The sequence below is a fragment of the Castanea sativa genome, chromosome 1 (assembly GCF_040712315.1).
Source record: "Castanea sativa cultivar Marrone di Chiusa Pesio chromosome 1, ASM4071231v1".
NCBI lineage: Eukaryota > Viridiplantae > Streptophyta > Magnoliopsida > Fagales > Fagaceae > Castanea > Castanea sativa.
In genome coordinates this window covers 8,364,609-8,484,683 of record NC_134013.1, presented here as the reverse complement: position 1 = coordinate 8,484,683, position 120,075 = coordinate 8,364,609, and the positions used below count along the sequence as shown (strand labels likewise).

At 37.7% G+C, this 120,075-nt stretch overlaps 7 protein-coding genes, 2 long non-coding RNA genes and 2 other non-coding genes across 15 annotated transcripts; 4 read left to right on the top strand and 7 right to left on the bottom strand.

Annotated features, from left to right (window-relative positions):
• The first annotated feature begins 25,458 nt into the window (after positions 1 to 25,458).
• Positions 25,459 to 37,139, top strand: LOC142628373 (protein ESSENTIAL FOR POTEXVIRUS ACCUMULATION 1). Of its 2 annotated transcripts, none has more exons than XM_075802493.1 (10): positions 25,459 to 25,637; positions 29,312 to 29,433; positions 29,583 to 30,494; positions 30,575 to 30,686; positions 30,780 to 30,962; positions 31,329 to 32,129; positions 32,392 to 35,110; positions 35,661 to 35,854; positions 35,941 to 36,000; positions 36,517 to 37,139. In XM_075802493.1, the coding sequence occupies exons 1-10, from the start codon at positions 25,553 to 25,555 to the stop codon at positions 36,903 to 36,905; spliced, it is 5,577 nt and encodes a 1,858-aa protein (XP_075658608.1). In that variant the 5' UTR covers positions 25,459 to 25,552; the 3' UTR covers positions 36,906 to 37,139. The 2 variants fall into 2 exon arrangements, with proteins under 2 accessions (XP_075658608.1, XP_075658602.1); XM_075802487.1 differs by having other exon boundaries at positions 30,777 to 30,962.
• Positions 37,140 to 38,491: 1,352 nt separating this feature from the next.
• On the bottom strand, positions 38,492 to 41,553 carry LOC142615983 (uncharacterized). The gene is made up of 3 exons (XM_075788881.1): positions 41,131 to 41,553; positions 40,720 to 40,935; positions 38,492 to 38,975 (listed from the first exon to the last, which is right to left on the bottom strand). Exons 1-3 carry the CDS (start codon positions 41,386 to 41,388, stop codon positions 38,898 to 38,900), a joined length of 552 nt encoding a protein of 183 aa, XP_075644996.1. The 5' UTR covers positions 41,389 to 41,553; the 3' UTR covers positions 38,492 to 38,897.
• Positions 41,554 to 60,440: 18,887 nt separating this feature from the next.
• Positions 60,441 to 65,200, top strand: LOC142610234 (uncharacterized). The gene is made up of 2 exons (XR_012839794.1): positions 60,441 to 61,000; positions 64,934 to 65,200. It is a non-coding gene; the product is annotated as an uncharacterized LOC142610234 (long non-coding RNA).
• Positions 65,201 to 66,227: 1,027 nt separating this feature from the next.
• On the bottom strand, positions 66,228 to 67,946 carry LOC142621792 (uncharacterized). Its single transcript, XR_012841835.1, has 2 exons — positions 67,867 to 67,946; positions 66,228 to 67,790 (listed from the first exon to the last, which is right to left on the bottom strand). It is a non-coding gene; the product is annotated as an uncharacterized LOC142621792 (long non-coding RNA).
• Positions 66,819 to 66,900, bottom strand: LOC142622952 (small nucleolar RNA R16). The gene has a single exon (XR_012841989.1). It is a non-coding gene; the product is annotated as a small nucleolar RNA R16 (small nucleolar RNA).
• On the bottom strand, positions 67,363 to 67,446 carry LOC142622953 (small nucleolar RNA R16). The gene has a single exon (XR_012841990.1). It is a non-coding gene; the product is annotated as a small nucleolar RNA R16 (small nucleolar RNA).
• A 5,029-nt stretch (positions 67,947 to 72,975) lies between the features above and the next one.
• LOC142643759 (uncharacterized) lies at positions 72,976 to 76,049 on the bottom strand. Its single transcript, XM_075818508.1, has 3 exons — positions 75,701 to 76,049; positions 74,244 to 74,582; positions 72,976 to 73,476 (listed from the first exon to the last, which is right to left on the bottom strand). The coding sequence occupies exons 1-3, from the start codon at positions 75,995 to 75,997 to the stop codon at positions 72,976 to 72,978; spliced, it is 1,137 nt and encodes a 378-aa protein (XP_075674623.1). The 5' UTR covers positions 75,998 to 76,049.
• A 6,753-nt stretch (positions 76,050 to 82,802) lies between these two features.
• LOC142643673 (uncharacterized) lies at positions 82,803 to 85,565 on the bottom strand. Its single transcript, XM_075818403.1, has 4 exons — positions 85,137 to 85,565; positions 84,781 to 84,972; positions 83,527 to 84,058; positions 82,803 to 83,308 (listed from the first exon to the last, which is right to left on the bottom strand). Exons 1-4 carry the CDS (start codon positions 85,563 to 85,565, stop codon positions 82,803 to 82,805), a joined length of 1,659 nt encoding a protein of 552 aa, XP_075674518.1.
• Positions 85,566 to 87,241: 1,676 nt separating this feature from the next.
• LOC142622923 (uncharacterized) lies at positions 87,242 to 88,172 on the top strand. Its single transcript, XM_075796482.1, has one exon. It carries the CDS (start codon positions 87,264 to 87,266, stop codon positions 88,005 to 88,007), a length of 744 nt encoding a protein of 247 aa, XP_075652597.1. The 5' UTR covers positions 87,242 to 87,263; the 3' UTR covers positions 88,008 to 88,172.
• A 1,027-nt stretch (positions 88,173 to 89,199) lies between these two features.
• LOC142633486 (uncharacterized) lies at positions 89,200 to 95,984 on the bottom strand. Of its 4 annotated transcripts, none has more exons than XM_075807746.1 (6): positions 95,730 to 95,984; positions 92,145 to 94,209; positions 91,987 to 92,062; positions 90,925 to 91,301; positions 89,882 to 89,980; positions 89,200 to 89,759 (listed from the first exon to the last, which is right to left on the bottom strand). In XM_075807746.1, exons 2-6 carry the CDS (start codon positions 94,137 to 94,139, stop codon positions 89,481 to 89,483), a joined length of 2,826 nt encoding a protein of 941 aa, XP_075663861.1. In that variant the 5' UTR covers positions 94,140 to 94,209; positions 95,730 to 95,984; the 3' UTR covers positions 89,200 to 89,480. The 4 variants fall into 4 exon arrangements, with proteins under 4 accessions (XP_075663861.1, XP_075663855.1, XP_075663839.1 ...); XM_075807740.1 differs by having other exon boundaries at positions 90,925 to 91,311; positions 91,988 to 92,062; positions 92,145 to 94,238; positions 95,730 to 95,941; XM_075807724.1 differs by having other exon boundaries at positions 90,925 to 91,311; positions 91,988 to 92,062; positions 95,730 to 95,941.
• A 7,076-nt stretch (positions 95,985 to 103,060) lies between these two features.
• On the top strand, positions 103,061 to 106,230 carry LOC142620565 (outer envelope pore protein 24, chloroplastic-like). The gene is made up of 3 exons (XM_075793926.1): positions 103,061 to 103,373; positions 104,071 to 104,430; positions 105,920 to 106,230. Exons 1-3 carry the CDS (start codon positions 103,167 to 103,169, stop codon positions 105,998 to 106,000), a joined length of 648 nt encoding a protein of 215 aa, XP_075650041.1. The 5' UTR covers positions 103,061 to 103,166; the 3' UTR covers positions 106,001 to 106,230.
• The last annotated feature ends 13,845 nt before the right edge of the window (positions 106,231 to 120,075 follow it).

Sequence of the window (120,075 nt, the reverse complement as noted above, 5' to 3'; positions counted from 1 at the left end):
AGAGTAACTACAAGAGCATCGTCATGGGGTTGGATAGTCCCCACCTTATCCTCCTCTAAAAATCCCAAGACGGGTAAATTCAGCTTCAACCTCTTCGGCCTGCAGCCTGACTCCTCGGCCTGAGGATGTGAAACTGCCATCACCCTGGTGGGACCCGAGCCGGTCCTGCCAGGCGCAGCAAAAATAACATTAATTGTTCCTAACGCCGGCCGAGATGAATTGTTCCTCTGATTGTTTGAGCCGGATTGACTGCCCTGCCGATTGGGTTGACACAGGTGCTGCTTCAGTTTTCCTTCACTGACAAGCTGCTCCAAGTGGTTCCAAAGGGTCCAACAGTTCTCGGTAGTGTGGCCCACATCCTGATGGTACTGGCAAAAGAGGTTCTGATTCCTCTTCGCAAGGTCTCCTGCCATCTTACTAGGCCACTTGAAGAAGGGCTCCTTACGAACTTTCTCCAGCAATTGGTGTACTGGTTCTCGGAACACAGTGTTCACGGCCTGATTTGCTGCCGAGCCGGATCGACCGATGTAATCTCTCCTCGGCTTGTTGTTGTGGTATCTGTCCGACCTGAAATCCCTTCTCTCCTGCGGGATAACCTTCTCCTTACCCTTCCTCTACTCTTTTGTACTCGTCAATACGATCCATGAGGCGACGTATGCTACGGACGGGCTTTTTGGTCAAAGACTTTCTCAAGTCGTGATCAGTAGGAAGACCTACCTTAAAGGTATTGAGCGCCACCTCATCAAAGTCACCATCTATTTCATTAAACATTTCCCAATACCGGTTGAAATATGCTTTCAACGTCTCCCCTTCCCTCATGGTCATGGATAGCAGCGAGTCCAATGGCCGAGGTACTCTGCTACACGTAATGAACCGCGAAGCGAATGCTCTAGTGAGCTCCCCAAACGAACCTATAGACCCCGATTTAAGGTCGTTGAACCACCTCATAGCAACAGGTCCCAAGCTAGAGGGGAAAACTTTACATATCAGAGTCTCGTTATGAGAGTGCACTGCCATCCTCTGGTTAAAGTGACTCACGTGCTCCACCGGATCAGTCCGGCCATTGTAGATGGTAAAGGTAGGCTGGATGAATCTCCTGGGAAGCTTCCCTTTCTCAATCCTCCTTGAAAATGGAGATTCAGAAAGTTGGTGCAACGCCCGACTCATAGCATCGTTCCCTAAGCCCCTAGAAGGAAGCTTCTTGCGTCTGCGAGCTGGCTGGTCGTCCTCCTCACAAGAGGACATTGCGCTGGGGGGTAAGCATGACCTTGAGCTGTAACTACCTCCCCGGACTTCCTCTGAAGAAGGATTAAATGAGGACGGTGAAGACTTACGTCTGGCGTGGCGCAGCTTTATTTTCAAACTACCAATCTCCTTCTGTATGGCTTTAGCACCATCCTCGTGGGTGGTGCTACCCCCGCCCTGAGTATGGCTAGCCCTGGGGTATTCTGTATGGACACTTCCCTCACGATCCCTTTGACGCTCAAGACGCTCGAAATGATCCTCCGGTTGTGATCCCTGTGATTTTGCATGGTGAGAACCTAGGCCTACCATCGTATCCCAACTCCTTTTTGACTAGATTCCCACAGACGGTGCCAATTGTAAGTGCACAATTGCACCTGGACCCAAAGACAATCACGGGCTCAGGCCCAATGAGCCTTAAACAATGAAATTTATAGAGTGTGGGCTTGAAATCTAGATTAGAAGTACTGAGAACTTGATAACAGGCTAAAAGTTACAAACACTTGTAAATAATGAACGATAATTGCAAATAGACCTCCTCGGACGTGAGCCGAGGACTACTTCTGTATTATTTCTCTTTCTTTCTTAAAGGTTACAATTCTTCTTTTCTTTCTTTGTTTCTTGGACCCCCCCCCCTTTTTCTTTGGCGTTCATCCCCCTTAAATACTTCTTTTCCTAATACTTTATCCACGTGTTACTCCAACTCTCCCCCCCTCCTAGATATTTCTTTTCTTAGTGCCTTTGAATAGTGACCAGAAGTTTCAGTTCTACTGTTCAGGGGTCACTTCCCCATTAATGCGGCCAGGGAGGTAGGTGCAGAGTCTTTAATATGGAGGTGGCAGCCTTTGCTTTTGGTATTTTTCTAACACCGGTGTTCCTCGAAGGTTCAGGGTTTCCCCCCTTTAACCAACAGTCTTTCCGGAATATTGCCTTGACCTTCATAGTGAAACTTCGAGTTCTCTTGGGTCTATCCGAGGAGAAACTTACCCTCGGATGTGTCCTCGGACCCTCGGCGTATGGACCGATTCGCAGTACTAACAGATTCTTAGCTTAAGAGCAGGTCGGCCCTCCTTGCTACAGCCCAAAGGCCCATATGCCCACTTGGGTCTTTTTACTCCCCACAGTGTTAACCAAATATTTTGCTTTTTCAAAATGCACTTTTTAACAACCTTTATCAAACACTCTACTTTTTAAAAAGACTCAATTCCAAACACTACTTTTTAAAAACACCACTTTTTCAACTAAAAAAAACAATTATAAAAAGTTGAACCAAACTCACCCTTAGCTATGTCCAATTGACCTGCACTCTTCTCATTCTAATGAAATTTGCTACATTACATTACTCAATTATTTTTCGTATTATGCATTACATATTAGCCTGCTGCTTATATGGGCTTTGTTTTATTTCATAAAAAATAAAATAAAAATATAAGCTTTCTTTTAATATATATATATATATATATAGCATGATAGCCCATTTTCATCTCAGAAATCTTGGACCCAGACCTTTTTGTCACCAAGGTGAACTGAGCCCCGGCTTGTTGTTGTGTGATTAAATTCATGACTATTCAGAAAATTAATACTAATATTATTAATAATAATAAAAATATATAGTCAACAATGATACCGTAATACCACCATGGCACATGATAACTTGATATTTCGGTTAATATTATTCATTCCTCGTAGCATACATAAATGTATGTCAAAATCAATATCATCATGAATATTAGTTATTATTCAATTCATCGAATCATTCATTGTGTGTTTCTAAAATAATACCTAATAAATAAATATGAACAATTTACTTATGATTTTTTTTTTTTGGAATGATTTACTTATGAATTTGAAGCTTCTCCTTATGTCACCGTGAAATAAACTACACTGCACGCCCATATCAAGCATTAAACCTTCAACATAATGCGGAGTGCAATGGTTAATGCATTTTGTGTTGCAAGTTGTGCATTTAGATCTTGTGTGTTATTATGCTTTTCTTTTCTTTTTTTTTTGTGTGTGCATGTTATGCTATTATGCATTTTAACCAAATGCGTGTTCGAAAAGTTTTTCAAAGCACTTTATTATGTATGCATTTAGATACCGCTTATTTTGCTGAAAACTGAAAATAATAAAAAATTATTTTTCGGTTACCGTTCACTTTTAAAATTACTGTTCATAAGCCTAGATACACTGTTCATGTCCCATGAATAGAGCACCAAGCGCTGAAAATTTTTTTTATTTTTAAAAAAAAGCCAAAAATGCGTCTGCATTTTCACGTAGACGCAATATGTATGTTTTAAGATCTCAGAATGAGACACCATCTCAATGTCTCAAATCTTATTTATCTAATCTTATTATATGCATTTTGCCTGCCATTATCATGTCGTCGACAAGTAGAGTGTTACCTGTTGTAATTGAACTCCAACTTGGTGAATGCCAAACTTCAAATCTAAACCAAGTGTGAATAGAACCCAAAAAAAGGAAGTTTACTAATTTAATAACATCAAAATCAAACAGTACATTTTAAATCACTTTTTTTTTTAGAAACAAACACAGGTGCACAAAAAAGAGGGAAATGAGTTCTAAAATAAAGGTACACTACAACTCACTCAAAAGCTATAGTAACTTTGAAAGGGAGTGGAACAAATTATACAACTATCTTAGAATCATATATGATTACTTTTATATGTTGAGGTGAGACTCAATTGTGGACCCCTAAACTTTAATGATTTGTGTCATGAATCATGATATTTGAGGCCTAAATAAGTTTTTTTTCCCATACCATTAAAGGGAGAATTATAGTACACAGGTGCATTACAAAAGACCAGCTGGAAACTGGTAGTAATAGTGTTGTGGCATCTATGCTACCACTTTAGCTACAGACCAAATATCTTTCACAATAACATGAGGAACCCAAAAAATATCACAAAACAATCCATTCTGATTCAGGAAGCAATAGTCTACAAGCCTAGTGCTATCCATCCAATCTGTGACACATTCCTTCTGATGGTTGTCGGGGGCGAAAAAGTTTCCCTTCCGACAAATGAGATTTATATTGGGTCGGGGGCCTAAACTGAAACTCGACAATGGGCTTAATGCACAGCCCAAAGGCTATCGGCGAAGATCCAAATAATTCACTATGCCTTGGATCTAGATTTGGATTTACAAGAATGGCCCGTAAACAATCCTTACAGCGGACACATCAATGTGGTTAAAAAGTATACTACGAGAAATAGCCCAATAGCCCAGCAATAGAAGGCTTCTGCAGAAAATAATCCCAGTCGTAAAGTGTTTCTGCAAAAAATGACCCAGCCATAATATGTTTCTGCAGAAAAGAGTTACCCAGTTGCAAAGTGCTTCTGTAGAAAATGACCCAGCCGTAATATGTTTCTACAGGAAAAAGTTACCCAGCTACAAAATGCTTCTGCAAAAAATGACCCAGCCGTGATATGATTCTGCAGAAAAGAGTTACTCAGCAGTACAGTAAAATGAAATAAACTTTAAGTATTTCACAGATTAAGAGGAAACATCAAAATCATCATCCATTAGCTCTAAGGAAGAGTCTTCTAATACAATAATATGAGGGAAAAAATTTATGGTAACAGTTACATCATAACCATGAATAGTAAATGAATAGATAAATATCATGGGTTCTATGATAGCAAATAATGAGGAAAGCTTAGTGTGAGATGAAGGGAGAGATAGAGATCCCAGCTAGTGCAGCAAGACCATTATGGTGCCAAGGCATGCTCATGAATGTAGTATATATAATGAGTGGAGAGAGCCATTTGTGAGTAGTATGGGTAATGAGTGAGAGTGCATGGTATAGCTGTTGGGACTTTCTACTAGGGAGGGGCTATATGTCTTCAAGTAAAGGTATGAAAGGTGTTTTTAAGCTAGGAGTTGAGGAACTCAGTTTCCATGCTTGAAGTTGAGAACTTAATGAATTAGAACTTTGCTGGAGCTTAAAGGGAGCTGAAACAGAAGGGTTTTGTGAGAGTTTTTCTCTATGAGTATATCTCTTGGTGTGTTCTTGTCCCCCCTTGAGGCATTAATGGAGGGTTCTATTTATAGTTAAGATTTAGGCGGCAATTGGCAAATAACTTTTGCTAAATCTTCCCCAATCTTCAGAAAATCCTTAGGGATTCATTCTTAGAATTTTAGCTAAGAATGGTAAGCTTAACTTTTTGGAAGACTCTTGCTGTTTTTGGGTAATATCAGCTGGGATTCTGACTTAGCATTAATGCTGATTGGTCTTGGCTGATGGGGTTAGAGCATGCATTAAGCTAATGACCTTGGTTGTGCTGCTTACTAAATTCAGGGCTCCCAAAGGCAATTGCATCACCCCAAGCCAGGTGTCAACCTTGGAGCTTTTGCTGTGAACTCTGCTGGGATCCCCTTGGTGCCTTCCAAACCACATTTCCCTAATTTTCCCCATTAGGGGTTCATGTGCTTGGTCCATGAACCAAAAAATACATATTTTTTTCCATGAAAATTGAGTTGATTTCAACTTGCTTTAAGAGCTTTAGGGTCTGTTTGGATAGAACTTATTGCTGAAAACTGAAAACTGAAAACACTGTAGCAAAATAATTTTTAAATGTGTGAATAGTATTGTGAGACCCATTTTTAATAAAAAATGGTTGAAAATGAAATTTGTGGGTCCTTGAACAGTGCACGAATGCACTGTTCACAGAAGAAAGTGGCTGAAAAGTCAGAAATATACGGCTACTGTTCATGAACAGTAGCTGTTTGTCCCCCTGAAACACGTGCTGCAACAAAAAAAAAAAGGTGAAACGCGGGAAAATCAACAAGTGCGGCTGGGAAAAAAAGAAAAAAAACTGCAAAACGCGCTTGGGCTAAATGCAGACGCCAAAACACTCTATCTAAACACATTCTTAATGGCCTAGTCATGGCTGCCTTTGATGCTTAACCGAATGGGTTGGAAGAGAAAGAGGAGATGACTGGCTGATGTGCTTCAGCTCTATGTCAAGTCTGTTTCAGCTTTATGTCACATAATAAATGATGATATTTCAGCTTGTGGAGGAAGGGTTCAACCCCTGATGGACATGTGTCCTGTTCTGACCCGATGGGACAAGCTGAAACTTGACAGCAGTAGGCTCCAGCTGTTGACTTGTGCTGGGTTTTGGTTGATCAGCTCACGTGAGCTTCAACTGCTAGGACTTGAGTATGGGCTCGGCTGGTCCAATTGGACCTTATGTTTGAGCTGCCTTGGGCCTGATTATTCCTACTAAATGAAGAATTTTGCCATGAATGATACTCATGGGCTTTTATAAACTTTGCAAGAGAAGTATTTCTTGAAGGATGAATACTTATAATTCCCATAAGTAAGGGATTTGGTACATGTGAAATAATTGTTAAAATAATGATAAGGTATGATAGAGCCTATCTTGAAGTCGTCCATAGAGGTCGTCCGTGACCCAGCTAGTATTGCAAGAACTCCTAAAAAACCTTACCTATAATGACCTCGTCCAAAGAGGAAGAGCCTTGGACGAGGTCCACGTGACCAGGGAATGAGACGCTCGTCCAGAGTGTCGACAAGCTCGTCCTGAAAGAAATTCGTCTGTAGATGAAACGACCCCTATTTCTAAGATAAGTACACTCGACAAGGGGATACTAGGACGAGGATATCATACTTGGAAAAATTTCTGAGTGTAATGTGACAACTCCTTATTTCACGCGTAACTTCTAAGTATCCGTTGTGTAAGAAGTATATAACTCTTAAACGGTTATGGAAGTTATCTTTAAATCCTTGCGCCTCCTTGAATCCAAGGGAGGTTATAATTGCGATAACCATCTATTAGAACACTATATAAACGTTCATTCAGACAAAGCAAAGGTACGTTTTTACTACTTCCAAAAAGTTGAAACTCCAAAAATATAGAGAGAAAACTAACTTTGCCATCGGAGGGTTCTTGGCCGGCAACCCCGGTCACCTTTGATCGTTTCTCTTTCTTTTTCAGGCCAATAAGAGAGCAAGTGGTCATTCCAAGTCCGAAACATCCAGCCTACTGATTTTCTTAGCATCATCAGATAATATTTAAGTTTTGTAAAGATGTTCCAAAAATAGTATTTGGGCTTTTAGAAATAGTGCCAAAAACAATATTGGGCTTTTGAAAATAGTTGTCAAAATGACATTGGGCTTTTAGGAAATAGTTGCCAAATAATATTGGACTTTATGAAATAGCTGTTAAATAATATTTGGGTTTTAGGAAATAATTGCCAAAAATAATATTGGGCTTTATGAAATAATTGTCAAATAATATTTGGGCTTTAGGAAATAGTTGCCAAAATAATATTGGGCTTTTAGAAATAGTTGCCAAAGTGACATTGGGCTTTTGAAAATAGTTGCCAAATAATATTTGGGCTTTAGGAAATAATTGCCAAATAATATTGGGTTTTATGAAATAATTGCCAAATAATATTTGGGCTTCAGGAAATAGTTGCCAAAGATAATATTGGGCTTTTAGAAATAGTTGCCAAAATGACATTGGGCTTTTGGAAATAGTTGCCAAATAATATTTGGGCTTTATGAAATAGTTGCCAAATAATATTTGGGTTTTAGGAAATGGTTGCCAAAAATAATATTGGTCTTTTAGAAATAGTTGCCAAAGTGACATTGGACTTTTGGAAATAGTTGCCAAAATGATATTGGACTTTTAGAAATAGTTGCCAAATTAATATTTGGGCTTTGCTAAAATAGTACCAAATGAGTATTTGGGCTTTTGTAAAATAGTGTCAAACTAATATTTGGGCTTTGCTAAATAGTGTCAAATTAGTATTCGGGCTTTTGTAAAAATAATGCCAAATTAGTACTTGGGCTTTTATGAAATAGTTTGCCAAATTAGTATTTGGCCTTTGTTAAAATAGTTTGAGATTTTTGTAAAAATATTGCCGTGTAGCAACGAGCTTAGAAAAGGTGCCGTGTAGCAACGAGCTTAGAGGTGCCGTGTAGCAACGGGCTTAGTAAGGTGCCATGTAGCAACGGGCTTAGAGGTGCCGTGTAGCAACAGGCTTAGTAAAGGGTCTTATTGGGCTTTTTTGTTTTTTTGGGTCTTGCTCACAAGTTAAATGATTTTGGGCTTTTTGTGGAGGAAACATAATTTTGTGGCCCAATGTTGGTAGCAAGGTGATGGACATTTTTTGTGAAAACTCAAGTTGGATAATATATGGAATATAGTGGGTAGTATTTGTGAGATGGCCCAAAGTAATTTGTGGGACTTATATATGTAGAAAATATTTGTGGGAGCCCTATAACATGCAAAATATTTAAGTAACGCATGAGAGATATTTTGTGTGTTTCAAAATAATTCTTGGGCTTGTGCAAGTATTTTTGTGAGCAGGCTAAAGAAATTAGGGATTGAAAATTTGTACCTCAACAATGGTCTGCATGAGTCCTTTGCTATCTGTGATGAACAAAACATTCTAAAAACCTTGTGCTTTGGCTACCAATCCAACTTTAATAACAGCCTCCAAAAGAGCTCCAATGGTTGTTCTAGCAGTAATGCTTGCTACTCCAAAAAACACATTTTCTCCCTACAAAGTTAGTGCTTCATATACAATACCAAATCTACACTGCCTCCTATTCCTAATTGTTGCAACTTTGATGATTAAGTTCTAGTCCCTTGCTGCAGGCTGCTGCCTTGTGTTGGGACTTCTACTATCGCTTCTTCTCGGGGGTTGACTGCTTGAGAGAGAGGCCTTATACCTGCAAGAGAAATTTTAAGCAATTAAAATTACATCCATTGGGCTAGGGATGATTCCTTGGTGCACCACATTGTTCCTATTATTCCAAATAACCCATAGAGTGATAAAGACATCTTGCAAATAAGACATAGAGTCCAAATCCCTCAAATCATGCCTTGAAATAATTTTGTTTCAGCCAATTTTGAATAGACAGGTTAGTAAAATCTGAAGTATGGATGGCTAGAGTGGTTCCATGCCAACAAGCCCTTGTGAATGGACAAAGAAGGAAGAGATGGGTTAGACTTTCCCGCTCCTCATTACACATTGGGCATAGATTTCCATTGGATATACCTCTAACATGAAGATTATGAAAAGTTGGCAGACAATTGTTCAAGAGTTTTCAAAAAAAATTACTGGTCTTCAATGGAACCTTAATTTTCCAAAAAGACCTCCACCAACCCGAATGAGCTTGAAAAAAAACTATATTGGCCAGCATTCTTCCTACTTAAAATGTCATAGGCTTTGTGCACTTGATACTTCCCATTATTGGAGAATTTCCAACAAAGTTTATCTTGTACAAAATTCGTCTTGGAGATAGGGATTTGAAGGATTTTTGAAGCTTGATGAAATGGATATAAACTCCTAACCAAATTAGCCTTCCAAGTCCTATCATCATGATCAATCAAATCTCCCACAGTGGCTGTAGGGAGTTGAGGCTGGTGTGCACTCAAACTTGAATGGGAAAACCAATCCTTGTGGTTTAAAGGGATGTTATACCCATTCCCAACCCTCCATTTCCCTTCTCTCATGAAAGGATGTTCAGCTTTGATGGTATTTCTCCAAACCCATGAATGGTGAGGTTTTACCCTATACTCTTGAATAGAACTAGTAGGAAAATATCTAGCCTTAACAGTTTTAGCAAGGAGAGAGTTAGGATTCTGACATAACCTCCAATATTGCTTGTTTAGCAAAGCCTGGTTCATGTGTTTGAATTTCTAAATCCCCAAACCACCCAATTTCTTAGGCTGACTAATCCTATCCCAATTAATGAGGTGCAATTTCTTTTCTCCATAATCATGAACCATTTTACTACAAACAGCTTCTGGAACTTTAAAGCAAGAAAAAAAGTATAAAAGGCAAAGATTGAAGAACATAAGCAATTAAGGTTGTTCTACCAGCTTGAGACAACAGCTTCGTTTTCCAACCTTATAATTTTGCTTGCAATTTGTCAATGAGAAATTGAAAGTCAGCAATCCTATTACCTCTCAGTTTGAACTAAACACCAAGATATTTGCTAGGTTGTTAAACTAGATTGACCTTGAGGGAGTTAGCAAGTCCTACCTGCTCCTCCATAGGCATGTTTGGAGAACAAAACACATCAGACTTAGCCAAATTTATAGATTGACCAGAGATGGAACAATACCAATCCAAGATGCTTTGGAGGTTTTGAACAGAATTCTTATCTTTCCTGAAAAACAGCAAAGAGTCATCAGCAAACAATAAGTGGGAGAAAAACAAGCCATTTTTGCCGACTTTGATGCCTCTGATTTTCTTTAGGACCTTAGCATGGGTTAAAGAAATGGATAAAATATTTGCACACATAAGGAATAGATAAGGTGATAAAGGGTCTCCTTGTCTTAGACCTTGAGATGGTTTGAAGGACTTAGTCATACTTCCATTGATCAACAAGGTATATTCAACTGATGTAACACACTCCATGATCCACTTAATCCACTTAGGATAAAACCTCATAACAGTTAGAACAGCCTTCAAAAAATTGCAGTTAACCCTATCATAGGCTTTAGACATGTCAATTTTCAAAATCCCATAGCTATCCCTCTTCTCCCTTTTTTTCCTAATCACATCAATAATCTCATGGGCCAACAAAATATTATCAATGATATTCCTACCCTTTATGAAGGCATTTTGATAAGGAGTAATAGTACTATCCACAATAGGCTTCAATCTATTGACAAAAAAACCTTTGAAATGATTTTATAAAACACATTGTAAAGACTGATAGGCCTAAAATGGGACACTTCTTCAAGGTTAGGAAGTTTTGGGATGAGAGTAATGAAGGTTTGATTAATAGCCTTAAGAAGGGAACCAGAATGGAAGAAAGCTTGAACAGCGTTACACACATCAATTTTAACAATGGACTAGAATTTATGAAAGAAAAAAACAGGGTTACCATCAGTAGGCTTGTCCATGGGTCGGTCCGGGTCAAGTTTGTGCCCAACCCGAAACCGACCCAATCACTTCGGGTCCCCTAAATCTGGATCTGCTGCTGACCCGCTGACGGCAACGGTTCGAGTGGTCGAACGTCTTCTTTTTCCGATCAGTTTCCGCTTGGGCTCGAACTGGGCGAATCGTCACCAAAATTTGCCAAAATCTACCTATTTTTGCTGGATTGACCAGATTTCGAAGAGATCTTGGTAGATCTCAACGAGATCAGGCCTGATCTCGAAGAGATCTCGGCAGATCTCAACGAGATCCGGTGCGATCTCGAAGAGATCCGACGCGATCTTGGTGGATCTCAAAGAGATCAAGCAAGATCTCGAAGAAATCAGGCCAGATCTCGATAGATCGGACAGAATAGACTAGCGAACTACTAAATGAAGAATTTTGCCATGAATGATACTCATGGGCTTTTATAAACTTTGCAAGAGAAGTATTTCTTGAAGGATGAATACTTATAATTCCCATAAGTAAGGGATTTGGTACATGTGAAATAATTGTTAAAATAATGATAAGGTATGATAGAGCCTATCTTGAAGTCGTCCATAGAGGTCGTCCGTGACCCAGCTAGTATTGCAAGAACTCCTAAAAAACCTTACCTATAATGACCTCGTCCAAAGAGGAAGAGCCTTGGACGAGGTCCACGTGACCAGGGAATGAGACGCTCGTCCAGAGTGTCGACAAACTCGTCCTGAAAGAAATTCGTCCGTAGATGAAACGACCCCTATTTCTAAGCTAAGTACACTCGACAAGGGGATACTAGGACGAGGATATCATACTTGGGAAAATTTTCGAGTGTAATGTGACAACTCCTTATTTCACGCGTAACTTCTAAGTATCCGTTGTGTAAGAAGTATATAACTCTTAAACGGTTATGGAAGTTATCTTTAAATCCTTGCGCCTCCTTGAATCCAAGGGAGGTTATAATTGCGATAACCATCTATTAGAACACTATATAAATGTTCATTCAGACAAAGCAAAGGTACCATTTTACTGCTCCCAAAAAGTTGAAACTCCAAAAATATAGAGAGAAAACTAACTTTGCCATCAGAGGGTTCTTGGCCGGCAACCCCGGTCACCTTTGATCGTTTCTCTTTCTTTTTCAGGCCAATAAGAGAGCAAGTGGTCATTCCAAGTCCGAAACATCCAGCCTACTGATTTTCTTAGCATCATCAGATAATATTTAAGTTTTGTAAAGATGTTCCAAAAATAGTATTTGGGCTTTTAGAAATAGTGCCAAAAACAATATTGGGCTTTTGAAAATAGTTGTCAAAATGACATTGGGCTTTTAGGAAATAGTTGCCAAATAATATTGGACTTTATGAAATAGCTGTTAAATAATATTTGGGTTTTAGGAAATAATTGCCAAAAATAATATTGGGCTTTATGAAATAATTGTCAAATAATATTTGGGCTTTAGGAAATAGTTGCCAAAATAATATTGGGTTTTTAGAAATAGTTGCCAAAGTGACATTGGGCTTTTGAAAATAGTTGCCAAATAATATTTGGGCTTTAGGAAATAATTGCCAAATAATATTGGGTTTTATGAAATAATTGCCAAATAATATTTGGGCTTTAGGAAATAGTTGCCAAAGATAATATTGGGCTTTTAGAAATAGTTGCCAAAGTGACATTGGGCTTTTGGAAATAGTTGCCAAATAATATTTGGGCTTTATGAAATAGTTGCCAAATAATATTTGGGTTTTAGGAAATAGTTGCCAAAAATAATATTGGTCTTTTAGAAATAGTTGCCAAAGTGACATTGGACTTTTGGAAATAGTTGCCAAAATGATATTGGACTTTTAGAAATAGTTGCCAAATTAATATTTGGGCTTTGCTAAAATAGTACCAAATGAGTATTTGGGCTTTTGTAAAATAGTGTCAAACTAATATTTGGACTTTGCTAAATAGTGTCAAATTAGTATTCGGGCTTTTGTAAAAATAATGCCAAATTAGTACTTGGGCTTTTATGAAATAGTTTGCCAAATTAGTATTTGGCCTTTGTTAAAATAGTTTGAGATTTTTGTAAAAATATTGCCGTGTAGCAACGAGCTTAGAAAAGGTGCCGTGTAGCAACGGGCTTAGAGGTGCCGTGTAGCAACGGGCTTAGTAAGGTGCCATGTAGCAACGGGCTTAGAGGTGCCGTGTAGCAACAGGCTTAGTAAAGGGTCTTATTGGGCTTTTTTGTTTTTTTTGGTCTTGCTCACAAGTTAAATGATTTTGGGCTTTTTGTGGAGGAAACATAATTTTGTGGCCCAATGTTGGTAGCAAGGTGATGGACATTTTTTGTGAAAACTCAAGTTGGATAATATATGGAATATAGTGGGTAGTATTTGTGAGATGGCCCAAAGTAATTTGTGGGACTTATATATATAGAAAATATTTGTGGGAGCCCTATAACATGCAAAATATTTAAGTAACGCATGAGAGATATTTTGTGTGTTTCAAAATAATTCTTGGGCTTGTGCAAGTATTTTTGTGAGCAGACTAAAGAAATTAGGGCCTGAAAATTTGTACCTCAACAATGGTCTGCATGAGTCCTTTGCTATCCATGATGAACAAAACATTCTAAAAACCTTGTGCTTTGGCTACCAATCCAACTTTAATAACAGCCTCCAAAAAAGCTCCAATGGTTGTTCTAGCAGTAATGCTTGCTACTCCAAAAAACACATTTTCTCCCTACAAAGTTAGTGCTTCATATACAATACCAAATCTACACTACCTCCTATTCCTAATTGTTGCAACTTTGATGATTAAGTTCTAGTCCCTTGCTGCAGGCTGCTGCCTTGTGTTGGGACTTCTACTATCACTTCTTCTCGGGGGCTGACTGCTTGAGAGAGAGGCCTTATACCTGCAAGAGAAATTGTAAGCAATTAAAATTACATCCATTGGGCTAGGGATGATTCCTTGGTGCACCACGTTGTTCCTATTATTCCAAATAACCCATAGAGTGATAAAGACATCTTGCAAATAAGACATAGAGTCCAAATCCCTCAAATCATGCCTTGAAATAATTTTGTTTCAGCCAATTTTGAATAGACAGGTTAGTAAAATCTGAAGTATGGATGGCTAGAGTGGTTCCATGCCAACAAGCCCTTGTGAATGGACAAAGAAGGAAGAGATGGGTTAGACTTTCCTCCTCCTCATTACACATTGGGCATAGATTTCCATTGGATATACCTCTAACATGAAGATTATGAAAAGTTGGCAGACAATTGTTCAAGAGTTTTCAAAAAAAATTACTGGTCTTCAATGGAACCTTAATTTTCCAAAAAGACCTCCACCAACCCGAATGAGCTTGAAAAAAAACTATATTGGCCAACATTCTTCCTAATTAAAATGTCATAGGCTTTGTGCACTTGATACTTCCCATTATTGGAGAATTTCCAACAAAGTTTATCTTGTACATAATTCATCTTGGAGATAGGGATTTGAAGGATTTTTGAAGCTTGATGAAATGGATATAAACTCCTAACCAAATTAGCCTTCCAAGTCCTATCATCATGATCAATCAAATCTCCCACAGTGGCTGTAGGGAGTTGAGGTTGGTGTGCACTCAAACTTGAATGGGAAAACCAATCCTTGTGGTTTAAAGGGATGTTATACCCATTCCCAACCCTCCATTTCCCTTCTCTCATGAAAGGATGTTCAGCTTTGATGGTATTTCTCCAAACCCATGAATGGTGAGGTTTTACCCTATACTCTTGAATAGAACTAGTAGGAAAATATCTAGCCTTAACAGTTTTAGCAAGGAGAGAGTTAGGATTCTGACATAACCTCCAATATTGCTTGTTTAGCAAAGCCTGGTTCATGTGTTTGAATTTCTAAATCCCCAAACCACCCAATTTCTTAGGCTGACTAATCCTATCCCAATTAATGAGGTGCAATTTCTTTTCTCCATAATCATGAACCATTTTACTACAAACAGCTTCTGGAACTTTAAAGCAAGAAAAAAAGTATAAAAGGCAAAGATTGAAGAACATAAGCAATTAAGGTTGTTCTATCAGCTTGAGACAACAGCTTCGTTTTCCAACCTTATAATTTTGCTTGCAATTTGTCAATGAGAAATTGAAAGTCAGCAATCCTATTACCTCTCAGTTTGAACTAAACACCAAGATATTTGCTAGGTTGTTAAACTAGATTGACCTTGAGGGAGTTAGCAAGTCCTACCTGCTCCTCCATAGGCATGTTTGGAGAACAAAACACATCAGACTTAGCCAAATTTATAGATTGACCAGAGATGGAACAATACCAATCCAAGATGCTTTGGAGGTTTTGAACAGAATTCTTATCTTTCCTGAAAAACAGCAAAGAGTCATCAGCAAACAATAAGTGGGAGAAAAACAAGCCATTTTTGCCGACTTTGATGCCTCTGATTTTCTTTAGGACCTTAGCATGGGTTAAAGAAATGGATAAAATATTTGCACACATAAGGAATAGATAAGGTGATAAAGGGTCTCCTTGTCTTAGACCTTGAGATGGTTTGAAGGACTTAGTCATACTTCCATTGATCAACAAGGTATATTCAACTGATGTAACACACTCCATGATCCACTTAATCCACTTAGGATCAAACCTCATAACAGTTAGAATAGCCTTCAAAAAATTGCAGTTAACCCTATCATAGGCTTTAGACATGTCAATTTTCAAAATCCCATAGCTATCCCTCTTCCCCCTTTTTTTCCTAATCACATCAATAATCTCATGGGCCAACAAAATATTATCAATGATATTCCTACCCTTTATGAAGGCATTTTGATAAGGAGTAATAGTACTATCCACAATAGGCTTCAATCTATTGACAAAAAAACCTTTGAAATGATTTTATAAAACACATTGTAAAGACTGATAGGCCTAAAATGGGACACTTCTTCAAGGTTAGGAAGTTTTGGGATGAGAGTAATGAAGGTTTGATTAATAGCCTTAAGAAGGGAATCAGAATGGAAGAAAGCTTGAACAGCGTTACACACATCAATTTTAACAATGGACTAGAATTTATGAAAGAAAAAAACAGGGTTACCATCAGTAGGCTTGTCCATGGGTCGGTCCGGGTCAAGTTTGTGCCCAACCCGGAACCGACCCAATCACTTCGGGTCCCCTAAATCTGGATCTGCTGCTGACCCGCTGACGGCAACGGTTCGAGTGGTCGAACGTCTTCTTTTTCCGATCAGTTTCCGCTTGGGCTCGAACTGGGCGAATCGTCACCAAAATTTGCCAAAATCTGCCTATTTTTGCTGGATTGACCAGATTTCTTCGAGATCTTGGTAGATCTCAACGAGAGCAGGCCTGATCTCGAAGAGTTCTTGGCAGATCTCAACGAGAGCAGGCCTGATCTCGAAGAGTTCTTGGCAGATCTCAACGAGATCCGGCGCGATCTTGACAAGATCTTGGTGGATCTCGAAGAAATCAGGCCAGATCTCGATAGATCGGACAGAATAGACTAGCAAACTACTTAAATCAGAGGAGAAAAGCTATTTCAGGTGAAGATTCCGGTCGAGTCGGTTGAAAATCGGTTTCCCATGCTCTAACCCGTCAACTGACCCGCTGGTCTCGGGTTCTGGGAGAGTAGATCTGCCACCGACTGTCGCCAGCGTAGTGTCGGTCGGTTATCGGGCCGGATCGGCCAGGTGGGTCGAGTATCGAGTCTGACTGGACACCCCTAACCATCAGGCCCAGGGGCCTTGTAAGGTCCCATTTGAAAAATTGCCTCTTCAACCTCTCTGTTGGACATACCACTATTAAGATAATGTACCTGTTGATCAGTGAGAGAAGGGATTGGAAGCCCATGTAATTCCTGTATAATACTCTCCATAGCTAAAGATGAATTACAACTGTAACTTCTTTTGAAAGAATCAATAAAAATCTGCCCAATTTCCTCATGATTGTTAGTAAAGTGCCTATGATCATCCTTAATTTGAAGTATTCTATTCCTAGACCTCCATTGTTTGACCACAGTTTGGAAGTATCTTGTATTCCTATCCCCATGTAGAAACCAATTTGTTCTAGCTTTTTGCGCCCACATCAACTCCTCCCTATTCAGAAGTTCCTCCAATTCCTCCCTATAGACTCTCTCCCTCCTTACATCTTCACTAGACACAATGGAGTCCTGCAACTATTGTAATTGACTCTGTTTCCTCTTGATTTCAACTTCCACTTTGCCAAAAACTTGTTTATTCCATTCAAGGGCCTTTTGCTTAACATTAATGAATTTGTTCCTCAATTAAGTAGCTCTTGACCCTATGGATTGCAAATCCCAAGCATGATGCACCATCTCTTTACAGTCCTCGTGGGTTAACCACATAAGTTCAAATCTAAAAGGTCTCTTCCTAAAGGGTGTTTGAACTTCAAGGTCCAGTAGAATTGGACCATGATCAGATCGAATTATTGGAAGATTCTTAAGGGAGTAGAAAGGATATTGATTAACCCACTCCACACTCCCAAAAGCTCTATCCAACCTTTCCATGACAAAGTCTTCTTCCTCCCTTTTGTTCATCCATATGAACCTCTGACCTAAGGCACTCAAATCTCATAATTGCAAGTCTCTTAGAACCTGCTGAAATTCCTCAGCTCCACCGATGTTCCCATTTTTAAAAGAGAATTTTTCCTCTTTGTTAAGGATTTGGTTGGAATCCTCTATGCAAAGCCAACTAGGATGTGCCCATTGTTTCATCGATTTTAATTGTTGCCACACTACCCCTCTCTTGGAATGATTAGAATGTCCATAGACAAAAGTGATGGAGAGAGGGTTGCCTCTATCATCCAATTAATTAATATGTATAGTGTTTTGAGAATCAAACACAACCCTTAGGTCTGGTCTGGGTAACCAAGCTAAAATAAGTCAACCACTCAAACCTACCCTAGGCACCTCCCACCCCTCAGAGAAACCACATTTTCCCACACTTCCTTCCCTTTACTGCTAACAAGATGAGTCTCCATGAGAAACAAAAAATCAGGTTTTCAGTCAAGGGCTTTTTTCTTGCACTGAAGAATTGCAGAGGATTTGCCCAAACTCCTGCAATTCCAGCTCATGATCCTCATTGTTGTTGGGGAAGCTGATTAGGGTCAGCTTCCCCAACCCTTTGGATTACACAGGATTATCTCAACATTCTTAGATTGACAAGAAGTATATGAACAATTCTACTTGAGAGAGGAGTAAAAGGTACCTTCCTTGGAGAAAGACCCATAAAACCATTGTTATTGATTCCGTTTCGTTCTAGTCGAAACAACCGAAATTTTTCGTACCGGTATGCAAACCGATACGAGAATACCTCATGTTCCACCTTGGGTCAGATTTCGGTCAGTTTCGAGTCATTCCGGCCGAGATGTGGATTTCGGGCGGTATGGATTTTGTATCTGACAAAGAAGAGAAAAGGAAAAAAAAAATGAAAACGTGGTTGTGACGAGAACGTAGAGGGTAAGATAAAGAAAAAGTAGAAACTAGAAAGAAGATGAGAAATAAGAGACTTACGCTAAACATTTGGGGGCATTCAAATGAAGAAGACGAACACTATAAGATGAGAAGACAAACCAACAGTCCAGAGACTCTAGACTCCTTCTTAGAAAAGATGAATCTTTAAGAAATAAAATAAAAAAATCATAAACTAAGCCTAAATAGTTTCAAGTTTCAATGTATTGATTTCCAGCTGTTTCTAGAGTAGAATGCTAAAGCCTGATTTTTTGTTATTTAAAAAAAAATATTGAGTGGTTGATAAGGTGCTGCCATGCAGAGATGTTTTGACTTTTATATTTATTGTATATTTGTGCTGTTTACATCCAAAATGTGAATTTTGTTTGTAGAAAAATTATAAATAAATATTTTAATCCAATTTTATTTAAATAATTCATTATTTTATATAATAGTAATATATATATATATTATTTTAAGGAACTCCGAAAAACACTGAAACGGTACATTGAAATAGGTTAGTACCGAAATATTTCGTTCCACTAGATAAACCGAAACGGGTTCCGAAGCGGAATTAATAACATTGCATAAAACAGCTTCTGCCTAATGTTCCTCCCAATCTTGCCTAGTTCAGTACCAATTCTCTTCTTGGAAGGTCCACATTTGACCCTCAACTCCGGATCGCACTGAATACCGCTCAAAATACCAGGATCAGTCCTAGCTAAAGTAGAAGAAAAGTGCTTGGAATCTGTGTCATATGTCTCTGAATTTCTAATAGCATCTAGCCCCGTATCAAGACTGATTGATTGGACCGAGTTATCTGTAGTGTGAAGGCCTTGCATGTTCTGATTGGGGTCTTGAAATTGGGTTGAGCCACTAGTAGAAATAATAGAAGGTCCATGTCTCACACTTCCAGTTACATCCCGTGACCTATCTCTATCCTCTCTATTGACCAAGAAATTAGGAGATCTAGCAGGAGACTCTGCGATTTGACCCCTCTCCTATGCGGCCCCACATACCCATTCAGGACGATTATCATTGAGTCTATCTAAGTTAAACATCACAACTGTCTCATAATCACTTTCAGTTGCTGAGGAAGACCTTGAAGCCTCCCTTAATTTCCCATTTGTCATAAACGGACCTATACCATTGACCCACATCCCATGCAGTGAATTATTGGTTTGAATCTCTTGGGTTGCATGCATGTTGATGTTTGAATTGGGATTTGGGTTAGACTCCAAAGGAGGGTTTGCATGTAAGTTTTGGTTGTGTGGGGTTTTAGTAGATGAATTTGGGGAATTTGCAAGGGTTGGTGGAATGTTACCTCTATTGATAGACAGGGAGAGAATGGCTAAATGGAGTGATGCATGCACAAAGTCTTGATGGAGAGGTGTGGGGACAGCAGAATTACTCTGGTTGGGGTTTGGATTGGGGGCCAACGGTGGTTCAAGGTCCATAATAACATGTGAGGAGTGCTCCTATGAGAGATTATCAACATCCACATACCCATATCTTGCTCTTGTACTCTAGCGCATCCTCTTATTAAAATAAGCTCTTAATTCATTATGAAATTAGGGTTCCAGAGAATCAAAAGCATAAGGAACCTGAAATAACCTTTGGATCCTCTGTCTTTGACGAATAAGCATACGCTCCACTTCATCCATGCTCTCACTGCACTAACTTCTAGTATGTCCTATGAGTCCACATTTAGTACAAAGTTTATGCACTCTCTCATATCTACATTGAACCCAAGTCCTAGTACCATCATCCAATCGGAGCATAAACCCCGAGGCAATAGGCATCTGTGGATTCAATCTCACCTTTATCCTCATAAACCTTATATTCCTAGGCAGACTATCTTCCCAATCAATTTTCTCAAAGGATCCTATCATTTGACCCATTCTTTCAGCCAACTTCGGATACTGATATTCTAAAGGTAATCCATGAAGCTGAACCCAGATTGACACAAAATTTAAATGCAACTTACTCATTACCAAATTTGGACGCCATTTTTCCAATACCAACAACGCACCATCTATAGACCAAGGCCCCTCTGAACAAATACACTCCAAATCCTCCAGACTCTCAAAGTGGATCACATAAAAGAAAGAGTCTTGTCCTACAACAGTCACTGCTCCTCGGAGTCTCTAAGCAGACCAGATTAGCTGCTGAAGATGTGCTATAGAATGTTAGAGATATATTAGCTCATTAGTATAAGCCCAAGCCTAATTCTACTTTGTGTGCAAGCCAAGTTTCCTACTTGTACTAGAAGTCTATTAGTTTAGGGTTTAGTCTACTATATATACACATGTTATGGTTCATTGTAACACAGGATTTGTTCTACACTCTAATATATTATTGATGTAGCCCTTTAGGGTTTCCTCCGTGGATGTAAGCCGTTAGGCTGAACCACGTAATCCTCTTGTGTTATTGTGTTCTATACTTTATGCTTTCGCTTCCGCATCCATAATAGCATATTCAACATAGTGTATCAATGCTAATATTTAACATAGAAAATTTTCTATAGTCCAAAACAAACCCCAATGCACATTGAGTCCAAAAAAGGCGTTGCATGTGGATGGGTTTAGGATTAGCTTCCATCAGAGGGCCATGCCTTGCGAAAGGAGCTTCTAGATCATCACTACTTTGTGAATATAAGTCAGATTCATCAGCAAAAGGGTCTGAGCTCACATCTGACTCACTGCTCTCTGTCCAAGCAAAGTCTCGATTAATAACAGAATCACCCATAGGTGTAACTTGAGAAGGCTACGACTCAAACCATAAGAGAAATAAAACAAAGACCAACACTACACTTAAAGAACAAAAAACGGAAAAGCAAAGAAGATAAAGTCAAAAAACAGAGTGAAAAGTTTAAACTTGTCTTCAGAAGGGGAAAGTTATAAAGGGCAAAGGATGAAAGCATAAATGAAGAGACAAAAGAAAAGGCTAAAACAATTGTTTACTAGTGTTTGGTTAATTAGTTTGATTCTTGAACATGCTTGAGTTTTTTTTTTTTTTGGTTAGTGTTTGGCTCCACACAAAAAAAAAACTAAATGATTAAATATATCAATTGACACTAGGTCAAAGCAAATTACAACAAATTATACATAAATCAACTCACGCAAACCCAAACATTAGCAATTTCATCAAATGATAATCTATACTACTATTTAATGGACTTTTCCTGTTTGGATTCCTCATTTTTTTAGTTTAAAAATGCCATTACAGTCCTATGTTTAAGTTGAGATAAAACTAAAAGATAATCCGGTAAAAATGCAACTCTAACTCCCACTAAAATATTGCCTAAAAAATAAGACCACTCTCCTATTAATTTTTAAATTAATTTATTCACTTATAAATTATATTTTTAAAATAAATATTATATATATAAAATAATTAAATACAGTTTTTTTTCTACAAAATATGATTACTAAAAAAAAAAAGCCTCATCACACACATGAAGCGCGTGCGATGAAGCTAGTAATAATAACTAGTCTTTATCACACGTGTTGCACATGTGCGATGAGACTTTTTTATTTATTTATTTTGAACTTAATGTAATTTTTCAATTTGAATTTATATATTGTTAATGAGGTTACATAGGAATGAATTTTTCAAAAAACTAAAATTTAGAATTGAAAATTGAGTAAACTGTTCGGTTTAGTGTGTGTTAGATTTTAGGAAAAAAATGTATCAAACATGCGTAAAATATATTTAAATAGAGAGTGTGCTAATTTTTAGGAAAAATTTTTCTCTAATATATACATATATATAATTTTAAATTTTGTTGAATTGCAATTTTAAACTCGTTTTTTATTTTATTTTTTAAGAATATGGATTATTTAATTAGATTAGGGGTATTTTGAATATTTTTTAAAATCATAACTAACTTTCTAAATCCTCTTAATATATAGAGAAGATATAATAAACCCATATTGACTAAATTGCATTGTTGGATGACGTCTCTAGCGGGGATGGACAACATCAAAGTAATGACACCTCTGACTGGGTGGATTGTAGCAAAGTAGTGATGATGATAACTTCAACGATCAAATTGTGGACAATTAAGGGATGATAAAAGTGTGAAGAAATGATAAACCGAGCAAGAGACAACAACTTGATGTTGGCATCGCTGCCACCTCTTTCAATTGAGTTTGGTGGTTACTGGAGGAGCACGTTATTACAAAATTAGGGGGCTCGACTTCGTGGCAAGTGAGAGAGATGTTTTGAAAATATGTTTTACAATCTTTTTGGGCATAAACCATTTTTCAAATTGTACAACTATATTAAACAGCCAAAAACATATTTAGGGAGGGAAGATTTTATTGAAATAAGCACTTAAAAATGCTGGGGAAAAAACATTTTATTACAAACAAACATCACATTTGAATGACATCTCTAATTACCACGTATCCACGACCTCATATTTATTTTTTATATAAAAAAAAACTAAATTGCAAACTATACACCAAAAGTTTTTTGGTGTATGGATTATACACTTTGACGTTTTAGAATTTGAATTCTACCTCCTGAAATTTAGGAGTGTTTGGATTTTATGCTTGAAGTTCTATTATATTTGCATCAACAACCTCTTTGTCCATATTTTTCGTTTAATGCCACATAAATTTGCAACACATATTTAGTTTATCCAATAAAATGATGTCACATCATATTTATAGCCCAAAAAAATTAAATAATTTTATTGAATGAACTAAACATGAGTGACAAGTTTATGCGGCCCTTGGGCTGTGTTTGTTTTGGGTGTAAGGGAAAATTGTAAAATGTTTTACATCGATTATGTTGTTTAGCAACTCAGGAAAATAAGGTCAAACTAAAAATTTATGAGTTTAACCGTAAAATAATCCACCCAAACTTTTAAAATATTTTACACACCAATATTCCCTTCAAACCATTTACACTCCTCCGAAATTTTGTTGTTCTCCTCGCTTGAACTCTCATCACTTATGAGTCATGCCAAGCCTAAGCTGAAGGACGAAGAGATTGGCCGTCAGTGAAGCCCAGATCGTTGTCCTTGACCCATTTCTTTGCTATCGTGCATGCAATCCCTACGATTTGAGTCATATCATCTCCTCACGATCTTGTCGTCGTCACCCATGATGATCTTGTCTTTTTTTTTTTCCTCTTGATCTCATTGCCACTACCTCTAGATTGACCCATTCATGACTGATCTCGTCATTTTTTCCTATTGATCTCATCACCATCGCCTCTAGATCAACCCACCCATGATCAATCTTTATCTCTTTCTCAATCTACCTTTCTCTTTCCTTCAATCGCTCACTATTTTTGTCCTCCCTCTCTCAGTTTGACTGATGATGATGGTGTTTAATGAATGGTTTTGTTTTGAGTCTTGTTTCTTTAAGTTTATATATTGAAATTTTCTATTATAAAATTTGTTTGAAAGCTGAGAAAATGTGAGAAACTAGTAGAAAAATAGCACTTTCAAAATGCAATCAAACATTTGAAAATATTTTCCAAAACAATTTTCAAGATGCAACCAAACACTTGAACATATTTTTTTTTCCCAAAAATATTTCCACCTAGAAACATTTTACACTCGTAAAATATTTTACATGTTTCCAAACACAACCCTAACAAAAAATATGGACGAAGATGGTTGCTGTGAAAACAAAATAGAACTTTAGATGTAAAATATGAACTTTGAAACTTCTGGGATAAAATCCAAATACCTCCAAATTTTAGGAGATAAAGTCCAAATCCTGAAACTTTAGGTAGTAAAATCAAAACACCGTTAAACTTTAGAGTATTAGTGTCCATTTGGATAGCTTATTTTTTGCTAGCTTATTTTATTATTCAGCTTATTTTTGCTACTATTTATGGCCCCTGCTACACTTTTCGGTACTATTTATGAGTCTCACTGTACTATTTGAGCTAACTTTTACCTTTATCTATAGTACTTTTAGCAAAAACTTTTTAGTTTTAATGAAATAAGTAGATCCCAAACAGACCCTTAGGATAATTTTGGATTGGGTTGAAACGCAGTGCGTCTGCGTTTCAGCCTTTTTTTTTTTTTTCTAGACATGCACATGTCACTGTTCATTGGCCATGAATAGTGATTTTAGGCCAATGAACAGTGATTTTAGGCGTGAATAGTATTTTTCAAATATTAAAAAATTATTTTGCTATTGTATTTTTTAGTTTTCAGTTTCAGTTTTCAGCTGTATCCAAATAGACCCTTAGCCTCCGTTTGGATACTAATAAAAAATGAAAATTGTTTTACTATTCAGCTTATTTTTGCTACTATTTATGAGATTCACTGCACTTTTTGGTAATATTCATGGCCCACTGTATTATGTCAGCTAACTTTTACCTTTATTTATAATATTTTCAGTAATAAATTTTTAATTTTTAGCAAAATAAGTTTTATCCAAATAGCCGGTAGTTTACAATTTAAACAAAAAAGAAAGAAAAAAAAAAAAAGCCCACAAGTCACAACCCAAAAGAAAAGTCATACAATGCTGTCGTTTCGAGTTCCTAACACGGCGGGTTAATGGCGCAGTGCGCACCCCTCACAATAAACCCACAACACACGATATGATTCAAATTGGACCCTCTATTCCTCCCCACCACCAAGTCGCGTACATTACACGAAAAGTAACCTTTCATAAGATATAAAACCCAAATCCGTAATTTCACCCCCAACCGTGTCATCCACTTGATATTCCGACGCGTGTGGATAACACACCCAGAGAATCAGTAGAACGCGTCGAACATATAAACTAAGAGGTGGTCAGACATAAAAAAATCTCAGACTTTTTGCTAACCTAAACGCTAAGTGACAATCCCTTATCGTACACCCACTCATTTATCTTTCCATTTTTGCCTTAACCTATATTCCTCTCCCCTCCGTGCATTTGCTCTCTCCACACCTCCTTCAAGCGTTTTTAACTTTCAAAAGCACAATATTTAAGCTTTCGCCGATCATCCATGGCCGACCGCACCGACTCCGATTCCCGCCGCCACAACAACCACCACCTCTCCGTCACGCCGCCGCCCAAGCAGATCTCCAAAGGTATTGTTTCGTGTTCCAATTCTCCGAAGCTTCAATCTTGTTCCTTTTCGATTCTTTCTCGCCGTGACTCTCGGTTCCGCACAAAACCCTAGCTTAGCTGAGTGATGCGAGCTGTTCTTGTTGATTTTACTGTGTAGAAAAATGCGCTCCCCCCGTTGATGTGAATAATTATAGGCATTGAGTTCAGGTTTATTGAACTTAGGGTTTTGGTTTGTATAAGGTAATGCGTTTCGCTGTTATCGTTTTGATTCTTGGAACGAAGAGGAAAATAATCTTGCTTCGAAATAGTTAGTTACTGATACTTGCATTAGCTAAAAAAAAAATGCAATTATATATTTTTTGAGTTTTTTAATTAATTTCAAAAGTGTAAAAAGGCTGTTTGTTTGTTTGTTTGTTTGTCGGCTTTTTCTTGAATTGGAAAGATCGGTTTTTAATTTCTTAATTTTTTTTTGCTTTTTGTTGTTGTTGTTGTTACTTAAGGTTTTTACTAAGCTAATCGTCTTGTTTGATTTTCGGAAATTGCAACATTACTGTGATGAATTCAAGCGTGATATACTGCAGGCGATTCTTTGAATAGAGAACATTATCTTCAATTTCAGATTTTTCAGGGATTTTAATTTTTTTTTTTGCGTTTAAGCCAGTGCCTGGGATAAAATGTGTTACGGCATTTGACTGTAAATGGTGGCATTATGACTTAAATTTTATTCAAACTCGCACGTGTTCAGATTTGTGTTGCTTGGGGACTTGTTGTAGTTGCAGCATGATATCAAAGGGGCAGAATCTCTAAGAACAAGCTCCTTATTTATATGCAGCACTTTAATTTAGTTCTTAGTTGTTGCCCATTAGTGGACTGTCATTTAAATGGCTTTGTTGTTCTTTGCCTTGTAGTTTATGGCTTCCCTATTCATTGTTTGTTTTGTGCAAGTTGTATTAGCTCTTGCTCACTCTCTACTCCGGTTCATTCCCACTCATCTATTTGGAATGGTAGCTATTGTTATAGTGAAGTTGGATTAGTCCAGAAAAGAAGTTGGAAAACAGAGAGAAAATTCAAAATTCTAAGAGTAATGAGAGTTGATCAGGCAACAAATTGCTCGGGATTTGGGAGCTAGAAATTAGGTATTCTAAGTACCTAAACATGGGTTGTGGGCCCAACGTATGAAAAGTATCAAAGTGGAGGTCTTGCTGTTATAGCTAATCTTTTTTTATATTAAAAAGATGTTCTTTGATCATTTTGCTCTATAGTGTCTTATAAATTCACACAATTTCATTGTTTTGTTCTAGAATTTTGGAGCAAAATATCTTGTTTATAAGGCTGGCATTTGACTTGTAAATATTGCTATATCTTTCTATGCCGAGGGATGATTGGAAAGAAGACATTAGAATCCAGTGGAAATTTATATAGCTTCACAATGTGAAAATTCTGCATTTTTTATCCGCAAGGTTTTACGTAGTTTCACACATTTGAAATTCATCAAGGCATTGAATGCCATATATTTTGGTTGCATCCATGAACTTCTCGTTTTCAACCAAGTTTCTTAAGTCTCTCTATGTTAAGAAAAAGTCATGGTTGGAATTTCTTATTCATTTTAACCAGTGGGTTAACCTTTCATTAAGATCATAATATAGACAAGGAGGGATTTTTTTATTAACCTTTCTGTTTGGTATATGCAGTGGCAACTGTATATTTTATCTAATTTGTACAATGCCATGTATTTGTTGAACCAAAATTGAAATGAAAATTTTCTTAATCCCCCGTGGTATTGCCATAAAAACTCCTGTTTATTAAAATTTGGTTAGAAAAAATGTTCACACCTATTAATTTGTTGGCTATTTATTATTTGGTGTTTCTATATATTAGAACTTTAGTTCCTGTATTTTTTGTATGCTGTGATTAACTTGCTTAGTAGCTATAGATATACTTTAAACCTTGATGATTTCTTGGAAAGTTTTTAAAGCCACTTAGAAAGATATGTATAATTTGATTGGAATCTAGTTATCGGAAATTTTTTTTTTTTTTATTGAAACCAGGCTTCCCTTCTATACTAAAAATATGATTGCTTGATTGTTTGTTAATTAGTTTATGCCAAGAGCCTTGTAGCTCAACTGGTTGACACCTTCTAGTGTTTCCAACGGAGGTTCAAATCCCCCCAACCCCGATTATCAAATCATCAAAAAAAGAAGTTTTTAATGAAGGAAATAGGAAGAAATAAGGTGACTTGGAGAAAAACAATGAAATACATTTATTGTGTATTCACCTAAGATGGAAGGGACTGAGATGTAATGTTTCCTTAAGAGTTTTATTATTATTAATTTTATTAAGTGCATATGCTATGGCCTTCGTAGATCAACAAGATCATTTTTGCAAGATTGTAACATGTATTGATGCTTGGGATCTTTGTTATCCAGTACTATTTTGAGTTGTTGCTTTTCATCGGATGATATTTAGCTCTTTAGTTGTTGGTCAGGGTCTTATGGGAGCCACTGTTGCTAGCTTTTTGATATATTTGTGACACCAACTAAATCTAAGGTGTCTAGATGGTAAAAGTGTTGATGGGCAACATAGTCGAGCTGTAAATAATTGTAAAGAATCAATTTTTTGTTTATGGTCTAGACTCTATGAAACATGGCTTGTTGGGTACTTGAGTTACTGATTGAAGCATTGCAGTTCTCTGTTATATTTATTGTTTGTATAAAATATGTTTCTTCAATGCTTGGAAGTTGGGAGGGACCTTTTATACAATGGTTTGCATTGATGATTATTACTCAAAGGGGGACCATCAAATAGGAATATAAATTGGTCTTTGACTGAACTCTTGTAAATGCATGGGTGGGTTGTGGATCAATCATCGTGTTCTTGGTCTGCCTTTTTGCTATTATGATGAGAGTCTCTGTTTGATCAACCGATAAAATTCTTCAATTTCCTAACAGTTTAAACTTTTAGGACAATTTGTAATTTTTCATGGTATCAGGGCAGGAGGTCTTGGATTCTAACTTCGCCTCTATATTACCTCCCATTTAAAAAATTCCCATGTGTTGGGCTCCACTTAATAAGCGTGGTTTAGTTACAAATCATGCATTATGGTTCTGTGGGATAGCCATAGAGTATGTTTTGTAACCTTAAAGTAGTTCTGGTGTCTACTCTTGTTGTAGAGTTTGAATCGTACGGCAAAACCAAAAATTTCTACTATACTACCTAGTTTTGAAGATAAAAAGATTTCATGATTTCCTTTGTAGCTTTATCATACTTAGGGCAATCTCCTCTTAATAAGTGCCTTTCCTCCCCTCACCAAAGAAAAGAGACCCCTTTATTTTTGGCATTTAGCTCCATTTTGGTGCTTTATCTCGTGTCACATTACCGACTAATGCTTTACAATGGTTCTAACAAAAAAATTTATGTTTATTTTTGTAAAGATGAGTGATTCTATTACTAGCAATGTGATACTGTGTGTTTGTGGTGTCCATCATTCAAGGTGTACGACCTTCCAGATTCTGCTTTGGTTAATTTTCAATTTTTGTTTAAAATTTAATGTTATTATTACCTTCAAGGACTAGTTTGGTGATATAAGTAACTTGAGCCTCGCAGTTGGTTGCCCATATCTGGGGTTGACCCTGTCCCCATCAAAGGTTGGCTCAAATTTATTATTATAATTGATCGTTCTGTTTGATTTGTGCAGATGTTCAAGGGTCTGACAATGCTATTCCACTTTTACTTCAAGGGCCTGACAATGTTATTCCACTTTCACCACAGTGGCTTCTTCCAAAGCCAGGGGAGAGTAAGCCTGGAATAGGAAATGTGGTGTGTTGTCACTACTTTTAACAGTATATTTATCTGCCTGAAAAGTGGGCATACTTTCAAACAAAAGTTTATATGTGCCATGTTTTCACTTACTAGGATGTCTATGTTATCAGCATGTGATCTTGCCTCTTTTTTTTTTTTTTTTTCAGGAAAACCATTTCAGCCCCCATCCAGCTTATGGCAATCGCTCAGATATCATGAAGTCATCGGGAAATGGTGAGGACATGCATGAAACCCATAAGAAAAAGGATGTTTTCAGGCCATCTTTACTTGATATGGAAAGTGGTCGCCGCGATCGCTGGCGTGATGAAGAAAGAGACACTAATTCCTCCATCCGCAAAGATCGTTGGAGGGATGGAGACAAAGACCTTGGTGACATTCGTAGGGTGGATCGTTGGACGGAAAATTCGTCTACAAGACACCCTGGAGAAGCACGTCGTGTTCCATCTGACCGGTGGTCTGACTCGAGTAGCAGGGATGCCAATCATGATCAACGACGTGAGAGCAAATGGAACACGCGTTGGGGGCCCGATGATAAGGAGACTGAAAGTTTGCGTGAGAAGTGGCTTGACTCTAGCAAAGATGGTGATGTGCACCTTGAAAAGGGGTTGTCTCATGTTGCCAATCATGGAAAGGATGAGAGGGAGGGGGATCATTATCGGCCATGGAGATCTAGTTCCATGCAAAGCCGAGGACGGGGGGAGCCTCCGCATCACCAAAGCCTAACGCCAAACAAACAAGTTCCTACATTTTCTCATGGTCGTGGGCGTGGGGAAAGTACTCCCCCGACCTTTTCTCTAGGACGTGGACGAGGCAGCTATGGTGGCAGCTCCATAAACATGCGTTCTCAACCTCTAGTAACTGGGGCAGACTCAGTTGAGAGTAGTCATGGGGAGCCTTACCGCTTAAGATATAGTAGGACAAAGTTGCTTGATGTATACAGAATGACTGATATGAGTTCAAATCGAAAATTAGTTGATGGGATTGCACAAGGGCCTTACCTTACGCAAGATGGACCATTAGAGCCCTTGGCATTATGTGCACCAGATTCTGAGGAATTGGTAATTTTATTTATGAGTTATTTTTTGTGAATACTTTTGATACTTTCAGCAGTTGATTTGATTTATTTCTTCTTGAGTAGGCTGTTTTAAAGGGAATTGACAAAGGGGACGTTGTAAGTAGTGGTGCACCACAGATAACTAAAGATGGAAGGACATCAACAGATTTTACACAGTCAAGACGGACCAAGCTTGGTAGGTTCACATTACCAAGATGTCTTAAAATAGTAGCTTGCACATATTTTTAGGTAAGGATTAACTTTTATTGGTACTGTATTGTCTCAGCAGGAAGTAGGGAGGATATACCACCTGCTTCTGATGATTACAAAGATGAAAGCATTGAAAATTCAAGAGTTGGTTCTGCCGAAGGCTCCTCCTATGAAAGGCACACACACTATCCTGGAACCAACTCAAAAATGGAAACCCCATGGGATCATAAGACATTCTCTGATAACAAGTTTAAAGCCGAAGGTATGCTTATGCCAAAATAAAAAAGAAAAAGAACAGCCACTTTTCCATATGGTCTAATTACACTATGCTTTGCAAGATTATAATAATTTAATTTGGTACGACTCTTGATTTAGGTTGAATTTTGTTTTGTTTTGTTTATTTTTTTCAATATATATATATGTTTGTGTGTGTGTGTGTGTGTGTATATCTGTTGCTATTTTCCGAGTTCCATAGCAATGTGGACCCTGGCTATTTTGGTTTCAACATGAATGTGTGATTTGGGTTGGAGTTGAGATCCTTCTTTTCTTAATATTCTCGTAAGAATAAAAACTGGTTTCCATTTAAGTGTGTATTGTTATGTTGTTTCTTTGTACTCTGTATCTGCAGGTTTTAGAGAAGATAGTGATGCATATAGGAAGGTCGAGGATGTGCCCATTTATAGGGAATCAAGTCTCCCAGGGAATTCTTCTGTTCCTACCACCACATGGCGAGCCCCTCCACTGGGGGAACGCTCACATAACACCTTGCATGATTGGAGAGATACAAATGATGGCAGGTCAAGGTCCTCTGATATGGGCTGGTCAGATTCATCCAAGGAACCAACTAATGATTGGGAAAGTAATTTGGGTAACCCATCTGAAACAAAAGACGAAACCAAGTGGCAATCCCGTGAGGATCCCATTCTTAAGAGACAGCTATCTGGAGTTTTGGACAAGGAACATGAAGCCAGGAAAGCTGCTCAGTCTTCTCCAGAGGAGTTAGTGCTTTATTATAAAGATCCACAGGGAAGAATTCAAGGCCCTTTTAGTGGGAGTGATATTATTACATGGTTCGAGAATGGATATTTTGGCTTAGATTTGCCAGTCAGCATAAGCCCGAATGATTTGCCATGGTCGTCACTTGGTGATGTTATGCCCCATTTACGAGCTAAAGCTGGGCCACCACCTGGATTTACTGCACCAAAACAGAATGAATTTGCGGATGCATCTAGTAGGCCAAACTTCAGTACCTTTGGTAACCTTCACACTGGCTTAAATGAAATTGATATTATGAGGAGCGAACCCAGGCAAAGGCAAGGGCAAGGGCAAGGGCAAGGTTCGACAACAGAAGCTGAGAATAGATTTCTGGAGTCACTGATGTCTGGTAGTATGAGCAGTTCACCACTGGAGAAGTTTGGCTTTTCTGAAGGTTTGTTCTTTTTATGAATTTTCTTTTTAAATATATTTTGGATTGTAAATGTAAGTGCATATTGTGGCCAATGAGCTCTATCTCAAATGACACTTCACTTTTAAGAATTGATGGAATCTGAGGTCATGGGTTCTGAATCTACTAGGTGTTTGTGTAACTTACCAATTAAACAAATGCAAGGGCATGCTATGCTTTAGCCAAGCCATGTACCATTACCATATAGCAGGTTAATTTCACTTGGATAATTTTGTTTAATTTGTAGGTATGCAAGGATATAGTGGAAATCATTCTAATAGTATGCCCCCTTCGGGAGTAGATGGTGGAAACAACCTTTACTTGTTGGCAAAGAGAATGGCTCTTGAACGGCAGAGGTCCTTAACAAATCCTTATCCATATTGGCCCGGAAGAGATGCTGCATCCTTGGTTTCAAAGTCCGATGTTGTCCCAGACTCCCCAACGCCACATTCAAAGCTTCTATCATCCATAAATGACAATCCTATTCAGCCTCATTCTCAAAATGCTGACTTCTTGTCCCTTGTCCAAGGCTTATCTGACCGGTCATCCTCTGGTGGAAATAATGGTCTTGCTGGTTGGTCGAATTTTCCTGTCCAAGGTGGAACAGATCCACTTCAGAATAAGATCGACTTTCATCATGATCAGAATTTTCCTCCCCAAGCTTTCGGGATCCAACAACAGAGGCTACAACCACAAAACCAACCATCTTTAACAAATCCAGTTGCCCAAGTTATAGAAAATCCATCTGGTATTTTTACTCCAGAAAAGTTACTATCATCTGGTTTATCACAAGATCCACAAGTATTAAATATGCTGCAACAACAGTACTTGTTGCAGTTACATTCGCAGGCGCCGGTTCCAACACAGCAGATGTTATTGTTGGATAAACTCTTATTGCTTAAGCAGCAACAGAAACAGGAGGAGCAGCAACAGTTATTACGGCAACAACAGCAATTACTTTCTCAGGTTCTGTCAGAGCATCAACCTCACCAGCATTTTGGTGAGCCATCTTTTGGACAGTTACAGGCAGCTGCAATACCAACAGGGAATGCATCTGTTGATCCTTCTCGGCTACATCCATCTCCAGAGATGTTCCAGGTAGGGCCACGGATGCCAATTCCCAGTATGCAAGATGACCACAATACTAACTTTGTGAAATTGCCTCCACAAGTTAATCAGGATGTCAATTTTAGTGCAAGTCCTGAAGCCTCTTCTTTAAATCTAACTCATCCATTATTTGGGAATATTACACCTCAAAAGACTTGGGGTGCTGCTGTTCCAAAAGAAACCGCTGATACCCGTCATAAAGAATTGTTGCCAAGGTCTTCGTTTGTTGAAACCATGAACGTATCTGCAGAGGAACCTCAGCTTGTGCCGAAATCTGCCCCTGATTCTGAATTGCATGATCCTAGAATACTGGAGCAGACATCAGATGACACTTCAAGGCCTGACAGAAATGCCGTGGCTGTGACCACTGAACATATTGCAGTATCCATACCTCCTAAAAGTGCTGTTGCTGTGTCATCAGCAGGAACTTGTGAGAGTGAAGTGCCTGCGCTTGAGCATACCAATGATGCAAAGGTTCAGCCTACTGTTTTGCTTGAAGAACATCAAGAGCCCTCTATGGTGACAGAAGTTAAGAATGTTGAAGTGCGCGAGCCAAGAAAAGCTTCTGAGAAGAAGTCTAAGAAGCAAAAGTCTTCCAAGTCGCACTCCTCTTCTGACCAGGTAAAGGAAGGATCTAAGGCTTCGCTTGTGCAATTAAAGCAATCTGAAATTAATAAGCAGAGTGTCGAGACAGACCTTGATGCTGGAGATGCACTATACGGAACATCTCCACAGAGGACAAGAGACAACAGCGACACGAAAGTTGAAATTGCTACCATGGAAAGTGTGGGATTCCAGCAAGGACAAAGCTTTTTGCCTGCAGGAGTTTTGGCAGATGACAGCGGAACTGTCAAAGTCAAGAGTGAATTGGGAGTACTTGGGTCTGCCTCAGTGCAGAATATCCAGACACATACTGGACAACGAGCTTGGAAGCCTGCTCCTGGTTTCAAGCCTAAGTCATTGTTGGAAATTCAACAGGAAGAACAAAGGAAGGCACATACAGAAATTGCGGTATCTGAGATCACAACTTCTGTCAACTCCATGAGTTTGTCAACTCCTTGGGCTGGAGTTGTGGCCAATCCGGACTCAAAAATATCTAGAGAATCTCACAAAGATGCAGGGAATACCGAGTTAGGTCTAGGGCAATCTGTAGGCTCTGTGAATCAAAAGAACAAGAAAAGCCATTTACATGATATATTGGCAGAAGAAGTTTTGGCGAAGTCTAGTGAAAGAGATGTTAATGTTCCTGACAGTGTATCTAGTCTGGCTACCCCACAAGTTTCGACCACCCATTTGGAATCTGTAGACGATGATAACTTTATTGAGGCTAAAGACACTAAAAAGAGTCGCAAAAAGTCCGCAAAATCTAAGGGTGCTGGACCTAAGGCCCCAGTATCGCTACCTTCTGCTGATGTTGCTGTTGGTTCAAGTCCCATTGAGAAAGGCAAAAGCTCTCGTCAAACACAGCCGGAGAAGGAACTATTGTCTGCCATCCCATCAGGGCCTTCTCTGGGAGACTTTGTTCTTTGGAAGGGTGAGTCAGCAAACTCTTCCCCGTCTCCTGCATGGTCTACTGACTCTGGGAAGCCTACTAAACCTACATCTTTAAGGGACATCCAAAAGGAGCAGGAGAAAAGAGCCTCTTCTACCCATGCTTCAAATCAGATCTCAACTCCACAAAAATCCCAGCCATCTCTGTCTGCCCGCACCAGTGCTCCATTATGGTCTCTTTCTGCTGCTTCTCCTGCTAAAGCTGCATCTCCAATCCAGATCAATTCCCATGCTTCTCAGTCAAAACATAAAGGAGATGATGACCTATTTTGGGGTCCAGTTGATCAATCAAAGCAAGAAACTAAGCAGTATGATTTTTATTCTCTCTGATCTTACATTATTTAGTTTTGGATTATGTCTAGTAATAGTGAATTAAATACCACAAACTTTTTCTGGGTATTTTGTGGAGTAATGATGGCATTCCCCATGGTCAATATAAAGTATTAACAAAGCCTTCTTCTGAACAACTTGGCACTGTTGTGGAAAGTTTGTCTGGCTATTCCACTCTGACCATTTTATAAAGATCAGACCTGGCAGTTTAATCAAAAAATATAATACAGTCACGTTTATAAAGATCATGTTACATGTATGCTGCATCTTGTCATTGGTTTGCATTTGTCTCAACTAATTTTTATTGGTAAGTTACAGACCCAATGGGTTTTGAATTCACGACCTCACCCTCCACCCACATTTTAGCTATTGCATTGGCTGCATTTGATTTTGACTAGTACTATCATGTCCATCCGTTGAATCAATTAAGAACCATACTCATTGTCTTTCATATTATTAATATATTAGTCCGATGAGATTTGGTTGTAATTGTTGAAAAGTGAGAGTTTGCTGTTTTCCTGTAAACAGGGTGGATTTCCCTCATCTTGCAAGCCAGGGCAATAGGGTAATGAAAAGTACTCCTGTCAAAGGAACTTCAGCTGGATCGTTAAGCCGACAAAAATCAGTTGGTGGCAAACCTGCTGAACAATCTCTTTCATCCTCACCTGCCACTGCGCAGGCTTACCTAAAAGGGAAAAGAGATGCCATGACCAATCGTTCAGGTAAACCTTTGCATGATTGGTTATCCTTTCATCACATATACTGTCCATTAACCTATTTTTTTGACTGGTCTTTTTTCTCTTTCCAGAGGCCATGGACTTCAGAGATTGGTGCGAGAGTGAGTGTCTCAGGCTTATTGGGACGAACGGTAAGCTTGGTTTCACTCGTTGCCTGAAATTTTATATGTAAAATATTTCAAATACATGAAATTTGAGTGTATTGGCTACAGAAAAATAAGGATACTAATCCCAAGGGTAGCACAATTAGCTAGGTACAACTCAGTGGAGGTTATTAGTTCATATCTCCCTTGTCCCTCTTATTGGGGCCAAAAATCACTTCTAATATATATAATAAATCACTTCAAAATTTTCCTAGTTAAAAAAAAAAGTTATTATAAGGTTACTAGGAAATTATGCTTTGCAATTTGCATTAGCCTAGAAATTTAAAAATATAAAAGGTGGGTATGGCTTGTCAGATGCTGTCCATTGGCCTTTTTAATGCTGGGAAAATGATTGGCTTAGTTTTGTTCCTCTTGCAATGCCTCAATGGTTCAAATTACACTTGCTGGTCCAGTAATCTTTAAATTTGCTAGTTTTTGAGCCCAGAAGTAATTGAGCTTTTAGTTTTACCTAATGCAATGCCATTTTTCTTTCATACTTGCTAGATACGAGTGTCCTTGAATTTTGCTTGAAGCAGTCCAGATCAGAGGCTGAGATGCTTCTGGTTGAGAACCTTGGATCATATGATCCTGATCATGAGTTCATTGACAAATTCCTCAACTACAAGGAGTTATTACCAGCGGATGTCCTTGAAATTGCATTTCAAAGTCGGAATGATCAGAAGGTCACTGGATTCAGTACCAGAGATGTGAGTTCGGGCAATGCAGGTGTTGGGGACATTGATCAAGATACCAAAATGGGCCCTGATGGGTCCATGAAAGGGGGAGGAAAAAAGAAGGGGAAGAAAGGAAAGAAGGTTAGCCCCGCTGTTTTGGGATTTAATGTTGTTAGCAACCGGATCATGATGGGTGAGATTCAGAGTGCTGAAGATTAGGAGTGGTTCTCAATCTAGAGCCAATTGTAAATACGTTTTGGCTTTAACTGTTTGTAAATGGATTTTTGACTCTAGGATTTTTGTTTCCCTTCATAGAGCAACAGGGCAGAACTGTTGATATCTGCCCAAGCAGTCGTCAAGTCCGAAGTAGGGTACTTTGTTTTATCTGTTTTTTTGGTCACACAAAACCTGAGCAAGGTATATTTTTAAATCAAGGTTACCTTAATTCATGCACTTTGTTTCCTCATTTTGCCCTCTTTCTGCTGTATTTTGTGTTACGGTTTGAGCAAAAAGTCTGACCACACATTTTGCTGCATCTGAAGTACGTAGAAAGTGGTAATTATGATTACTTTTTACCAGGTAACAATGGTGGATCTATGTGTAAGGGGGTGTAAATCAATCACAATTTTACACTCACGGAAGTTGTGACAAAATATATAGTCCTAAAAGAACCCTTTACTGTTGTACCTTAGGTTGTGTAGTGTTTTTTTGAGAGAGGTTGTGTAGTTAAATTTAATAATGTAATCGCATTGACAAATAAATGTTTTGGATCATATGGTTCAATTTGCAATATGGTTGCAATACATGATTAAATTTAAACAATCGTGTAAAAAAATCATATCTGCATAGCATATTATTAATAAAAAATTAAAAAATAAAGTTGGCGGGGACGGTTTTGAAGGATGAAAATCTCACACCCAGTATTAAACCTGAAACCTGGGAAAAAAAATCCCACTGTATATCTGACTGACCTACCTGTTAAATCCGGAATTATGCTTGTGCCACAACTCGGCACGTGGGCGAGTTGTGAGTGGTAGGGAGTGATGGTGGATCTATGTGAAGGCACCCCTCTACGACTCACAACTAGCCGTGTGAGCAAATTGTGGCACTAGCATAGCTTGTGAAAACTGTACCCAACCCTTTGGGTAGAGCTGGTTGTGTGAGTACTCAAGCAACGGCACCCAAGCAGGAGACAAGCATCCATAAAATAAAATTTTATATATATAGACGATGTTTGACTTTTTTGTACTCTTCCATATTATACCACATAAACTTTGGTAATCTCACAAATTTTCACATCTTTTTTTAATTCTTTATTTATTTGACACTTTTATATTTTTTATAATTCATTAATTATTTGACAAAAACCAATCAAATATCAACCATTCTTTTTAGTATCCAATACATAACTTGTATTTACTCTCGTCAAGTCTTTGACTTGTTTCCAATGAATGCTTCCAATAAATGTTTGTACACAATGCAAATTCCTTCACAATAAAGGACGTGTAGCTGAATTTACTCTCCTAAAAATCATATATGATTAAAATAATTAGATTAATCTCAACCCATACACTTAATATCACAACAATTTTTTTTCATAACAGTTAATTTGGTATATTTTTACTAATTATCCTCTGGGTTACCACTAATATTAATTTTTTCCTAATTTCTTTAAAGCCTGTTTTTTTTTTAAATAAAAATTATTATAATTATAATTTTATTTTTTACCCCTTTAAAGTGATTAAACCAAATACACAGATCCAAAACTAACGCTAATAATTTTTTAAAACCAGCGTGCAGCATAATTACATAAATTCACATCATCATACCAACGCCAATGAGGAAGGGCAATACATAATGTGACCAGGTATCATATTTCCTGTATAACAATCAATCAGGAAGAACCTCTTATACTATGCTTATTTGTAGTATCAATACTACAGAGACAATTTTCTTATGATCTTTTCTAACCATCACAGAAATTCATTCCAATATACAAGTGATTAAAACTCATACTTTATTGGGCTTATTTGAAAAAGGGATATATACAAGCAGTTTAATTTTCACCATGATCCTTCAGCTTAAGGTTGGTACGGTGGTATTAAACATTTCTTTCTTTTTTTTTTGGCTAAAATTGTGATAGATTGTGTATTACTCCGGAAGTCACCATCTTCTGCCGAACTTTAAGCAAGAAATGGGATTATTAAGTTATCATCGGCTACTCCCAACTGTGATTACCTTCTTTCCTTTTTCTGCTTGCCTGAATATCTTTTTTGATCCTCTAGTACTCTGGACAGCATAAAAACACAATGCATTAACATTGTTGAGATTTTCAGCACAAACCAAAGAGAGACACTTATTTCTAGTATTCAATTCACCTAAAATTAAACAGTCAAATCTTTTGAAATCGTGTGAGAGATTTGCAAAATCTACTATCAATCTTTAAGTTCGACTGCGAGCAAAATCACAAAAATGAAAACGTGGAAGATAATCTTAATTATAATTAACAAAAACAAAGGCTGTTATTTCATGGAGGAATAATTATCACTTGGTTGATCAGACATTATAAATCTAGATACAAAATTTACACATCCACTAAGAGAATCAAGAGAGCAGTCCACATTGTTCACAAAATTTAGAGGAACCCCTTATTCATTCAACATCATTTTACACTCCTCTTCTTGTCTCTACATGAACTCAATATGGGATGGGACTACAGCAATTTAATAAACCAGGAAGGATCAATTCAGATCTAGAGGGTTCTCATCACCACTGAACGCCAAGTGGGTCATGATTTAGGGGCTCTTGCTATAGCTAAACACAAGGTAAAGATCATTTTTACTAATGCTGACAAGATACTTTTATTGGGTAAGGGAGGTCAGGGATATATTCTAAGCATTCCATTAGTTATGTATCAACATTGAGGGTGTTGAATATCAATCTCAAGCCCAACCGCCAAACTGGCAGTCAATTCTTACAGAGGGTTTCTATGTAAAATTTTCTAAGAAAATGGAACTCATTTTCCTATCTCAAATACAATTGGTGGTCCACAAGAAGTTCGAAATCTATTTCCCTTTCCAGAAATATATATGGCCACTCTACCAAACTGTCTCTAACAAAGACAATATAGACTAATGGAAAAGAAACACACATATCACATATATAAAAACTTAATTAAACTAAACAGTTATGTCAGAATGCCATTTGGCATTTAAGAGCAAATTGCATTTGAAAAATGGCAAATTGGTAAAGGAATATGATATAATATTAGGATTCTGACTTTTAGAAACATAATGGGTTTGGTAATAAACCAGATAGTAAGGATTTTAGGCTTTTGATTTATCTTGGACAAGCACTAAAACAAAAACAACCACATAGGACAAGTCAAACAATACAGACATGACATCGCATATCCACTCAGACTTCTGTGCTCACCCTATTGATCCATTGTTCTGATCAAGAAAGTATTTCATATATATATATTTATTTATTTATTGTTACAGTCCTGATCCTGATTCTCATTTTAAAGGAGACCAAGCAGTGTGTGTGACTAAACTGACAAGACTACTCCTAACCCACTTTTGAAATTAACTTTTTTTTTTTTGAATGGAAGATATAGAACTTTTGACAATAACTGAAAAGGCGGAAGACAAATTCAACAATTAAGTAATCTAAATTAGTGCTTTTTTGACAAAATTTAATCACCAGAGCAGACATTGCGATAATCAGAATCTCAATTCAACAAAAGTACACAATCGAACATATATATAGAAACTTTAATTTTATACTTTCTTAGAAATAAAAAAGTTGACGAAAATAGACCCAGCCTCCTACTTAAATTCCTACTCTGTGTCTATGTGAAAGGTGAACACTGAACAATACTAAGAGAACTATAGAAGCAAAACCCAGTTCCAAGTTAACAGTAAAAAAGTGAAATTTTGTGCAAAAAAACAAGCTAGCCAGCTCACAAGGTGATCTTAATTCTGAAATCAACAGCTAAAAAAAAAAAAAAAAATACAGATCAAGAAGAAACCTCAAAGCGACCAGGAGGTGGGTCGAGATTGATGGAGCTTAGGGACATCTTAGCGATTTCCGAAACGGCAGCATCTCGAACGCCCTGAACATCACTGGTTAAATGCTCGTACGCAGCTTCAAAAGCCTCTTGCCAAAACTTAGGCAATCTTGTACTCTTGCTTTGCGTGTACACATCCCACATGTGCCGAACCACTTTCTTTCTCTCCTCCACTTCCTATATATATACACACACAAAACAAAACAAAACAAATCAGCACCACAAATTTCATATCATGCAAATTATAACAATCCAAAGAAAACGCCAATCATATCTGCGCTACACCTCAAAATAACTAAACTGAATAAAGCAGATGTGATTAACATCTTTCCTTAAAAAAAAAAAAAAAACAGAGAGAGAAGAGTTAAGTACAAGAATATCAAGATCGTCGTGAATGAGAGAGTGGTGGTGGTCGGAGAAGCGAGCGAGATTAGCAGCAGACCATTTGAGATTGACAGAACCGGTGAACATGGACCAGAAAGCGAGAAGAATAATTGCAGCTAAGGCCCAGAACTTGTACCGGGTTTTACCGAATAAACCGGCATGATCTGACGAGTTCTCTTTCTTCAACGTTATTGTTGATGTCCTTGAAGGAGATGGAATTGTTGTCGGTATAACCTCGTCCTTCATTTGTATTTAATTTTTGTAAGCTAATGAGTAATTTTAGTACTGTTATGCTGCTGCATAAGCAGAACTGGTTCTGAGAGTGTGCTTTAAAGTGGGTGAGAGAGAGAGAGAGAGTTAATGGGAGTGATGGATGAATAATAATGGAATGGTAGGTGGCGTGTCAAAGGCATTAACTAGTAATAGTTGAAGGTTTAAGAAACTACCGACATAGTAGGGCCAGAGAGGTACAGTTATATGAGGAATCCAGCTTGACGAGTTATCAGTATACTGTATACCTCCATGTGTGAATGGCTGACTTGGTGTGTACGGCCATGCCCGCGTTCTAGTGTCGGTCACATCTCCTTCAAAGGGCCAAAATGGCCAAATACTTGACAAAATATGTTATGCAGGGATTTTCTACTGTTTTATAAATGTATTTTTTCTTTTTTATTGAGTTTATTATATAACTCAAGTTTCAAAAAAACTTGAGGTTTTTTGTTTTTTTTGTTTTTTTTTTTAAAAATTTGTTGTGCTATTTTTTTTTTATAGAACTTAAAGTTCCTGAAACTTGCGTTATATACAGAATTGGTGGTTATTTTTTTATAGGACTCGAATTTTACAAAATCAATTTAAAAAAAAGTTATGATTTTTAATTATTTCACAAATAATAATAAATTTTTACATATTTTGTCAAATAGTGGCACTTGGCCATTTTGGCCACGTTCAAAGGTTAAAGTATGCTAATAATGATATTTAAACACGATTTTTTATATACTAATAGTTATAGACTTATAGTTCACGTTGATTATAGTTTAAGACACGATTTCAAATGAGAGTGTACAAAGTATGTAAGAATGAGTGTGAAATAAGATTTTTAAAAGTATTTTATGAGATCGTCTTGACATTGTCACTTCGTTGCTTTTTGAAAAAAAAATTCTTTATAAAAGGTGTATAAAAAAGGAGCTCGTGGATGTGTTCATAGCCCATAATCCATTTAAACTCAACTCATGTATAGTTTGGGACTAACTGAGTTACAGTGGGGTGTGAAATTTCTTGAACCCACAAATCCCAAACTTACAAAATTGACGGTTATAAGTACTTCTTATCACCAAGTAATGTCCTTGAGTGATCAAAGAAGGAGTATCTTATTTTTTGTTACTAAAAAAATATGATTTTTTATGATTTAATAACTTTATGAAACACATTTTTAACCTAAACATATTGTATATAAATAATATGCAAAAAGATAGAATCTTATATCCACGGAAACCCGAAAGGTTAGCTGGGTTGCCACTAGTCCACTGCCTCAACCTAATTATTAAGCCCTATATCTCTTCGATCAAGTTTAATTAGAATATAATATATTGCAGTGTATGAATATCGGCTAAATGTTTTTTTTTCCTACTAGTTCTTTGATTTATTGTACTTCATTTATATTTCCTATTTGAAATCACGTGTGTGGGTCAACTCAGTTGATGAGTAATCGGAGTCCATACTGCAAAAGAATGTTAAAAGAATTTGTTGAATGATTAAGTTTGATTTTTAAGTGTGTAATATAACTTGTCCACTCAGGTATATTTTATTAATGCGATTGATAGTTTGATACTATTCATCTGAGACCATGTAATTACATTATTTTCTTTTGCACTCTATGCTTTTAAAATAATCAAAGAATAATAACTATTTTATTATAAAATATTGAAATTTAATTTAATATATTTTTTAAAATTTTGAAACTACACACAAACACAAATTTGTGAATTAGATAGTAAAAAACAACCGATATTCGCATTAAAAACTGGTATAACATCGCAAAGAGTTGTCATGTAAATTTTTTTTTTTTTTGAGAAAGATGTCATATATAACTTGATATATCTATTAGTTAGAGTAATTTGGAATAGTATTGTTTGAAGACAAGTTTTTTACTTTTTTTTAAAACATTTTACCAGTTGTTTTAATTAATTGGAAAATTAGGGAATAGCAACGAATTTGACTCAGTTCTTAAAGTATGTTCTTTTTTGGCCAAAAAAAAAAAAATGCTTCTATTAAATAAAGACGACCAAGTCAGCTTGAAATACAAAAATAACTAGTGATAAAATACTCCTTACTCACATAACAAAATCAAAGATATATAAAGTATACCTAGCTTATTACATTTTCTCTTAGTAGGAGAGTAATGTAATTCAAACATGCACGAATTTCTCATACAACAATACAAGAAACGTTTTGGAAAATTCCTTGCGTACGAGGAAGGAAACAACCTCACGGCGTCTCCGTTTGAGACTATTTGGAGCTTCCTGTCGTACATACCTTTTAAGGGAGCAATATAGTAATAATAAAAATATGACATAAAACCAAAAACGTAAAATCACAACAAAGTCGTGAGCAACGCTAATCACCACATCCTTTGAAGTCTCTGACCCTCCCAAAAATCAATCAAACCCAATCTTAGCGGGGAAAGCGACATTTGGGCCATCAATAAACCACAAAATTGAGCGTCAATCAGTAACCACTGCCAAATACAAGGGGCAATGCAATGCCATCGTGGAAAAGACAAAAACCTTTTTCATTGCCCTCGTTGTCATGTCTGTTTCACAAGCTAACAGGAAAAGATTCGGAAATAGGATCATTGTTTGCAGGGACCAAATTGCCACCAGATTATCCACACACACGTACACATATATACACCAAAACCACCCCAAGTTTGGGCTAATACTTGATGCTACACAAACGACATTTGAACATCAAAGATTGGGAAGGAATAAAGTGACGTAGGGGAATTTTGGCAAGAAAGTGTTGGAAAGATATTTTTGAAAAGTTTTGGAAATACCTAACAGTAGGCCAAACTCGTTGAATTTTACCTCCCCTCCCCTCCCCTCCCCCCAAAAAAAACTAAATGAGAGGAAATTAAGTTCTAATTCTTCCTATAAGTGCACAATTTGTACCCAGACCCAAAACGAGTGATGAGCTCAAGCACAAAGAGCCTTATACAATGAAATTTGTAGAGTATGGATTTGAAATTTAGGTTTGGGATATTGGAAAGTTGATAAACAGGTTAAAATGCCGCGGTCTATGCAAGTAATAGATGAATGTGACAAAAAACCCTCATCGGACGTAAGTCGATGACAATTTGTATAGTCTTTCTTTCTCTAAGCCAAAGATTACAATTTTTAGTTTCCAAAAGAGAGCCCTCTTTTTCTTTCCTTTCTCGTCTTTTTATATCCTTCGTCTTCTTCCCTGTTTCATCCACGTGTAACACAGATCTTTTTCTCAGATACTTGTCCCGTCCACCACCTTCTTAAAGTCTTCAAATAATAGCTGGAAGGCTGAATACTACTGTTCAGATGTCATTTCTCCATTAATGCGGCCAGAGAGGTAGATGCAGGGTCTTTAATGTGGTGGTAACAGCTTTTTCCTTAGAGATTTCTCACGTGTTCCTGCTTCTAGTGGGTGCTTGGATCATGCCTTTATCCAACAGACCTTTCAGAATTCAGTCTCTAAGCCCTTTAGCAAGTCCCATGGCCTTTACTGGGCCTGTCCGAGGAGATACTCCACCTCGGACTACTCCTCGGAGCATTATAGTGCGGACTAACCTGTGGGCCCAGAAGACTCTGATTGAATAGACTTATACCAACTAACCAGGCACAAGACCCAAACGTGCCTTTAAGCATTTTTACCCCTCCACAATAGCCCCTCAAAACTTCATTTTTCCCTCCCATCCGAGGAGAGAAATGGAGTTTTGAACCAACAGCGTACCCTCCACACACTTTGCAAACCGCCACACGTGTAGGGGTCCTTTCGTTCCTTTAATACCACCTCTGACGCTTCGAAACCCGAAACACTCGCATTTATGACTGCAAGTTACGTCTTGTCCCCCACGTTCAACTGTGAAATACGCATCCAACGGTCCAGGTTTGTTTTAAAAAATTAGGCAGGATAATTCTGATTCGAGGCCGCCTCCCACACGTCAAAACGCCTAGGAATCCGTATCTCCGTCCATTCTTCCAGAAATCAATCACATCTAAGAGTTAATCGTTATCTTTCCTCTCAAGAAGCTCGTGAAGAATCACCTAATTATTTCCCGTAAGTTTTCAACTTCCTTTACTCATTTCTTCTTGGCTTCCGTCCTCGGCCATCATCTAGACCCCTTCCCTTCTCTAAATTTTCGTTCTCGCTCACACCAAATGGGTAGATTTAAGTGTTTAGTAGATACTGATGCCGGTATGGAGGGTTTTCGGGCCAAATATCAGATTCCCCAAGACGTAGGCTTAAGATACTGCCCAGTAGAAGCCATAGGTAACGCTAGGAGAGAGGGAGAAGTTATCATCCCCATTATCGCCTTCTTGGAAGGTGGGATGACCCTCCCCATGAAAAACGTAACTAGCGAATACCTACGCAACCATAGGTTGTGCCCAAATCAGTGCACGTCAAATGTATTTAGGGTCTTAGGTTGTGTCGATGCTTTAAACAAGCAAATGATTCTGAACCTCACATGGCACGACGTTGTTTACATGTACAAGTGCCATAAACTTAAAAGTGTAGGATACTACCTTAAATCCAGGTCTAGCATTGTTAGACTCATATCCTGTCTTCCCAAGTCCAATGAAGGCATGAAAGACGACTATCTCATCGCCTCGGGAAACTGGTCTGACGGCTCTCACTGCCCCGTCGAATGGGGAGACCCAGGTGTGACTCCATAGGAGTTAGATTCCCTAACCCATGACTTAATCCCATTATCTTTACCATTTTTGATTACATTGCGCACTATTGCACTTTCTTTTGATATTTATTGCTAATCTAACCATGCTCGTCTCCTCGGATGTTTTTCGAAGATAAACAACACGTACGTTCGCGTCTAAGCCTTTGCAACGTCGCAGACCTCAACCGCGTTCTTCGCTCCGAAGTCTTTGTTAGCGAAGATCTACAAGTAAGAGCAACGCACTTGATATTAGGATACGATCCTTTATCAGAGGATTTCCAAGAGATTGACAACTCGATCACCGCAGGAGACCAACGACGCAGAAGGATAGATGTTTCACGACGAGGCTTCCTTTCTGACCACGAACTCCCAGACAACCCCTCCATCATACTATACTCTCGCCCCATCGCGGCAATTCCTCTCTCGGCATATTCCCAAACAACCGCAGTTCGAGAAGAGCCTGTATCCTCACAACAATCGTTGGACGAGGAGATTGACCAATTTCGCCTTGAAGAAGCTGAGAGACCTCGAGAGGATCAACTCGTCATCCTCTCGGACGAAGAGCACGTGCCCGCTAAAACTTCGAGCATACAAGGTTTAATAATTGCACGGCCCGACTCTAGCTCCGAAGAAGACGACATGTCCACTCTGAGGAAGCTGATGACGAAGAGGGGCTCAAAAGCCTCCAAGAAGGACACTGGTGAGTCCCAGATTCCTCCTCCTCTGCCACCACCCCCTCCTCCCTCCGACCCTAAACTTCCCATTCTAGAGCCTAAGAAGAAGAGGAAAAATGAGGATGAGGAGGTAGACGTGGAGAGGTAGAAGAAGCTAAAAGAGCAACAACCACTACAGAAAGCTGGCAAAGGTAAGGGATATGGCTCTTCAGTGGAAAATGGGGAGACCCGGGACCTGGCCGAGGTATGCCATACACCGGCCAACTAGTCTCCCAAGTTGAAGTTGGATGGGGCACCAATCTCTTGCCAATCCAGCATCAAGGCGTTCCAGCAAGGTCACGCTCACCACCTGGCCGAGGCTTTGGAACGGCCCCTTCTTCTGCCCAAGGACATGGACACCCTGGACAAGATGAACCGACTGCATCTTTTTCTCTCGCTCAAAAGGGACTTGGCTTTGGTGAGTGTCTCAGTCTTACTCCCACTTTACTGCTTTCACTACACTTTAGCGAAAATACCGTTCTCATGTACTTTGAATTTGCTTTACTAATAATGAGTCTATTTTAATATTTTAACACAGGCTATTCAAGAAGTCTTTGCTGCCGAGAAGTGGGTGGAAGACTCTCGGAAGAAAGCTGCAGCTGAACTTGAGGTCAGGCAGGAGACCGAGAAGTCCCTAGGCCAAGCTCTTACACAAAACGAGAACCTAACCACACAGCTGGCAGAGCAGAAGAGGGAAAGAGACGGTGCCGAGGCCAGCCTGAAGACGATGAGAACCCAGGTAGAGGGGCAACGCAAGCTTCTGCGCCAGAAGGACGAGGACTTGTCCAAAGCCCAGCAAGAAAACTCCGACCTGAAGAAGGAGCTTGCTAGGATGAGGGAAGAGGCTCGTACCTTCAAGGATAGCATGGAGTCCGCGAAAAAGGTTGCTTACAAAGAAGGGGTGGAGGCGACAGAAAACCAACTGACAGAGGAGTTTACCGAGTTGTGCTGGGAGTACTGCCAACAAGTGTGGGCGGAAGTTCTAAATGTGGTAGAGATTCTCACAACTTCCGAGTTGAGGAAGCCTGAAAACATTTGGCTTCCCCAGGATATCTAGGTGCTCGAAGAGTTTCCTCCTGTCGCACCTACCCCTGAGACGGCGCCTTTAACGCATCCATCCATGATTCCACTGCCCATTCCAACTCCTAAAGAACCTGCTGGTTCTGACAAAGAGAAGGAACAAGGCAACGGAGCCGAGAAGCCTACGAGCCAAAATGCGGAGCCCAATGCCCCTCCACCCGCGGCAAGAGACAAAGGGAAACAAGTCCTTTCCTCCTTCGAAGCAGAGCTGAAACAAGCAGAGGAGGACAACAAATCGAAAGGGGCTGCCAGCACTTCCGAGCAGGACCCCCCTTCCAAGGCTTAAGGCTCAGGCCACTTGGGACTCCCTTTTTCCTTTTTGTGATGAGTTTTTTTTTTTTTTTTTTGTATTTTATTTTTATTTCAAAATTTTATCTTCGATGTATTCATTGACAAAAATTAATAAGAAATTTGGAAGATTTGATTTTCAACTGGCTTTCAACCTTCAGTACAACAATACTAATGTCATTACAACATTTCGATTTAGCAGTAGCTTCAAATAAAAGTACATACACTTGGTGTACATATGTAAATCATGCCTCAAAACCATAATACATGTAATACAGCAATACATAATCTAAAACTGAACTTTAGCATTTAGTTGGGGCATAAAGCAATCCATCAAACTTACTGTGACTCATCAACGCATCAACACTCATGTCGTATGGTTTCTGCTAATTTTACCGAAGTAGAGGGTCCAAGGACCCAACGTAACTAAGGTTCTGTTTAACAGTCAATAAGACATCAATTTCCACAAGGCATGTGGTCCGAGAACCATGCATGACCAAGTTTCTGTTTGATACTTAGAAATAGTGAATTGAAATGTTAATTTTCCCAAAGTAGAAGGTCTGAGGATCCGACATAACTAAGGTTTTGTTTAACGAACAATAGGATATCAATTTCCACAAAACATGTGGTCCGAGGACCATGCATGACCAAGTTTCTGTTTGATACTTAGAAATGGTAAATTGAAATGTTAATTTCCCCAAAGTAGAAGGTCTTAGGACCCGACATAACTAAGGTTCTGTTTAACAAATAATAGGATATCAATTTTCACAAGGCATGTGTTTCGAGGACCATGCATGACCAAGTTTCTATTTGATACTTAGAAATAGTAAATTGAAATGTTAATTTTCCTAAAGTAGAAGGTTTGAGGACCTGACATAACTAAGGTTTTGTTTAACAAACAATAGGATATCAATTTCCACAAGGCATGTGGTCCGAGGACCATGCATGACCAAGTTTCTGTTTGATACTTATGAGTAACGACAAGTAAATCGAACTGTATAATGATAATTTGAACAATGAACGACAAAAATACTTTTTATTAATAATAATACCTTCGTAAGTTGTTTACATTCCAAGGGCGTTGTACAATTTTTTCATCTAGATCAGCTAAGCGATATGACCCTATGCCCGCTACAGAGATGATCCGATATGGTCCTTCCCAATTTGGTGCTAGCTTTCCCCATGCTGGATTTTTGGCAGTACCCATGACTTTCCTCAACACCAAATCCCCCGGCGCTAGTGGCCTCAGCTTCACCTGAGCATCATATTCTCGTTTAAGCTTCTGCTGATAATAAGCCATTTGGACCATAGCGGCCTCTCGCCGTTCCTCGACCAGATCCAGGCTTTTTTCCAGGAGGCCATCGTTATTTCCAGGGCTAAAAGAACTCATCCTTAATGTGGGAAACTCAAATTCTAAAGGTATCGCCGCCTCGGCCCTGTAAGTCATGGAGAATGGTGTTTCTCCAGTGGATCTTCGTGGCGTAGTTCGATATGTCCACAAAATATGTGGCAATTCCTCTACCCATCTACCCTTTGCAACATCCAGCCTCTTTTTAAGTCCACTGACTATAACTTTGTTAACGGCCTCGGCCTGCCCATTTCCCTGAGGATAAGCTGGAGTGGAGTATCTATTTGTGATGCCCAAGTCATTACAATATTTCTTGAAAACTTTACTATCAAATTGCATGCCATTATCTGAAATAAGTATGTGAGGTACCCCAAATCTAGTGATAATGTTCTTCCAGATAAATTTCTTGGAGTCCACATCCCTAATATTTGATAAAGGCTCAGCTTCGAACCATTTGGTGAAGTAGTCAATTCCCACGAGTAGCCACATTTTGTTTCCCACAGCCCTCGGAAAAGGCCCAACTATATCCAGTCCCTATTGAGCAAACCTTTGGCATTGGTCATATTTTCTTGCGTAGTCTTGAGCTTCTCTCTGCATATTGGGCCACCAATATCCCTGAGTCAGAGTCCTATGGGTTAAAGATCTCCCCCCAGTATGGCTTCCACAAATTCCCTCGTGCAATTCTTCCAAAAGTGCCTCCGTCGCTTCAAGATGTACACACAGCAGAACCAGAACGTTTATACATCTTTTGATCCTCGAACAACCAGAACCGAGGCGCCTTTCGATGAATTTTACCTACTTCATACTTCTTCTCGGGCAGAACATCGCTTTTTAGAAAAGAAACCACGGGGTCAATCCAGCTAGGTCCAGGCCTTATCAGATGGATATGGAAGGCACCTGTGGTGGTTAAAGTTGGTTTCAACAAGTCTTCGACGAGGATAATCCTAGGAAAACATTGAGCCGAGGATGTCGCCAAAGTGGCCAACAAGTCCACATGCGTGTTTCCACTTCTAGAAACATGCGAAAGGATGAAAGAATCAAACTCGGATTGTAAACATTTGACCTGGGTCAGGTACTCTTGCATTCTTAGATCCCTAGCCTCCATGGTCCCCGTCACTTGGCCTACAACTAATTGAATCTGAGGACATATGAACCACCTTTCTCCCCATTCTCCGTACCATATCCATACCGACCAGGAAAGCTTCATACTCAGCCTCGTTATTAGTGGCCGAGAATGCTAATCTCAATGATTTCTCAAAGGTAATTCCCTCAGGGAACACCAAAACAAGTCCAACACCAGATCCCTTCTGGTTTGCTGCTCCATCAACATACGCTTTCCAAATCGGAGGCCCTTTGCCTGTGATTATGCCAACTGATTTTTCATCCATGTGCGATTCCTTCGCAGTTTCTTCTAACAATGGTTCGGAAAATTCTACCACCAAATCAGCGAGAACTTGGCCCTTCACCGAGGTGCGCAGCATATATTTGATATCGAAAGCTCCTAGAATAGTTCCCCACTTGGCTACCCTCCCCGAATAGTCGGCACTTCGTAATACTGACTTAAGGGGCAGTTGAGTCAAAACCACGACAGTGTGGGACTGGAAATAGTGAGGAAGTTTTCGCGTAGCATAGACTACGGCCAGAATTGCCTTCTCCAAAGGCAAATAACACACCTCAGCTTCATTCAAAGATTTGCTGACATAATAAACCAGTCTTTGTACCCCACCATTGTCCCTTATCAGAACCAGGCTGACTGCATGGTAGCTACAGCTAGGTATGCAAACAGGATTTCATCGACCTCCGGCCGAGACATGATGGGTGGCCAGGAAAGATATTCTTTAAGTTGCTGAAAAGCTAAAGTGCATTTCTCGGACCATTGGAATCCTTTCCATTTATTTAACAATTAGAAAAAATGCCTACACCTATCAGCGGACCGAGAGATAAATCTGCTTAGAGTAGCAGTCATCCCAGTCAATTTCTGAACTTCCTTTGGATTCTGAGGTGGTTGCAAGCCGGATTCACTTCTATTCCTCTATGAGTCACCATGTAGCCTAGAAACTTTCCGGAGCCCACCCCAAAAGAACACTTTGAGGCGTTAAGGCGTAGCTTGTACTTCCTAAGTGTTTGAAAGGTGTCGTTCAAATCTTTCACGTGCATAGGTACTGTCTTACTCTTCACTACCATATCATCCACATATACCTCAATGGTCTTTCCAAGTTGCGATTCGAACATCCTGATCATCATCCTTTGGTAAGTAGCCCCTGCATTTTTCAAACCGAATGGCATCACTTTATAGTGATAATTCCCCGTAGGAGTAATGAAGGCAGTCTTTTCCTGATCACCTAACGCCAATGGTATTTGGTGATAACCTTAGAAGGCATTCAAAAAACTCATCTGAGGATGCCCGACCGTAGCATCCACTAGCTGATCGATGCGAGGCATCGGGAACAAGTCTTTTGGGCAGGCTTTGTTCAGGTCTGTAAAGTCCACGCATACTCTCCACTTTTTGCTCTTCTTTTTCACTAAAACTGTGTGCGCCAACCATTCTGGGTAGAAAACTTTTTTAATAGCCCCAGCCCTTTTGAGCTTAAGCACCTCTTCCTTGACGGCCTTGGAATGCTCTTTCAAAGAACACTGAGGTGGTTGCCTCCTAGGAAAAACGGCAGGGTTGACGTTCAAATGATGGCAAATAAAGCTTGGATCAACCCCCGGAGCCTCATAGGGATCCCAAGCAAAAACATCAATATTGTTTTTCAAAAACATCACCAATTCCATCTTCTCTTGGTGTGGTAACCGTATCCCAACTTGAAAGAACCTTTCGGGGTCATCAGTTATGAGAAATCTTCACACATGGCCTCTTCTGCTCTTCCACGGCCGAGGTCGAGGACTCTAATTTGGCTTAATGCAGTACTGCGGCCGATATGCATTACCTTGCTACCGATTGGCTATCAAGAATTTCTTCAATGAATCCACCCGAGGGAAATTTTACCTTAACATGCAAAGTCGAGGAGACAGCACCCAAAGCATGCAGCCAAGGCCTAGCGAGGATGGCCGTGTATGGAGAATATGCGTCAACCATAATGAAATCCACATCGACCGTTTTCGAGCCAGACTGTACAGGCAATCAAATCTGTCCCTTTGGTATAACAGTCTTCCCTTCAAAACTTATCAACGGCGAGTCATAGGGAGTGAGATCCTCCAGCCCTAACTTAAGCCCTTTGAATAAGTCAGGGTACATGATATCCGCACCACTACCCTGATCGACCATCACCCTCTTGACGTCATAATTCCCTATCCTCAATGTGACCACCAGGGCATAGTCGTGTGGTTAAATAGTCTCAACCTTATCTTCATCGGAGAATCCCAAAATAGGCGTACTCCCTTTGATCCTCTTCGGCCTCAAGCCAAACTCCTCGGCCTGGGAATGTGACACCGCCATCACTCTTGTGGGACAGGAACCGATCCTGCTCGGTGCAGCGAATATGACATTAATCGTTCCCAAGGGCGGCCGAGATGAGTTGTTCTTCTGATTATTTGAACCCAAACGATTTCCTTGTCCGTTGGGTTGATACAGGTGCTGCTTCAATTTTTTCTCGCTAACAAGCTGCTCTAAATGGTTCCAAAGGGTCCGACAATTCTCGGTGGTATGACCCACATCCTAATGATACTGGCAAAAGAGGTTCTGATTCCGTTTCGTAGGGTCCCCTGTCATCTTACTGGGCCACTTGAAGTAGGGTTCCTTACGGACTTTCTCCAGCAGTTGATGCATTGGTTCTCGGAATACAGTATTAACCACTTGAGGATTAGCTGAACCAGATTGCCCAGAGAAATCTCTCCTTGGCTTATTGTTATGGTACTTGTCTGACCTAAAATCTCTTCTCTCCTGCGGGATAACCTTCGCCTTACCCTTACCTTGTTGTTGATCTTCCTCAACCCTTTTATACTTGTCGATGCGATCCATGAGGCGACGTACACTTCGCACTGGCTTTTTGGTTAGAGATTTCCTTAAATCATGATCAGTTGAGAGGCCCACTTTGAAAGTATTAATCGCCACTTCATCAAAATCTCCATCGATTTCGTTAAACATTTCCCAGTACCTGTCAGAATATGCTTTCAAAGTCTCACCCTCCCTCATGGCCATAGATAACAATGAGTCCAAAGGCCGAGGGACTACTGCATGTAATGAATCGAGATGCGAATGCCCTGGTGAGTTCCATGAAAGAATCGACAGACCCCGGCTTTAGTTTGTTAAACCATCTCATAGCAACAGGTCCCAGGCTAGAGGGAAAGACTTGGCACATCAAGGCTTCGTTCTGAGAATGTACCACCATCCTCTGATTAAAGTGACTCACGTGTTCGACTGGGGCTGTCTTGCCATTATAAATGGTGAAGATGGGCTGAGTGAACCGCCGTGGAAGCCTTCCCTTCTTGATCCTACGTGAGAAGGGGGACTTGGAGAGTTGGTGCAACGTTCGGCTCATAGCATCGTTCCCCAGGCCCCTAGAGGGAAACTTCTTATGCCTACGACTTGGAAGCTCATCCTTCTCGTAAGAGGAGGTTTCACTAGGGGGAGTCCTGGACGTTGGACTGTAACTGCTTCTCCGTGACCCCTTAGAGGAAGGATTAGACGGAGGTGAAGCTCTCCTTTGTCTGACACAGCGTAGCTTTTTCTTGAGGTGGTCAATCTCCCTCTACATGGCCTCAGCATCATCCTCATGAGTGGCCCTGCTCCCACCACGTGAGTGGCTTGCATCAGGGTGTGATGTATGCACACTTCCCTCTCGATCCCTCTGACGCTCGAGACGCTCAAAATGATCTTCGCACTGGGACCCTTGAGATTCTGCATGACGCGAACCTAAGCCTGCCATCACATTCCAATTCCTTTCAACACTCGATTTCCCACAGATGACGCCAATTGTAAGTGCAAAATTTGTACTTGGACCCAAAACGAGTGATGGGCTCAGGCCCAAAGAGCCTTATACAATGAAATTTGTAGAGTATGAGTTTGAAACCTAGGTTAGGGATATTAGAAAGTTGACAAACAGGCTAGAATGCCGCAGTCTATGCAAGTAATAGATGAATGTGACAAAAAACCCTCCTCGGACGTAAGCCAAGGACAATTTGTATAGCCTTTCTTTCTCTAAGCCAAATATTACAATTTTTAGTTTCCAAAGAAGAGCCTTCTTTTTCTTTCCTCTCTCGTCTTCTTATATCCTTCTTCTTCCTCCCTGTTTCATCCACGTGTAACACAGATCTTTTTCTCAGATACTTGTCCCATCCACTACATTCTTAAAGTCTTCAAATAGTAGTTGGAAGGCTGAATACTACTGTTTAGAGGTCATTTCTCCATTAATGCGGCCAGGGAGGTAGATGCAGGGCCTTTAATGCGGTGGTAGCAGCTTTTTCCTCAGATATTTCTCCCATTTTCCTGCTTCTAACAGGTGCTTGGATCACGCCTTTACCCAACAAACCTTCCAGAATTCAGTCTCTAAGCCCTTTAGCAAGTCTCATGGCCTTTACTAGGCCTGTCCAAAGAGATACTCCACCTCAGACTACTCCTCGGACCATTATAGTGCGGACTAACCTGTGGGCCCAGAAGACTCTGATTAAATAGACTTATACCAACTAACCAGGCCCAAGGCTCAAACGTGCCTTTAAGCATTTTTACCCCTCCACACTTCCCATAGACACAAATTTACCCATAGGTTATTTAGGCAATCACCTGTAGTCTTATAAGTGCAGAAAAATCGTATAATTTTGGTCTTGTACGACATCATACTTTTAAAAAGTGAAATAAATCTTTATATTGTCTTTTGTCCTCTCTTTAGAAGTCTTCAGCTAGAATCAAACTTACTTTTCTTTTCTTCTCCTTTTACCCATAATTTGATTTTAGTATTAATTTAGTTAATGGTGGATTCTTGAATATCAAGGTTAACAGGCCAGTTTAACAGCATAGTTTTAACATATTTTAAACAACATTACACATATTTTCACACACTTTTCTATCCACACGTTTATAAATAACACTCAAACAACATAACTTAAACTACTCTCCCAAATACTCCTAGATGATTCTACTGATAAAACATACTACAACAATATCTCTAATAAATCCGGTTCTATTGTTTTATTTTTGTCATGATATAATTTTATATTATAGTTGGTGTTTCTTTAATTTATATATAATTTTTAATTATGAATGCAGAAAAAAAAAGAATCTAAATATGATAACTTGAATAAAAAAAAAGTTGAACCTTCAAAGGGATCTATTGATAAATTTGACTAATAGTAGTAAACAATAACAAATAAAAAGTTGAAAATATTTATGGTTTATATTTATTTTTTTAGAAGAAAGTACACCGTGGACAGACTTAATTATATATAAAAAAAATCATATTATTAATTTTTTTTGGTCAATTAAAATTATTAACATTTTTTAATCCATAATGTTCGTTCCTGATGATAACTCTTTATCATCATACCAAGACATCAATCAATTTTTAATGTATGAGGAAATTAAATCTCAGATCTCTTATTCAACCACCAAAGATTTTACTAGTTGAATTAACTGAACTTCACGTACCAGTTACTTTACATTATCCCATGTAGTTACTTATAAAGAAAGAATTTCTAAGATGACTATCTCACAAGAAAAACTAAGTTCATTAGTCATATTATCAATTAAACACAAGATTTATTACAAAATTTTCATTATTAACTTTGCATATAAAAAAGTAATAAGACAAAATTTAGCTACAAAATTAGTTGTAATCTTATGTTACAACCTTAATTAATATCTTTTTATTGGAAGTTTTTTTTTTTGGTAAGCAAGATAATATCATTAACTAACAAAAAACAAGAGAAGAGCGTCTATGCTCATACATAGTCCCAGTAGCATCAAGGTTAATCAAAAGAGATACATCAATAGGGGGGAATGAAAAATAACAAGATCTTGAGGCAGCAAGGTGCCTCTTCTAGCAAGGGCGTCAACACACTTGTTTGCCTCTCTATAACAATGCTGTATTCTGGTCCTCAGAATCTTTTGCAAACCTTTTATACAGTTTGCAATGATCACATCATTACCCGAAGGTCTATCACTACCTTTCTGTACTAGATTCACCACAAGCATGGCATCTAATTCAATTATGACATCAGTCAAATTTAGTGCAATGCAAAGGTTAATCTCATCCTGGAGTGCCCATAATTCTACAACCACGCTGGAGGTATGGCCAATGGCTTTGGCATAGCCACTTACCCATTCCCCACGGGAGTTACAAATGATACCTCCTCCACTAGCTCTAGCAGGATTACCCAGAGATGACCCATCTGAATTCAATTTGAACCAATCTTTTGGGGGGGGGGGGGGGGGGGGATGCCATTGCACCAAGATGACAGATAGAGAGCGTTGGAGCTTTTCGTTCAAGCCGAGGAAAGCAAATTCAGAAGCTTTTGCTAAAGTTTCCACCTTTAAGGATTTTTGGGTTGATGCATCTCTTAATATCACTCTGTTGCGTTTGAGCCAAAGGCACCAAACTCCAAAGGGGAAAAGGATGCTCCAAGATATACTAGATAAGGATGAGTGATAAGTGGTGCAATTAATTCGAAGCCAGTCCAATAAATTAGTACCATAGAATGTGCTGGTGTGGATCAGTACAGGAAAGGAATCCCAAAATTCTTTAGCAAGAGGGCAGTCTTGCGATATATGGATGATTGATTCAACATCCGCGTTGCATAATGGACAAGAGATGGGAATAGCAAGCCCCCTCACACCAAAAACTTCTCTAGCGGGAATACTTCTATGATTGCATTGCCAAAGGAAACACTTAATCTTGGGTAGAGTGATAGCTTTCCAAACCCAATTTCCTATGAATGGCTCATACAATGGGAATCCTGAACTGCACAAGCCAGATTGTAAGCCCCCTTCAGATCAAACTCACCATTAGATGAAGAGCACCAAGAAATATGGTCTACACTTGCTGCTATCATTGGGATAGGAGTTGCTTTGATTCTCTGCCTTAGGGAATATGGAAGGATAAATGAAATACTTCCCAAGTTCCAGGAATTTTGCTGCATAACATCCCTAATAAGCAAAGTCTCCTCATTTCTTTGCAAATGGCCTTCAATGAGGCTTCTAATGGTACCATCACTCAACCACTTATTGTGCCAAAAAGATAAGCTGCTATCTTTTCCCACTATCCATATGATACCCTTCTTAAATATAAGTTCACTTCTCTTGATGGCTGTCCAAGTGGGGGAACAAGATCCAAATTTGTTTGGAGGCCGCCTCTTTTGAATAGTGTATTTATGAGAGAGAACTCTAGCCCAAGGGGAGTCCTTTTCTTGATAAAAACGCCAATTTAGTTTGGCAAGTGGAGCTGAGTTCCTTTCCTTGGCTGATTGAAGGCCGAGACCACCATTGACTTTAGGTTTGGTGATCATTTTTCAGCTGATTAAATGAAGTTTCTTTTTGGTCTCCGTCGTGCCCTAAATAAAATTGCGAGAAAGTCTATCCACAATTTGGGTTACTTTTGCAGGAAGGGCAACACATTGCATGACGTAATTTGGGATGGTGGATAGTGTAGCTTGAGTCAACACAAGTCTCCCAACAAAGGAAAGCAGATGTGTTTTCTACCCTGCTAGGCAACTTTGACCATGCTCGATTACAGAACCAAAATCTTGAGGAGTTGACGTGTGCTTTATGGGAAAGCCGAGATATTTCCCCAAGGAAGCGGTGGACCGAAATTTTAAGATGTGGCACAGCTCCTTCCTATGATGTTGAGACAGATTTGGGGGGAGAAATACACCTGAGATTTTTCTATACTCACCTTTTGGCCGGAGAGCTCACAAAAGGTGTCTAAAACATTCCTCACAACTTGACAATTTTTAGCATCAACCTTAGCAAACGGTACCAGGTCGTCTACCAAAAAAAAAAAAGATGAGAAAAGGGCAAACCACCTCTGGAAACCGGAATTGGATCCCAAAGCTTATCCTCACATTTTTCTGATATAAGGGCTCCTAGAACCTCTATACTAAATAGCTATGTCATCAATAAATTGTTGAATTGCAAGTTTTTATAGTTTCACATTATGCATAAAATATAAACTTATAAATCATATAATAAATGATATCCGATTAAAACAAAATTTGACATGTGCATTAAGAGCGTAAACAACATGCAATTCAATAGTTAGATTTTTAAAATATTTAGTAATTTTTATTTTATTGAGTAAGATTGTAGTTGTAGACAACAACTAATTTGGTAGCTAAACTTTGTCCAAAGTAATAAATGAATTTTAATTTTAAAAATCATATATAATCTTTAATTAATTTATATATTAAACCATCTTTCTTAAAATCATATATAGTGTCCGTTTGGATAGAACTTATTGCTGAAAACTGAAAATACTATAGCAAAATAATTTTTAAATGTGTGAATAGTGCTGCGGGACCCATTTTTAATAAAAAAATTGCTAAAAAAGTACATGAACAGTGCGCGCACTGCGCGCTTGTCCCCCCGCAGCAAAAAAAAAAAATCAAAACGTGGAAGCAGCAATAAGCTGGATCCAAACCAGCACATAATCTTTAATTATTTTATATCTTAAACCATCTTTCTTAAAGTTTATTATCTTAAACCTCAAATTATATCAAGTTGGTATGTATGGCTTTTAGATCATAATCAATACTCCCAAAGAATTGAGAACCATGCAAGAATTATTGAAAATAAGACCTATGCATAGCTCTCAGGACAATGCCGTGAGAATCAGGGAAGAAGAAGAGGAACTTCAATGTAGCACCGAGAAAGTAAAAGAGAATCACAAGATAGGCCTTTCTTATGAAGATGCATCACACATGTCGGAGGGTGGAAGAAATTCCTATAAAGATAGCCTAGTTAAAGAGGTTTTGGGAGCGTTTGAGCAAGCTTTTCTTTCTAACGAGGAGATGGACGCGGGCATAGAGTCGGATTGTGAGGAGTCCGATTTAGCAGCAGGAGTGGTGGCTGTCAACCTATCCGGAGAAAGGAAAGCTAATCTCCATGCTCAATGGTCAAATGCATTGATTGTCGAAGTCTTTGGCAAAACATTTGGGTACCAGTTTCTATACTCAAGAATCATGAGCCTTTTGGAAGCCTAGTGGCAGGCTGAACTGCATCGCACTAAGTAATGATTTCTTTTTGATCCGTTTTTCTTTAAAATAGGATTACTCTAGAGTCCTTTAGGGGGGACCATGGTTTGTAAGGGGTCACTATTTATCTATGCGAAACTGGGAACCAAACTTTAAAGCTTCTATAGCATCTGTTTAATTAGTGGCTGTGTGGGTGCGTTTGCCTGAGCTTCCCATGGAGTATTATGAACCTTCAATCCTTAGGGATATCGATAAAGCTAAAAGACCGGTCCTTTGAATAGATACTCATACTGCTGCAGAAACCCGAGCTTAGTTTACTAGTATCTGCGTTCAAGTTGATCTCGATAAACCCCTCATCAAGCTTGTGAAGATTTGTGGTATCGAGCAACCTGTGTTATATGAAGGGATTAATGCCTTGTGCTTCTCTTATGGTCGCGTTGGTCACAAAGGCGAGAGCTGCCCATACACGGCAAAGTTGCTGCCTTGCTAGCTAAAAAAAATGTTGACGTTGAGAAAATGCCAGCCATGGCAGTCAAACCCAAGATGCTCCCGCCAAAGATCCGTTTGGACCTTGGGTCTTGGTAACACGAAAAAAGAATGATAGCAGAAGGTTGAGGAAACACACATCCCAAAATTTCCCTATTGGGTTGGCTTTAAACACAAGGGCCCAATCTCCCACTTTTATTTCAAGCCCATCCAAAATAGGAATTGACCATACAGGGCTGGTGGAAAGTGACAAGACAAAAGAAGGCACACCTACTTCACTTGTTAGTGCGATAGTTGCAGATCGCACTATCTTTACTAAAGAAAGCACAAAAACCAACTTAATACTTTCTAGGGGTGCTAGAGCTAAGCATTAGAGCTGTGGCACCTTAGGAGCGAAAGGAAGTTGCCAAAGTCAAAGCACCGGTGTGAATTCCAATGGAACCAAATCTGGTAAACCCAATTCACCTCCTTCCAAACAATATGTCTCAATCCTATCAAAACTGCTGCCCGCCCAAGGTTCGATTTTCTCTGCTGGTGCCACCATGGGTACCACCCATTTGCCTGCGCTGGATTTGAAGTCAAAATCCAAAAGCAAAGCAGAGACAATGGAAATGATCAATATGTTTGGTGGTGGGGTGCCTAACCCATCTACGAGTAAAGCATCTCTCACGAATGAGGGGGATACAAATTGTAAACTTGCAGTGGCTTAGATGAATTTTTCAAAAGCTACCTTAAAGAGCATTGATCCCAATTTCAGGAGAAGTAGTATGGAACTTGATGAAGCCACACATCTAAATGATGACTGGGTTGGGCTTGCTCCTTTCGAAGAAGAGGGCACTGAGGTGGGCAACCACAAGATTTGCAATGGAGAACCTGTGGGAATGCAAGTTGAAGAGGGAGGTAAGACTCCTAACTCATCTTGATCACACTTCTACTTGTTTAATCTATTTACTACGAATATTTTAGTATGGAATTTCTAGGGTGTTCTTCGCCCTTCTTTTCAAAGTATTATTCATGATATGGTTCAAACCCATCACCCTGCCATTATGTGGAAATTGAGCAAAAAAATATCTCGGATAGGCTTCCCTTTGACGGAGCTATCCATGCCAATAACATAGGCCTCTTTGGAGGCCTCTAGGTTCTGTGGGATTCGGCGCAAGCTAAAATAACAGCCCTGTCAAATACTGAACAACAAATTCACACTATTGTAAATGATACATCTTCAAATTCATCCTGGATGATGTCTGCAATCTATGCAAGCATAAGATATACAAAGAGAAAGCTCCTTTGGGAAAACTTATCCATGGTGGCTGGTATGCACTCTTTACTATGGATGATAGTTGGTGATTTCAATTAAATCCTTCTTGGGGAAGATAAATATGGGGGTCGAGCTGTGAACACTGTTAGGGCTCTCAAATTCCAGGAATGCTTGAACAATTGTGGTATGATTGACTTGGGATTTTCAGGTCCTCGGTTCACTTGGTCCAATCATCGCCCCCTTACTCATCTTATTCAAGAAATGATTGACAAAGTTTTTGCAAACGTAGACTAGAATGTTCTCTATCCTGATGCTAGTGTTAAACATTTAGAGAGAGTTCACTCTAATCATAACGTAGTTTTGCTTTCTCTTACAAATGCATCCGAAATTCATCTCACCTGACCCTTTAGGTATCAACCAATGTGGCTGTCCCATCCGTCTTTTCCGAAGGTAGTTAGAGAGGCATGGGAGAGGCCAAATGATTTGCCTGTTGCCATCAACAATTTCACAACTAAAGCCAAGTTGTGGAACAAAGAACACTTTGGAAATATCTTTCATAGGAAAAAAAGGGCAAGTGCAAGGCTTCAGGGAGTTCAAGTGGTGCTGGCAAATAGGCCGAACAACTTCTTGGTTGATCTTGAAAAAGCATTGCGAGCTGAGCTTACTGAAATTTCTAAACAAGAGGAGGAATTTTGGAGCATGAAAGCTCGCATTTCTTAGATGGTAGAGAGTGACAGAAACACTGCTTTCTTCCATACTTCGGCCCTTGTACGAAGAAGGAGAAATCGCATCTCCAACATGAAGGATCGGATGGGAAATTGGCTGAATGGAAAGCGTGATATTGCGGAATTCAATAGATAGGGATTCATTGATCTTTTCACTACATCCAGAACTAGTGTTCCTGCCTGTGAATGGCAGCCCCCTTTTTGGCAGTGTGAACTAAAAGATGTTGACAGAAGCAATTTAGAGCGTCAAATTAGTGATAGAGAAATATTTGATGCTCTGTTTTCTCTCAAGCTGTATAAAGCTCCTGGCTCGGATGGCCTTCATGCTGGCTTCTTCCAGCGATTCTGGCTCATAGTGGGTGAATCTGTGAAGAAGGAAATCAAAGCGATTTTCTGCTCAAGAAAGGTTCCACTCTATCTTAACCAAACCCTTATTACCCTTATCCCTAAGTGTAAAAGTCCTGAGTCCCTTAACAGCTACCGACCAATTGTGCTCTGTAATTCGATATACAAAGTGGTTACAAAAATCATTGTGGCTCGCATGCGACCACTCTTGGCTGATTTGGTTTCTCCTTTGCAAACAGCCTTTATACCTAGAAGAAAAGGCGCTGATAATGCAATCTTTGTCCAGGAACTAATTCACTCTATGTCAAGCAAAAAGGGTAGAGATGGAGTTATGGTTATCAAAATCGATTTGGAAAAGGCCTACGACCGGTTGGAATGGGATTTTATAAGAGATACGTTTAAGCTCTTCAAGTTTCCAGAGCATCTATCCTCTATCATTTTGAGCTATATATCTTCTTCAACTGTTTCGGTCCTTTATAATGGGGGAGCTCTTGACCCTTTCCACCCTTCAAGAGGTATTAGACAAGGAGACCCCCTCTCTCCTTATCTTTTTATTTTATGTATGGAAGTCTTAGGTGCTCTTATCACTGATAAATGTCAAACTAACCTTTGGGACCCCATTCCAGCTTCTAGAGGTGGTATCTCCTTTTCTCATCTTTTTTTCGCAAATGATCTTGTGCTTTTTGCAAAGGCAGACCGCAAGAATTGTATGGCAGTAAGGGATGTTTTGGATACTTTTTGTGACCTCTCCAGCCAAAAGGTCAGTGATGAGAAATCTCGGGTGTTCTTCTCCCCAAATATCTCCCAACATACTAGAGAGGAATTATGTTCTATTTTGAAGTTTCGGTCTACACCCTCTCTAGGGAAATACCTCAGCTTCCCTATAAAGCATAAATCAATCCCACAGGACTTTGAAGCAGTCATTGAACGAGTACAAAACAGACCAGCAAGTTGGAAAGCCCACGTTCTCTCTTTTGGGGGCAGATTGGTTCTCACTCAAGCCATAATCTCAGCTATTCCTAATCATATTATGCAGTGTAACAGCCTTCCCCCAAAAATTACTCAAAATATAGATAAATTATGCCATAATTTCTTATGGGGCTCAACGAAGGAAAAGAAGAAGCTGCATTTAATTAGCTGGAAAAAAATAACCAAACCAAAGAATGAAGGTGGTCTTGGGCTTCAGGCTGCCAGGGAGAAAAACGTTGCTCCTCTAGCTAAACTTAATTGGCACTTGCACTAGGAAAAAGGTTCTCTTTGGTCTCGGGTCCTGCATCACAAGTACGCTCGCCGAAGGAATGTCTTTCCTAAGTTCAGGTCATGCTTTACTACTTGGGCTGCTATCAAAAAGGGGGAAGCAGTATTCAAAAATGGCATCAAATGGATTGCTAGGACAGATAGTCAACTTTCTTTTTGGTTTGACAAATGGCTTATCGATTGGCCTTTGAGAAATCTAATTCATGGACCTCTCAATCAAGGGGAGGATTGTTTACTTCTTAAGGATATATGTTCGAAACAAAATTGGCACCGAGATCTTATTTCCTTTCAGCTTCCACCCAATTTACTTTCAAGAATCAAAGCCATTCCAATCCCGATCCATGCCAGTGGTATTAACCGCATTTCCTGGGCTTTGTCTCCAAGCGGGGAATTTGATCTTAAGGACGCTTATAGATTAGCGTGCCTGAAGAATGATGATCTGATAGTTAACTCCTTTGTGAGCAATTGGGTGTGGAAGACTAACACCATGCCAAAAATTAAATGTTTTCTATGGCAGTGTGTGCACCGTAGCATTCCGGTAAGAGAGGTTCTTGTGGTAAAAGGATTGAACCTTCCTGCTTCATGTCCGCTTTGTAATGGTCCATCAAAATCCATTATTCATATGCTGAGAGATTGCTCTATAGCTTAACAGGTATGGAACTCCCTTTCTCCTCCAATGCCTCCCAACTTGTTCTTTGATATCAACCTCTCAAATTGGCTTCGTCTCAACTGCAAATCTCAGCAATCTTGTGCTCTAAGCATCCTGTGGGGGATCCTTTTTCCCATTGGAGTGTGGAGCCTATGGTTACAACGGAATAGAGTTGTTTTTAATAATGAAGCTCCTAACAAGATCTCCAAATCTGATAGTTTTGCTAAGGCAGCTGAATATGCCTTTCTTAGTGTGAACGAGAGGAAGAAAAGGAACTTGGGAACAATTTTTATCAAGTGGAGCCACCCCACAAAAATGGCACAAGCTGAATACAAATGGATCTTCTCTTGGGAATCCTGGCCAAGCTGGGGGAGGGGGCATTATTCGAAATGCTAATGGTGAACGGGTGGGAGGTTTTGCTCATGCTATTGGAACCATTACCAACACTGCAGCTAAACTTTGGGTTCTTCGGGATGGTTTAAATATGTGCATTGAGTTAAATCTTTCAGCTGTGGTTATAGAGTTCGATGCAAAACTAGTTGTGGACCTCTTAAAGAAAACGAGAGGGAGCTTAAATGGGAATGATGTAATTGTTGCAGATTGCAAGGAGAGCCTGAAGAAAATTCCAAGAACTATTATCAAACATTGATTTAGAGAAGCCAACAAGGGCGCCAACGTACTCGCAAGAAGGGGAGCTTTACTATCTCAAGACTTTTTATCCTTCTCTTTTCCTCCTTCTGATGTAGCTCTGTTGCTAAGCTTAGATGCTGCTGGCACTGTGTATGAGCGTGTCTGCTCAACCTGTACTATTTCTGCTTTTGTTTAGTTAATGAAATTGCCATTCTTACCAAAAAATGAAAAGAAAAGAGAACCATGCAATGCCCAAGCCATTTAAAAAAAGAATAGAAGTGAATCTAATAATCTATGGCCATTTGGATTCCCACCAAACATCTACTTTGTGGAAATGTGAATTCCACAATCTCTAATTAAAATTAAACTCCCCTCTTTCTCTAAGTGTTTTTATAGTTTATACTACGCAAATCACCTGTTTTTTGAATTAATTATGACTAAGTCTTAAAATGGACACATGGCAGTCTTCTTACTGGACATAAAAAGAAAGCTTGATATTTAGAATTACTTTCATATTTTAATGAAAACAAATAATTTTAATATGATGACTTAATAGACAAAAATTATACATATAAAAGATTTTTTTTGGGTTATCTGTGTCATTTTAAAATGTTTTGAAAAGGTTTGGTCGCTCTGAAAAGGCATTCACAAGTGTTCAGCAATCGGCATATTAACGTAGGAGGAGGCAGGCTATTCTTTCTGAATAGAATGGTCATGGCACGGGCTGGTATTGAGGAAGAAGAAAGACCGTAGAATTTTACAATAGGAAGTCATTTGTTGAGGACTGTCGGGATAAGGCCTACAGTTTTCAATGATGTTTAGAATTCTATAAGAGTGAAGCTCACTGTTCTCAAATAACCCCTAGAGTGGATTAAGTAGAATGAAGAAAGATATGGGAATGATTTCCTTAATTAAGTTCACAGCACCTGAATTTTTTTTTTTTTTTTTTTGAGAGGATACCATAGACAACTGAAAAACACTATAACATAGTGCAATTATGATTAGTAACAACATTTAAAACTAATTAATGCTTTTCTTGTGTGCAATCCAAACAAGAGATCGCTTAGATCTTTCGCAACAAAGTCCCAGCATTCTACAAGTAGCAAAAAATATGCTCTGTATTCGGCAAGAAAGGGCCGTCACTCCAACAATTTGGAGGTGGTCTTCTTTATGTTTCTATATATATATATATTTTTAATGTGTTTATATTTACAAAGATAAAATTCATTATTTTGGGAAGAGATAAGATGAAAGATATTGATATTTGTTAAAAGAATAATATCTAACTAGAATAGTGATTTTTTTAATGAACAGATAGAATAGTATTAAGAATGATGTTAGCTATATATGAATAACCCATTAGCTACACTAACAAAAGGAACTAAATTTGGCTAATAATTTTGTTCATGTGAATGCTCTTATTGCAGAGAGCTGATTATGTAGGCCACGGGCTACCACAAACATATGGAACTTTCGAGGCCGCAATGGCCTCGTGTATATGGTTAATTCAGGTTAGACATTAGCACATCGCCCCCAAAATTGGAAAATAGAACTCCTCATCTATCCTCAAAGTGAATGGTGATCTTGAAATTATGAATAAACTGGTGCACATGAGCCTGTTTGATAATGTTGTTCTAATAAAGTTATTTGTATTTTTGGAAATATTGTTCATGTAGCATTGTCTGTATTTTTTAAAAAAATGAGTAGAAATACATGTAATGTTATTCAAACAATGAAAACTGTAGTTCTAAATACGCTACCAAACAGACCTTAAGTTTCTTCCGAAAACAATATACATGCAAAATAAGCATTAAAAAAACGCTGAACTTGATCACAATGTAAGAAACAAACTAAAGTGGCATCAGATAATAAGCGGAGTTGTTGTCAACACAGATCATCAGTGTGTAGGATAAGATCAAATTCATCACTTGCCACAAGTCAATTAAGAAAAATGTGTTAACTTAGATGTTCAAAAGAACAAGAATGCAAATATGTCAAGCAAAATCTTAAATGCAACCAACACCTGAACTACAATAAAAACAAAAACCCTGACTTTTCTCTGCTTTAGAGATGTGCAATTGTGCTCAGCAAGATTGCATATACAGATCATAGACAAGTCTCATATGTCCAGACATAATTAAGCAACTTCATCATAGCAGTCTGCATAGGTTTGATATGACAACAACACAAAATTGACACAAAGAAAATTAACACCACCATAAATAATCAAAGAGCACCTCAGATATTCCAAAAGTGGAAATTGCAGACAATCAACATGGCATCAGTTCAGACCGCCCGTCTGCTTTTTCACATCATTGGTTACACAGCAAACTAGTTCAAGCTTTTAAAAAAAGCAACAGCAACAAAAAAAATCAAATCCTAATAAAAGACAAACAAGGATGGCATCAGATAATAAGCGAAGTTTTTAGTCCACATTTAGTTCAGTGTTAAGCATAAGAAGTTTTTTTCATCACTTGCCATCCAAGCATATTTGGGGTTTTAAAAATCAGAATCAACAATTAACAACAACAAAAAAAACTCCTAAATCAACAAACAGAAAAAAACAAAAACAGCATCAGAGACTTAAGATTTTGACAGCACAGTTTAAAATCAGAACATCAATAAGCGGTTTAGTCAAAATATATTCATCACCTGCCATTTCAATTCACATATTCTTCTATATATATATAAAGAAAATAATGAATGAGAGTATCGGAAGGACCATTTGACACCATGGCAATGGACAAAAGAGTCTGCCATGGGCTGGTAAAGCCAACCTTTTCACTCTCTGCACCTGTTATATCTCCTCCAGCATTCGGATTTTGCCTAATGAGGAGAGGGTAAACAGATGCAAAAATCATTCATTAGAAAAAACAAGAAATAAGAAATTGTTAGGACTCACTCAAATGATCGATTCGATTCCAGGAAAAGCCATGGATTTTGAAGAAGCAAGGAGAGAATTCGATATGTAGTTAGAGAAAATCTTGTGAGAGAGAGAGGTGGGGAGAGAGTGAGGGATACGAGGGTTTTATATAGGTGGCTTCTTACATGAATTAGGGTTTTGCAGGCAGCGAACGCTATTGATTAAACGATGCATTTTGATATGATGTTGTTAAAATTGCTTTGGGCCTGACCGTGATCCACAATCCCTATTCATGTGTGCATTGAGTGGGCCGCTATCTTTTTTAGAATGTTTGATATATGAGTCAAGGCACGATGTGTCGTACCCAGTTGGGCCTGGCCCGCCTGCGCCTGTCTATTTTGGAGTCGACTGACTATAAATCATTAAATCCTCGACAAATTAGTTAATGTCTGCCACATATACGACTCAATGAGTATTTGTGATAGATCCATATTAAGATTCAATCATAAAATAGAAAATTGTGTTTGGTGAGAGAATTTTGGTGTGTAATTGTATATATAAAGCTCAGAAAGAGGGAAAAGAAAACTAGTGGAGGTTTCAGGAATTTTTTTCAAGTTGGTCACTAACAAAATTTAATAAAAATAAAACTTGTATATATTAACATTGCAAAATAAAAACATACACAAATACATAAAGTTTTAAAATTTTATTTTACAAGTTTTTATATTTTGAAATTGTTATATGATATGATAGTTTCACTATCAATGTTATCTGCTACATCTTTTTTAATGTACACAACTAAAAAATTATTATGCTATTGATCTCCCATTCAATTACCAAAATATTGCCTAAATAAGTAATAATATAAACAAAATGCATTATCTTTTTGAAAAACTGCATCACATAAATCCAACAAATTCAGCTAAAGACTAAAACAAGCACTAACAGACTAGTAATTTGAAAAGTGTGATTTTTTAATATAAAAAATAGCAATTTTAAGATATGTCATTTGAAAACACAATTTAAAAAAATCACAATTAAACGTTTGATTGGATTTTTAGGCTAATTTGTTTGTTTGAGTAGTTTTTGAGAAGTGCTATGTCCACAAAAATTTTACAATACTTTTACAACAAAGCTTAGATGGTAAGTTTTTACTGATTCTAATTTGAACTTTCCAATGAAAATAATTTTCTATTCAGTAGTAACAATTTGTTACTTAGGATTTGTTATGAAAATGTTATGAATATAGCATTTCTCACAATTTTTTGATTCAACATTCAAAGGACCAAAATTTTGGAAAGGTGGAATTTTATTTTTAATGGACTCAATTGTTATTAAGGGTGTTCAAGTTTTTTTAGGGTGGTCAAAAGACCCATATTAATTTAAAACTCAAAAATGTTTAAGGTATATTAAAAAATAAACTAACCCTTGGCACCACTCATGAGGAAAACTAACTTCTAACCAACTATTGCCCACCCCTCTCTAATCCAATTATAAGTCTCATAGTTGGACCTTCATTTATGCGTGCTTCAAAATTAGGTATTACATGCATCGAATGCATGGATCCACCTTATCATATGGGGATGCATGTCCACCCCCATGTCATAGGGTGGATAAATTTATCTGATGCATGATAAATTTTCTCCAAAACTAGGCTTGAAAAATTTATTCTTAGAAAGTTCAATGCTATAGACGAGTTGTTTTGGAGGGAGACTCATAGATCATAACCAAAACCTTGAACAACAACGACATATTACTTGCACATTTTGACCATATTGCTCAAAATGTAAAGTTTCTTGCCTCTATTTTTTTACTTGTACTGAATTCTCTCGCGTACGCTGGCAAGGGAATGTTGTAGAACATTCCTAGCAAGGCAAGCTATTTTGTCTCCAAATAGTATGGATAGAAGAAGTACCACCAAACATTGAAATTGTACTCCAAGTTGACTTGATTAACTTTTCTTAATGAAAGTTTAGCATCTTTTCCCTCAAAAATAAATAAATTCAAAGGTCATTCCATGGATGCTGTCCCCCCATATCATAGGTAGCCAAGGACGGAGCCAGAACTTTGAATTAGGAGGGCAGTTTTACTGTTGGTTATGTGCGACGATTTCAACTTTTGATTTTGCTACTTATTAGCTGTTGAGATTTTTTTTTTTTTTTTTTGTGGGTAAGAACAAAATTATTTTTGTTTAGAATTTTTTTAAAGGGCAGGGTTATTTATTTTGGATAAAATTAGTTAATTGAGTTTAATTTTGTTTTTAGTTTTATTGGTATTTTTTTTTGTTGAGCTTTTTTTTTTTTTATGTTTGTATATTTTGTTTTAGATTTTAGATCTATGTATGGGCCTTTTTTGCAAGTATCAAGCTGGGCCGCCTGCTGCAACACTAGGCCCGAAGATTTCTGGATCAGGGAGTTGAGACCGGTCCAAAAGCAAACCTTCTTGGTCCAGCTTGTGGGCAAACAATGCCCCTTGTTGGTCAGGCTTTGATTACATGTCCATGGCAGGTAGAGCTGTTATATTAACTACGGCAGACAGATATAATAAGGACTGTAATGGAAATTCCTTTAGGATTCAGATAAAATAAATAGTGGGCTTTGATAAGGAGTGCTCGTTTTACAACACAACAACAAAATAACAAGTATTGAATAAACAACAGTAAACTTATTAAAGAAAATAAATGTCAGCCTGCCGCATTAAGTTATTGCCAAGTCTAAGTCAAGAAGGGGAACCACCTCCTCAATGCGACTAATCTCTTATGAAAGGGGAAATTAATTGTTTTGAAAGGGCGGGCCTAAATGACTTGTATTTTGCGAGATCCTTTTCCGTTACCAGAGAGCATGGGTTGAAGAGGGAGAGGGAGATTGACCCATTTGGTGCATGCCAACCACTTAGTTCTCCTTGTTTTATTTTTACCCTTCCCTCTATTCTTTAATTCTTTCCTTTCTTTCTTTTCGTTTTTCTTACTCTCCCTTTTTATTTCTCTCAGATTCTTTCTCTCCTTTCTTCTTGGTTTTACTCTCACTGTTTATCTTTTTTGTGATTCTAGTGATTATATTCCAGAGGTTTCCGTCCCCCCCACTCACCGTGCACAGAAAAGGCCCCTTATATAATGTCAGTCGTGCTTGGCTTTTACCATTTTAGCCCTTAACTGTTTTTGTCTGGTGTGGATGTCCTTGCCGACCATTATTGACTGGTCAGTCACCCAGCCAGTGCCACTTACCTACACTAGCCGCACCACTCCACCTCACCAGACAAAGAAGGCTCTTTTGTTTGCTTCTTGCGGTGGCACTCTTACCTGCCACAGTGTAAGTACTCCCCTTCTCTCCGTCTCTCATGGCATGCACCTAGTGGTTCCGACTCAGCTTTGCCTCTTTTGGGTGGTATGTCATCCCAGCAGGACATTACCTCCAAAAAAGCTTGAGCAGAAAACACGAAAATGAGTTTTTTTCCCTCCCCACCGCCAAACCATACCCTTTTACCTCTGACCCATGACCTCTTCATTTCATGTATTGGCTAGGTATAGGCTAGTGGTGCTTGGGCCTTGCACGTGCTTTACCTCCATACTTGTCCAAGTTCTGCCCACTGCTTATGTGTTTGCCGCAATCTAAAAGCCAATCTACCATGTCTGCCGTTCACCTTTGACTTCTTATAGCGTGGGCTACTTTCCCTGACCTTGCATTTATGGTTTGCTTCTCTTAGGGGTCGGGCCTTGCCCGTTTGTGGGCTGTCCTTATACTTCCAGCCTTTGTTATTTGTTTCCTACCGCGTCATTCTACTATACCTGCCATGAGATTTGCTTGACCCAAGTCTACTAGGCCTTTCCGGACTTTTCTATTCATTCTTTTTCTAAAGGCCCAATAGACTCATTGGGCCCTTCACTACTCGTGGGCTCCCTCATCCCGCTTACCTTCCTTTGGGCATCCTTAACTCGTTTACTTTCTTGGGACATTATTGGCCATTTTCAAATTTTACGCTTCCCATGGGCTTTTACTAACTCCTTGGGCTTTCTTGGCCCAAGTGCTTCTTACTTCATCCTTGGGAATCATGGATTCTCCATTGCCCCTTACTTTTTTTATTTACATTACTTTGGACTTGCCATGACAACGGCGGCCCTACCGTGACAGCTGTGGCCCATTCTTGCTTTTCTACATCCGTACAGTCCATGTGTTTGTTATTTCTTTCTTCCGGACCTTCTTAAACTCATTTACTTCTTCAGAGTCCATTTGCTTGCTTTATGGACTCATGATCCATTATTCCTGCCACTTGGGTTTAATGACATTTTCTATCCTACTCTCTCTCTTCTGCCCACGTCTTTGGGCTTTCCTTCCTGCTGGGCTTCTAAAAAATGAGCATCTACAATCTATAAATTTTTTTATGGTCACTAAAAGGAGAAAAATGTTAAAGTTACAAATCTTTTATAAATTACTGATATGATAAGTGTTTACTGATAAATAAATAAAAATTATGTGAATGGTGAAAATGTCTTCTAAGTTGTAACTCTTGAATTTGGCTATAGATACCTCGGCCATCATTGAAAGGCAAACACAGTCTACACATATGGATGTAAACACAGTTTAAGTAATTAAAAAAAAAAAGTCATATTTCATTATCAAAATAAATAAATAAACAAATATGGTCATTAAAATTTTAAAAGAAGTAGTGAAATGATGTCAAAATAATTCTTGGACAAAGTTTGTTCAAAATTAGTCGGCAATCCAGTAATCGATACTTTCCCTTAAAATATTATATGTCCCCAAAGCTTAATCTGTTAAATATTGTTATAATAAGAGACAAGTTAGATTATTTGTGGTATAAGATTTGGCATCTAATAGAAAGTTGTGTGTGTGTGTTTCTAAAAAAATAATAATAATAATAATAGAAAGTTTTTCAAAGAAAGAAGAATATATAATTGGTAAAGGTAAATAAATTTCAAGTTCTATACTTCTATCTGGTTTCATATTTATCAAGTCTCCTAAAGCTTGATCCTCACTAACTGGGGTTACAAAACCACAACAATTCAAAAGTGAAAAAAAAAAACGACAATAGACAAAAAATTTCCAATTCACCTATATGTACATGCAATTTTGTACGTCAAACTTTTTTTCTTGTACTTTAATTCTCGTTAAGTTGTTATAGCAAAACAAATCAAACTCCTTGTTCTCCATCTTGTTCTCTCTTAAGGTCAGAAGGAGGCAAAAAGCAATCCATGGACAAACCACAAATATTGAAATCAACCTCTTCAATTCTCCAGGACTCCTCAATCTTCCGCCTGTGATGAAACGCTTCTCCATACCTATACAACGTGGTATTAGTTCTACCACCATGAGCTATATTAATCCCATCAACGTATCTATAATCTTGGATCATCGATTCCATGCTTGTTTCCCAAAACACACTATCATTTCCTTTAATGGACTTCATTCGTACTAGCTTTGTGTCCTCGAATTGGACAAGAAGTCCTGTACGTTGGCTGAAATAGCCCCATACTGTGTGGTGGACAATTTCAGTGTTGGGTGTACATTGTGCTTTAAGGAGAAGTGGGGCAGTCTCGAGCTTGAGTATGAAACAGTCCTCATCGTTTATGGATTTCTCTCCAATGCACACCGCATCTAGGAACAAGTTAGCTGTGCACCTGGGGTCCAATCCCTGATGAGATCACCACAAAGTGAAAATAATTCATATGCTAAATGCAAAGGAGCACATTTTGAGGTATGTCCAACAAGATCATGTACAATATTTGATGATGCTTGAAAATGTTGTATAAGTTATTGATATGAATGGCATTAATATCTCCAAATCTAAACCCTTAAAATATTTTACATATTAAATTCATATAAATGTCTATTCCAAACTCTTCCGTTTATCTTATTATGATTCATGTCAAACAAGTCAAGTCAACCTAAAATTCAACATCTAAAATATTATTTGCATTACTATAATCAATATAATTATTAAAATGTTATGATAATTCATAATGTTCAAATCACTAAAAAGATTAAAATCAAATATATGGTTTTAAAAATTTTCACATTAGGAAGCTTTAATTTTCTACTTATCTAAAAAGACATTTTGAAATCAATACACTGCCTAAATTGTTATAGAAATCCCTTTTAAAAAAATAATAATAATAATAATACCAAGGATACTTTAGTCATGTAAATGCATAATCGATTCGAGCTTGAGTATTGAGGTTTTAAAACTCAAAACTCTTTCTAAAGCCTTCCCAAACCGCTTTAAATAACTACAAACTCTTACTATCAGAAAACCCATTAAACTCCATTGCCATCCCTAGTTATTCAACAATTTGAAATACATATGAGTATATATAAACACATAGATACATTTAAGTATATTTCATTAGAAATATGATCCATGAAAGCCAATTCTAGTTTGAAAGCAATAAATATATATACCTGGAAGAACCTGCGCAGAGGCCTTGGAGGACCTTTATTAGCATGAGAAGGTTGAGAAGAAGACTGATTCCAAGCTACCTTGCCATCACTACCTGCACTGACCTTGAAACCAGAAACAACCAATTCCAAATACCACAAATCCGGGTTCTTTTGCCATAAAACGAATCCACCAACCTCACAATTGCCTTTGGCATGCAAACTAACATCACCTTGGCGCATTTCTGACCCAACCATCTTCACTTGTCCCACTGCATACATGCTTTTCACTGAATTTAATGCTGCTTGTCCTCCAGTTGCAGCTACATACTGTTGTACTATATATTTCGCTGTAGAAGCTTCCTGTTCGTATAACAGAAAATGTTTTTGTTAGCTAGCTATCAATGAAGGTAGTGATCAGTGTGTTTCAAAAATAAAATCATTCATTACTACTAACCATTAACATGATGCTTACTTTGAAAGTACAAGTTTTTGTGAGATGGAGACAAAGGTTAGAATTCAAGTTTCTAAGAAGAAATTTTACATTTATACACTTAAATTATATTAGAGAAATATTTCTTTCTCAATTTTTTTTTTTTTTAAAAAAAAAAAAAAATCCTTTCTACCCTATTATCTTTCCAATAGAAAAATGCATGGAAACCTATTGAAAGGCATTTGAAAAGCATTATTAAGGGTAAAGAATCCATTTAAGAAACTAATGTGGTGGGATGAAGGGTTTATTGAAATAAATAAATCAGTAAATTGGAAAGGCTCTAGTGGTGCTTTTAGCTGCATATTTTCTTAAAACGGGAGAAAAAAGTGACTTATTTGCTTAAAGTAAACTAAATTTACTTAAAATCTCTTTCGTCTTATCTTTAAGCTGATGAACTTACAGCAAATAAGCTAGCTAAACACACTAGGCATTCATGGATTGATGGTGAGTGCATTTCACAACATTCAAACAAGTGGCAATAAACAAAAAAGAGTAAAATTTTTGTATAGGTTACCAATAGCAAGAATAACAATGTATCATGGTCCTTTAACATACAGAAAGACTTCAATAAAATATGTCAATGGGCCAGGAGTGCCATATATGCCATCCTCTTTTGAAAACTCCCACCCCTAAATACGGCAAAAATTTCATTTAGAAATTTCAGAGGTCACTCATATTTTGACCTCCTAGAAAAAAAATGTTCTTGACCATTGGTTCCATCATTTAGACCAATATAAAATAGGATTATAGATTCAAGACTCATCCAATAGTATAATGTTAATGATCAAATTAAAGGTGGTAATTGTGTAGCATAGCATAATGTGTACCATCAAAAGGTGGGAAAGAAAAACTTATCAGACCCCCCATACTTGTAAATTTGATTACATATCATTGAGAACATATGAAAAATGGTATATAACTCCATGATACAACAATTAATGTATGTTTTATTCTGAAACAATGAAGAAAAGTTTATATATATGCTTACAATAGAACAATCTTTGATGGGGCGGGTTAACGGTTGGTCTGGTTGGACTTGAAAAGGGATGAGAGGAGTACCAACAAGCTTTAGCAATGCCATAAACTCATTGTTTGATGCAGCCGCAAGATGTGTTGATTTATCCACACCTTGAGCTCTCATCAAAGCACGCAAATTTTGCCAACGCAGCGCGCCATTGCTGCCCATGTTGGTGAACATTTCCTCAGGTATAGGAACCTCCAGCACGGTATCAAGCCCATCTTCCTTATCATAATTTGGACACAGTTTCCTCATGGAAATAAACATGACTTATAAATTGTATGTGAATTATGAAGAATGTTATGAAAGGCACTGAGAAAGAAAGGGAAAAAAAATTAAGGAGGAAGAGGAAAGGTAATCCTAAGTACAAAATGGTAATTACCTTCCTCTTTCTCACCATAAACTTGATGTTGGGATTGAATGGAGCAGGTGATTTTGTATGTATATGCAAATGAGAACTGGTAATGAGAAGGAGGGGAGGGAGAGTTTTGTGTTGCCTAGGGTGCTCCTTGCCCGTAGGTCTCGTATGGGCACGGTTTTATCGAAACAAGTACAGTTTCCTTTATTTAAGGAACCTTCACCAAATTTTATTTTATTTTTTATGAGAAACAAACTAACTGAAAACACACATATGATTAACGACGATAAGTTAATATGTTATTTGACTTATTTTCTACATCTGTATGTAACCAATTACATACCTAACACCATGCATTATATTGATTACAAGAGTCTAAACATACAATCTTTCACATTTATTAGGTGGCAAGTTGTTAATAATAGACAATAAAATAGTATAAATGGTGAACAAAATCAATAACAACTTAACACCTCTATACTTTGTATAAAAAAGACAGTTTTGTATGTAGCATTAGTTGACTGATTAAATGAGTATTTGTGGAAACCGAGTTATGTTTGGTTTCATTTCATATTAATAAACATGCCATCTATTCATATTTACTAGGTGGAAACTTGTTAATAATAGACAATAAAATAGTATAAATGGTGAACAAAATCAATAACAACTTGACACGTCAATATTTTGTGACAAAAAAATAAGTCATGTCCATAGCATTAGCGCTAGCATCAGTTGATTGATTAAAAGATTATTTGTGGAAACCGGGTTATATTTTTCATCTCATATTAGTGAGTCAGTCATTCAGTGACCAAATTAAATGATAGTATCAGTTTCTACTTATAGGAAGATAGATATGAACTATAAAAACTAGAGTAATTAGATACAATTTTTCAATTTTATAAAAATCAAAATCAAATTGTAAAAAAGAAGCACATGTCATCTAGCCAGCCGACTTTTCCTAATCACATCACAGCGCTATCTTCTAAAGAACTAACAAGAGCATGACTTCTTCTAATTTTAATTTGTTAGTGTGGAGGCAGAACACAGTGAGATAAAATAAATAAAAAAACGAAGCCATGGAAAATTATGAGAACAATGAAGCCACGACTAAAAATGTTAGCAGGAAGAGAGAGAGAAAGAGAGAACCTGACAAGGAAGAGAGAGTAGCTGATGTGCTTGGATCTTTTAAGGATTTTAATTTTTTTTTATACAAGATAGAATTTTTACGCTAACCTAATCTAAGTGTATATGTGTGAAAAAATAACTGCTAAAGAATAATTATTTTTAAGGAATAGTATTTCCTCATGATAAAAACACAATAAATTACTACTAAATGGTTATCTATAATGATATATATAAAGAGAAGTGTCTCTTACACATACCTTGTTAAATAGACAATAGACGCTAATTAATTTTTGAAGCTATGATTTTAATTCAAAAACTGAAATGTGTACTTTATGAGTTTGTGTATAATAGGCAATATGTAATAAACACAACTCATACATAAAGTCAAAGACATTTATCTTTTTAGATAATATCACAAAATTTTGCCACGTAAACTTTTGTGTCACAATTTTACAAATCAATATTCTAGTATATATTTTAATTAGAGTTATATTCTATTCCCTGTATAAACCTGCCAATTAAATGATAGGATAGATAATTTATTATAAAAATACAAACATAATAAATATCTATTAATAATTATCATAATTATTTATTTAAGAATTCTATAGAATAACACAATCATAATGAATACCTATTAATAAATATTATCATTATCAAATTTTATATTTAATACTGAATAGTGCTATGTCCAAAATATTTTCACAGAAATTTATATATGTGGTAAGTTCAAAGTTTTCATTGGTTCTAATATGGGTCAAATGCTAAAATATTGTGATAAGTTGTTACTGGTTCAATTATAAGTCAACCACAAAAATATTGTGGTAAATTATTACTGGTTCTAATATCGGTCAACAACTTATAATTGAGATTTGTTGTAAAAATATTGTGAATTTAGCATATCTTTGTAATATTTCATATATAAACACAAATTGAAATAAATGGAAATGTCTATTAATAACTATTATCAGTGGCGACTCCAGAAATTTTGTTCAGGGTGTTCCTATTCCACTTTGAAAAAATTTTGGGTCATTTTGGTCTATTTCAGGTGTTTCGAGACATTTCGGTAAATACTGGCCGCAATTCAAAATTTGGCAGGCATGAAGTTTGTACTTAGAAAAAAAATTCTTAAAACCAAAACAAATTTGCATTCTGCACACCGAAAAACCTCAAAAGAAAAAAAATAAAATAAAATAAAAAAGAAAAGAAATTAATGAACAAAGGTACCGGTACAATAAACTATAAGTTCATTTGAAATATTAATCGAATTATTAATTATTGTTGTTTAGTTGTTTCATAAATTTATTTGTCTTTTATAAACTATAATTTGTTGTATTGTTGTTTCATTAATTATTAAATTATAAAATTATTAATTTTTGTTTAGCTTAACATAATTTAATTTGTTTGTCTTTTATAATGTATTAGTTAATTAAATTATTAATTATTGGTGTTTAGTTGCTTTATTCATTTTTTTTACTAACTATTAGGAGTCTAACACACACTCCACTGTGCTTAAGCACACACCTCATGTGTGCACACACCCCTGCCTCTGCATGCCTTTTAGTTCAAAATTTGTTTGGCATAAAAATTTTGAGGATGTTCCTAATATTGCTTGAGGGGTATTCTTTTTTTTTTTAAGGGTAAATAAATAAATAAAAATTAAATTATTATATATAAAAAAAAAAATTCAAGCCAAGGTGTTCCTGAGTAGCGTCGCCACTGACTATTATAATTATCACGTTTCCTAATATTTATATAAAAAATTATTCTAAGTTTCATAATATATACATACACTCAAAATAAAATGATAGAGAGACAAAATCATTTTGTTTTGTTGATAAAATCTTATTTTATTGAAAATTTTTGACTAATTCTTATGTATTAATTATTTCATTATGGAATCTATTACAATGTACCAAACATACTACACCCAAAATCTGTAGGAGTATGAAAGAATCTGAAGCATACAAACAATTTTTTATTACAAGGAAAGTGGAAACCTCAAGCACATTTGCTGTTCTGTTTGAAGCATAGTATAAAAGTTTTACTTGGTTTAGTTATTCCAATTTTATACTATTTTCCTGATGCCAGGGAAATCTTGCATATAATATGAATATTTTTTTTTTCTCCTTTTCCATTAAAGGTTTATAAATCTGTGAACAATACAAGATGAGATAATCTTCTTCAATATGACCTTAAAAAAAATTAATAAGAAAAAAAAAAAAAAAAAAAAAAGCTTATCATCTGGTTAATGGTTAACTTCATCAAAAGAAACGTCAACTTTTTCTGTATATATAGAAATAAAGAGAGTTGAAGTACTCATTAAAAGAGAAAAAATTCTGGAGTTGAAACCTTAGTAACTCCAGCTTTCTATGTGGTGGTAATCTTATAGATTAATTAGGTCAAATTGTCAAAACGCGTGTGCATAGTCACAAAATCTTCTCTTCTGTATTGTTGTGAATGTTTCATATGTCCACGTAGGAATGAAATTAGACGTACAAGAATTTGTCCTCTCATGCATCTCAGGGAGCTCGAGAGAATCAGAAAACCAAAGACATCATTTTGTACGATTAACAAAGTGTGAAACTAATATATATTGGGGGGCCCCAAGATTTTTTTGTGGATTGAATAATCGTATGGAATCTGTCAATTAAAGCAGAGGCTGTAAACAACTTGTTTCCTTTAACCTGGAAACCTGGAATAGATTTAAAATCATATAAAATGTTGTTGATATTCTTTTATGTTTAGAGTAAGGAGTTTGAATATTATTTATATAAAAATGTATCTTTTTTTTTATAATTGAAAGCTGAATAATATTGCTTGAAGTGGTAGTAGAAACAACATAATCGGCAGTATTGTATAAATCCCTTTGCAACAGGTTTAAATTGTGCATAAGTTTGGGATGTATGCATCAAAAAAAGATGATCATCAATGTTGTTTTGTACGATGGATCCGTGGTAGAGAACAAGACACATTTCTAAAGAAAAAAAATTGTGTTAGATGGTCCTATTATAATTATTAAGGACTCGTTCAAACATTATTGGTTTCCCTCCTTGAAAATTTCTACATTTTCAAGATATAAAATGCTTATATAATTTATACTATCAATTTTATTATAAAAAGATTTACAAACTAATATAGTAATCTATATATTTTATTACAAAACTGAGAGAAAATTCAATTAAATTCTAAATTTGAATATGATTTTGTGCCACATGTCTCATCTAATTTTTAAATTTGTGTATCAAGTAAATTATTAGGTGCAACAATCGAAAAGTCTAAATCTGATTAGATTCTAAATTTAAATTTAATTGGAGTTCAATTTTGCACCAAGTACCCTATCTAATTTTTTACTAATTTTTATGGCAAATGAATTATTGAGTACAAAAATAGAAGAGTTTAGATGTAATTAGATTATAAATCATATATATATATATATAATGAAAAATCATTACATATTTTAAAAATTCATGGTTTAAAAAATGTGTAAATTGTAATTCTTATAATTTTTTTAAATGTATACGCTCGTAAAATATAATTGGAGCTGCATCAACAATATAATAAGTGATGATAATGCCTAATTGTCTATCACCCAGTGTAAGCAAATTTTTAATTATTATTACAATTAACTAGTTACATAAACAGTCATTTTCACTTCATTAAAAAAAAAAAATCAACCTTGTACAAGTTCAACAAACCACACCCCAACCTAAATAAAGTTTCTTTCTAAACTAGTTTGGAGAGAAACTCTTAAAACTTTTCATATTTTTTTTTTATGTGAATTTATAAAATCTAACTATTGAATTTCATGTTCCTTATATTTTTAACATGTGTGGGGGTAAAAATGTTCGAACAAACGTTTGGGCTTTGGGCCTGATTGGTTAATACAAGTCTGTTTGGTCAGGGTCCATAGGCCCATAGGTCAGTCCGCACTATAGTGGTCCGAGGAGTTGTCCGAAGAGAAGTATATCCTTGGACAGGCCCAGCAATGGCCCTGAGACTTGCTAGACGGATTGGAGGCAGAATTCTGGAAGAACTGGTGGGTAAAAGTGTGATCCAAGCACCCTTTAGAAGCAAGAACGTGTGAAAAATATCTGAGGAAAAAGCTGCTACCACCACATTAAAGGCCCTGCATCTACCTCCCTGGCCGCATTAATGGAAAAATGACATCTGAACAGTAAAATTCAGCCTTCTTGCTATTATTTGAATACTTCAAGAAGGTGGTGGATGGGACAAGTATCTAAAGGAAAAGTTTGTATGACACGTGGATGAAAAAGGAAAGAAAAAGAAGTATATAAGAAGACGAGAGAGGAAAGAAGGGGGACCTGCTTCTGAGCTAAAAAAAAAGAACTAAGAATTGTAATCTTTGGCATAGAAAGAGAAGTACTATACAACTCGTCCGAGGAGGTTTCTTTGTCATATTTACTTATCATTTGCATAGATTATGGCATTTTAGCCTGTTAATTAACTTCCAACATCCCAAACCTAGGTTTCAAACTCATACTCTACAAATTTCATTATATAAGGCTCATTGGGCCTGACCCCATCACTTGTTTTTGGGTCCGGGTACAATTGTGCACTTACAACATGCATATCAAATTTCATTCAAATCGGATGTTATTTACTGTTAGATCAATAAGCTTATTTTTTATACACAATTTTAGATCACGAAAACTTAAAATTTTAACATTTTTTTAATAATATAGCAATTGATCTTTAATCTTCTTAAAATTTTGTGTACATAACAAAAAAAAAATATGAAGAAAATGTAATCCAACAATTAAATTTTTAAAATTCACCCTCAATATAAAGTTCATTTTTTATTAACCCAAACGCCTAATAACTACTGCACAGACTTTTTCGAACATTACATTCACAAAAGGAATTCAACATTCCTTTCAGATTATATTAAAGTATAAACCATGCACATATATAAGAGCATCCACAGCAGTGGAGCTAAAAATTTAGCTTTTTAGCTCCACCAAAAGTTACTTTATCTATTTTACTTATTCACTTTACAAAACATGCTGCAGCAGTGGATCTATTTTAGCTTTTAACACAATAAAATAATATAAACATCACAATAAAATAATATATCCACTACAATAAAATAATATATTCATTACAATAAACAACCATCACAACTACCCGCAACCGCTACCATCGACTCTTCCACCGCCACCGCAATCGCTACCGCCACCGCTACCGCTGCCGCCGCCGCCGCCGCTACCGCCGCCGATTCTTCCACCACCGCAACTGCCACCGCCACCACTACCACCAACACCGATTCTTCCACCACCGCGACTGCCGCGGCCACTGACCCTTCCACCACCGCCCAAATTATACTTATACATTTTTTTTTTTTACTAAAACAATTTCTCAATCATCATGATAACGTAACAATAATATTTTATTTTAACTCCAAATTATATATATACAAAACTCAAACTAAATTATGAAATAGAGGAACTTTATAATAAAACATATAAAATAAAACACATATTATAGCTGGAACAATGTAGTCCATAGATTACTCACATACATAACTCAAACTAAATTACAATAAAACTCACACACTCGCACAAGTTCCTACAACTCGTCATGCAATTGCCATAAATGTTCAACAAGGTCCTTCTGGAGTTGAAAATGAATGTCTCGGTCTCTAATGCGTCCATACCTCTCAATGCATGACAGAAATTCATCATTTTGTTCATGTAACACTTGCATAGGAGGATTATCCACTCCATCAATTTGTTCATAATCCAAATTTACCACTTCATTATCATCCCGTTCATCTTCAACAATCATGTTATGGAGAATTATACACGCTTTCATGATCTTTTGGAGTGTTTCAAGATGGAAAAAGCGTGCAGGTCCACGGACAATTGCGAAACGTGCTTGAAGCACTCCAAATGCACGCTCAACATCCTTCCTATGCGCCTCTTGGGTTGCTGCAAATAATTTTCGCTTAGGTCCTTGTGGAGATGGGATTGTTTTCACAAATGTTGCCCACTTTGGATATATGCCATCAGCAAGGTAATATCCCATTGTGTAGTCATGACCATTGATTGAGTAATGTACTGCAGGACCACGTCCTTGACAAGTTCATTAAATACATGAGACCGCTCTAACACATTAATATCATTATTTGACCCAGGTAACCCAAAAAATGCATGCCATATCCAAAGATCATATGATGCTACTGCCTCCAAAACAATAGTAGGCTCACGAATATGACCACAATATTGACATTTCCATGCAGATAGACAATTTTTCCACTTCCAATGCATGCAATCAATTGAACCTAACATACCTGGAAAACCTCGGCGTTCGCCATGAGCTAACAGTCTAGCAATGTCTTCATTGTTTGGCTTTCTTAAGTATTCCTCAGAGAAAACATCAACTACCGCAGTAACAAATTTTTTCAAACTTTCTAATGCAGTAGTTTCTCCAATCCGCACATATTCATCTAGCAAATCCCCCGATACTCCATACGCAAGCATTCTAAGTGCAGCAGTTATCTTTTGTAACGAAGATAAACCAAGTTTGTTGGCACTATTTCTTTTTTGGACAAAGTAAGAGTCATGAGCTTCTACCTTAGATTGAATACGGAGAAAAAGAGAACGCTTCATCCGAAATCTCCTACGAAATAAAGCGGGTGGATATACTGGCGTGGGAGCAAAGTAATCAAGAAAAAGCCTCTCATGGCCTGCCAAATGATTACGTCGAATAGAGCGACGACGTTTAGGTTGTGATGTTTCCATAACATGTTCTTCGATTATCTCATCCTCATCTGAGTCATCAAGAAGCAACTTGTACAACAAAGAGCGATTCATGGATGCAACCTTCAAGACAATTGAAAAACAATTATTACTATAGATGCAAGATTAAAAAGTCAAGTGACATATTGAATATAACAAATTTACGCATAAGCCACAACAAATTGAATATAACCAAAATACTATAAAATACTTTAAATTTTACTTGCTCTAATTTCTATCAAAGCATCAGCAGCAACAACAACAACTCAACAAAACAACAACAACTTGCTCTCATTTCTATCAAAGCAAAACAAGATAAACAATAAATTTAAAGGTTTACTACCAAAATACTATAAATTTTAAGGCACTACAAAATACTACCAAAATACCATAAATTTAAAAGTTTACTACCAAAATACTTAAAGGCCTACAACCAAAATACTTAAAGGCTTACATAAGCCACTACAAAATACATAAAGGCCTAAGCTACATCCAAAATACAATCAAACCCATTAATTACGTGAACTTCGTTTTGCCATGATTTCCTCTTGGAGTTGTTCATAAAAAGCTTTTTGTGCTTCGGTCAAGCCACTTGTATCTTTTATCATGATTCTCTCCTCCTCTAACATATATTGCATCTCAAATTTTTTCTTCTCAATCATGACTTTTTCCTTCTCAATCTTAAGTTTTTCTTCACTTCTTTCCTTCTCAATTGTAAGTTTTTCCCTATCAATAAGCATTTTTTCCTCTTCCAATCGAGTTGCATCCTCAATAAATTTCATTTTCTTAATCAAATATTCCCCTACATCTTTTCCGGTGGCTTTGTTCCTTCGGTTGGCTTTTTCGGCCTTCTTACCAATTTGCCTCTCAAGATTGCAACCGTCACCAAGTCCGGACCCACAATCCCCTTCGCCCCCTTCGCCAATAGATGTTGACTCTGGAGTTGGAGGCACGGATGCTCGTGATCTTCCATTAAGATTGGCAAACTTTGGTTGGTCCTTTAACATGAGCCAACAATGCTCAAGAAGAAAGGGTTTTTGGTGTATCTCCAAAAACAAAGCCTTCGCATTGATAATCTAAAAAATATATATATATAACATGATTAGAATCTTCAAACTATTGATAAATGTGTATATTATCACTAATGCAATATAATTTATACCTGATCTTGTTCGGTTATACCACTTTTATGAAGTGCGTTAACTTTAGTCATGCACCCTGCAAACTTATTTGTCCTTTCACTGATCAATCCCCAACGACTTAACAAGGAGGTAATAGTACGTGTGTTACCGGATTTATTGTACTGCGTGAAGTATTCCCAAACTTTTTGACGAAATGTAGCTTGTGTTTGTTCATTACTGCTTACGGGATCAACACTAGTATTAAGCCATGCTGACACTAAGAGTTGATCTTCCTCTACACTAAAGTTAGCGCCCCGTTTTTCTTTTGTAGAAGAGGCATTCTCAACTTCAGGTGGAGAATCAGAAACTGACACAGGAGTATTTTGAGATGTTCCTAAAATTTGTGAGTTAATTTCTATATCCCCATTCATGATACCCGTGTAATATGGTAGGTCCCTACATGACTCCATGTCTCTACGTGACTACATAAAATTAGACAAAAAAAAAATGTAAAGTTCCTTGCACACAAAAATTTTCCAATCGAATAATTATATCAAAACTTAAAATACTTAGAATCATAACAATAGAACATGATTATGCATAAATACTTAATTTGACAGTAGCTTAATCCCACTAATAAAGAAAACCACACCACAAATTCCTGCAAATAGAAAAATCCCACAACATTCCAATACAAATATATTTTGTCTATTCATAGATGCTCTGAATCAAAAGCCCAAAAAAAAAAAATTTGGCTAAAATTCCCTGCACATAGACAATTCCCAATCTAAACTTAAACTCTTTATTTGAAAAAAAAAATTGGCTAAAGTTCCCTGCACACAGACAATTCCCAATCTAAACTTTATATCAAAACTTAAATTCTTTTTTAGTACTAGTTGATGGACAGAGATGAAATCAGTCAACCAACATTTTTCCATATAAACGTGTATTCTAGAAACTGTGTAGGATGTGGTTCTTTTTACAAACTTCATTTTGGTTCTTTTTTTAGTAATATCATGGTTATGAAATCCATATGAAATCCATAAATTCCTGCAAACAGAAAAATTCCAATCTATTTCATCACAAATACATTTAGTCCAATACATTCTGTACACACAGAAAATTCCATACACACATAAAATTACCCTGCACACAGAAAATTCACAATACATTCTGTCCAATACAAATACGTTCTGTCAATTCACAAATGTTCAACTGACTTGAATCTGTACACACAGAAAATTCCATACACACAGAAAATTACCCTGCACACAGAAAATTCCCAAATACATTCTGTCCCATACAAATTCGTTTTGCCAATTCACAAATGTTCAACTGACCTGAAGTGAAACAAAGGGCTGATCGGCGATGAGCTGAGAGGGCTGATCGGCGGTGAGCTGAGAGGGCTGATCGGCGTGGGTCTGAGGCCGAGAGGGTTGATCGGTGTGGGTCTCAGTTGATCGGCGGTGGAACGGTGACGTTGAAGACGGTAAGGGCCGGCGGCGGCAAGTTTGAGAGAGTTGAGAGCTTCGACGGCGTGGGCTGAGGTTGATCGGCGGTAAGCTTGAGAGAGTTGAGACGGCGTCGGCGTGGGTCGGCGGCGAGCTTCAGAGAGCGACTGTGAAGAGAAAGTGAAGGAGAGAGTGAAATGGAGAGACTTCCGGAGTGACTGAAGAAAGAAGACGGCGTCGGCGGCGATGGCGGTGAGCTTCAGAGAGGGCGGTGAGCTTCAGAGAAGGAGAGACTGAAATGGATGAGCTTTCCGGAGTGACTGAAGCGAGGAGGGATAGTGTGAAATGAAAGCCAGGGAGCAGGGAGTCTGATAAATGTTTTTTAATCGAACCCGAATAAAATACTATTTTTTTTTTATAACTTTCAGCTACAGTGCTCATGTATTGATACATGAGCACTGTAGCGCAAAGCTAAAAAATTTTAACTTTGCCTCCACTGCTGCGTATAGGATTTTGTGGTTTGAGTGGAGCTAAAATAGCAATATAACTATTTAGCTCCACTGCTGTAAATGCTCTAATAACTTATCATTAGTTAGACTTTCTATCTAAGGGCAAGGTTACTATTTTCAATGCCGGCCTCTCTTTTACTATATATATACACACACACTATATTGACTCAAGCAGCCTTAGCTGATTAACCTCAAAATCATTTCCGACATGGCTAAACGTTTCAAGCTTAAATTCCCTTCCTTCCAATTCTGTCGTCCCAAAAACCTTCTCACTCTCCCAGTCAATCCATCACCGCCGGCAAAATACCGGTCATCTCCGGCCAACCCCAAAGCACAAGACATCATTCACTCAAACCTCAAAGCCCCGCCTTCAACACCAGAACACACTCCTCCTCCCTCGAATAATCGCCACGTGTCATCAAACACCGAATCAGTCGGTTGTGCCTGCCGATTAAAACCATGCACACAGTACCGCAGCGTCGCCGGGTCATCATCATCATCTCCAGCAGAATACACGTGGAAGAAAGAAACCTTAGTTTCTACGAAGGATTGGTCTAGCAATGAGGTTGTCAGTAACTCCGTTGTGAGTGTGAGCGAGAAATGTGAAGAGAAGGAAGTAAGTAAAAGTGGTGAAGTGAAAAAGGGTCGGAAGCTGAGAAGGTATGCTTTGAAAAGTGAGTTTAGTGGCGTGCGTGGGATTGGGAAAGTGAGGGAGAGCTATGCGGTGGTGAAGAACACACAGAATCCGTACGAGGATTTCAAGAGGTCCATGTTGGAGATGATACTGGAGAAGCAAATGTTTGAGACCAAAGACTTGGAAGAACTTTTGCACTGTTTGTTGTCTTTGAACTCGCGCGTACATCACGGAGTTATTGTCGAGGCCTTCTCTGAGATTTGGGAAATCTTGTTCTGTCAGTCACCCGAGGACAACCGAATTTCTCTTGGACTTTAAGCTAAAAGTTAATTCCTTTTTTTAATATATTTATTGTTCTTGTGGCTATACATGTTGAAGATTTCACGGGGTGAACAATAGAAATATATGTTTTTTTTTTTTTTTAAATCAGAATCAATAGACATGTATGTTTGAGTAATGTAAAAGAAAAGGAAAAAAAAATGCAAGTGCGTTCAATATATCATTTGTGAAAAATTAAAAATTTTAAACGCCTAAACTAAGTTTATCTTGTCAAAATTTTTTGTTGTTCAACAATATTATCTAGTCACCACCGTATATTCTTGGTGCGATAGTCACTCTATAAGTATAAGTACTTGTTGAGTGTGGGTGCAAGAGCCGGGGTTCAAGTCTACAGGAGGAAGCTTCACACACATATACACTTAAATTAGGCTAGAGTAGAAATTCTATCTTGTATAAAAAAAATAAAAAACAATATTATCTAGTCATTCTATAGAGAAAAAACATACATTCAAATCCTCATTTCCCATCTCTCAAGCAAACCTGAGCTCATCTTTTCTTTTTGAGGAAGCAAACCCGAGCTCATCTTATATATTATACACAGTTGAAACTGTCACTTAGCCAAAAAGCTCTAGGCATAATATAATCTTTTGGTTTGTTTGTTGTGGCAAAATGCTACTCGTATATTTAAAATTGAGTAAATAGTAGTATACATTAGTTTTTGCGCACAATCGTTTGAGTGAAATAAACATCACCTTTTAAAATTTGTCAAAAATAAAATCTATACATTGTATTTGTACTTGTTATAGTTGAACACGCCACGCATATAATACGAAATCTACTTTGTCGCTGACATCAATGACCGACTTTACCGGTAATGAAATTAATCATAATGTGTCACAACATTCTAAGGGCCAGTTATATGTGAACACAATATGTTGGAACAAGTAAATGAACTAATAATATGAACCCAGGATTACCCAACACACACTCACACAGACACGCAAAGCGTCCAAAATTTCCAAGTGGTTTTAGAGTAAGATGGGAAATTTGAGTCAGTTCGTGAGGTTCTAAGGATTAACCGATTAGGTGAAACATATGGATACCGGATATGGTTGTGTGGGGGGATATATAAATAAATATATATATGAATATATATATATATATATATATATATATATATTGCATGAAATAATAATTTGCAGAAGTTAACAAAGGGCGACTGAAATTGATGTTAATGAAAAATGAATCTTCAAATAAATTATCTTTTAAGCAATCACTAATCCCTCAATGTCAAGATTTAGCTCTCTTCATACAATACAGTGCAAATAAATGGAAATATGAACAAGAATCGGTAGATAACAGGAAAAGGAGGTTGATATCACTGCTTCTGGCCTACCTTGAAGTTACGTGCAGTAAGCGTTATGGAAAGCCTCCGTGACTCAAGCAATTTCCCTCTGCTTCTATCAATTAGATACCAGAAATACTATTATACAACAACCAAGTATCTCAAAGCTAATTAACCGGCAATTCCTGAGCGTCGGTAATAGATTCTGACAAAGATACCACGTCATCCTCAAAAAACTTGACATGGCAAAGCTCTCCACCAACTTCATCTGCAAAAGTAATTTTCTTCTTCTCTTTGTGGACTACATTTCCAGAAGAAGAACCTGTCTCAGTCAATCTCTGTACTTGGTTGACCAAAATTCCTCCTGCTTCATAAGCAGAAGTAGATTCCTTCCTTTCCTTTTGGGCAACATTTCCAGAATAACCAGAACCTTTCTCAGTCATTCTCTGCAATTAATAATAAGAAGCAATTCTAAAAATGCCATAAAACCAAAAGCAATTAATTAAACTTTTTTTTTTTCCAAAATCAAGATCCAATTAAATTCAATAGTATGAGAAGAGGAACAAACCATGATTTTACAAAAGCGGTTGCAGTCCCTTGCCATCATTGAAAGCCATTTCTTTGAGCTTTCTTCAATTCGAGTTGCATTCTTAATGGCCATTCTTGCCTGCCAATATAAAGAATTTAAAAGCATGATCTACATATGCACCCACGCATTTGTGTGAACTTGTAAAATTATGTAAAACATTTTATATGTGCAATAATCTGTATGTGAAAACAATTATTTTGCCTATATAAAGTTTAGATAGAGGTTGTATATTTTCTCTATAGAGTATGCAGAACAAAGATTGTATATTCTATAAAACCCCACAAGATAATCAGCATGCAAGAGAGTATTGTGAAGGAGACAAAAGGCATTATGCAAAATTTATAGGATCATTAAAACAAAGACGGGTCAAATACAAGGTTAAATCCCCAGCAGTTTTGTCAAAGTTGGATGTGATTTACCAATAATGGATCCAGTTTTCACTTCTATGGAACCCATAAAAGCCAAAGCTGTCCCAGCACCACTCTTAAATAACCAATTACACAAGGTTCAGATTTACATCCACCCAGTTACAAATAATTCAAGAAAGAGAACAGCAAAGCTCAAAAAGAGTCTCCCAAATAGACAAGGAAAAGTATATTAATCTTTGTACTGTAAACGTCCGTACAATTCACACAATGGACTAGAAAAAATATAGTAGATACAGGAAAATCAAACACTATCGATCAAGAAAGCCAATATTTAGACAACTTGACAAGTACAATACCTCTACAGACCATTATGAGACAACAAAAGATTAAATGAGAGAGGGAAGTATGAGTCTACATGTATTTGATTCAACCGCTGTGTCAAGGATGCATAGCAATTCGGATCCCTGTCACTTTTAATGGCAAGATATGCAATAAAACTAATATGTTACTTGGGTTTATATTTACCAGAATTGGGCATCTTAAAAATTTTGAAAAAAAAAAAAAACATTTTGGCTTCAAAAGCCAGGTTGGCATACCATGCCTCTTTACCCATAAAAAAGTAAACAACTATTTCCAATTTGTATAATAACTCACCCTATCCACATTATATTTGAAGGAAGATGCTGGACAGGCTTCAGGGAGCAACCTCTCTTCCAGAATTTCCTTCATGGACTTCAACTCTTTTGTAAGTTTCACGGCAAGACATTCAAAGTCATTCATCTGCTGCTGTGAGAATTCTATGGCACTCTGTGAACAACTTTGGATAGAGGTGCACCCAGTGCTAAAACGTGGTACAGCACCAGAAAGATTAGGAACCTTATGAACAATTTTGGGAGGGATGCCTCGCTTATCATTCTTTCGTTTCCTTGTAATTTGTTGAGGGTTAATACCAAGTTCAGCACCGCTGATCAGATCAGGTCCTTCAACTCTATCGATTTTATTCTTCCCGAAGTCTAATTTCCCACGACAATCTGACATCATTACAACCAAAAACAGTATATTAGATGGTGAATGCGTAAATATTTCAAATAACAAAAACAGAATATAAAAAAATTATAACTAAATTTGAGTTCACATAATGGAATTACAATCAAATGACCAAAATGAACATTGAATAAAAGAACCTGTCATATCTTAGTATTCAGTAATGATCTTACTGTTAAAAAGTTGTAAAGAGAAAAATTACTTTTTACTTATATTCAATATGATTAGAAAATCCTCTGCTGCACTTTGGCCACACAGGAATTGTTTGTAGTTCTACAAATAACAGTTGTTACAAAACTGCACCAGGAACCAGAAATGATAGTCAAGAATTCTCACTGACCATTCAACTGGATTTCCTCTAGGGCAGTTCCATGAACTCCATGTTAGGCTTTCTTTACTTTTTCTTTTCCTTCTCTTTTGGATCAACATTGCAGGAAAAAATTGTAAAAAAGATTTTAAAAGATTTATATATATCCCTCCTGCCTATGAGATGCAGGATTTGCCATATAATTTATTTATATCATTCAGTATGGCTTTTTATTTTTAATATTTGGCATACCCTGTCCACTTGGCCAGCACAGTATCATCACCATCCAAACCAGTTTGGAGAACATGCATTGGTCATAAACGTGAAGATTCCATAGATCCAAAGATGATAATGCATACACTTACTGTGATATTCATTGTCTTGTAACTCAAGGGAATCCATAGCCTTAAGGAGTCTTTCCTGGGAAGTTGGAGAAATGACCTGAAGGTGAAAGCACATGATGAAACACAAAATCTGCATATGTAAATCAAGCCAAATAATTATCACCTAGATAGTCACATACCTTTCTGGTTGCAAGCAGCCTCTCAGGAGGATGCTGCGACTTTGAATGATGACAATATTCAAAGTCAACTGGCATCATAAGCTCATCGGTAGCATCACAGGGATGAATCCCTGCTGAGATGTTTATTTCTGCATTAGCACAGGCAGACTTTTGGGGCTGCTTCTCTTCAGATGAAGGTGAATTATCCTCAACAGAATCAAAACAGCTATCAGGACTCAAGTTACTGTCACCAGATGAGCTGGAAATAACAGTGACTTCAGGATTAGAAGGTAAATCAGCCACAATGTCATCCTCAAACACAAATGCATCACCTCTGTATCCTAACTCAATGACCTGAGTGCTCTTACAAATGCTCATATGAGGTGCTTGAACCTTAATATCATTGTTTTCGTCCATAGGAGAACTACTTTGAGAGAGATCAGAAATGTAAGAACTATGATTGATGCCTGAAGAAATGGTTCCTGGGGAGATGTCATGCAGAACTGAATGGGAATATTCCTTTTTCTCAGAATCTGCTACAGGAAAACCTTTGCACTCGTGACTGGTTGTTTCTGTGTTATCCTCCTCCACAGAATCCCCACCTGAGGTCCTTACAATCTGAATGGACTTGGGATCTGCAGGTTCCACATACTCAAGACACATATCATTAGTAACACAATATTCTGGCTCTTTTGTCAATGAAACTGACACCTCCAAAACACCTGCATCAGCTCTCTCACACAATTCACTAGTTGTCATTCCACAACCACCCTCTGGCTCATGACAAGGCAAGGACTCCACCTCCATAGACTTCCCACCTGAGACCCTTACAATCTGAAGAAAGTTAGGATCTGCAGAATCCATATGCTCATAACACAATTCATTAGTAACACAATATTGGGGCTCTTCCATTGATGAATTTGACACCTGGGTCTCCATAACAAATTCATTTGAAATTGACACCTCCAAAACACCTGCATCAGCCCTCTCACACAATTCACTAGTTGTCATTCCACAATCACCCTCTGGCTCATGACAAGGCAAGGACTCCACCTCCACAGAATTCCCTCCTGAGGCCCTTACAATCTGAAGAAAGTTGGGGTCTGCAGATTCCATATACTCGTAACACAATTCATTAGTAACACAATATTGGGGCTCTTCCATTGATGAAATTGACACCTGGGTCTCCGTAACACAGTCATTAGCTCTCCCACACACTTCATTATTTACCATTCCACAAGAACCCTTTGACTCACGACAAGGCAAAGAAGAATCATCACCAACACACATGACATCTTGGCAATCTGAGCAATCAGATTCAGGATCCTCAAATTTAATATTAATAACTGACCACAAATCCCCACTAGACTGGGGCAAAACCATATCAATTGGGACCTGTCCAGATATAGCAATAGACATGGAACTTTGAGACGAAGCTGAGGCATGGTTTCTCATACGCTTTTTCTTTGCCTTCATTTTCTTTGAAAGTTTAGATTTCCAACAACTAAGAGGCTCCTTGAGGTCAAGATCTTCTTCGTCTGTTTCTAAGTCAGAAAATTCTTGTCTTAGACAGGAGGAAGTTTCAGCAGTTTCTTTACTTAATTTAACACACTTTGAACGCTTCCTTTTCTTTGTTTTGCATCTATCCTTAATTTGCTTCAATGTCATATCGCCAAATTCTAAATCAGCCAAGTCATTGTTAATTCCATTGTCACCACCATTGCAATATAAGTCAAAAGTTTCAGGCTCCCTTTTGACAGCTCTTCTTTCCACCGTATGTAGCCGCGGACTTTTGACCTCAGTCGTATCACTATCACATGACAAACTTTCACTCTTGTCCTTTGGCTGAAGCATTGGAAGCAAATCATGATTTTTGGCATCTAAAACTCCATATATGTCTTCTAAATCCTTGAAGGTGAGTGAAGGCCTTCCACGAGTAACATTGAAGATTTTTGTCACAAAACCACCTTTAATAGCCTGGATAAAGTGCAAATGATTGCAACTCCTTAACTCCATTAGATGAAGACGAAACTTATACTCTTTGCAGTAGTTTAGGGATGTTCAGTACTGTAGCTATAATGCCTGCCTGAAGCCAATGGCAACTTTACTCATTAACTGGCCAAATGCAATAACACAAAGTATAAAAGTGATCGTAAATGGAACAGTGATAAATGATTGTAAAAGTTCTGATTAAAATATACCCTTTATCTTAAGAGCTGCTTCACAAACCAAACACACAATAAAACAATAATTTTCCATTAAAAATTGCTAGCTCAGGCTAGGATATGAAACAACTTCTAGATATTCTTCCTCTGAAAAAATGTCCACTGCACATAAACTAAGGCATGAAAGATTAACACAATATCGGACATTTCTTATGCAGAGTTTAAATGTTATACAACATTACTAATATCAGGGTGGAGCTGCATTGTTATTGGGCAGGAGGCAGGGACCCCACTGAAAATTTGAAAAGATTTTAGGTTTATTTTATATATATACACGAAATATCTGGGTCATAAAGCACCAACTAAAAAGTTGGTGTTATATCGATTACATGATTTTACTTCAAAAGTAGGGGATTTTACTTCAAAAGTAGGGGATTTTACAAATTTAAAACGAGTTATTGGATTGGATTGGATCAAAAAGAAAAAAGTTAGAAATAGAAAGTTGATAAAGAGAGAAAGACCCTATTATGCGAGTGTTAAAATTCTTAATAACAAGCTTGAGCATGCACATGTGTGTAGGTGTGTTGCCAATTTGATTTTAAGCATGCCTGATTTCATGCATTTCTCTACAACCTCAGTTTTCCATATGGTGGAAACCAGTGTGCAAACAAGTACAACAAAACTGATACCTTTATTCACAAGATTTCAAGTATAAACACCCAATTTCAACTTTAGATAAGCAAATAATTCGTTTTCTAAATAACAATAAAATTTCAAGGACAACAAAACGCATACTCTTTGGTTGACAAAGCAATGAGATATAGCTCAATTGACAGTGACACTTTCTTTCTCACATTATACTGGGATGGAAGGTGAAATCGTGGGTTCAAGAGTCAAAACCCACCAGGTGGGTGTATAACATAAATAGTTAAAAATTGATTTGTAAGCCTGTGTTTAATTGCTTCTTGAGAGCTGTTTTTAATTGCTTAAAATTGGATAGGACTTTGGAAATCCAAGGGAATTCTAGCAAATCTACTTATCTTGTAGAACAGTTGTTGAGATTTTGAAGTCTAAGGAGTCAAAATTGAATTCCACAGAGCACCCATATTGTAAAACTTGAATCAAGATCCCCAAATTCCAAAATGCCCCAAATCCCAACAACCAAACGCGGCCTTAGATTCAAAATTTCAGAAAGTGTTCTAAAAAAAACACATCAACATGCAAATGCAGAAAGTCCACCAAACCCAGAGAAACCCTAATTCAAAATATAATTAAAGCGATAAATAAACCTAACAACATACACAACTGAAAAAACCGAAAAAACATTTTCCCCAAGTCCCATTTAGATAGGAGAAAATACCCTAAATATACAGATCTAGCGGCTTAATGTGAACATTTCAAATAGTCATAATAATAATAAGCTTGCATTGAATGGCTTTACCTTGGATTGAACGCACCGTTTCACTTGGGAGAGTCAGGTAGAGCAAGCTGGAGCTAGATCGTGAAAAATGGGGAGAGAGAGAGAGAGAGATTGGTGAAAGATAGAGAGTGTTGAAAAAGAGTGTTTAGGGTTTGAAAGGAATTTAGAATCAGATTTCAGATGTCGCGCTCGCGCCAATATGTTTGGCGGGAAGGTGTGTGTGTGTGTCTGGGGGGCGTTGTCTCAGACTCTCAAATAAATGTATTAAAGGCCACCAGGGAAACTTTTTTTGTTGAGTGCTAACATGTAAGGGTCATCAAATAGCCATGACCCATGGGCTGGCCCAGTAGCCCGCTAGCCCACCAGGCTAATGGGCAGCTTAGCCCGGTAATATTGAAACCTGCGGGCAGTCCAGTAGCCCAATAAAACAGGCTATGGATTGGTTTCTTTTCTCATGAGCATCCGGTGGGCTGGCCCGTTAGCCCAGCCCATTAGCTTAACTCATTGCCCAAAATTCATAACAAAATAATTTGGGGGTTGGGTGGGTGAAGGATGAACTTTAGACATTATAAAAACTTTAAGACCACACACCTAACCACTAAATACTTGGAGTGATTGTGATATAATATACATAATAAATATATATATATTTTGGTATTAGTCTAGTAGTTTTGATTTTTAAAACTAAGTCTAAGTTACTAAGATGACCGTTGCCCTACCTCTATGCCTCTAGAAAGAAATTCATTCTTTCCTTTGATAAATTCCAATTCTTTCCTTACAAGTTACAATTATAGAAGAAATTCCTTAAACAAAAAAAAAGCTTACGGTTGGTTGGAAGAAATTCTTTCCTTTAAGAATTGATATTTGACTCTTTCATACATTTCCTTTAAGAATTGATATTTGACTATATTTCCTTTAAGAATTGATATCTGATTCAGTGATTCTTCAAATATTTCCTTTGTGAATTGAGATTTAATTCTTTAAATATTTCCTTTAAGAATGTATCCGTTTGAACAAAAGTCATCTCTTTTCTTTTTTTTCTTTTTTCTTTTTTCTTTATTTTTTAAGTATCCAATCTATAAATACCTATCACATTTCTCTCATTTTACTCACAAAAAATCTCTCAAATTCAAACTCTACCTAGACTATTCTTTATTTTTCAATCTTTTATTATTTTTGCCCTCTTATAGTTATATACTCTATAGAATAATTAGTATTATATTTTTAATAGTTATATTTATACAATTACAAGTATCAAATAATCAAATTCTTCAAGTTGGAGGCTTGGAACTTGGAGGCTTGAGCATCCAATTGCATTTGAAAATCAACTTCTTCAAATTGGAGTGGAACTGTGGAAGCTATTTATCTCAAAATTCGATTGATTGGGTAACATATTTTCATAACTTTTATTATATACTTGCTGTCTCATTATTTGTATACATTATTTTTATTAGTTTTCAAAATTTTAAAATGACTCATAGAAATGATCACATCATACTAGATGATCTAGATGAGCAAGGGCAACATTTTGAGTCAATTGGTTCCCCCACATCCCCAGTTTCCCCTACATCTAATGTGCCAACTAATAATAATACTACACTCAGCTCAAATCCAAGTTTTACTAATAAAAAATTAAAAAGTGAAGTTTTGAAATTTTTCAATAGGGTAGAAAGGATAAAACAAGACGGAACAAAATAAATTAAAGCTATATGTAGCAAATGTGGTGAAGAGCTGGCTGGTGGCCCAAATGCAGGGACTAACCATTTAAAACGGCATATGTTAAATAGTTGTAAGCGAAAAAATCAAATGGATAGTAGAGATTTTCAACAATTATGAAAAGATAAGGAGGGAAATTTAACTACATTTATTTACACTGATGCAAATGCACATAATGAAGTAGTAGAATGTCTTGTTAGACCTGAACACCCTTTTACATTTGTTGAAAAACATGATTTTACAGGAATGGCACAACGTGGTTTTACTCCACAATATAAAGGATTTTCTGCATCCACCGCAAAAAGAGATATTATGAAGAGTTTTAAATTTTATAAAGAAAAATGAAAAAGTATTTTGCATGCACATAGTGGTAGATTTTGTTTAACTTCTGACCTATGGACATCAAGAAATAAATTAAGTTTTCTCTCTTTAACTATTCATTATATTGATTCCAATTGGAATTTAAATAAAAGAATAATATCATTTAAAATGTTGGAATCTCCACACACGGGCTATAACATTGCAAATCTTATTAGTGAGGAACTTCAATATTGGGGGATTACTGATAAAATATTTTCAATAACACTTGATAATGTAACAAATAATGATACGGCTGAGATGTTTTTAAAAGAAAAATTAAGCTTACCTTTACATGGTACATTATTTCGAATATGTTGTTGTGCACATATTTTAAATATAATTGTACAAGATGGTTTATCAAATTTATACTCATCTGTTGAAAAAATAAAAGATATTGTTCGTAATATTAATAGTTCTCAAGCAAGATATGAGTTGTATATAAAATGTTGTATGGAATTGAAAAGAAACAAAAAAATATATAAATATTGATGTGCCTCATAGGTGGAATGCTACTTATCTTCTTTTAGATTCAGCAATAAAATATAAAGATGTTTTAAATTTATATTATTCTCATCTTTCTCAAAATTCACGTTGTCCTCTATAAAAAATTGAAGAACATGATTGGATGTTAGCAGAACTTGTAAGAGACTTTTTAAAGGTTTTTGATGATTCAACAAAAATATTTTCTGGTGTATATTATCCAACATCTTGTAGAGTTATAATTCAATTGACTAACATTTGTGCAAAATTTTCAAAATTTTATGGGCAAAATTTTGGAATATTTGATGAAACGTTAGATTTAATGAGACAAAAATTTGACAAATATTGGGGAGATATTCCTTTGGATTTTGGAATGGCTATTATTCTTGATCCTAAATTTAAGATTGAAGAGTTGAATGTTTTTTTAGAAATAATTTATAATGATGAAGTTGAAAAAATTCAAAAGACCATACAATCATTTCAAAATTCAATGACACAATTATTTGATTATTATAGAAATGCTTATAAAAAGTCTAAAATTAGTGCCCAAACACAAAACGCAAGAAACTCTTTGTCCTCTACTAGTTTTCTAGGTGACCAAGAAGAACAAAATGCTTATCACATGGTTAAAAGAAGAAGAGAACAAGCATCTTCAGTAACATTAGGTGGGTTATCGGAATTTCAACGTTATTTAAATCAGCCTTTACTTGAAATTGATGAAGAAGGATCGTTTGATTTATTGGGCTGATGGAAAACAAATCAAAGTAAGTATCCCATACTTTCCATTATGGCTCGTGAAATATTATCAGTTCCTGTTTCCACAGTAGCATCGGAAGCATCTTTTTCTGCAGGTGGTAGAGTTGTATCTGACAAGAGATGTGGTCTTAGTCCCGAGACTGTTGAGGCACTTGTGTGCTTAAAGGATTGGAACTTAGCAGACACAAGACGACAAGAAGCAGAACAAGAAGCATAATTAGCAGAGGCATTTGAGCGATTGAAGTTAGAAAGGCCCGAGTGGATGCCAAGAAGTCCACCACATGACCAGCAATCCACCACTTCAAGATAATGCTTGGCAAATAGTTATAAAATTTATGTAACAAGTTTTTCAATTTTTTTCTTAGATAAAATTATTTGATGTTTCAACACAAATAGATTGAAAATTGCAAATGATAGACAAGCGTGTGGGTGCCAACCTAGTTGGGATGTACACATGTTGTAGTGATGCAACTATTTTCACTCTAATATATTCATGAAAATTTCAATGTACTTATTTATTCTTATCAATACAAGTTAATTAATCTTATTTTAATATCTTTTTAAGAGGTATGTCTTAGTATTTTTTTTAATAGAATCTTTTAAGTAGATTTAATTGTTCAATTTGATAGTTTGTAATAATATATAATTATAATTTGTTTGATTAAATTTTTATAACCCCATTGAAGACCCGTTAAAAATGCCCATGGGTAGCCCATTAAACCCATCTCACTAGCCCAGCCCGCTAAAGCCCAAATGGGCATTGCCCATGGGTAGGGCCATGGGCTAGGGTTTTTCCATCCAGCTCGACCCGACCCAGCCCATTAACTAGTCAACAACCCGTTAAGCCCAGGGCATTAAACTCATGAGCCAAGTAAAAACGGGCCGGGCGACCCATTGACGAGGCTTACTAACATGTTGTATACCTACCATGTTACTGTTGTTGTTGATTTATTATTGTTTTATCATGGTAATGATAAAAGCTTCCAACGAGGCAATGAGGTGGATTTGGGAATGAATACAAATCCTCCATCTCATATGTATGATTTTTTTCTATTTTTAACTTCGATTACTTTAAAAAGGAAAGTAAAAATAATATATAGTAGCAAATTGTAATTGGTAGAGAATGAAGTGAATTAAAATATAGTTTTAATTTTTTTTTTTTTAGAGAGTTTCAACCTATGGTGTCCGCTCCTGATGATAGCTCTTTATCATCAGACCAAGACACCAATAAGTTTTTGGTGTAGGCGAAAATTGAACCCCAAATCTCTTATACAACCATCAGAGACTTTACCAGTTGAGCTAACTGGAACCTACTAGTTTTAATTTATTTAAATTAAATGAATTTTTATTATAAATTTATTGTGGTAATTACAGTAAATTCGCATATAGTTAGACTCGTTTTCACATTTCCTATCTGTGATTCAAAACTTGATATTCTACCTACCTGAAATTAGCTTTGCCTTTCTCTCATAACAAACCTCTTTATTTGCCATTAGAAAAAACAACTTTTTAAAATATGGTTTACAACATTTCTAGCAAAACGATAATATTGTTAAGTATCGTTTTTGCATTAGCATTTCCTCCAAAGTAAGTGATATTGTTGAGTTTTTCTAATAAAGTTATTATTTTATTAACTAAATTGTTGGGACAATTGATTGATTGATATAATCAACCAAATAGAGTGTTGACAATAAAGCTTATTTCTAAATCTTCCAATTAGATAATTTATGTGTTTAATTACCTAATCGTCTACTAAAATTGGATTGGTGGTGAATGATTAATGACATTTGTGGACAAACCCCAACACCCTAGTGATTTTAATTATTGAATTTTACCAATCTATATTTGTGTGTGTTGATTTCAATTATATATTTTCTATATATTATTAATATTGTATGGGCATGATATAAAGGCCCAATCTATCAATTTCAGTATACCTGAGAACCCTGAGCCCAAAAACGAGTAGTAGGCCACACCGGTCCATAAATTAGCTACATATTAGGGACTTGACTGTTCAGTAACGATGGTGCCTTAAAGGAAATTGCCTGCCGATAACCAATTGGTAGTGAATGCAAGTTTCAAGATAGTCATATCTGTCTTGAGAAGTTGGTCCCACCTAGTCAGGAATATATTTCAAAATGGCCCTGAAAAGCCTCCCCATCATCATGACAATCCCACAAAGGGGAAGTCTATAAATAGAGGCCAAAGGAGTAAGAAAGGAGGTTGGAAAAATCAGGATGAGAGAGACATAAGAGAAAACTGTGAAGATCAACAAAAGACGAGAAGTTCACTATCAAGCTTGGGCTTCATCGGGAGATACACAAAGGGGTAGAGGTATATGGGCTAGGTAAAAAACTCTTTCATTTGGCCTGCCAGATTGGCCTCAGGAGGTCTTCCCATTGTAGGAAACTCATTACCCACTTTATACAAGTAAATTGAGGGTTTGACCTTAGAGCTAACCAGGCACGTTGGGTCCTAGGCTTGCACAGGTACTTTTCGCATGTTCTTGTTTTTATTTTATCGATGAAACAACTTCCTCAAATACATTACAATTTTCTTCTCAAAATTGGATGACATCAGTTATATCGTACAATTACTAATGGATTTGTCTCCTTAACTTGGAAAGTGCAATCCTCATGATACAGGAGCATAATCCACGCAAAATGAAACCACCACTCCTAAACGTGGGCACACGCCATAATAAAACTGTCTGTGATTGTAGCCATGACGCTTCCACACCCCAACTGAAGGGAATGGGTGAGAATATAGGAGTAATAATCAATAATTCACATAAGGATACCAAACACCACAATGCCAATACATGAAATAAATTCCTAGACACTTGAATACTTTATTTTATGATTTTACAGTGTAGACTTAAGCATCAGAAGAACCTTTACTAACACCACATCATGCCACTCCTAGTTTTTGTGTGCTCTATTTGGCACGCCTTCAGGGATGGAGCTAGGATTTTGAATGAGGGGGCGAGATACACTTAAACCCAAATGCTTAAAAAATTTGTTATAACCCAAAGACAACTATGTTTTTTTATCCAAGCAACTTATAAAAGAATATATACATACATGTGTGTGTGTGTGTTTTTATCCCAAGCTTTTTTGGAGAACTTCATCAAACACTTAAGCTGCATTTATCCTATGCTAATACTTTAAGATAAATTTCATAAATTATTTAAAATCCAGACAAAAACCCACAAAAAGAATAAAAATTTAATAAAAATTTGAATAAAAAAGTGTACTTTTTATGAAAGTATGGAAGTATTTAACAAAAATAGAGCATGAAAATTAAAAAACAAGCTTTATATATTATATATTTTTCTTTTTCTCGTTGGGCCAGGGGGGCCCATTGCCCCCCGGGTCCAAGCATAGTTTCGTCCTTGCATGCGTTCTAAATCTCGTTTGAACGTACAACTCTCTAACATTGTCCATCATCATACTCCATGGTTTTTGTGTAATGGTTATATATTTCATCCATGTCACATGAGGTGGACTTCAATAAGTGTTTCACCTCTAAGTGAGAGTGAGAGTATATGCAACCATTGCACAAGATAACACATTAAAGATTTGACCAACTGGAAATAAAAATAAAATTGGAGTAAGGCTTCCATTTCTATTCCTAAAATGGAATACTATCATTTTAAGACATACAAGGGGTGTTTGGTACTATTGTTTAAACAACAGTTTTCAGTATTTAAATAACATTACACTGATTTTCACGTATATTTTCACACACACATATTTTCACAAAATAATAATAATATTGTTAAAAATCTCTTAACAAAGGGGCCTATAATTCCCATATAAAAGCACATAAGATAAGCTACATCCCAAAATAAAAGATTTAAAAAAAAAAAAAATTGTTTGAGAAAACACGAGGATAGGTATACCTAGGACCAAGTATGACCTGCGGACGCTACTGGTTGATTTATTTTTATTTAAAAAAAAAAAAAAGCATTTAAAAGAAAAAATAAAAAAGAAAAAGAAAAAGAAAAAGGGAAACCCCCACCCCACCAACCGCAAGAACATTTTTGTATTTACTATTTACAAATTACGACTTATTAATAAGGCTTGACATCTCCGCTTGCCTCTCTCGTTGTCTGTCAGTCTGTCCCTCCCATTTTTCCCAAAAATGAAGGCATCTTTGAAAGGCAGATACGAACTAGAGAAAAGCAACAGCCCAGCCGCCGCCGCTACTATCGCCTTCAACGCCGGCGATGTCAAGCTCCGAGCTTCACTCACCGACGCCACCGTCGTCAACGGCCCTAGCTTAAACGGCTTGGCTTTAGCCGTCGAGAAACCCGGCTTCTTCATCCTCGATTACAACGTTCCCAAAAAGGTACTGTTCACCACTCCTAATTTTGAAGTCCTGTTTGGTCACTCATAATAAGTCTTACCAAACTAATCGAAAATTGAGAAACATTTCAGTCTCAGACAGACTTCAATGGGTTTTGTTTTCTATTATATTGTTTCTTAGTAACAATTTTACCTTAGAAAACTTGAAATACGTGTTGTAACTTTTAAGGTTCTTAGGGTCGGTTTGGTTAGCCGTTTTGGGTTTTGGGAGCCTTCAAAAGAGTGTTTTTAAACCCCGAAACTCTATTTTGCAATAGTAACTCCTCACAGTTCTCATTTTAAACTCAAAACACGGTTTTGCAAGGGGAATAGAGTAGAGTAAAGTAGAATTGGCCCAAATTAGCCTATCTTCAGCCGAATCTGCTCTACTCCCCCTTCTTCCCCCACAATCCAAACAGGCCATAAGGTTGGTTCGAGATTGTCTTGTGAGTTAATTCGATTTTTCAGTTACCAAACAGAGTAGATGGTTTGTTACATTTTAATACACACATATTGGAACGCACGGGTTTCCGTGCGTTCCTGAGTTTTGCTGAAAAATGGTGGGCCTCGTGCACTGTTTACGGTCTCACGGCACTATTCACACGTTTAAAAATTATATTTTGCTAGCGTGTTTTCAGTTTTCTGCCCTAAGCAATATCCAATCAGAATAATATGTTAGGTATTGTGTGTGTGTGGAGCAGGATTTTCGGTTTCAGTTCATGAACTCGGTTAGGGTTGCGGAGAAACCGTTGAATCTGACTTACATTCACAACAGAGGGGACAACAGGACCATTCTGGATGGGACACTGGTGTTGGATTCAGCTAACAAGTTGTCAGCCAATCACACCCTTGGGTCGAGGAATTGCAAGCTGAAGTACACTTATGTGCACAGAGGGGTGAATACTTTTGAGCCGAGCTATGATTTAGCGAAGAATTCATGGGACTTTGCGGTATCACATAAGGTTTATGATGATGATGTGTTGAGGGCTTCGTATCAAACGTCGAGCAAAGTGCTTGGACTAGAGTGGGTGAGGAACTCGAAGCACCAAGGGGCTTTCAAGGTATATATGAATTCCTGTTTTTGTGTTATCAGTAGAGTTTTTTAATCTTGCTTTCCCTATTTGCATTTGGATTTGGATGTTTAAAGAAGCTTGTGTTTTTTCAACCATAGGTCTGCATTCAATTGATAATTAGTGTTTTTAAGTTAAAATGGGGTTGTTGTGGTTGAGTTTTGGAATTCGGATGTGCTAATCTATTGCTAGGCGAAGTTCTAATCATGACTTAGTAACTTTTAGGAGCTTATTGGAGTGTATACCTGAACCTTTCAAATGATTAAGCTAGAAAAATCTGTCAAAGTCTCACTATCTTTTTAGTTATGGTCTGAGTGGGTTCTTAGTATTTGGAGGCTGTTGCTAACAACAGCTTACTACATGCCCAATACTTTTATTTGGTAATTATTATTTTTATGAAAGCTAGGATTTTGTGAAGATCTGACTGTATGTTTATGTATGTATATATGCGTTTGCATGTGTGTAACAAAATTTAACTGCGTACTAGAAAAAGAAAACAAGATTATGTCATTGTTTTGATTTCTTCAAATTTAAGTCTTTATATCCACATATTTTAAGCAATCCATATTTTATATAAAATGACTGCATATTAGATCAGTCAGATCATATGAGTTTTTACTCTCTAATTTTCATGCTTTTCTCCTCTAAACACACATTCAGCAGTTTACAACATTAAGATTCTAAGAATAAGAATTACCCACTAGCAAACCTTTTACATTTTTGTATTTCTGTGGCTTGTTACTGTTAGGTAACTAAATAGTATAAGTAAACCAGTTTAGCACAACTTTTCTCAGTTGTTCCTCATAAATGGCAGTCTCCTGGCATGGTATGAATTTGAAGATGGGTGAAGTCTTTGTCTCTTGTGTGTGTGTGTGTGTGTTTTTTTAAATCATTTGCAAAAGACCTGGGGTTTTCTGTAATTGAAAATGCATTAATGTCAAACGTTTTCTCTCAATAATTTCAGGGCCAGTTGGCTGTGATGATGCAATAGATTTTTTTTTTTTTTTAAATTTTTAACATGCAAAAAGGGTCGTATGAGACAAAGAGACAAATTATATGCTATGTAATTTAAAAGGTCCGTAGAAATGTTGATAGTCTGGTGCCTACATATAGAGTATAATTTAATTATTTCAAGTCAAGAAACTATTGGAAGTTAAGAAATGCTTCTCAGGAATGTTCTTTTCTTATTATAGGACCCTATTTTTATAATGCTAAACAAAGGTTTGTACTTAACTTTCAACAATTTGGATGTACAGTTAAGAGTTTATGAGATTTCTAAATCTTAATGCTCGTATGATTTAGTTAGATGTCTGCACTTAACTTTCAACTGTATGTTAGATTTGTCAGATACAACTAAAAATAAAAAGTTTAGATTTTTAGTTTGCAATTTCTTAGATTCCCTTAAAAAAAAAACAATTTGTTAGGTTCCCACTTTTCTAGTTGACAATGTATTCTAACTTTCACTGTTTGTATCTTCCAGATTTCAGCATCTGTCAATTTGGCTGAGGAAAATAAGGTGCCGAAATTAATTGCTGAAAGTACATGGAATCTGGAGATTTAATTGTCTTAGAATATATATTCTTTTTGTTTCATTTGCTTATTGAAATCTGTCAAGATCAGACAAACAGCTTCTAATTGGCTGCAATTCATGAAACTTTGAGCTTCCTTCTCCCTTGGACACTGTATATTTTTATAAGTGAGCTGATATCCTGGTAAAGGCCAGCTCAGTGGCAAACTGGCAATGATTGTCAAACTGCTAGTTTTTCTTATGAAATATGAACTTCTGGTCAATATAGTTGTGCAACAACCTTAACCCGACAACATTTTGCTATTCATTTGTCTACACTTTACCTAGTGTAGTATGCAAGGGAGGCAGATGCAGAGGTTTGGTATAATTTATATAACAATTACTGTGCGGGTGGGTTGCTTATGATCTGGGCCTTCTGCCTTGATTGTTTGTGTTTGGATAAGTCGGCCCCGGATTCATGGTATTGCTTAATCTTGACCCAGAAGTTCGTTTGCTTCTCGAGTTGGGTCTGTGTACCCTACGTTAAATGTGATTTGAGCTTGTTCACAGTTTTAAGTGAGCATGTTGAGTCTTTTACATTGAGCTTCTTTCCTGAACCAAATGCAGCCTTTTGAAATTGACTGTTCAATTTAAAAATTGGTGCTTATACTGAAGCTTCCAAAGTTTTTCACCCTTTATTTTCTATTAATACTAAAATAATTAGGTTATGTTTGGTAAATGTTTTTGTTCTTTATTTTCTGTTTTTTAAAAAAATGTCTTGCCAATTGGAAAGTTACTATCATAAACAATAGAGCGCCTGCTTCCATCTAAAAAATTTAGTATGGTTTGGGTCAAACTGTGCTATTAATACCAAAATTTGAAAACTTGTTTGATAAAGAAGTTGAAAAAATAATTTTTCTCATTAAAAAAGGAGCCAAAATTACTGCTCATTCAGCAGTGACAATAGCTTGTAAACATCAATAACAAAGTAACAAGAGGTTGCTTTGAATACATGAAATATCTAATTAAATAACATACAAGACTTCCTTCCAAATTTTTGTCTTAACCCCCAAAATCAATATAATGGTACGATTTCTTCCTCAACAAGTTGTAATCTTATCAACGAAACAATACTTCTACTAAAACATTGATTCCTTCTAATAAGAATTTTACCAAAGTAACAAAATAAGACTGAATTAGAACCAAAGCCATAAAACATACAACCTAAGAGATAGATCTATAAGCTAAAGAAACACAATATTATGAAGTTTTTACATTTTCAAAATTGAGTCACGAACTCCATAGTACGTCAAAATAAGAGCAAATTTAGAATATATTAACAGATACATTTGGAGCAATGAAACCACAGGGCATCCTACTCTTGGCCAGTATGTGAAAAAAGACTATTGTCTAAACTGGTAAGCTTTGAAGATTAATGAATAATTATCGAATTTGCGCAAGTCAAATGAAGAAGAAGGATCAGAACACATGACTTTTGCTAATTGTTGAGTCTCTAGGCTATAAGAAAAGATGGCGTCGGAAATTTTAAGATATAATATTTGCAAGTCTTCATCAAAGGCAACAACATCTATAAATGAACTTTCTAGGAACTTTATCTTTTCCTCATCATCAAGAAATAACACACAATTTTGCAACTTCAATTCATCATCCGTCACACTCTGCTTGAGCAACCACTTGCAGTTTAAGTCTTCGTAAGTCCATATATGAAATCCTCCAAATCCTGATTGACAGTATTGTAGTTGACCTTCGGACTCCCACAATAATTCTTCCTTACGCCATTGCCCTATTCTGGGTAATGACACGACATTAAAGAAACCCTTTTCAACATTATAAACCAGCATGCTTTTGCCCCATGTGCTATAGAGTTTTCCCTTCCAGTAAAGTGAAGCATCACTGCAGAACTTAGTATCATTTGAAAACGAGGAGTTTAAAACTGTTGCTTCATGTTCTTTCCATTCCATTGTTTCAGATGAAAAAATGTAGCATTTGATTACTTTGCTGAATCTGTATGCTGAGTAATGTATCACCTTGAAGTGTTTTTGTGACCCATCAAAGACGAGCTGCAGAAATTAAACAGCGTCATTTCTAATGGAAAGGAATTTCTAGACATTGATTAATAACAGGGTTTGAAACAACAAACTTCGTACAAGCCTCTCCATCCTTTGTAACACGTTCTTCATCTATCGCCAAATATAGGAGCAAGCCATTGCAAGAATCGAGCAAGAAGTCACCATGGAATGTGTGACTGAGTGTGAGAGAGGTTTGTCCCCAAGTTACTCCCCCTCGGTCTTCAAATGTGATGAAAGTGGCTTCACCCACTGTGTCTTGTCTCCTGCGATCATAAACTATGCTTGTGGAAGATTTGAAGGAGCTCGAGTGGCGAAGATAGGTTATTAAATCACACCAAGTCCTTGATACACACTTCAATCTTGTACGAGGTTTTAAGGGGATATGAGAGAGGATTTCTTCCACAAGTTCCGGACATAGATCTTCAAATCCAACCTGTGTCCAATTTTTTTTTTTTCTTTTCTTGGGAATTTGCCCCCATTGTAATCAATCTGACGGCCTGTTAATGAGGAGGAGATGAATTTTAAATATACAAACTCGAAACCTTACGGTGAAATTAAAAATCACTTAAATCAAACAAGACCCAAGCCATACATGATACAATCCAAGGACAAAAAACACAATCTACTGAAATTTTCTAAAGAGAAAATTCTCCGAGGACAAAAAAATATAAATAATGTAAGTGAATTAATTTTGGTTTAATTTTCGAACACCGCAACCCAATAAAATCCGCAATGAACACTGACTTGAAAACTGATTGTATATTAGCATTCAGTTACTAGCAAGTATATTAATCTATAAACCAGAATAATAACCTAATGTTACTAATTACAATAAAAATTGCAATTGTCTACAAACAAATTAGACTGCTGAATATTTAGGATTGATTGAGAAGTATATATAAAGTTTGTAAACAGTAGCTTCGCATATTTAAAATTTTAATATAAATAAATACCTATTTCTGCATAATTCAAAAGAAAAACATGGAACTTTAAAAGACATATTGAAAATAAACAGAATTTTGTGCGATACGTACATTGATAATCACGGATTTGAAAAACATTGGGAATAGAAGGGAAGAATGTCGCACCGTATGCAAGAAAAACAAATATCAGTATTTAAGAACCCAATTCTATCTTCAATTTAAATGACCTAAGTATTGCCAAGCTAGTAAGATTTGGTAGGAGTCTTGTTGAGGTGTATCGCCAAGGTAGGAGTCTTTAGTGATAGTGTGATACACTTTAACTGGGTATATCGGGTTGGATGGTTTTTACTTTTTTCATGATTTTGTTGGGTTGCAAAATTTTTAACCCAGCCCAACCCAACATGCATGAATTGGTTTGCCTTAGGCTGAGTTAGTGAGTTGTCCATACATGTTTTTTGAGTGAAAAAAAAAAGAAAAAAGAAAAAGAAAAAGAAGAAGCTTTCATCAAATTATTTAACTATTTTTTTAATAAATTATTATAGGTGAGAGAACTCCTTGTGGAGTTCCCAATTGAGTAGTTAATCATATATAATGCACGTTTGAAGAATGCTGAAAACTTTCAGTTTTCAGCGTTTTTAATGGGTTTTGTGAACAAAGTTTTCAGCGTTTTTAATGGGTTTTGTGTACTGTTTACGGAAACCACAAACTTCTTTTTTTAGTAACTTTTTCTTTAAAACTAGGTCTCACGGCACTATTCACACATTTAAAAATTATTTTGCTTTTCAGTTTTCAGCAATAAGCAGTATCTAAACAGACCCATAATATGTCTATTTATACCTATAATCAATAATAGTCGAAGACGTTTTTGTCATATAAATTTCGGTAGTTCTACAATTTCACACGTCAATTTTTTTTAATCTAGATGCAACTCCACTTGAAGTCCACCTCTTGAATTAGCCAAACGAAACCACTTGAAACCCTTATGTTATTGTCTAAATGGTCTAATGGTTAAGCTACCTGCACAAGAGTGCTAGAAACTTAAGCGATACAATACCTTTGAATATCAAGATGTAGCACCTCAAGATACACCTTAGGATGACATAGCCTTAAAGTTAAGGGCGGGGTTTAAATGAGGAAAGACTTACAGTGGATACCTAGGCACCTAGAGACGAGGAAGGACGCAGTAAGCGATGAAATGCTTCGAGGAGTTGAAAATAAGCGTAGATTTGGAGATTTTGAATACGTCAGCCTTTCGATCTGCTGTTGAATCCAAGGGCAAGAAAGACAACCTAGCAAACTTCTCTCTCGTTGGGCAAATAAGCGTTGTTGATCTTATTGTGTTGATGTTTAAGAAGAGGTTCAAACCCCTCACTTGGCACATAACACAGTCGAATTTACTGTGTTGAAGTTCAATAGGAAGGCCTCCCTGATTGGGAAAATAAACAGTGTCACACTAATAAACCGATTCAAACTGAACATTTTGTAGTTGAAGAAGTTTGTGAGAGGCTGGGTCAATATGGTTTGAGCAAGAAAAAATAGGATTGATATTTTGTAGAGAATTAGATGGTTGTAGGGAATTGGATAGGCCAGGAGGTTCATATCGCTAATCAACAATAACTAGCACAGTCAATTCAACACATTTTGTGGAATGAGTTTTCCATGAGGAATTTTTTGAAGAGGTATTGGTTTTTTCCAATATCGCAATGGTGGTACTATAATTTTGTTTTTTGAGCAAAAAAAACCCATTAATTTGATATATTTTTGTAAACAACTATAACCTCGATTGAATTGGTTTTTATGTACTAGTACCACTATGATCATGCTAAAATTATTCAATATTAACCATGTTATTGCATTGTTAAATATTTTTCATACAATATATGGCCGCATTTTTATGAAGGTTTTTAATATTTTTATAGTAATTGCTTTCCTATATAGGATCCCAGTCCGTGTTTCAATCACAATAACATATCAATAAACGAAATGGTCTAACCTAGCCCAAAAGCCCCAAAACAAAACAGTAGACTTGGTAATAAACCTAGAAATTGCACCAATCACAAAAAAAAAAAAAATTATTGTCTAAATAGCCCAATAGTCGAGCCGCCCTTGCTAAAAATAAAGTAGTTGGACAAGAGAGTGCATAAGAGTTATGGAATACAAGAAACTGAAGTGATACGATACTTTTGAAGGTCGAATAGAATTAATGCTTTAAAAAGGAGAGGAAAATATGTTCTCCTTTATTGGGAAAATAATCATAAGTTTTTCCATGTTTATGTTCGGTAAGAGGGTTAGGGCATATAAACATAGTCGAATTTACTGTGTTATAGTTTAAGAAAAGAGTCTCCCTAATTGGAGAAATAAATAGTGTCAAATTGAATAGTTTGTAGTATAAAAATCTGAGAGGGTAGGTCAATTTGGTTTAAGCAAGAAAATGGCAAGACCAATATTTTGTAGAGAATTGGATGGCTTCATATCGTTAGATCAATAACAACTAGTACTTATAGCAGGGTTAACTTAACATATTTTGTGGTTTAAGGAGATAATTTAAAGTGGAGAATTATTAATTTCTTCCAATATCCTAATGATGGTACTATCGTTGAAAGCTTATTTGCAAAAAACATCAATCTGATATATTTTCAAAACAATTTTAGTCTCAATTAAATTGATTTATTTGTACTAGTACCACTATAATCATACTAACCATCTAAAAAAAAACCTATAATCATACTATAATCATGCAATATAAAACATTTTATTGGCATGTTAAATATTTTTTCATGCAATATGTAACCACATTTATATTATACAAAGTAAACACAAAAACTCTTTCAGTTAAATATATTTATAGTAAAAATTCTACAATTATAGGTAACATACCATGACTAAACTGATGATGCGAAGAAAATCAGTAGGCTGGATGCTTAGCACTTGACAGGACTGCTTGCTCCTTCGATGGCCTGGAAAAGAAAGAAAAGTGATCAAAGGCGACCGGATTGCCGGCCAATAACCCTCCGATGACAAAGTTAGTCTTCTCTCTATATTTTCGGAGTTCCAACTTTTTGGGAAATATCAAGCGTACCTTTTTCTGGTCTGAATGGGTGTTTATATAGTGTCCTAGGAACAGTTATTGGGCTTGTAACCTCCCTTGGATTTGAGGAGGTGCGAGGATTCAAGGATAACTTCCACAACCGTTTAGGAGTTATATTATCTCATATAACGGTCATCAGAAGTTATGCGTATGTTGCGGAGTGGTGAAATGTACTCAGGAATTCCCAAGTGTAAAGGGCTCGTCCAGGGGTCCTCTTGTGGACGAACCCTTTCAAGACGGGGATGATAGCCTCCCTAGGACGAGTGTTGCGGGTGTGTTTTCATCTATGGACGACCATGGGCGTTAGCCTCGTCCTGGTACTTTCTTCCGAACGATTGCTGGTGTGGATGACCATGGACGGTTTGGAGTACTTTAATTTTTCTTCATTCCTCATCATAAACTATTATAGTTTATTTTTCAGCTTATTAGCTTTAGTTGTTGTGCGTTCCAAAATAAGGCTGCTGGGCCTCGAAGGAGTTTGGGCTCACAATCTATTTGTATAGTGGGCTTTTGGATTTCCTAACACGGATGGTGTTATGCTCGGCTGCCCCGTTTTCTGAGTCTCCTCTCTTTTCTTACTAACTCTCCCCTTTCTTCCTTGGGGAGGATTGATATTACTTTCTCTAGTCTTTTCCCTCTGAAATTGCCAACCCCCTCAACTGAATCTTCCCTGCCTATTTATAGCCAAACTTAGTGGAACGGTCATGATTATTCTCCTGGTGGGTGGAAGGAGGGGTCCAATACTATTACCCATAAGTGGGGGTTTAGTTGGGAGTGGGAGGAAATGAGAGTGGCATTGGAACTAGCTCCACCGCCGAGTTTGATGCTCGGCAGGGGCGTTCCCTAGGCAATGGAAGGGAGGTCCAATATCGTTTCATCTAAGTGGATGTTTGGTGGCAGAAAGGAGATAATGATAGTGGCGTTGGAACTAACCCCGCATGTAAGTTCTGTGCTCGGCAGGGGCACGCCATAGGTTGCTTTGAGCACTCCGAGCTCAAAACTCTTGGACGGCACATGCGTTACCATGTGTGATCAGCACGGGGCTCTTATAAGAGTTAGTTTTCATGGGTCTTAGGGTGATTGGGCTTGACGAGGGGTGAGGCCCGTACAATAGCCCCTCTTTGATTCATGCTCTGCTTCAAGCGATGAATCAAGGATCCCGGGCAAGTCGTAGCGATGGCTTCCCGCGGACGTATACTCTCGGCACACGGCCAGGGCGATCGTCATAGCGGATTTCTCGAAAATGGCGCTGTATCAGGTCGTCACGTCAGTAATTAATATTTTGTAGTTGGTGAACCGCTCAACGGTTTATGAACGTGCCCACGCGTGTGGGGGGTTATCCAAGAAAGGGATTTGGGAGGGTTTATTTTTCCCGCCCCTGGCCTCATTAAACGCTTCAAGGTCCTATAAATAGCCCATTATGGACTCCTTTTTCACTTTTCGCGTTTCTCTCGCTCCCAACCCCTCATTTGTCGAGCATTCTTCTCCTTTGCAAAAACCTCCTCAGTTCTCCACTCCCTAGAGCCCCAAGTAAGTTCTTTCTACCTCTCTTTCCTTTTCGATTCTCTTCTATTTCATACTCTAGGAATAGGGTTTTCTCACCTACTTACCCCTAGGGCTGCCTTGGCTAGTTTTAGAAAGACCTTTGGCGTCCCAGGAGATGTCGAATTTGCGTATTGCAATGTGGGCGACCTCAAACTTCAGAGGGCTACTGACTCGAACGCAGCGTTCTTCCTGCTGATGTCGATACTCGAGGGTGGGGTTAGGTTCCCTGTAGACCCTCTGGTAATAGGTACCCTAGGGTTTTATGGTCTGTACCCCGACCAGTTTCCCCCCAACTTTTATAGGGTTGTTAGCTGTGTCATCCGGTTAAACCACATGTTCGGGCTGCAGTTGAACCAGCACGACATAAATTTCATGTATAAACTGTGCGGCAACTTCGGTCGTGGTTATTACTTGAAAACTAGAGATACACGAGTCCGGCTTATATCCTGCCTGCCCGACTCTAATAGGAACTCGGCCGGAGAGTTCGTTCGGGTGCGTGGTAATTGGCATGCCAGTGAGCTTCTTTGCCCGCTCTCACCACGTGAAGTTGGTCGGTACCAACAATCCCCATTTGATTTATTCTTGCATCTTTTTTATATATTTTTTTTAATTTTATAGCTGATCGGTTTGTTCCCGGACTTGTTGCAGAATCCAGAAGGTTCTTCCCTAACAGTCGAGTTATACATGCACGAGACCTCAACTTCGTTCTTAGGTCGGAGATCTTCGTGCACGACGACGGGTAGCTTAGGGCGTCTCATTTAATCCTCGGCGTCAACCTTGTGTACACCACTTGGCAAAACTTCGGTCAGGCGCTTTTGGTAGACAGCCCGCTCCTGTCGTACATCGACGTGTGGTACAAGACATTCCTTCCCCCCGAGCTCACCACAAGCGAGGCTCGAGAAAGGGGCCCGCGCTATACCATTGCAGACAACATCGCGCCGGTGAGAGATGATTCTGCTGAGTGCGTGTCCCAGAGTCGACGGAGGCACGAAGCGATCGGACAGCTAGAGGACGCTGCCCCCGTAGCCGAGGAACCAGCTGCCGCCCAAGTGAAGAGAATGGTGAAGCATAGGGAGATAACCCTTTCTCGGTTCATTCTCGGCACCGGTCCTGCGGCTCAAACTCAGTCCCCAAAGGGAACGAGTCAAACTCCTCCCAAGGGCGAAAGCAGGAAGAGAAAAAGGGTTACCGAGAAGAACGCTCCTGCTTCGGATGACGCTTTGCCGAAGACCCTTCCCCGTGTAGCGGGCGGTTCCAGGCTTCCGGAGGTGCCGGTGGTCATACCCCCTGTGGTTCAGGTTGGAACCAACATGGCATCCTCTTCCCGGCCGGTAGTCGGTTGGCAGCACACCTTCTAGTTAGGTGACGAGTGCTTGCCGAAAACCGCCAGTGTTCGGCTATGGGACAGGGGTGCAGGGGGCGAGTGGCCCAAAGTTTGGAGTAGGGCCTCATGCTGCCCGAAAATGTCCATTACTATGCACAGGGCGATGATGAGACACTTGCCACGCGACTACAATGGCATTCCATCGCGGTAACGCTCTATTCCCCTTGATTGTGTGCATTGTACTGAGTGGTCTTCTCTTTTCTTTTTTAATTTCATCATTTGGCTACTATCTTATCTCTAGGCCACGCAGATAACCAGCGTTGTGACCGGGCGGTTGAAGGATGCGGCCGAGGCCCGGGAAGGGGAAAAGGCGCTGAAGGCTGTTGCTGAGGCCACAGCTAGGGAAAATGGGGAGGCTGCTGCGGCGTCAGAGAGGAAAGCGGTAGATGCCGAGAACGCTCTGCAGGCCACCGAGGGAAAGCTGACCTTCTTGGAGGTGAAGCTAGGGGAGACCGAGCTCAAGTTAGTGACAGTGGACAGCTTGAGTCTAGCCCAAGCTAATGAAATCGCCAGCCTGAAGGAGTCCCTCGAAGCCTACGAGGAAAAGTGGTACAATGTCGAATTCTCGGATGCTGAAAACTCCGTGGAGCCGATCATTCACCAAGCTCGGCACCATGGCTTCGAGGAGGGATGGCTAGCTGCCCTTCAGCTGATAGGGGTGGCCGCGGACTCTCCGCTGTGGAACCCCGAGCAGATCCCTTACTTGGCCCCTCCTCCCCTTGCCGTTCAGAGTCGGACCGAGGCATCAGACGAGGAGGAGACTTCGAGTATGATCGACCTTGTGTGGGACATTGACGCTCATATGGAGGTAGCTGACCAGGAGGTTACAAGCAACATCCGCGCTAGGGCCGAAGCTGCACCAGACTAGGTCCCACTGACAACTGTGAGCGGAACTGAGCAGCTTGTTCCTCCACCCACACCAACCGACCCTGCCATTTGATAATCCAGCCTTTCTTTGTCTTTTTTTTTGTTGTTGTTGTTGTTGTTATTGCTGTTATTGTTTTTTCTTTGTCGTTTAAAGAGTTTAAATCGCCGGGCTGTGGCGATGGAACAATTTCCCTATCTGCCAGACAGTTATAATTAATGTCATTTAAATATCGTTGTTTCAATTAATGCCGTTGAAATGCCTTTTACGCTTCCTTGTCGCTTGCTTGATACCTGCCGATCCTGTACACGATTATTCTCTTAATGTTAATGTCGTTGATAAATGCCATCATACCTTACTTTCTCGCTTTTGGGGGCCGGGAGTCACTGGCCATGCTGAGAACGGGTCCTTGCACCTACGCGAGACTAGCGTAAGGTTTTCACCTGCTCGGTGATAAGAATCGGATCGAGGGCAGGTTTCTGTCGTTAGATAAAAATAGCGTAAGGTTTTCACCTACTCGGTGATAAGGCTCGAACCGAGGGCAGGTTTCTATCCTTAGATAAAAATAGAGTAAGGTTTTCACCTACTCGGTGATAGGGTTTGAACCAAGGGCAGGTTTCTGTTCTTAGATAAAAATAGCATAAGGTTTTCACCTGCTCGGTGACAGGGCTCGAACTGAGGGCAGGTTTCTGTCCTTAGATAAAAATAGCGTAAGGTTTTCACCTGCTCGGTGATAGGGTTTGAACTGAGGGCAGGTTTCTGTCCTTAGATAAAAATAGCGTAAGGTTTTCACCTGCTCGGTGATAGGGCTCGAACCGAGGGCAGGTTTCTGTCCTTGCCGTGAATGAGTTGCCTTTACCCTCGTGATTCTCTTTATAATTCTTGCCTGACGATAATAACTTGAAATAAGAAAAAGGGGATAGCTGAATCAATGTCTTCGTATTAAACATGCAGTAATGCCAGATTGCATCAGGTTTATGCGTTGACTCCCCCAACCGTTGGGCCGGGCTCTTGAATTCTCAAATCCTTCCTGTGTCTGGGGTTGAAGTTGTTGTTCCGAGGATAATTGATTATCGGCTCCTTCCCTTTGGATTGCAGCCGATCATCTTCTAAGCGCTTGTACTATTCGATACGCTTCATCAACTGCCTCATATCCTCGAGAGGCTTTAAGGTCAATGATTCTCTCAGCCTGGATTCTTCAGGTAGGCCCATTCGAAAGGTGCTCGCAGCGATCTTTTCATTACCCCCACTAATCTCGTTGTACAACTCCCAGTACCGACTGGCGTAGTTGCGAAGGGTCTCTCCAGCCCCCATCTTCATTGATAGCAACGCGTCCACGGGCTGCGGCACCCAGCTGCAAGTCATGAACCGCACTCCAAACTCCTGGATTAGTTTCGAAAAATTATGGATCGAGCCATTCTTCAACCCGTTGAACCACCTCAAAGCAGTGGGCCAAGGCTCGAGGGGAAAACCTTACACATCAATGTGTCGTTATGGGAGTGTAATGACATCATCTGAATATAGACTTACATGTTCCACCGAGTCTGTCTTCCCAGTGTAGGAATTGAACGGTGGGCGTGCGAATCGGCTTGGCATAGGCGTGCTCTCGATATCTCTAGAGAACGGAGACCGGGCAGTTTGACGCAATGCTCGGCTCATGGTTTCCATGGCCGCATTACGTGGTCGCTTCGCGTCGGGGGAAGTCGATTCACGGTCTGCATACTCTCGCAAGCGGTCGCAGTGCCTACGAGACTCGGATTGATGAGATCCTGCCTCAAGACGATCCCCCACACTTACTGACCTTTCCCTTCGTTCTCCTTGGTCCCTTCTCCTACGTTGGCCCCGTGCTTGCAACTCCAAATCCCTGACTGCCCTGCGCAGGCGCTCGAGCTCTTAGTCCCTCCGTTCAAGCTCCTGGTCTCTTTTGTTAAGGAGGCTGCAGCCCGAGGGGTCAAACATTGTCTGGAGGGTTTGGTACGACCCTTCTCCGGGCCCAGACTCTTCTACCTTCTCATGCCTTCTGTCCTCCTGCCTTTTTTTACCTCTTTTCTCACCATGTAGACCCCCGCGACGACCCTCCAGTACCGCTCTCTGCATGGCTTCTTTGTACGCTTCCAGACATCCTTACGAGCGTGCCAAGATAGCACCACAGCTACATAGGAGATCCCCACAGACGGCGCCAATTATGCATTCCAAAATAAGGCTGCTGGGCCTCGAAGGAGTTTGGGCTCACAATCTATTTGTATAGTGGGCTTTTGGATTTCCTAACATGGCGTTATGCTCGGCTGCCCCGTTTCCTGAGTCTCCCCTCTTTTCTTACTAACTCTCCCCTTTCTTCCTTGGGGAGGATTGATATTACTTTCTCTAGTCTTTTCCCTCTGAAATTGCCAACCCCCTTAACTGAATCTTCCCTGTCTATTTATAGCCAAACTTAGTGGAACGATCATGATTATTCCCCTGGTGGGTGGAAGGAGGGGTCCAATACTATTACCCATAAGTGGAGGTTTAGTTGGGAGTGAGAGGAAATGAGAGTGGCATTGAAACTGGCTCCACCGCTGGGTTTGATGCTCGGCAGGGGTGTTCTCTAGGCAATGGAAGGGAGGTCCAATACCGTTTCATCTAAGTGAATGTTTGGCGGTGGGAAGGAGATAATGATAGTGGTGTTGGGACTAACCCCGCATGTAAGTTCTGTGCTCGGCAGGGGCATGTCACAGGCTGCTTTGAGTACTCCGAGCTCAAAACTCTTGGACGGCACGTGCATTACCATGTGTGATCAGTGTGGGGCTCTTATAAGAGTTAGTCTTTATGGGCCTTAGGGCGATTGGGCTTGACGGGGGGTGAGGCCCGTATAGTTGCTTATGCACAACTTTGTATAGTTTCTACATCATCTAGTCTAGATAGAAGTAGAAATATAATTTTACCAACTTTTAGCAATCTTCTATAAATAAATAAAAAATTTTCACAAATAAGCAAATAAATTATGAGAAAAAAAAAACCTAATTCAAACCACATTTAAAGTTTTTAAATATTTTGTCCCATTTATTTATCCTTGAAAAGAACAGTCATACCACTGCACACCCTTAGTGATGATCACTTCATAAGTATAAGTGTTTTGTGGTGTGTGGGGTCCACAAGTATAAGTGCTTGTGGAGTGTGAGGGGCGATAGTCATTCCACAAATATAAGTGCTTGTGGGGTGTGCGGTCTACAAGTGTAAGTTTGTGGAGTGTGAGAGGCAAGGTCCAGAGCTCAAGTCTCTAGGAAGCCGCTTCACACACATATACACTTAGATTATGCTAAAGTATAATTTTTCATTAATACTTAAATTATGTTAGAATATGTTTCTCAAAAAAAAAAAAATTGTTAGAATATAATTTTTATTTATACTATTATTTAAAGGGGCTTCCCCTGTTTGGATTTCTCATTTTTTAGTTCAAAAATACCCTTACAGTCTTATGTTTAAGTAAAAACAAAACTAATGGCCTGTTTGGAAGTTAAAAAAAGGAGGGGGAGTAGAGTAAAGGGAGGGGGAGTAGTTCAATTATCTTGTTTGGAAGTTTTTTAAAGAAGGAGGAAGAGGGGTTTGGAGGGGTTTCAACTACCTCTAACCCCTCATTTTTAATTCTTCCAAAATGGAGAGATTTGGAGGGAGAGTAGAGTAGATAAATTATTAACCAAATGAATTTATCAATTTACCCTTTCTAAATTAACAAAATTACAAACCAATTATATAAATAATATCTGTTTGTTTCTTGAGAAAATTTAAGCTTACTGAAAAAAAAAATTTGCTAATAAACAGGACCTCACACCGATACATTTGCATTGTTTGTCAGCGCCAGAACTCTGCACAGAAACCGGCCAGTCGCGCCTTGGACTCATCGCTGGCGACACCTCGTTTGTATTCCGACGAGGGCCAGGCCTCAATCTGAAGCTCAAAAGCGGCAATTCGTTTCCACCGCGACTAATGCGGCTCGCAGGAGACCTTGCTGGCTTCATTACAACGATCGGAGACTCGTTGTTCCGATCGTAAATGAAGTTCTGGTGGCTCATTTGGTTTTTAGCTTTTTTCAAATGCAAAAGACCTTCGAGTTGCAGAGCTTCGAGAAAATGCTTCAAAGTCTCCAATTCCTTTGTGCCATTCCTCTATACGACACAGTTCTATGTTTTTCCATAAATAAAGAAAATTTATTTTTATTTTTATTATAATTTTTGTTGAGGCAATAAAAATTATTTTA

Coding starts and splice junctions, on each gene's coding strand:
- LOC142628373 (XM_075802487.1), top strand. CDS start 25,553: ATGGCCGACCGCACCGACTCCGATTCCCGCCGCCACAACAACCACCAC. Junction 32,130..32,391: donor GAAGTTTGGCTTTTCTGAAG/GTTTGTTCTTTT, acceptor TTTAATTTGTAG/GTATGCAAGGATATAGTGGA. Junction 36,001..36,516: donor CAGGCTTATTGGGACGAACG/GTAAGCTTGGTT, acceptor CATACTTGCTAG/ATACGAGTGTCCTTGAATTT.
- LOC142615983 (XM_075788881.1), bottom strand. CDS start 41,388: ATGAAGGACGAGGTTATACCGACAACAATTCCATCTCCTTCAAGGACA. Junction 40,936..41,130: donor ACGACGATCTTGATATTCTT/GTACTTAACTCT, acceptor GTATATATATAG/GAAGTGGAGGAGAGAAAGAA. Junction 38,976..40,719: donor CACCTCCTGGTCGCTTTGAG/GTTTCTTCTTGA, acceptor TATGCTGTCCAG/AGTACTAGAGGATCAAAAAA.
- LOC142643759 (XM_075818508.1), bottom strand. CDS start 75,997: ATGTTTATTTCCATGAGGAAACTGTGTCCAAATTATGATAAGGAAGAT. Junction 74,583..75,700: donor CCATCAAAGATTGTTCTATT/GTAAGCATATAT, acceptor TTATACGAACAG/GAAGCTTCTACAGCGAAATA. Junction 73,477..74,243: donor CTCTGCGCAGGTTCTTCCAG/GTATATATATTT, acceptor TGATCTCATCAG/GGATTGGACCCCAGGTGCAC.
- LOC142643673 (XM_075818403.1), bottom strand. CDS start 85,565: ATGGAGTCATGTAGGGACCTACCATATTACACGGGTATCATGAATGGG. Junction 84,973..85,136: donor GTATAACCGAACAAGATCAG/GTATAAATTATA, acceptor CTCATGTTAAAG/GACCAACCAAAGTTTGCCAA. Junction 84,059..84,780: donor ACAAAGCCACCGGAAAAGAT/GTAGGGGAATAT, acceptor ATTGTCTTGAAG/GTTGCATCCATGAATCGCTC.
- LOC142622923 (XM_075796482.1), top strand. CDS start 87,264: ATGGCTAAACGTTTCAAGCTTAAATTCCCTTCCTTCCAATTCTGTCGT.
- LOC142633486 (XM_075807740.1), bottom strand. CDS start 94,139: ATGGAGTTAAGGAGTTGCAATCATTTGCACTTTATCCAGGCTATTAAA. Junction 92,063..92,144: donor GGCTGCTTGCAACCAGAAAG/GTATGTGACTAT, acceptor TTTCACCTTCAG/GTCATTTCTCCAACTTCCCA. Junction 89,760..89,881: donor ACCGCTTTTGTAAAATCATG/GTTTGTTCCTCT, acceptor TATTAATTGCAG/AGAATGACTGAGAAAGGTTC.
- LOC142620565 (XM_075793926.1), top strand. CDS start 103,167: ATGAAGGCATCTTTGAAAGGCAGATACGAACTAGAGAAAAGCAACAGC. Junction 103,374..104,070: donor ATTACAACGTTCCCAAAAAG/GTACTGTTCACC, acceptor TGTGTGGAGCAG/GATTTTCGGTTTCAGTTCAT. Junction 104,431..105,919: donor AGCACCAAGGGGCTTTCAAG/GTATATATGAAT, acceptor TGTATCTTCCAG/ATTTCAGCATCTGTCAATTT.